Source organism: Camelus bactrianus, chromosome X, assembly GCF_048773025.1.
Source record: "Camelus bactrianus isolate YW-2024 breed Bactrian camel chromosome X, ASM4877302v1, whole genome shotgun sequence".
NCBI classification, from domain to species: domain Eukaryota; kingdom Metazoa; phylum Chordata; class Mammalia; order Artiodactyla; family Camelidae; genus Camelus; species Camelus bactrianus.
Genome location: NC_133575.1, coordinates 93,175,319 through 93,316,633, shown reverse-complemented (window position 1 = coordinate 93,316,633; position 141,315 = coordinate 93,175,319). Strand labels below are relative to the sequence as shown.

Genomic DNA, 141,315 nt, shown 5'->3' with positions numbered 1-141,315 from the left:
TTCCACATTACAAAAAGAAATAAAAACTTAGATTGAGAAAAGTGGGGTTTTTAGCATCCTAAATTCAACCATAGTTATATGTAGATACCTCTAGTAAAATGGTTTCCTAAGTGTGACTACTTTTCTACTAGACTAATGCATTAATTCCACAAAATATAAAAACTTAGATGTGTGAAAAATCTTTTTTTCCATTGCCTGGCCTCAAGCATGATGGCTTTATAGCTTTACTTAACTACTTACCCAGATTATAGTAGTTATCTCTAGTATTCACTGATTATTCCAATAAGTGATAAGAAGTTAGTGTCTAGAAGAATGGTTTTACAACTCTGTGGATTTTTTTGTCACATCTAGCTAGCACTAGTAAAGTAGTTACCTAGGGCACTACTAGTTATATATAGGACAATATTTTGTTCCAACATGAAATATTAATTTAAGTTTGAGAAGTTTTTTTTTTAGCTCAGCAACTTACAATCTTGTTTTTTTCTGGTTTTCTGTAGTTATCACTAGTTTAAAAATTACCTGGATCCCACTAGACAGCTCTTTAATTAACTCATTATTCCAACAAGGAAATCAGAATATAGACATGAGATGATCATGATTATCAGCTTTTTAGCTTTGATTGGTTATTCTAGTTATCATTAATTAGTTATCTACAGTTAATCATCGAGGTATCACTACATATCTATCATACTAACACCTTATTCCTACAAAAAAAATGATAATTTCGATTTGAAAAAAATGTTTTTTCAGCTTCCTGTCTAAAACAGGTATTTCCAGTTATCTCTACATACTGCCTGTAAACTAATTTCCTAGGTATCACTTTTGAGTTACAGCATTATGAAATAATAAGTTAGATTGAAAAGGATTTTTTCCAATTCAGGGCTCCGGGTAATTATTCTTCTATATTAAGTTGGTTACCTAAGTACCATTATTTATCTAATGTACTAACTCATTAATACACCAGGAATAAAAGAATTTAGAGTGCAGAAGGACTGATAGCTCATCTTCTAACATCAACTACTTATTTTAGATAGTCTGCCTATCTCTTAACTGTATAGTCACCTAGGTGCTACTGGTTGTGTAGTACTAGTACTAACTCCTTATTCCAGTGAGAATTAAGATTAACACTGGGAAACACTCTGGTTTTTAACTTTCTGGCTTCAACTGCTTTCTTCCTGCTATCTGGTTATCTCTATTTCAATCTTACCTAAGTAAATCTAGTTATCTATAATACTAATTTAATATTTTAAAAAAGCATTTAGAAATAAGAAAGTGTGCTTTCCAGGTCCCTAGATTCAAACCATTCTTCTAGATCTCTAGTATTTACCTGATTAATGCTAATTATCTATGCTATTGATGTATTATTTCAGTGAGAAGTAAGAATTTTGGATTGAGAAGACTGTGTGGTTTCCTAATTCTAACTTCAACTAGATATCTGTAGCTATTTGTAATTAACTACTTATCTAGTTACCAGTACTTATCTATAAGTGCTGTTTCCACAAGAGATAAGATTTAGGGTGGTGAGGAATTTTTTTTTAACTTCTGGAGTCAAACAGATTTCCTGACTATCTCTAGTTATCCCTACTAAACTGGTTACCTAGGTACCAATAGTTGTCTATAGTGCTAAGTCATTACCGCAACAGTAGATAACAATGTAGGACTGATAAAGAATGGTTATTCAAATTCCTCAATTCAACCACTGTTTTTCAGCATCCTGGTTTCAACCCGTTGTTCTGGGTATCAGCATTTATCCTTGAGTTATTAATAATCTAGAAGCCACTAGATATCTATGTCACTAATTTGTTGGTCAAACAAGAGAATTATGAATTCAAAAAAATTTTTAATCTCTAGTTCACTAGTTAACAAAAGTACAATTGAATATCTATGTCATTATTCAACAAGAATAAGAATTTATAATTCAGAAGGTTGTGTTGTCCAGGTCCCACCTTTAACTACTTATTCTACTTACCTCTAGTTAGCCAGAGTTAACTATAAACCTAGTTACCTCTGTTTACTTTATATAGTTCATTCCTCCAAGAAAAATGATCATCTCTAAAATCTCTAAATATCTCCCTAGTGATGAAAAATTCTCAGCTTTGGAGTTTTAAGCAGTTTTTCAGTTATTTATAGCTTTCTCTAGTTAAAGTTACATAGGTAGCCCTAATTACCTACATTTAAATACTTCTATTCTCGAAGAAATTAAATATTGATTTAAGAAGAATGCTTTTCAAAATCCTGGCTTCAAGTAGGCTTCTAGTTATATCCAGTTATCTCCAGATAGGTAATTACCTAGATACCACAAATTGTCAATGCAGACACATTATTTAATAGACAAAATTAACACGTTATTTCTATGAGAAATACTAAGTTGGGCTCGACAAAAAAGTGTTTTCCAGCTTCCTGCTTTCACCTACTCATTCTAGTTACATTTGGTTACCGCTACATAAACCTTACTTAAGTGACTCTATTTATAGCACTACTTTCACAAAGTAGTTACAAAAAGATATCAAACGACCCAAATTGTAACGGATATCCTAGCTAGGGTAAGGCACACAACGATCATAAGCACTGTACGTCTCTCACGTTATAACTGATTCCAAGCCAAAATTGATCTCTGTAGGTGAGGTGAGCAAGGCAGAGAACAAGAACTCAGGAAAACGGTCCTAGACAGGGGAAGAGGAGGAGGGCCAAAGAAGGGGGAATAGAGGAAAACGCGGAATCAATTTAAGTCCACAGCACCCGCCCAGCACGGGAAACGCGTGCACTTTTGCAGACAACCTGCAGCCTGAGGCGCGGTAACGGAGCCTAGCATAGCAGATGCTGTTTGCTCCACTGTCGGGTCCAGGGTCACGTGCAGTGTAAGCATGCTGGGCAGAGTTCTATAGTTGTACTCTGACGTGGGTTCATTGCTACAAATCTGGAGTACTTGTTGCAATTGCAAAGGGCGGGTTGGGTTTCTTGCAGTGGGCATCTGAGCAAACCAAACCCCAAGCTCCCGCTCCCCAGTGTCCCCCAGGGAGCGTGGAGGGCTCTACTTTCAGCTCCTTACAGCAAAAACTCAGCAAGTAGTCTTCCACCTAATCATTTCATCTGAATCACTAGCCCGATCTGTACAATTTGGGGGCGAGCGGAACAGAACCAAAGTCTCATCCATTAGTTACCAACTTCCCAGAGGGAAGAGTCGTGCTTAGAGCCCACGCTACAAGGGGGACGACCGTCGCTTCAGCTAGCTGGAGCTGCTGGGGACCTCGCGCTTTCTCCAGCCCCATCTCTGCAACTCTCTCGCTCTGGGGGAACTAAGAGCAACGGAGCTGCGCCCGTCAAGAGCCAGGCGGAGAGACATTCTCCGAACACTGCTCCCGAGCTCGGAGGCGAGTGAGGTCTGGTTCCCCGCCCCTCCCCAGCCCCAAGTCGGCTCGCGCAGTGCAGCAAAGCCCCTTCCTCAGGGCAGTCACCCCTCCCGAGCAGGGCCTAGTCAGCTAAGCCACAAGTCGGAGCTCCAACTCCCCCAGCTGGCGCGCCCCGCCAGGACCGCACGCACCCCGCTACTCTATGGCCACGCCCCGGCCTCGTGCGCGTCCCTGTGGGTCCCACCCACCGCACGCACCGCTGCAGGGGGGCAGCGGGAATACCGACTGCAGGCGCCTAACCGCCAGCGCGTGGGCGTGGAACCTACAGCAGGCAAGCTATAACACGACCAGGAGCCAGAAAGAGGATCCGACCCCCGGACCGCCGCGGGCCGCCGCGCAGTCTGCAGAGGCGCATCGACAGCGCTCGAGACATGGAGCCTCCGCCCAGACGCAGCCACGAAGACGCCGGTTACCTCAGCCTGGGAGTCGAGGAGCTCCAGGAAGAACCGCATGGTCAGTGCCGGGATCGGGACTGTTCGCTGGCTAACTCTAGGAAACGTACTTTCCTCGGGAGCGGCGAGTGGACAGGACGCCGCTGCTGCGCGGCCGCCGTCGCTACTCTCAGGTCGTGGGCTTGCGCCTCCATTTGCCCCGCTCACCCTAGGCTCCAGCGCCCTCATCTCTCTCTTTTTCCTTTCCAGATACGAAGCCTACCGCCGCGACCTCGGTAATCGTAACGGGAAAAGCTGTCGAGGAAGATCCACGGCCCGAACCTGAGCAGGGAGCAGCAGCAGCAGAACAAGGCCGTGTAGGCGCGGGAGCTCCCGGCCCCATGGACGACGAGAACCAGAAGGGCGGCGGCGGCGGCGGTGAGGAATCCCCGCAGCAGGAGCAGGAGCTGGCCCACGCGGCCACCGAGGATCCGGAACGCGAGGGCAGCCAGCTGTTCTTCCCCTGCAACCCGTATGGCTGGGTGCAACTGAAGGATCTGGAGAGAATTTTCCAACGCAGCCAGTACCCCGACGTGTTCGCACGGTAAGCGGCAAGCTCTCGAGGCGCCCATTTTCTAGAGCTCTAGCGCTCCTCCCCCGACGCCTTTGGCTGTCTCCCCCCACCCCGTACCCCCCGCTCCACCCCACCCCCACCCCCGCTCCCGAGTCAGCAGTGCAGTGTATAAATGAATTAAATAGGGAAACTGGCTGCACTTTTGTTTCTGTGAATAGCATTCCACTGGATAGGGATTTAGATCAGGGTGAGGAGAGTGAGGCACTGTTGTGCAAATGCAGGGTTGAATCTTGCCTTTATTTAAAATTTTTGTGCATTTATTCTTGATGTTTAAATATTGTTTAAAAGGTTAAATTTATGTCAGATGTTAATGTTTACTGTTAAATGTTGAAATATTGCATTAAAAAATCGTAGTCTTGAATACTGAGCTTTTCAGCACTTCCTTAAAATTTGCACACAGAAGAAAATTGTTCTAAAGAAAGCCTGGAGCTGGGTATTACAGAAATATGTTCCCCAGGCATTTGGGAGAATATGAATTTTAAAACAAGCATAAAATGCACATTGTATATCTAATTTCATTTACAACTCCAAATACTGAATATCTGCGATTTTGTCCCCTCAGAACGGATGTTACAATACGCATGGATGTGACTGAAGCCGAAGGGCAGGTCAGCAAGCCTGAAAAAAACAACTTGCCAGAGTAGCCATTGTAAAGCCTGCCTCAGGACTTGGATACTTTTGTTCTAGACATTCTCATGTTGTTGTTTTTGATGCCTTTTCCATGTTTGGGAAGTGAGTTTTGAACTTTGGGGGTTTTGGCGAGTGGAAAATTAGATAATTAAACCCCAGTTTATGGAAATTGCCCATTATCAGAAGTAACATAATTTCCTAAAGGAAAAAGAAAATAAAAGAGAACCAAACTGTTTCTCCTATGTCTTGAACAAAATTAAATCTAAATAAAGTTCAATTCCTTCTAACACTGGTATTCTCTAGGGAGCACTTCTGTGTGGAGTTATGCTGGGGCTCAGTCTGATCCAGAGAGCATGGACATTAATGTACCAAGGAGCTAGGATATGAGAGGGTTCAATTGTATTAAATTACATAAAATATGGAAAACTGTAAGTTCTTTGCTAAATGAGTGAATTTATAAATATTCACACACACTATATGAGATAAGTATTTAGTTACGCTGAGGCTGATGTGGGGAGATAGCTTAAAAGTCCAAGCACCTGGTTCTCCTGCCATTTGTTTTTAGTCTGCAGTAAAGCAGTGTAGTAAGTGGCAGCCCTACATTTTAATTTTCTGTAATGCTTTGATGTGTTAGCCTGAAAACATTGCTAAACATTTATGATGGAGAGTGGAAGGAAGGTTTGCAACAGGATATTTGTCTAAAAACTGAAACAAGAACAATTTTGAATACAGTTCCACTGAGCTAAGGGTGAAAAGGTTAGGGAAGAATTGCATACAGTCAAACATATACCTGGCAGACGTTGTACAAATTGAACTTTATGAGTGAATATTCTCTTGAGGAGTTTCTAACATCTAAAGATTTTTTTGATGGTACTGTTTTGAAAAGGTGGGTTTGGGGGAATTTGATAGGGGACACAGATTTCCATTCAGGCCAGATTCTTACCTGTGTTAATTTGACATACTTTTTCATTTGCTTAGGCAGTGATGACTGATTTGTAGGTCAAAAGATAACTGTTTGAGACCACAGAAAGCATTAGCTGTAGTAAACGAGTATTTGTCCAAAAACAATTCAAGCTGAGCTTATTAGTTTTGCTCCATGGTGCATATGTGAGTGCAGTGATGGAAATGGGCTGCAGGTCTGGTGGTGGTGAGTGGTAGTGAACTTGGACCCAGTTTGGCCTATTTTCCTCAACTCTATAGGCTGAAGTATCGAGGCTTTGTCCAGGGCGTCAGCAACTCTTATGTCCCAGTAAGACAAGCCACAACCCGCTGGGGCCTCCATAACCAGGCCTTCCTTGTCAGACCATCTTTTTAACTCTCAAGAAGTTTCAGAGGATGAATGACCCCTTAGGTATCCTTGAGGGAAACCTGTTTACAAATCCAACCTGTTCCTATTGAATATTCAGTTCTGACTGAAGGAGCTTTTCCTGTGCTCCACTCCCCCACACCCAGGGTGACACTATCCCAACGAGTAGAGGGCAGAGGCACCTGGATGGCTGATGATCCGCTGTCAAAATACGATATTTCTTCATTCCGTTACCAGGCATAGCATTAACAGCAAGACTGGGCGCAATTCATCAGCTAGACCTGCATCGGAGAGCTGGAAAAGCCATTAATGAATACTAAAGGTGGGAGGAGAGAAACAAAACAAGAAGTGTAGTTAAAAGCTTGATACATAGTTGGTGCTCACTGAGGGTGAACTGAAAGGAAGGGGCTGCGGTGGTAACTTTCCTAAGATATTTACTAATAAAGAAACAGCTTCTCCCAGTGGAGTTTACAAAAGCAATGGCATAAAGGGTTGTATGTTGTAGGGGGATTTATTATGACATTAACTGCTCAATATACTAAACCAATCCCTTTTTTCCCTCTAATTGAAGGTTTGGTTTAAGAATAGGAGGGTCAAGTGGAGGAGACGTCAGAGGACATTAATGTTCAAAAATATGCCCCCTGTCACCCTGGGCAACCCTGTGGGCATAATCTTGGATGGGCCCTATAATGGTACCCTTGTTCTGGAATCTGATTGGAGATGGGGTCTTCTGGAGCCACTGTCACCTGGGTGGCTCCTCTGCCCTTGCCTCCCTCAGGCCTGGCCTCATTTGGCCTGGAATCGGCCCCTGTCATCAGCAACCATTTTGTAGTCCCCTATTACCAAGGTCTCCCTGACAGTCTTTCCAAAGTATTTTCCTGCCACATTCTTATTGGACATAGCACAGCATCAAGAGCACTTCATCAAATGCCCATTAAATGAGCTGAGTAAGTGGAAAAGTCAGTGCCCCCTTATTTTTGAGTAGGGCATGTTTTTGTATTTTTCAATAAAAGAGGTGAATTCTCAGCATGTAGTTTTTGTGCATCAAACGGGGTTAACAGTGAACGGATGAGGATTTCTAAAGGAATGTCATTCAAACAGAATGGCAAGGAGGCCTCTTTTCATGAGGTGACACCTAGGAGTCACCATCAATAGGCCTGTGCACATGAAAGTTTTCCAAGTACCCAAGGTATGTTTACACTGATCTACATTTTTTCTCCTTTGCCTTCCATCACCCCATCCTCATCCTCACCCCTTGGGACCACATACATATGCATGATGGGGCAGGACGAGTCCCCAGTGAGAGAACAGCGTGTTTCCAGGAAGGGCAGAGCCCCACCCACGCTACTTTGAACATTCAGACCCAATGCTAGACTCAACGAAACTTCTGAGAGGCTGCTCACAAGGATTCATGGGAAGGTGGTGGCCGAACATTCAGCCAGTGTACTCCAAATTCTGTTCACTGCACTCCCTTTTTGTGGAGGAGATTGGGGAATAGGAACCATCCTGGCTCAGAGGTACTCCTGCTTCAAAGGAAACAGGAGACCCCATTCCAGGCCTGTGAGGCATACTGTAACTTCCTCAAAAGCAGTCGCACCTTCAAACGTATATTGTCACTTTCATCATCCTTCCAAGCACCTCAATTCCTGCTAATTCAACATTGAAAGGGAATCTTTTGGTTTAATGCTGCTCAAAGCAGTGTTCCAGAATAATCACTGATTAGAAAGCAGTCATTTGTTCATGTTGTCTTCATGTGAAACTGCCAGAGTAGAAAGCAAAACTGAACTTGCAGGATGGTGAAGGAGGCCAGGCCCACTTTTTAAAAAGCATTAAGTTCTCAGCACAGCCTTGGCTTTGAGCAAGGCAAGGCTTCTTTAAGGTAGTTTCTGTTCAACATGGTTCATTGTGAACACCAAGGTCCTACTATGAAGTGACCGCTGAGATAAAGTGCTGTGATTACACAGGAATTTCCTCTCACAAGGGTTAATCAGACCAGTTTCCCAGCGCTTGTGTGCTTCCAGTGGAAAGGGAGGCTCCATTTTGGAAAGTGTGTGCTTTATTCTGTGCCGTCCACTACTTTCACTCCTCTTCTCTCCCTTCACACCGGTGGGTATCAGCGTCAGCAATGCAGTTTTGTGTAATGTGGGTCTTCTGCACAGAGAGGAGGTTGATGCTACCTGGAGGCCCAGCCCCTGCTGGGAGAGGGGAACATCCGGAATGCCCACTGCCGTCCTCACCAGATGGTTTTCAAAACAAAATGTCTTGTTTCCCAGTGTTGACCCCGTCCTTCTTAAACATCAGATTCCTCAACCTTTAAATACCCTAAGAACAGAACTACAGAGTCTGTACAAACAAAAGCACAGGACACTATCAGACCGAGTTCTCACTCCATCTGTCCTCTGTTCACAGTTGAATGCGTGGCTTTGCCATACTGAGACTGGTAGCCAGACAGTACTCAGCACAAATCCTGCAGTTAACACTCACATCTAGTCTGGGGGAAGAAGAGCGAATACCCTTTCCCATAACTGATGGGTCTTTAAGAGACATATACACTATTTTTAATGCATCTCTACTTCTTCCAGTTTCCAGAAGAATTAAGGCACGGTGGTGAGATGGGGCAGAGGGAATATTCAAAAAACACTGCTGCAGAGAATAATTTTCCCTCAGTCTAAGTTGTAAAAGGGACAGGTCTTCTAAGAGTAGTCCCACAAAAAGCATTTCTCTTAACATACACTTCAAATATCTCAGAGGTAAAGATCAGAAATTAATTATTCTAATATACAGAAATAACACTGATTTGTAAAACAATCTTTAACATTGGCTACCAGCAAATAGGCTGACCCAAGATGGGTGGTCTTTGTAGATGTTAGTTTTGGCTGAAAAGCCTTATAAACACAATCTCGGGAGGAGCACACTAGTTTCAGCACCTTACAGTAATCTAAAAATTCTGGGGGGAGGGTGTGCTCAGTCGTAGCTACCAGTCTGGCTACCAGTCTCAGTATGGCAAAGCCAGCTTAGCATGCACAAGGTCCTGGGTTCAATCCCCAGTGCCTCTGTTAAAAATAAATAAATAAACCTAATTACCCCCCCAAAATTAGCTGCCTAATTAAAAAAAAAATTCTGGATCTTGCTTTCTAAAGTTTCTAAAGTTGTTTCTCATCAAATAATACAAGTCTCCTTTGAGACAAGTGTGAAAAGTGAGTTTTTAAATAAAGAAAAGAGTTACCACAAATAGATACAAAGAAGGGGATTGGAGTTTGTTCTGAGGCTTTTTTCTTTTTTTGAAGGAACAGAAGTACCTTTACCTGAATTCTGATCATGGGTGTTGGCTTATCGCTGGGCACACTCTGAGCACATGTACTGTTCTACCATGTGGTCATTTGGTGCTGATGTGATTCCTCTAGGAAATGTCAGACCCTGGAAGTGAAATAACGGAGCTAAAATAGAGCCCTTCACTGGATTTCCTGACTGATAAGCCCAACTTGGTCTCATTTAACATCCCACAGCCCCCAGAATGGACCAGGGTTCTCAAAACCTTGAGTGGACACCTCAGGAGTCAGTTGCTATGATAACATAACCCTCATCACATACCCCTCGTCCTAAGAACGCTGCATGACATTACTTTTATTTGGGGATTCATATAGCGGACACATACCCATTTTCCTTTGTGGAACTCACACAAGACCACCTTCATTTGGCAAGTGAGACAAATGTTCATGGGCTCCACAGTAAAAGGCTGAAAACCACAGAGAAGCAGTCCCAGTGGGTCACATGGCTCTTCCAAGCAAAGTGCCTTTCTCTTTTGTACCCAGCTTAAAGGAAGAGACCATGGTGGTCCTTACTGCTCAGAACTCTGTACTTCAAACAGCTAAAGACTCAAACCTCCCACCAAAGCCTTATCACTGACCTCTAGGAAAAGTAATCAACCTTCCCTGCAGAGGCATTCGGTCTTCCGGTGTTTACAATTTCAGGCCCTGAGAGAGTGATGCAGTTTGTACCCTCCTGACAAAAGGCTGAGTGTGCTTCCATTACAACCATCCTCATTTCTCTCAATCTCCTTGCAATGCCGAGTCTGCCAACCATTGGCACAATCCATGAGCAAAAGCCAGCCCTGTGCTTGTGTTGAATTAACTTTTTCAGGAAAGTAGGCTAATAGCTTGAAAACTGTCACTAGGCAATTAACATTCAGTTTGAAATTGATAATTTATGGTTTGCACACATATACACACACACAATGGAATATTACTCAGCCATAAAAAGGATGAAATTCTGCCATTTGCAACAACATGGATGGGCCTAGAGAATATTATGCTTCGTGAAGTAAGTCAGACAAAGAAAAATGCTATATATTACTTATATGTGGAATCTAAAAAATAATACAAATAAGTCTATATATAAAACAACAACAGACTCACAGACATAGAAAACAAACTTATGGTTACCAAAGGGGAAAGGGACAGAAGGAGGGACAAATTAGAAGTATGGGATTAACAGATACATACTACTATACATAAAATAGATAAGCAACAAGGATTTACTGTATAGCACAGGGAATTATACTCAATATCTTATAATAACCTATAATGGAGTATAATACGTAAAAAAAGCCAAATCACTATGCTATACACTTGAAACTAACACAATATTGTAAATCAACTATACTTCAATTTAAAAAAAGAATGTTCAGTCCATTCATTGCAAACAAGAAGCTAGAAGGGAGACTGCCATCCTGGTGGAGGTGGGAGTGTGAAGAGATGAGGAAAAAGAGCTTGTAGTCATGAGGTGGCTGTCCAAGAGTAACAACCAAATCCAAGGCCAGAAATTAAGTTCCATGAGCCTCACTCTCCTCCTTCTCACCATTCCTTCCCCTGAGAACCATGAGAAGATTCACCACAGATTAAACCACTGGGTATAAACCAGGTATTTCTCATTTATTCTTATGTCTGTACCAATTAAATGAACTCCCTTTTCTCTGCTTTTAAGTCTGTGTTTTTAATTTATTCATTCATCCATTTATTCTGTCTTAGGATTTAAGGCAACACATAACATGTAAGACACATACATACAGTAAGAAAAGAAAAATGAAAAGTGGTTGTTTTTTAAAGTTAGTGGATGAAGCTGTTATTTTTCAAAGAAAACACAATGTCCCTTTCCTTGCGTGAATGGTAAGCAGTGTGAAAATACACAATGTAATGGAAATACAGAACTCTTACACTTTAAAAAGAAATACAAGAATTTCTAGTTTCCAGTCCAAAATGTAAAGGGTATGGAAGTCACTTTCATCTTCACAACAAGAAAAAACTGAACACACTAAAAACAACTCTTCTTAGACCCATCAGAGAATTGAGGTCACGGGGCAAACTGCTGCCCTGAAAACTAGAGAGACAGACCGATAAAGAGGAACACAGTTTGCCAGGGACAGAAGCCCAAGAGCAGAAACTCACAGTTTGACCCAGTATGAACACGTTAAATTGTAATTGAGGAATTTCTAGAACCTCAAGAGGTAACACTTGGCAGGGGGTGCCTCCTTAAGACTTCACACATATTCTGAAGAGACAAAGCAAGCATCAGAACCAGACTCAAATATGGCAAAGATTTTTGGAATTACTTGATTAAGAATTTAAAGTAACTATGATTAACATGCTAAGGGCTGTAATGAAAAATAGTGTACAACATGTAAGAACAGACAAGTAATAAAAGCCAAGAGATAAAAACTCTAAGAAAGAATCAAAAGAAAATGCTAGAAATCAAAAAATCTAAAAACAGAACTACCGTATGACCTAGCAATTCCACTCCGGGGTATACATCCAAAACAAACAAAACAAAACACTAACTCGAAAAGAAACACAAAGCCCAATGTTCAGAGCAGCGTTATTTATAACAGCCAAGATATTAAAGTAGCCCAAGTGTCCATCAACAGATGAAAAAAGAAGATGTGATATATAGATATGTACAATGGAATACTATTTGACCATAAAAAATGAAATTTTGCCATTTGCAACAACATGGATGGACCTAGAGAGTATTATGCTAAGTAAAATAAGTCAGGCAGAGACAGACAAATCGTATATGATATCACTTATACATGAAATCTAAAAAATACAACAAACTAGTGAATATAACAGAAAAGAAGCAGACTTACAGATATAGAGAACAAATTAGTGGTTACCAGTGGGGAGAAGGTAAGGGGAAGGGGCAAGATAGGGGTAAAAAAGTAAGAGGTAGAAACTATTATGTATGAAATAAGCTACAAGGGTTTACTGCACAACACAGGGAGTATAGCCAATATTTTATAATAATTACAAATGAAGTATAGCCTTTAAAATTATGAATCAGTACATTGTACACTTATAACTTACATACTATTGTACATCAACTATACTTCAATTTGAAAAAACTATAACAAAAATGAAGAATGCCTTTGATGGGCTCATCAACAGACTGGACAAGGCAGGTAAGAATCAATGAGGCAAAAATTATGACAATAGAAACTTCTAAATATGACGATAGAAACTTCCCAAAATGAAAAGCAAAGAGAAAAAGAATTTTTTAAAAAACAGGACAGAATATGCAAGAGCTGTAGACAATTTAAAAGGTATAACCTAGTGTAATGAGAATAACAGAAGGAGATGAAAGAGAGAAAGGAATGATATAAATATTTAAAGTAATACTGGCAGGGAATTTTTCCAAATTAACGGCAAACTCCAAACAACAGAGCCAGGAAGTTCAAAGAACATCAAGCAGGATAAATACCTTAAAAAAATCTACGTTCAGTCATATCATATTCAAACTGTAGAAAATCAAAGACAAAGAGAAAATCTTGAAAGAAGCCAGATGACAAAATAATTCCTATAGAGGAGTGGGGATAAGAACCACATCACATTTCTCCTCGGAAAGTATCCAAGCAAGAAGAGAGTGAAGGGAAATGTTTAAAATGTTGGAAGAAAAATACCACCAACCTAAAACTCTGTATCCATCAAAATTATCCTTCAAAAGTGAAGAGAAATAAAAACTTTCTCAGACTTTCTCAGAAAAATTGAGGGAAGTTGTCACCAGTATACCTGCCTTGCAAGAAATGTTAAAAGTGCTTCAGAGAGAAAGAAAATGATATAGAAATTCAGATCTACATAAAGAAAGGAAGAGTATTAGAGAAATAATAAATGAAGCTAAAATAAAATATTTCATCTTTCATATTCTTTTTTTCTTTTTTAGTGGCACATCATCATTTATTTGTAATTAGCAGCGAGGAGAGCGTTCTCTCCCCAAGCCCGCCGCCCAGGTCCCAGCGGGGTTGGCGGAGTTGTGCAAGCACTTTTGTTTGCTCGAGTGTTGACTCTCGGCATTATTCGGCCCCCGGTAATCTTTACGTCTTAATCTAGCACTCGGGGGAGAAGGGAAAACAAACAGGGCGCAGGCCGGACGCCAACCCTGCGCTCCCAGTCGTTCGCACCGCACGGCCCTCGCTCCGCGCTCAGAGCGCGTTCCCGCAGCCCCCCTCTCCTTCCTGCCGAGAGGGCCTCCGGCGAGGGGCACCACCGGAGCAGAGGCGCTGGAGGGGAGTGAGCCAGGCCAGGGGACTCAGAAGGAAAATGGAGAAGGAAGAGGAGGTGAAGGAGCAAAGAGGGAGCGGGCGCTGGAAAGCACCTCATATTCTTAATTGATCTAACAAATAATAGTTTTTTTTTCAAAATAACAATAGCAAAACTGTATTCAGTGACTATAGCATATGGATAAGTGAAATGAGTGACAGCAATGTTATAAAGCACAGCAGAGAGGAATTGGGAATACTGTGTATAAGGTACCTGCACTACCAGTGAGGTGATATTTGAAAATGCACTTAGGTGTTGTAAATGTATATTGCAGACTCTAGGGCAACCACTAAAAAAATGTCTTTAAGTATAACTGATATGTTAAGAGAGGAGAAAAACCGAATCATAATAAAAAAGTTCAATTAAACCCAGAGAAGGAAGAAAAAGAGTAGAAGACAAAACAGAAACCAAGAACAATGACAATAAATAGAAAACAGCTATAAAAATGGTAGATATTAACCCAAATATATTAATAATTATTTTAAATGGGAATGGTCTAAATATGTCAGGTAAAAAACAGAAACTGTCAGGGTGGATAAAAATAAAAACAAGACCCAACTATATGCTGTCTACAAGAAACCCACTTTAAATATAAACACATAGATAGATTAAAAGTAAAGAGTTGGAGAAAAATATACCATGTTAACACCAAACAAAAGAAAGCTGGAAGTAAAAAAAAAACTGAACTTTTTCGTTAAATAAACCTTTGTAATAGTCAAAAGAAAAAAAAGCTGGAGTTTCCATTTTAATTTCAAATGAGCACACTTCAGAACAAGGGAAATTATCAGGGATAAAAGGGGGCATTACATAACAATAAAGGACCCAATTTTCTGAGAAGACATAACAATCCTTAATCTGTACATGTTTAACAACACAGTGTCAAAATACATGAGGCAAAAACTGACAGAACTTCAAAGAGAAATAGACAAATCCACTACTGTATTTGTAGACGTCAACATCCCTCTATTAGCAATTCACAAATACAGCAGGTAGAAAATCAGTAAGGATATAGTTGAACTAACTGCACCATCAATAAACTGGATCTAATTGACATTTATAGAACACTTCATCCAACAACAGCAGAATGCACATTCTTCTCAAGCTCACATGGAACATTCACTAAGATAGTCAACATTCTGGGCCATAAAACATACTTCTAAATAACACATGTATCAAAGAAGGAATCTCAAGAGAATTTGAAAAAATATTTTTAACTAAACTGGAATGGAAATATACCTTGTCAAAATTTGTGGGATGCAATGAAACCAATGCATAGAGGGACATTCATCACATTGGATGCATATATTAGAAAAGAAGAACTATATATAAAATAGGTAAACAACAAGGACCTACTGTATAACACAGGGAACTGTGTTCAATATCTTGTAATAACCTATAATGGAAAAGAATCTGAAAAAGAATATATATATATATATATATATATATATATATGATATGTATAACTGAATCACTTCGTACACCTGAAACTAACACAACATTGTAAATCAACTATACTTCAATTTAGAAAAATCGAAAAAAGAAAAAAGATCTAAAATTAATAATCTAAGTTTCCACTTTAGGAAACTAGAGCAAGAAGAGTAAATTAAATCCTACGTAAAGCAGGAAAAAACATACAAATCAGAGCAAAAATCAATAAAATTGAAAACAGGAAAATAATAAAGAAAATCAACAAAAGCAAAAGTTGGTTCTTTTCAGTATCAGTAAAAGTGTAAATCTCTACCCAGGCTAACCAAGATTAAAAAAAAAAAGGCACAAATTGCTAATACTAGTAATGAAAGAGAAGCCATCACTACTGATCCCATGCACATTAAAAGGATAATAAAAGAATTTACAAACAATTCTATGGCCATAATTTGCTAACTTAGAAGCAATGGACCAATTTCTTGAAAGACACAATCTACCAATACTCTACAAGGAGAAACAGACTATCAGAATAGGCCTATATCTATTTTTTAATTGAATCAATAATCAATAACCTTCCAAAACACAAAGCACTAGGCACAGATAGGTTTGCTTGGGAATTCTACCAAACATTTAAGGAAGAAATGAAACCAATTCTCTAGACTTTCTTCTAGAAAATAGGAGAGGGAATACTTCCTAACTACTTTCTATGCATTACCCTAATACCAAAACCAGACAATACATTACAGGAAAGGAAAGCTAAAGATCAATATCTCTCATGAACACAGGTGCAAAAATACTCAACAAAATATTAGCAGATCGAATCCAACAATGTATAAAAAGAATTATACACTATGACTAACTGGAATTAATCTCAGATATGCAAGGCTGGGTCACACTGAAAAGTCAATTCATGTAATCCATCACATCAACAGGCAAAAGAAGAAAATCACATATTCATATCAACAGATGCAGAAAAAGCATTTGACAAAATCCAACACCAATTCATGTTTAAAACGCTCAGCACCTCACGAACAGTGGGAACAGGAAAGCAGGCAGACCGAAAGGACAGCCCCCCACCCCGCCCGGGATCTAGTCCAGAAGCCTCTTCATCTTCTCCCCACTGAGAGTCAGACACTCTGAAGGGCTGACGGCGGGGGAGTGCAGCCTTGCAGCCTCTCCCACGCACTCTCCGCCTAGATGGAAACACAGGGGCTGCACAGCCCCCCTCCACCCCAGGACGTCAAGTCAGGGGTCACTCCTGTCTCCCCTCTGGGGCTCCTTACCCTGCCTTGAACCCCTTCTTGCCAACCCTCAACTCTGCCCTCAGTTTAAAAAAATCACCCTACGCTTCCTGACAAGTCCAGCTTACTTTCATCCAGCTGGGAAGCCTCCACCTGACACCTCTGGCTTGAGCTGTCTCTCCCCTCACTCTCTTGAGAACTTGTGTTATCCACCTGCTGGACTATACTTGGCATTTAAACACTTTAACTCTTGTCTTTTGATTCAGACACTGCTGACAGCAGGAGCTTGCTCCTCCTTTCTCAGAGAGTTGGGGGAGCTCCGTCTTTAACAATCCCACTCTAATCACCATTTTGGCTGCATCTTACAAAACCACAGTTCTACTTTTTTATGTAAAATTAGAACTAAAGGGTATCTAGCATGACTTTATATCCTTAGCGGGTGCCGTTCCCCGTTTGTCACCAGAAGCAAGGAAACCCCAAAAAGACAGCCGATGCAGTCACCAGGCCCGTACAAAATTACCTTGAGGAAAAAGAAAATATACTTAATTTTCCAGATATAAAGATAAAAAGCCTTCCATCTGGCAACAAGATTGCCAATTGGCCGTCTTCTCAGAAATTACAAGAGTAAGGAAAACATATTAGAGGAAAGACTTTTGCTACCTTTCTGCCCTAAAATATATTCAACTCTACATAAACCTAACCTTAGGAACAAATCAAGTGTGCAAAAACCCACAGTCCCAGCAAATTGCTCAGGAAGCAGGGTCCTGGGCGCAAATTTGTCTGAGCTTAAGTTCTTCAAGAAAACACATGGATTTTTTTCTGGTCAGTAAGCTTTGTATTTTTTTTTTCTGATTAAACTCTTTTGTTTCTGTAAAAAAAAAAACTCTCAGTACCTCACATCTGTCAGAATGGCTATCATCAAAAAGAACACAAATAACAAACACTGGGGAGGATGTGGAGAAAAGGGAACCCTTGTATACTGTTGGTGGGAATGTAAATTGGTGCAGTGGCTGTGAAAAACAGTATGGAGGTTTCTCAAAAAACTAAAAATAGAACTACCATATGACCCAGCAATTCCAATCCTGGGTATATATTCGGGAAAAAAACCCTAAAACACTAATTCAAAAAGATACATGCACCCTCAATGTTCAGAGCAGCATTATTTATAATTGCCAAGATATGGAAGCAACCTGAGTGTCCATCAACAGATGAATGGATAAAGTAGATGTGAGATACATACACATATATTACATATATATATATATACACAGACACACATACATATACACAATGGAATACTACTTAGCCATTGAAAAAGAATGAAATTTTGCCATTTGCAACAACATGGATGGACTTGGAGGGTTTTATGCTAAGTGAAATAAGCCAGAGAAAGACAAATACTGTATGATATCACTTATATGTGGAATCTAAAAAATACAACAAACTAGTGAATATAACAAAAAAAGGAACAGACTCACAGATTTAGAAAACATAATAGTGGTAACCAGTGGGGGAGGGGCACCCTAGGGGTAGGGGAATAAGACGTACAAACTGCTATGCATAAAATTAATAAGCTACAAGGATATATTTTACAACACAGAATATAGCCAATATTTCATAATAATTATAAATAGAATATAACCATCAAAAATTGTGAATCACTATGTTGTACACTTGAAACTTACATAATATTGTACAACTATATCTCAATTTTTTGAAAAGTACTAAAATGCAAAGTTTTTTCATGTAAAAAAAACTCTCAGCAAACCAGGAATCGAGAGGAAGTTTCTCAACATGATAAAGGACATCTACAAAAAAACCTACAGCTATCATCATATATCCTTTCACCCTAAGATCAGGAACAAAGAAAAATGTCCCCTCTAACCACTCCTATTGAACATTATACTGGAAGTCCTAGCTAATGCATTAAGACATAATAAAAATAAAAGGTTTATGGATAGAGAAGGAAAAAATAAAACTGTTTTTGTTTGCAGAGAGAAATTCCCAAGTAATTGACAAAAAAAATACCTCCTGGGTGAGGGGTATAGCTCAGTGGCAGAGCATGCAGGAGGTAGAGCGTGCACAAGGTCCTGAGTTCAATCTCCAGTGCCTCTGTTAATGGGGAACAAAAACCCTCCTGGACCCAATAAATGATTATAGGAAGATTGCAAGATACATGTAAATATACAAAAGTCAATCATTTTCCTATATACCAGCAATTAGCAATTGGAATTTGAAATTAAAAACAGTATCAATTATATTAGCACCAAAAAATTGAGATACTTAGGTATAAACCTAACAAAATATGTGCAATATCTCTATACCTATATGTGGGTAACCATAAAACTCTGATGTGAGAAACCAAAGATCTGAATAAGTGGAGAGAGATTCTATGTTCACGATAGGAAGACTCAATATTGTTAAGATGACAGTTCTTCCCAACTTGATCTATAGATTTAACACAATCCCAATCAAAATCCCAGCAAGTTACTTTGTAGAAATTGACAAACTGATCCTAAAGTTTATATGGGAAGGCAAAAGACCCAGAATAGTCAAATTAATACTGAAGAAGAACAAAGCCAGAAGACTGACACCACTCAACTTCAACACTCACTATAAAGCTGCTGAAATCTAGACAGTGTGGTACTGTCAAAAGCATAAACAAATAGATCAACCGAACAGAATAGAGAGCCCAGAAATAGACTCATATAAATATAGCCAACTAACCTTGACAAAGGAGCAAAGGCAATACAATGGAGAAAGAAACAAATGGTGGTGGAACAACTAGACGTCCACCTGCCAAAAAAAATGAATCTTATATCTTTCACAAAAAATTAACTCAAAATAGATCATAGACCTAAATATAAATCACAAAACTATAAAACTTACAGAAGATAACAGGAGAAAATCTAAGTAACCTCATATTTGGCAATGGGTTTTTAGATACAACACCAACAGCACAACCCATGGAAAAAAACTGATAACTTGGACCTCATTAGAATTAAAAATTTGTGCCATGCAAAAAACATTGTTAAAAAAATGAAAAGACATGCCACAGACTTGAAGAAAATATTTGCAAAACACATATGTGATAAAAGACTTGTATCTACAAAACACAGAGTGCTTAAATCTCTACAGTAAAGAAACAAACAACCCAATTTAAGTGGGCAAAATATTTGATCAGAAACCTCAACAAAGAAGATATAAAGTTAGCAAATAAGCATATGAAAAGATGCTCAACATCATCAGTAATTTTGAAATTGAAGAGTAAAACAAAATTTCAGTACATACCGATTAGAATGGTTAAAATCCAAACCACCGACAACACCAAATGCTGACAAGGATGTAGAGCAACAGGAACCCTCATTCATTGCTGGTGGGAATGCAAAATGGTGCCATATTGGAAGACAATTTGGCAGTTTCTTATAAAACTAAACATAATCTTATCATATGATCCAACAACCCCACCCCTAGATATTTACTCAAATAAGTTGACAATTTATGTCTACACAAAAAGTTGCACTTGAATGTTTATAGTAGTTTTATTCATAATTACCAAAACCTGGAAGCAACCAAGATATCCTTCAATAGGTAAGGAGATAAAGTATGATATATCCATATGATGGCATATTATTCAGCAATAAAAAGAAATGAGCTATCAAGCCATGAAAAAGACATGGAGGAACTTTAACTACATATTGCTAACTGGAAGAAGTCAGTCTGAGTCCAACTATATGAATTCTGGAAAAGGTACAACTGTATGGACAGTAAAAATTTCAGAGGTTGCCAGGAGTTAGAGGGCAGGAGAGGAAGAATGAACAGGTGGAGTACAGAGGGCTTTTAAGGCTTTTAAGGGGGCTTTTAAACGATTCTGTATGATACTGTAAAGGTAGATAAGCATTTGACGTTAAGCATTTGACAAAATCCATAGAAATCACAACATAAAGAAGTGAACTGTAATGTAAACTATAGATTTTTGTTAATTATAATGTATCAGTGTGGTTCATCAATTATAAAAAATGTACCAATGCAAAATGTTAATAATAAGGGAAACTGGGACAGGAGTGGTGAGAGGAGAGGAAGTATATGAGAACTCTCTGTACTTTCTGCTCAATTTTTCTGTAAACTTAAAGCTGCTTTTAAAAATAGTTATTAATTTTTTTTAAAAGCAAGACAAGATCAAAGCATGAATATTGCTAGCATCTTCGCTCGTTTGAATCCAATGTTTTTAAGATGTGCCTATTTTGAATTTTCAGTTTCTCGGTGTAATTTATCTGATAATAGATATAGAAGTACTTCATGTGGTGTTGGTTAACTTTTGCAAAACTGCATTCTGGGGAACTCCTGTTCTTTCATTTTTAAAGCAAAAGAAGGAAGAAGGAGGTAGAGGAGAAGGAGGAGGAAGAAAAGAGGCAGCCCAAGGAAATCAAATATCATGGCTCCATATTTAACATTTGCCCTTAAAGGAACAGCAAATGTGCAGCATATTTATCTTTTAATATCATCACAACAAAATTTTATACCTTAAATGCCACAAATAAAGAACGTCAGTTAATTAGAGTTAAGCAATGCAGGAGCGGAAGGCTGTATCTTCCTTACCACTGTGTTCCACCATCTTTCCCTTTTCTCCTCTTCCACACTTAGATGTGAATTGATAGTTGTTTAATTTTATTTGGAATCTGTGACACCACAACCACTGGTTGTGCTTTGGAATCTGGGTTATTTGCCAAGTTTGGAGCTTCCTCATTCTCTGTCCCTCTCAGACATTGAGGATGAGCTTCCCCACACTCAACATCAGCCTCTAGCAAAGTTGGCTAACATCCTATTCCCCTAGGACCTGGTAGGCAGCAAAACACTCAAATTCTCCATCCAAGTCATGCTCTGTGCGGTGCATTATTCACGCTTTCCTCTATCTTTTACACACACACACACACACACACACACACACACACAGGATCTTTAGCTCAAATATATCCTGGAATGGTCACATCATTCCATTTCATCCTGTGTAATCTGGACCATCACAGAACACTCCCATAAGCTCCAGCCACTTTTCTACCTATTGGCAGACATAGTTCTTCCCAGTGAGGTTAAATTAGAAATAATTGTCCATTTATGGCACAGTTTTCCAGTGTGAAATTCATGTTGGCTGACCCAAGAGTTTGAGAAATTTTCCATACATCTAGAGGCCTAATATCATCAAATTCCTTCCTATAAAATGGAGCATCAATTCATTATCAGAGAAGAAATCCTGAAGAGCTAGGTGTTAGAGGGACCGACAAAGCTGGCAGCATAGAAGAGTTACTAGAGACCACAGGTATGTATCAACTAATAAGTATTTGGGAAGAAAAAAATGTTTTTAAGTATGCAGTTCAGATTTTGAGCTGGTAAATCTTTTCAAAATAGCGATTAAAAACTTTGCTTTAGTCTTGGAACTTCTTAAACAATCATTGCTATAATTGGAAAGCACCTACAAATTCAAACAGACACAGACTATGAAAGAGTCTCCCTAACTCCCACCACCTCATCCCCCATTTCCACAACCCAGATCCCTGCCTTGGTGCTCTGGGTGGCAGTCACGAACCTGTCCAGGCAACTCAGATTGCAAAGAGAAATAGTTAATAGAAGCTGAATGTCCTCATAGTCCGTAACACACAAATGATTTAACTCCTGTAAGGAATGAATCAGGCAGGGGGTAAGGTATAGCTCAGCAGTATAGTGGGTGTTTAGCATGCATGAGATCCTGGGTTCAATCCCCAGTACTGCCATTTAAATAAATAAACAAACAAATAAATAAACCTAATTACCTTCCCCAGCACCCCCCAAATGAATGAATCAGTGTTAGTGTATATCTTGGCTGGGCTGGGCTTCCACAGGACTCAACCTCTACCTGACCCCACAGACTGCCTGTACCTGCCTGTGTACTCTGGTTCCCCCTCACTTTCTACTCAAGAAACACAAACTGCTCCAAGGAAACTGAGCAAGAAGAGGTGTAGGGCTAGGGGTTTTCTCATTGGAACTAAAGTGCATGCCTACCAGCCATTGGGCAGATAGGCCAAAAACTGCTGCAAAGTTGTCTTTTATAGGCAATTGATGTGAAAGTGTACAGCCTGGTGTCACAAAAGTTAGGCATAGGTTTTCCACTGAAAACTTATTAAGAATTTCCCTAAGTCCCCATCCCAAATCACATAACTTCTCCTACTCAATTCAGTTCTTGGTCCTCATTCCATGACTAACTGTATTTACATAGAAGATATCAAATAGTGTGGTCCACTTTTTCCACTTAACGTTATATTGTACATCTTTCCCCTAAATTCCCCCCCAAAAAATTTCCAATACTCAATGGCATTAGTTTTCATGGTTATAGATTACTTAAGAGGAAAGCCCCAGAGGCCATTTAGCTACTGATAGACTGAATTCAGAATTTCCACAGCAAACTCATTGTACCTTCAAAAATTAAGGTCAGTAGAAAGGAAACCATCAACAAAGCAAAAAGACAACCTACTGAATGGAAGAAAACATTTGCAAATGATATGGCTGATAAGGGGTTAATACACAAAATATATAAACAGCTCATACAACTCAATATTAAAAAAAAACGAGCAACCTGATTTAAAAATGGGCAGAGGAGGGGGAGGGTATAACTCAGTGGCAGAGTCCATACTTAACATGCACAAGGTCCTGGGTTCAATTCACAGTACCTCCATAAAAAAATAAACCTAATTACCTACCCCGCAAAAAACAAATTTTAAATGGGCAGAGGACCTGAATAGACATTTTTCCAAAGAATACATACAGATGTGCCAAAAAGGCACATGAGATGCTCAACATTGATAATCATCAGAGAAATGCAAATCAAAACCACAATGAGGTACAACTAATATAATACTGTAAATCAACTATACTTCAATAAAAATTTTTTAATAAATTAAAAAAATTAAAGTCAGTAGAATTAGTGTTTCAATGTTCTTTCATTTAAAAACAGCATAAAATGAATAGAAATAATGACTATTAACAACATATTGCTAAGCTAGCATATATCAACTGAAGAAAAACACAGACCTAAAAGTTGTCAGTTATGTTTCCTTCTGGGACCTTACTGAGGACTAAAACTCAGAAGACAGCTCTCAGACAGCTCTGAGGAACTGTTCCAAAGAGGTAAGGGAGGAGACAGGAAAAAACAAAACAAAACATGCCGTTGAACATCAAAAGATTACTGCTAATCACAAAAACAGACATCTCAAGTTAATGATTTTAGTGCTTTTCCCTGTAGGGGAAGACGCCGGAGTCTGGGCTCATTGAAAGTATTCCTTAGATATGCATCTTAACTATCTAGGACCAGTATCTTGTTATTTTCTCCAGCCTGGATTCCCCTCAGGAGCTTTGGTGGGGTAGGGGGGAGAGGAGAAGGCCACAGTGACTGATGGCTTCCTTGATGGCAGGCAATATTAGTTTTTTTTTTACTGGAATGGCAGGCAACATTTTTTTTTTTTTTGGCCTCACATATGATGGGACTAGTTTAAGGAGCTAGACAAGGAGGGGGTTATAAATTCATTTTGCTGGAGCACGTTGGTGGTAATGGGTGGCTGGGGGATAAATATACTGTTTTTCTCTGTGCTATGAACCTAATTGGAATGTATCAGACTCAAGTCATTAATACAGAATATACGCCCTCTAAGCTAACTGGGAAATATGGGGCTTACACATCATAGCTCACCACGAATTTAAACAAACCCTCTTTATTTCGCTTGGAATTGGAAAGAAAAAAAATGTGTGTGTGTGTGTGTGTGCGCGCGCTCCTACGTACATACACATACACTTATTTATTCATTTACTTACTTAGTTACTTATTCGTTCTTTCCTTCAGGTATTTCAACCCACGGCTGAAAAAAATACGTCTCCAGTAAAGCTTAGACTTTAGCAGCCTAACTCGGAACCGGAAGAATTCAGGACCCAGTTGCCCTACCGGCTTCTTTATACGGCTACACACATCCCGTCCAGTCGGCAGGGGGACCACCTAGGTCCGGGGAAGGAATTTGCCGACGTACCGTAACAGTTCCGTACACTCGGACTATTTCCAAGGTTTCCTCAGGTTCGGGTGGTGGCGGTTGTTCCTGGGAGCCAAGGCAACCGAGATCTTCCCAGGCTCGCGAGAGCGCCCCCTTTTCCCACGGCTTCGGCCCTCAGCGGCAGCGATGGCTCCGGTGTCTCGCTCCCGCAGCCCCGACTGGGAGGCCTCGGGCTCCGGGGGGAAACGTCGCAGTTCGTCGAAGAGCCCGAAGCCTAGCAAATCCTCTCGCTCTCCGCGGGGCCGCCGCTCTCGCTCGCACTCTTGCTCTCGGTCCGGAGACAGGAATGGCCTCAGCCATCAGCTGAGTGGCCCCAGCCAAGGCTCCCGAAACCAGTCCTACCGATCCCGCTCGCGGTCACGGTCTCGAGAACGGCCCTCGGCGCCGCGGGGTGCCCCTTTCGCTTCTGCCTCATCCGCCTATTATGGCGGCTACTCACGCCCCTACGGGAGCGACAAGCCATGGCCTAGCCTCCTGGACAAGGAGAGGGAGGAGAGCCTGCGGCAGAAGTGAGTGAGACGAATGCACCTTCTCTTTCACGAGCCCACCAGCTTTCGGAGTCAGGTTTATTGTTCATCCCGCTCCCTATTCTTCCCATGTCGCTCGCTCTCCCAGACTTGCACCCATTTTCATCCCGTCCTTCAGTCTAGCTACGATAACGCTTTATTCGCCGTTTTCTATCCTTAGGTTTTCACTCATCCTCGAGCCCCTTCATTAGTGCCCTGGTCTTCCGCTACCTGCTTCTGCCTCTTGGCTTGTAGCGGACATGGCCGAGAGTCTCAGACCTACCGGAATTATAGCATTTACTTGGTTGTGTCGTTATCATTCGTGAGCATATTTTTATTACCCACTAGACTGAGCTCATGGAAAGGAGGAGCCCGGTTTTACCGATCTCAAAATTCATAGTGCCTAGCACTTTGTAGGCGCGCTACCATAGCTTGTTGAATGATCAGAGGTTTGAGATAAAACAGATAAAAACAGTCCTGAGGTAGATTGGAGACCTACCTCTCCAAATTAAAATTTCCAGAAAGTTACCCCAAACTGTCAGTCAGAAAGCAACCAGCTTATTAGACATTCCTCACCAAAAGATGTCAGAATTCCTTGGATCAAATTTGCATTTGTATATTTAGAAGATAATTTATCTTAAGAGTACAGATAAAATCAGGTGGCAGCAGGGATGAGAGCTTGACTGCTTGCTCTTTACAGCCTGTCAGGCATTCTTCCTCCTGTCTAAATATATTTCAGGTTTGGTTTTAAATATGTCCCCTTTTAGATTTTCTGTTAATTCAAGTGGGAAACCTGACTCTGACTCTGCATAATTTTACCTTTTCTCCTGAATAAAGAAGAAAAAATAATTTATTCAAAAAATCAAACCAATTGTATTTATTTTGTAAGGGTTTAAAAAAAGACAAATGGAGACACAACCAGCTAAACTTTGAGGAACTGGGCCTTAGTTTTTGGTGCTTTATTAATGAGTAATATCAAAAGTTAAAAGAAGAAATCACAAACATAAAATGAAACAAAAAAAATTGTGTCTTCCAAGAGTAGATAATTTACTCCTTTTCCAAAAAGGAATTAAAGGGAAAACAGAGAAAATAAACCCTGTATCTCGTTAAGTACAGTTTTCGTCAAGTAAAACTTTTCTTTCATTTTCAGAGTGCTCTTTATTGTCTACTTCTAATGTTCATTTTTCTTTTCTTCATTAATTCTTGAATTTCTGAAAACAAAGTTTGACTAAATCAAAAGTAGAGACTTCTCTTTACTTTTGTAAGTATAAATAAACAAATGAAGTTATTTCCAAACGTAAAACTGTTTCTGTCACATATTGCAGGGGACGAAATGAGCAGTTAGGAGCTGTGTCATGGGTGCAGCAGAAGGGATGCACTTGACAGCCTCGCAGGCTGCATTTCTGGCCGGGCATCTCAGCTGTCTGTAGTCTGTACCATTTGATAGAACTACCAGAACACCAGATCCTAAGTGTTGAGTTTACATTTAAACCAAGTTTTTATTAGTTTAAACTTTAAAATGTAAAGGGAAACTAGGACTTAACTGGACTCCTTTGAACTTTATTATATTTAGGAATCAACTTAGTCACAGAGTTATAATTTACCTGCCTATCTCTTCTAGGAGATTAAGTGAGAGAGAGAGGATTGGAGAATTGGGAGCTCCTGAAGTATGGGGACTTTCTCCAAAGAATCCAGAACCAGAGTAAGTGATTTAAAAACATATTTTTTAAAATGTGACATTTGTTTAAATCCAGAATCTATGGTCAAAATTTTTCTTAAGTGAAGATGTTTAAGTACAACTCACATTTTTTTTTCTTCTTTCTTGTGATTTATGCTGTTCTACCCCTTAAGTTTTAAAAAAAAAACATTGAACATACCTAACGATTAAAACATGCTCCTAGCGGATTTTAGCATGCTAATTGTTCTCTTTAAATTATAATTCATGGGGTGCTAATTTCCTATTCATAGAAGGGTTCAGTGTTGAAAGAAATACGTATTTATTATTTTGAATTATTGTTTCTCAATCTGGTAACTGCATGTCACATGTTAGCATTACAAAGGGTTTTGGTTTTCTTTAAATGAATGTACTGACATGGGTTTGTTTAGTTTTCCTGTATCCAGTACTGTTATTGAAGGCTTAATGCTTTTTCTTTTTCTTTTTTTCTCTTTGGTGCTATTCATAAGCTGCCTTTTCCCTCTCCTCTGTTTCTGTGTCTACTTTAGGTTGTGTTGAGACAATGTGCTTGACAGGTAAACCTGTAATTTGTGACAGGATGATAAAGCATTATTATCTTTAAGTTGTTCTTTTTTTCTTTTTAAAAAAATTATTATTTTTTATTGAAGTATAACTGGCACATAATAGTATATTGCTTTCAGGCATACAACATAATAATTGATATTTGTATATATTCCAAAACGATCACCACAGTAAGTCTAGTTAACATCCATCACCATACACAGTTACAAAATTTTTTTTCTGGTGATGAGAAATTTTAAGGTTTACTCTCTTAGCAACTTTCAAATATGCAATACAATATTATTAACTACAGTCACCATGCTATACATTACATCCCCATGACTTATTTATTTTATAACTGGAAGTTTGTACTTTTTGACACTCTTCATCCATTTTACCCATCCCCCACCTCCTGCCCTCAGGCAACTACCAGTCTGTTCTTTATATCTATGAACTTGGTGTTTTTTTGTGTTTCTTTTGTTTTTGTTTCTTATATTTCTTTTTTTTTAAATTAATTTATTATTGTTATTTAATTTATTTATTCTTGCAGTGAGGAGGTAACTAGGTTTTATTGTTTATTTTTAGAAGAGGTACTGGGGATTGAACCCAGGACCTCCTGCATGCTAAGCATGTGCTCTACCACTTGAGCTATACCCTCCCCCCTTATATTTCACAAATAGATGAAACCATATGGTATTTGTCTTTCTCTCTGGCTTATTTCATTTAACAAATGCCCTCAAAGTCCATCCATGTTGTCGAAAATGGCAAGATTCATTCTTTTGGGGGGGGGTTAGTTAGGTTTACTTATTTATTTATTTTTAGAGAAGTTACTGAGGATTGAACCCAGGATCTCATACATGCTAAACATGTGCTCTACCACTTGAGCTATACCCTCCCCCTTCATTCTTTTTTAAGGATGAATAGTATTCCACTGTGGTCTGTGTTGTGTGTGTGTGTGTGTGTATTTCTTACAGTTTCTTTATCCATTCATGCATTCATGAATGTTCAGTTTTATCTATATCTTGGCTATTGTAAATAATGCTGCAATGAACATGGGAGTGCAGAAATCTCTTTGAGATACTGATTTCGTTTCCTTCAGATATATACCCAGAAGTGGGATTCTTGGATCATTTGGTAGTTCAAATTTAATTTTTTGAAGAATCTCCATATTGGTCTCAATAGTGACTGTACTAATTTATATTCACACCAACAGTATACAAGTGTTCTCTTTTCTTCACATCCTCACCACTTGTTATCACTTGTCTTTTGATAAGTCATCCTAACAGGTGTGAAGTGATATCTCATTATGGTTTTGATTTGCATTTCCCTGATGATTAGTGATGTTGAACATCTTTTCATGTATCTGTTGGCCATCTGTATGTCTTCTTTGGAAAAATGTCTACTCAGATCCTTTGCTAATTTTTTAATCAGATTGCCTATTTTTTCGCTGTTGAGTTCTTTATATATTTTGAATATTAACCCCTTAGCAGATATGAATTGCAAATATTTTCACCCATTCGGTAGGTTACCTTTTCATTTTGTTGATGGTTTCCTTTGCTATGTAGGAGCTTTTTATTTTTAATTTTTGTTTTTGTTTTATTTCTTAATTGAAGTATAGTTGATTTACAATGTTGTGTTAGTTTCAGGTGTAAAACAAAGTGATATATATATTCTTTTTCAGATTCTTTTCCATTATAGGTTATTACAAAGTACTGAATATAGTTCCCTGTGCTATATATAGGAGCTTGTTTGCAGAAGCTTTTTAGTTTAATGTAGTCCCACTTTATTAATTTTTGCTTTTGTTACCTTTGCTTTTGGTGTCAAATCCAAAAAATCATTGCCAAGACCTATATCAAGGAGCTTACCACCTAGACTTTACCTTCCCAGTCTTACATTCAAGTCGTTAATCCAGTTTGAGTTAATTTTTGTGTAATGGTATAAGACAATGGTCCATTTCATTCTTTTGCATGTGACTGTCCAGTTTTCCCAGCATGATTTTTTTTTGAAGAGACTGTCCTTTCTTTATTGTATATTCTTGGCTCCTTTGTCATGAAATAATTGACCATATATGCATGTATTTATTTCTGAGCTATTTGGTCCATTCATCTATATGTCTTTTTTATGCCAATGCCATACTGTTTTGATTACTGTAACTTTGTAGTATAGTTTGAAATCAAGGAGCATGATTCCTCCAGCTTTGTTTTTCTTACTCAAGATTGTTTTGGCTATTTGGAGTCTTTTGTGGTTCCATGTGAATTTTAGGACTATTTGTTCTATTTCTGTGAAAAATACCATTGGAATTTTGATAGAAATTGCATTGAATCTGAAGATTGGTTTGGGTAGTATGGACATTTTAACAATATTAATTCTTCCAATCCATCAGCATGGAAAATCTTTCCATTTATTTGTGTCTTCAGTTTCTTTCATCAGTGTCTTATGGTTTTCAGTGTATAGGTTGTCCATATCCTTGGTTAAATTTATTCCTAGGTTATTTTATTCCTTTTGGTTTCTTTTTCTGACAATTCATTAGTGTATAGAAGTGGAATGAATTTCTCTATTGATTTTGTATCCTACAACTTTACTGAATTTATTAGTGCTACGTTATTAGTTTTTTGTTATAGTTTTTAGGATTTCCTATATATAATATGTCATCTGCAAACAATAACAGTTTTACTTCTTCCTTTCCAATTTGGATGCCTTTTATTTCTTATTCTTGCCTAGTTGCTCTGGCTAGGACTTCCAGTACTATGTTGAATAAAAATGGTGAGAGTGGGCATCCTTGTCTTTTTTGCTTTTCATCATTGAGTATGATGTGAACTGTGGACTTGTTATAGATTGTCTTTAGTATGTTGAGATACTGAAACTTGTTCTTACAGATACCTTTGGAAAGTGCCCGAAGAATCTGAACTCAAAGAATTAGAGTTGGAAGGAATCCTAAAACTTTTCTAGGCAGTACCTAAATTATTCCAGATGTGATCTTCGAAAAGATTATATGATATAGGAATTCCCTTTCCAAACTATTGTCGCATGTTAATAATACTCATTTTTGGAATTCTCTACAACAGAATGAAATCCCTTTACACTGTAGTGTGTAAGGTTCTTGCTCTGGGGAGACAGAACAGTTGCTGCTCTACCATATGCCTGTTCCACATAAAGAGTAAAATCACCAAGTCTTCCCTCAGCCTTCTTATCTCCAGTTTCTTTCATCTTTCCTTATGATTCCTGTTTCCCTGCATTTTCCCTATGGTTTCTTCTGAAAATATAAATCTTACATCCTGCTTTCAGTGTGAATAGCACTTTGTAAACTATAAAGCATTATGCAAATAAAAATGATTATTATGTTATTATGAAGGTGGTAGACCCTTAAACTGTACTGTTACAAAAGCAGTCCGGTGCTGGCTCTTAATGGTTCTTGGACAATCAGTTTGTCACTGAAAAGTTTTAAGTCTGTATTTTTATACTCCATGATCCGTATTTTATCACTTTTCTGATTCTCACAACCATTTTCTTTAAACTCAGCTCTGATGAACATACACCAGTAGAGGATGAAGAGCCAAAGAAAAGCACCACTTCAGCTTCTACTTCAGAAGGTATTTTTTAAATATGGAAATTTTTTATTGAGGAGTTTTAGAAGTTTGTAAATAGTTGAACATTAGACTTTACTCAAATTGCCATCATCAGTTCCTTTCCAGTATTTCAAATACAATAAAATTGATGCTCAGAAATACTTCTTTAGAAGTTGTTTTTTCGTATTTTATGTAGACGACAAGAAGAAGAAGAAGAAGTCTAGTCATTCAAAAGAAAGGTCCAAGAAAAGGAGGAAGAAAAAATCATCTAAAAGAAAACACAGGAAGTATTCTGACGATAGTGACAGTGACTCTGATTCTGAAACAGACTCCAGTGGTAAGAAAGCCAACATCGTTCTGCGAGCCTTGCTTCAAAACTAGTTTTACTTCTTCAAGGCTGATTTTAGAGGAAGGTTCTTAAAAACAATAATAGTCAAGAGTTTTGAACACTCCCGACTTTGTGTGGGGCTCCCTGCTAAGTGCTTGATATGCATTATTGCTATTTAATCCACACAGTAACTGTAGTTCACCTCTTAGAGAGGCGGAAAGGGAGGCTCGGAGCAGGTTGTAAATACTGCACCCAGGGTCACCCAGTTGGGATTCAGACCTAGGTGTTGCGGCTCCAGATTGGTCGTGTACAGCTGTACAGGCGTGTGGTGCCAAACCAAGTCATAGGGGCTGCATCAGCCCAGTGGAGTGGCTCTTTTGTGCGATTCTCACACTCAGTGGGCAATTGCACTTTGTGCAATTTTCAGAAAGCCGCACCACAGAGGAGCCGTCAGGCTGGCAGCTGATTTATAGAAGACACCCCCTGGGGGCCGATGCGTCCCAAAAAACCACCTTTTTGTGCCCCCTCCCAGCTGATGATTGATAGAGGGTGTCTCCTGGGGACACATTACACAGAGGCGCCCCTTCCTCTGATGTCACCTGGGTTTCCTGGCCACCATTGTCACTTTTCTTCCTCACTGCTGGAAGGCTGAGCTTTCTTGAAGCACAAATCTGAACATGTTGGTCCCTATTTAGAATCCTTCAGTAGCTCTCCGTGGCCTTCAGGGTGAAGTTCAGACCCTGGTTGAGCTCTCTCATCACACAGACCCCGCGCTCTCGTGCAGCATCCTCTGTGGCCTGAGGATGACTTTCTGTCTCCTCCATATCTCACGTCCTTTCTCTTGACTCTCTTACTTAGTACAGAGAGTCTGTCTGCCTGCAAGGCCAGTCTCTCCCTGCCTGCGACTTGGCTTACTCATTTTAACAGTGGCATGCCTAATTTTTGTAAAAAAACTGATTTTAAAAGAACGAGCTTAAGAGTCACCTTTTCCTGGTCAACCTTTCCTCAACCACCCTCCCCAAATCAGCCTGATTTTGAGATTCCTCTGTGCTCCCAGAACACCCACGTCCTTCTGTCACTGGATGCTGTTTACCTCTTTATCTCTGTCTCCTCCATTGGACTGAGCTCCTGGAAAGCATCTCCCGCAATACACAGAGCAGGAAAATACTCACACATTCAGAAAAGTAAAGGGAATCATATAATACCATATACGTATCATCTTAATTTTAACAATTATTAGTATTTTGACATATTTGCTTCAAGCATTTATTTGGTTAAGATATTCAAGGTTAATTACAATTATCACACTGCCACCCTAAATATTTCTGTATACAACTCTAAAAAATAAGGACCTTTTCCTATCTAATCAAAATATACTATTATCTCATGCAATAAAATTAATAATAATACCTTATATTACCAAATGCTTAGTGCAGCTTTAATTTTATTGTCCCTAGTGCCTAGCACATTTCCTGACCAGTAGCAATAGATATTTGAATGAATTAATTGCTCTATAACAACAAATAGAAGAGTAATAAGATATTTAACTACTCAAAAGTATTGGGGTTTTAGAGTTAAAATTTTTTAAAATTATAATGTGCTTTTATTTGCAGATGAAGATACAAAAAGGAGAGCAAAGAAAGCCAAGAAAAAGGAAAAAAAGAAGAAACGCAGATCGTCAGTTTTTTTTCTTTAATTTTCATTATGGAAAAGTTCAACTATATATAAAATTATATAAAATAGGATAACGGACCTCCATGTAACTATCACCCAGCTTGAACAATCATCAACTCTGGGGCAGTCTCTGTTCCCTCCCCTATTATTTTGAAACCAATCCCAGATATCCTTTCATCCATAAAGCAGCAAGTTTCTCTGAAAGATAGGCATTCTTTAAAAAAGAAAAAATAACCACAATACTATTATCACGCCTAAAATATTTAACAGTAATTTCTCAATTCTCAGCAGTTTTTGGTACAGTTTATTCAAATTAGGATCCAAAGAATATCCATAAATTGTGATTGGTTGATAACATGTCTTACATCTCTTTAAATTGATAGGTTTCCCCTCCTTTTTATTCCTGCAGTTTATTTGTTAAAGAAACCAAATTATTTGTCCTTTGGAATCTCCTGCAATATGGATTTTGCTGGTTGTATTCCTATAGTGTCCTTTTAACATATTTTCTGTCCTTTATATTTCCTGTAGATTGATAGTTAGGTCTAGACATTTGATAAGGTTCAGATTTGAGCTTTTGGTGGGAATACTTCATAGGTGTTGCTGTGTACTTCCATCAGGAGGCAGGTAACGTCTGGTTGTCTCTTTTTGTCATATTGACGGCCATCAGTAGTCATTGCCTAGGTTCCTTATTTCATTAGGGATTGCACAATGGTGATAGTTTAATTCTGACTTTTTTCATTTAATTGGTAGAATAATTGTGAAACCTACCCTCATTAACTATTTGGTTACCCTGAAGTACAGTTGGTATAGGAAGGGCAGAATATCTTACTGTTTTTGTTTTATCAGTTTTCAAAATAATGAATTAGATTTTTTAGTATCATTATGAAACCAAGGATTCAAACATATTTGATGTATTTTAATCCATCACACTTAAAATTATTGATGCTCAAATTGGTAAGAGATTTTTTTAACTGCTTTATTTCTATTATCTCTACACCATGAGAACTGTATTTTATTGTTCCCTTTAGGGATCTTTTTATAATAGTGAAACATGATTTGGTTAAATAAGTTAGATTATTTAATTAAAATTCTTCTCTAACAAGTTTGAATAAGCTAAGCATCCAAATCATTATAATCAGTCTTTCATTGCCTTGAAAAAATAAGATTCCCTTTAGCATGGGAATATTAAATCAATTTGTATCAAATTATAATCATTACAGGAAGAAATACAAGAAAAAGAAATCAAAGAAGAGCAGAAAAGATTCCAGTGATTCAAGTTCTAAAGAGTCCCAAGAAGAGTTTCTGGAGAATCCTTGGAAGGATCGATCAAGTAGGTTCTTCTGATAGACTTTGACTCAGAATAAATAAAACATTAACTGATTAGTTAAAATGTGAATATGTTTCTGAACATCTTTTCATGCAGAGCCTGAAGAACCCTCAGATTTGATTGGCCCAGAGGCTCCTAAAACACTTGCTTCTCAAGATGATAAACCTTTGAAGTAAGTAACAGTATATTTACAGTGTCTAAAGTATCTTCCCAAAAGTCTGGTCCTAACTTACCTTTCCAGGCTTATCTCCCTGTACTCCCTTATTTAGATCCCAGGTTCCAACTGAGCTGAACTGAAACTTCCCTGTGTTTACTGTGTACTTTCCCACTTTGTGCCTTGTTCACCTTACTGCTTCCCCCAACCTGCCTTCCCTTCCTTTCCCAGCCCTGGTTTCTTCACTACCCCCACTTTCTTCCTGTTAAAGTCCTTGACATTCTTCAAAGCCCTTTTCAAGAGGAGGAGGGCGTGTGCTGATTCCCAGTACCTTCCCTTCACAGGTAGATGTGATTCCTACCTCTCTTTCTCTCTTTAATCCTTTAGTCCTCCCAGCAGTGTTCTATTTCTTTTGTGCAATGTATTATATATTGTGCATTGTATTCGTGTTATATCCTTATTCATATATAAATTCTACGAGAACAGAGATTATTTTTGTATTATAGGCTTTGAGTTTAATAGGTATTCAAGAAGCATTCAATGAATTGAATGAAGGGATCGTGGTTTTTAAAGTCCCCTTGATTGAAAGTTAATAGATAACTGTTACTGTATAGCATTGTTATTGGTTGTAAGTCTAAAAAATATGTTAATTTGAGATATATTATCTCTTTACTTTTTTTTTAAATGGAAAAAGGGAAATGAAATTCTCTGGAAGCACAAGCAATAAAGGCAATACCTGTAGGGAAAGTTGATCTGTAATTGTAAACAGTGAATATATGCTTACTAACATCAGTTCTGTTATTCTTCCAAATATCTCTGCATTTCTGGCCTAGGGATATAGGTCACAGTGCAGTGTTCACTAATTAAATTAAAAATGAATTCACATTGGGCTTCCCAGCATGCTGCCACCCAGCAACTCTTATTCCTACTGTTTTATGAGAGAAAATGTGTTTCTTTGTGCTCTCTTTAGATGGTGAGCTTTTTATAATAAACCTTTTGTGAATTCTAAATTACCTTGTAGCTATGGCCATGCTCTGTTACCCGGTGAAGGTGCAGCTATGGCTGAATACGTAAAAGCTGGAAAACGTATCCCACGAAGAGGTGAAATTGGCTTGACAAGTGAAGAAATTGCATCATTTGAGTGCTCGGGTTACGTAATGAGTGGTAGCAGGTATGTTCTTGGCATTGAGGTCAGTTTCCATGATTAGACCTTTTCCTTTCTCACTACCAAAATTATATTTTGGTAACTGATTTTCATTACGTGACCATTTCTAATGAAAAGTAGAGTATAAATATTGGTTTAATATTGGTTTTATTGGTATAAATGTGGTTGTCTAAAATTCCAAGTAAGTATGCAACTCAACTATACCTCCAACGTCAAAGAATCAGTCTTTCCAATGTCCTTTTCTAGTTCATATTTTGGTACAGATAGTTTACCCTCTGGAGGATGTAGTTAAATTCGGTTACTTGTCACTGCCACATGAGGAATATGGCATTCTGGTAGTTAGGAAAGCATTTTCTTAAGACAGTATTTCATAAGACAGTGTTTCCTGTTTTCTGAGTTTACTCCCAGTTCTCTGTAGAGTCAGAGAACATGGACTCTCTAGTTCTCTGGACTCTTGAGAATGGAGAGCGGAAAGGATCATGACAGAGATCAGGTTCAGCATGAGGAAAGGCATATAAAATTAGGGAAGAGAAAGCGAAGTACCAGGAGGAACATAGGGAACTAATTGGGTATCAGTACCAAGATCAAACTGAATTTTGGATTTTTTTGAACTTCATAAACTTATAAAAGTAGGTAAACATTTTTAAATGAAATTGGAGGCAAATATTTGCAGAACCCCTTGAAGCACCTCCAGAATCTTGGATTCCTGAGGACTGACATTTAAAAACAGTATATCTAAGCACCAGTAAGACAAGAAAAAGAAATTAAGAGGCATGAGGATTGGAAAGGAGGATATAACACTGTCATTTTTTGTGAATGATACAATTTTTGGTTTGTTTTGTTTGAATGATATAATTTTTTAACATAGAAAATCCTAAAGACTCTTCAGATGAATTATAAATAATAGGAAGTTTTAACAAATGGTTGGATATAAGGTTAATACACAAAAATCAATTGCATTTCTATGTAACAGCAACAGAAAACTAGAAAATGTAATTAAATAAAAAGAAAACATATTTTTATTTTTCATAGAAGTATAGTTGATTTACAGTGTTGTTACTGACGTATTAACAAAGTGATTCAGTTATGTGTATATATCTATATACACACATATATATATGTATATATATATGTATGTATATATATATGTATGTTCTTTTTCAGATTCTTTTCCATTATAGGTCATACAAGATACTCAATATAGTTCCCTATGCTATATAGTAGGACCTTGTATATCTATTTTATATATAATAGTTTGTATCTGCTAATCCCAAACTCCTAATTTATCCCCACCCCCACTTTTCTCTTTGGTAACCATAAGTTTGTTTTCTATGTATGTGAGTCTTTCTGTTTTGTAAATAAGTTTATTTGCATCATTTTTTAGAGTCCACATATAAGTGATAGCATACGATATTTGTCTTTCTCTTTTTTACTTACTTCACTTAGTATGATCATCTCTACATCCATCCATGTTGCTACAAATGGCATTATTTCATTCTTTTTTATGGCTGAGTAATATTCCATTGTGTGTATATATGTGATATATATATATACGATATCTTTTTTATCCATGTCGATGGACATTTGGGTTGCTTCCATGTCTTGGCTATTGTAAATAGTGCTGCTGTAAACATTGGGGTGCATGTATCTTTTTGAATTAGAGTTTTCCCTGGATATATGCTTAGGAGTGGGATTGCTGGATCATATAGTAACATTTTTTTCAGTTTTTTAAGGAACCTCCATACTGTTTTCCTTAGTGGCTACAACAGTTTACATTCCCACCAACAGTGTAGGAGGGTTCCCTTTTCCACACCCTCTCCAGCATTCACTATTTGTAGACTTTTTAACGATAGCCATTCCAACCGGTTTGAGGTGATAACTCATTGTAGTTTTGATTTGCATTTCTCTAATAATTAGCAATGTTAAGCATCTTTTCATGTGCCTATTAGCCATCTGTATGTTCCCTTTGGAAAAATGTCTATTTAGGTCCTCTGTCCATTTTTTGATTGGGTTGTTTTTTTGTTACTGAGTTGTATAAGTTGTTTGTATATTTTGGAAATTAAGCCCTTTTCAGTTGCATCACTTGCCAGTATTTTTTCCCATTCTGTAGGTTGTCTTTTTGTTTTGTTGATGGTTTCCTTTGCTGTGCAAAAGCTTATATGTGGCTAGACACCATTTGTTTATTTTTGCTTTTATTTTTGTTGCCTTGGGAGACTGACCTAGGAAAACATTGCTATGATTTATGTCAGAGAATGTTTTGCCTATGATCTCTTCTAGGCACTTTATGGTGTCATGTCTTATATTTAACTCTTTAAGCCATTTTGAGTTTTTTTTTTGTGTATGGTGTAAGGGAGTGTTCTAACTTCACTGATTTACATGCAGTTGTCCAGCCTTCCCAACACTACTTGCTGAAGACTGTCTTTTCTCCATTGTATATTCTTGCCTCCTTTGTTGAAGATTAATTGAGCTTAGGTGTATATGGGTTTATTTCTGGGCTCTCTGTTCTGTTCTGTTGATCCATACATCTGTTTTTGTGCCAATACCACGCTGTTTTGATTACTGTAGCTTTGTAGTATTATCTGAAGTCTGGCGGGGTTATGCCTCCAGCTTTGTTCTTTTTCCTCAGGATTGCTTTGGCAATTCTGGGTCTTTTGTGGTTCCATATAAATTTTAGGATTATTTGTTCTAGTTACATGAAAAATGTCCTAGGTAATTTGATAGGGATTGCATTAAATCTGTAGATTGCTTTGGGTATGTGGCCATTTTAATAATAGTTAATTCTTTCAACCCAAAAACATGGGATATCTTTCCATTTCTTTGAATCATTTTCATTTTCCTTTATCAATGTTTTATAGTTCTCAGTGTATAAGTCACCTCGTTGGTCAGGTTTATTCCTAAGTAATTTTTATTCAATTTTAAAAAGGATTTTTTTATTTTACTTTCTCTTCCTGATATTTCATTGTTAGTGTAAAGAAATGCAACAGATTTCTGTAAGTTAATCTTGTATCCTGCTACCTTGCTGAATTTGTTTATCCCTTCTAGTAGTTTTTATGTGGAGTCTTTAGGGTTATAAGAAAATATTTATAACAGTATCAGAGAATATGAAGGATTTAGGAATAAGTCTTAACAAAGATGTCCAAGACCTTTATAGGAAAAACTATAAAACATTATTAAGAGACATTAAAGAAGACCTAAATAAATGGAGAGATACCATGACAAGAATAGGAAGGCAATATTGTAAAGTCATCAGTTCTTCCCAAATTATCTGTAGATTCAGTGCAGTTCCATCAAAATCACAACAGAGGTTTCCATGAAACTTAATAAGATAGTTCTAAAATTTATATGTTAGACTAGAGGGCCAAGAATAGCCATCTTACTTCTGAAGAAGAGCAGGAAGGTGAGATTTGCCCTACCAGATATGAGGGCTTATTATGAAGCTTGCAGCACTTAAGAGTTGGGGAACAAATGAATTGTTCAATGAAGTAAAATACAGAGCACAGGAGCAGAGCCATACATCTATGGAAGTTTGTTTTATGAAAGAGATAATATGTCAGATCAGTGGGCAAAGAAGGAACTAAGCAGTAAATGCAGCAGGAAGAAAATTGTTATCCATATGGAAAAAGATGACAGTAGAACCCTGTATCACCATATTTAAAAAGCAGTGCACCTGGATTAAGGACTTAAACTTCAAAACCAACTTTAATACTCTTAGTATAAAATATGAGCAGATATCTATTAGATCTTGAGGTGAGGAAGTATTTCTTAAAGAAGACCAAAAAAATGCACTAACCATAAAATAATATGTTGATAAATTTGTCTGGGTTAAAAGTAAGAACTTTTGTTCATCAAAAGACATCTTAAAGTAAATAAAAAGACAAGTTCCAGGCTGGGGTAAGATCTTGTTATACATACAATTGATAAAGTTAGTACTGAGAGTATTTAGAGAATACCTATAAATAACCCAAAAGAAAAGTGGGGAAATGACACAGTCATTTTTCAGAAGAAAAAAATATGTGGCCTATGCATACATAAAAAGATGTTCATTATCATTGGAAATGGAAATCAAAAACATACAGAAATACCATTTTACACCCACTTGATAGACAAAAGTTCAAAGTTCTGACAATACCAAGCATTTGAGAGGATGTGGGTCTCCAGGATCTCTTAAGTATTGTTCATGGTGGTGTAAATTGGTACAACCACTTTGGAAAACAGTCTGACAGTTTCTTGGAAGGTTAAACATTCACATACTTTATGACCCAGCAACTCCACAGCTACATACCCAAGAGAATCTTTCCCAACTACTAGGAGATGTGTACATCGATGTTTATTACAGCATCGTTCACATAGCACTTTCTGTTCCAGATAAACTACTCACTGTACCCCGAGCAACCTAAATACATTGTCGTCTCCTTGGCTGTCCATCCTGCCCTACCTTCACCCTAAACAGAAATGATTCCCCTCTCTTCTCACTCAGTTTGCTGTTTTCTAGACATAGTTCAAGTTTCATCTTGAATTTATTGTGTAGGATTGGGTACACATACATAAAAAAGGCAGGTTTTCATGAAGTTTTCCTTCTAAATAAACAGATCTTTTGAAGATGATGTAAGAGTTTCCCTCTGCCTCAGCCCCTATACTTTCCTAATTTGGCCCTTGTGCTAAATCCTTTCTTTCTTTTCTTTGAGCTGCTACTGGCTTCTAAGGAATTTAAATCCATCCACAAAACTCACCCAAAACTTCAACTGTAGATTTGAACTTGGTTCTTTTGGTTGTATGGTAAATTAGAACCTTGAAGAAGTTCCTCCTGCTTGATGACAACTTAAATCTTATCTGTCCTACTATCAATTCTACACATCCTTAGGAAGTTTAATAATTTGCTTGTTTCTCATTGTTTTACTGAAAACAACAGAACTAGACTTAGGTCTTTGGTAGTTGAAATAAATAACATTCACTATATTGACAGAACCTCAGAGATCATTATTTGAATAGTAGAAATGAATCAAAGGACATGTCAGCAGATAAAATGAATGCTGTTTTGAAAATCTAACCCATTACAGAAACAGTTTCTATTTGTCAGTGTTTTAAATAGACCACTCTGTATTAAGAAAGGATTAGTGAGGAAGTACTATGAGAATAATTACTGAGAAATTAAGCCAAAAATAAAATTATCTCCAGGCATCGCCGAATGGAGGCTGTGCGACTGCGAAAAGAGAACCAGATCTATAGTGCTGATGAGAAGAGAGCTCTTGCATCCTTTAACCAAGAAGAGAGACGAAAGAGAGAAAACAAGATTCTGGCCAGTTTTCGAGAGATGGTATACAGAAAAACTAAAGGGAAAGAGGACAAATAAGGATTTTCTGATTGTTCATCAGACATTTTTAACAAAAAAAAAAAAGAAAGTCTGGGCTCCATATATACATACAAAAAGATTATTATGATGTGAAAAAGCTTTACAGTGCTACTGTGCCTTCTATTTAATTCAGTCCTTCAGTAAAAAGCTGCTTATCAGTATAACTTTAACAAGCTCTGCGGGTTATTTTGGATTAACCATAACAACATTCTGGTTTAAAAATCCAAATTATGAATGAAATTCTACTGTGTTGGGGGAGGTGGCATTGAGACAAAGTGCTGGTGAGATGAGAAACTTAACTCTTACCCCATGGGACAGTGTTCTGTATGTGATGCCCACCCCACCCCCACCACAGCTGAACTTGTGGAAAATTGTCATTCCTCTCATGTTGAATGTGTTATAAATGAACATGACTGAAACATACAGGAGGCCATTTTTGTTAACAAAATGAAGGCACAGCTGAAAAAAGCAAATTTGGAATTTGAAGCTTGACTTGTGTAATGCAATACTATTGTTAGCCCTGGAAATGTGTTTTGGTTTTAATCCCTACCTCCACCTCAAAACCAACAAACAAACCAAAAAGCAAACTAACCCACAGACTTGTTGAATTGAAAATGTGACATAAGTTTTTTTAAATTCTTAATAGGTTACTTTAAAATGGTTCTTCAAATATAAAGTATTGGGAAGTCTACTGTTATGCCAATGTAAGTAAATTATTTCTTATCTGAACTGTGCTTAGATTATTATTTGGATACTAGAAATGAAGTCATAGTTCATTTGGAGTCAACTATGGTCAGGAGTTTGATAGGGAAAAATATAATGAGCCTTTGTTTTAACTTGGTTGTTTCGTAAGAATGAAGCTAAAATGATATTAAACATTTTTAAGTCTGTCCTTAATGTAGTAAGCCGATTTCATTTTAAACATTGTTGAACTTTTCAGTTTATTTTTCGTATCTATCATTCAGTTTTATCTTTAACTTCACATAGAACCCCCTCACTTTATCACTTTTTTATGGCTACCGTTGGCTTTTAAGTTTGGGAGAAATGGGAAATTCTGGGACTATGAGATCATAATCTTTTTCGTTCCCTCCTCTTGTTCAGGTTTAGTTGTTAGGACACAAGAGTGACAGGGGAGGGAACAGTAAAAGTTTTGGCTGTTTGTGTTGAGGTTGTTTTGAGCTATATTTATGTGCCTAGGATAAATTTAAATTACCTGGGTAATGGGGAAGTTCTGACTTTGCTGTTATAAAAATGCCCTCTCTCCTTGTAATAGGTTAAAGTGTTTTTTTTTCAAAGGTTTGAAATCTAAGGCAGTCATATTTCAAAGTATAGATCAAAAGTTTTACTACTAAACATACATTTTAGGAAAATGTCTACCTTTAACCCACAGTTAATGAACTAAACAGCCAGTTGGCATGTGGCAACGTTTATGACCCCCTGAATTTGAAGTTATTTTGATTTATCATTGTTGCTGCCTAACCTAATAAATCTATTATTGCTAAAAGTTAAAAGGAAACTAGGCCCTAAATTTGTGAGCCCATCTACCCCCTGGTGTAATAAAACCTAAATTTATATTCACCATTTAAAAATATTGTTCTGTAAGAACATTACTTTTTGTTACTGGTTCCTAGAGACTGAATGAGTTTGTTCTCTGATTTTCATTCAGTAGGCAAGGTAGTTTAAATGCAACAGTTTTGTGATACATGAATATTGTAGATTTTCATTGGATTCTCCTGTCTTTTCCACAGAGTAGATACTCAACAAATGCTTGTTGAGTAAATGAAAGAAAATATATGAATTTATTTTGGAACTTTACCATATCTTTCATCAGGGTTTGTTCAGGAAAGCTCTGCCAAAGAAAAGCTTTGGTAGCATATTCTTTGGGAAAGAGGAGGGAAAAATAAAAAGACCAAAGGCAGTTTATTTTCAGCTCATGAAAGTTAATGCTTGAAACTGTGTTTGGTCACCCAAGCCATAAGTCAAATGGGAGGAGGGCTATTGTATTTGAAATACATTTTTTGTCCTCCAATGAGACCTAGTTTCCCACTTCCTCACTTGTTCCTCTGATAAGACTTTCCCTCCTTTTTTAATTTCTTGTACACATATAACAGTTAAAAAGAAAGAAAAATTACCCACAGCCTTACCACTCAGTTGTCTTTAGTATTCACTGTTCCTTCCAGTGCTTGTCTACATAAATACATATTCTGACATACTTGTAAGTAGCCATTCATAATGTAATTTTGTCTTTGGTGTTTTAAAACTTTACAGCCAGGCAAGACAGCCTCACAGGGGTGGTAGGGACAAGTGATGATCTGGTGTGAGAATGGGAAGAAGACAAAAAATAGTAAGGGTGGAGACTGAACCTTCCCTGTTTCATTGCACCCAGTCCTCAAGTCAGCCTGGTGCCGTCACGGTTGAGATGCTGTGTTGCAGTAGGCAGCATGCCCAGTTTCAGAGTTTCAGAATGTATTGTTTAACAGTGAGGCTTAACTTGCAGGAAATTAAGGGGTCTGTGAGTAGGGAAATCCTAGAAACTGGTTATTTTATGAGCTGTAGAACTGGTGCCATTTTTCTGTTCCCTAGTTGTGCCCATGAAAGAGGTGTGTCCGGGCTGGAGACTTAGGCTGAAATGGGGGAACACACAGCCAAGGACCAATCTCAGTTTGGTCTGATAGGTGAATTTTAGCAACTCCCTAAACTGAACAACTTTTATACTTGTAAGACTCTGATGCAAACAGTGATGGGAAAAACCTTTTCAAAAATGGAAAACAACTTACTGGTTACTCTGCTAATATGATGGAAGTTGCAAACTGGAAAATGAATGAATGCAGAAAAATCAATACAGCTGGATTGTGTGCCACAAGTTTATTATTCAATAAATACTCTGTGGTTTGATGTGCAGTATCATATGTTAATACACTGTGATTAGAAATCTAATCCTACAATATTCTGAAAGATTCCAATACTGTTGAATTGGAACATATTTGGATTAATTAAAATACATTTGGCCTCAATAATGTCCCTCAGCCATTTTTCTCGAAAGCGAATCATTCCTGGTCTGCAGAGGAAGAAAAACAAGGACACGCAAAACTTCTTAAAAATGAATCAAAACATTGAGCCAGGGATTGACTCCCTGTTTACTCTATTACATTCCTAGTAAGCAAAATGCCTTTTCAGAGTAGGGGGCAAAGGTTGTCTATTCCTTAGGCCCAATGAATAAAAAGATTTATGAGCTTATATGTAAAGATTCTTTAAAAGAGCTGCTGTACAAATAAAAGGGATTATTATACAAGAGTTAGTTACCAGTGAAGTTTCCCATAGAAATAATACACATGACCTACTTTGGCCCCACCCTACTCCAGCAACTAATCCTCAAATTTATAATCACTGAAAAATGAGACACTAAAAATAAAAACAATTTTCTAGAACAATGGCAGAATCTTACTTTCAGTTCATCCTAATGGAGTAGGTGGTCCAAAGAAGAAAAGTGACCACTACATAAATTATCTGTAGCTGTGGGCCTGCTGGATTCCTGGAGTGTGATGACCTTTTCCCAGTACCCTTTTAAAATAAGTCTCTAAGTGTTCATTACCTGTGAACTAATGATTGGCCCTCAAAGACATAAGAGACATCAATGGGTGTATCCTAAGAGAGAAAAAGGCAACTGTCAGCTTAGAACAATCATACCAACTCATGATTCTTTCCATTGCTACATGTGTCATATGTAAGCTCTTAAATTTCTAGAATTCATCTTCCTTGTGAATTGAGGGTCTATAGATGGCAGTTGTTTGTCACTTCAAACCTCTGTTCTCCAAGGAGAGAGGATATAGCTCAGTGGTAGAGTGCATGCTTAGCATGCACAAAGCCCTGGATTCAATTCCCAGTACCTCCATTAAAAATAAATAAAAATAAATAAGCCTAATCTCCCCTCCCAAAAAAGCAAAACAAACAAGCAAAAAAAAAAAAAAAAAAAAAAAACCAAAAAACTCTCTGTTCTCCAGAAGATCTTTTTGGCAACAAATACCTTGAGTCTCCACAAAATTGGAAACAAGTCAGGAGAGGCTGTGCTCTCATCAATAGGAGTGTAAGTCACGTGCCATCTTTATGTGCTCTGGTTTACTCAACTGACAGTACCAGCTTACCTTGTAAGGACGGCCTAAGAATGAAATCATACAGATGAATACAGCTCAAAAACATTTTTAAAACAGTACAAAAATGTAGGCTATAATATTGTCTCAGTGGTGTCTCCATCCAGTATCCCCTCCAAAATTATACTTGGAATTGTGAGCAAGAGCCCATCTCCCCAGCCCTCTCTCTGTGTGGTCTCTGGTCATGGTCACTTTCACCTCCAGCAGCCTCAATTTCCGATCTTAGACCTTGCCAGTCAGCAAGACAGCTGATGGCGGGATGTATGGTCAGAAGTGAGAACACGTATTTTACCTCTTTAGAGCACTCCAGGTTCTAAACTCTCCAAATGGGTAAGTTTGTACTGGGATGGGATGAATATAGGACATAGTTGGCTCACTGTGTGATTGTATGTAAAGCCTTAGAGTCACACAAAGACTCAAATAACTTCAGTGAAAGGATGAAGGCAAAAGGGAAATAACATTTTTATGTCTGCTGTATTCCAGGCATTATGCTTGGTACCAACCCTGCTTTTCTGAGGACCCTAACCCTGGATTCATGGATGTTATATGAACTCCTTTCACACCAGCTATCAACATATTTCATATTCATGGTCTACCTAGTGGACCAAGCAGTCATTCCTTTAAGGACTTACTGAGTGCCTACTATTGGCAGGCCTTGTTTTACAGCAAGACAAAAATCCCTGCCTTCCTGAAGCTTACATTCCAGTGGGGGAGCAGACTATAATGAGATAAGTTATATCGAAGATCAGAAGGTGGTAAAGTGTTATGGAGAAAAAGCAAAAGCATGGGAGTCGGGGTGGAAGGTGCAGTGCAGGGGGTGAGCGAGCTGGCCGTGCACATGCCTTGGGGAGAGGCTTCCAGGCAGAGGGATGAGCAAGTGCCGAAGCCCTGAGGCGGGACTACACCTGGCTTATTTGAGGAGAGGGAAGAACAGAGTGGCTGGAGCAGAGTAAGTCAGGGGAAGGTGTGGTGGGAAAGCAGAAATAACGAAGGACCAGACCACACAAGGCCTTGTGGGCCCTCACTAGTCAAAATGTGGTCGGTGGCCCTGGGTCCTGATCAGTATCACCTGGGAGCTTCTTAGTGCTGCAGAATCTCAGGCCCTGCCCCAGACCTGCTGAACCAGAATCTTCCTTTTAACGATCCCTGAGTAATTCGCATGCACTTCTGAGTCTGAGAAGCACGTTGGAACATTTGAAACAGAGAAGTGACATAGGCTCATTGATTTTCCAAGGTTCACTCTGGCTGGCTGAGAAGAGACAGGATGCAGGTAAGGGTGGAAGCTGTTGAAATAACTTTGGTGACAGATGATGGTGTCTTGGTCCAGGGTGGTAGAGGTGGAGTAGGAAGAAATGCTTGGATTCAGGGCCAGGTTTTGAAGGTAGGGCCCTCAGGGTCCCTCATGGATTGGATGAGGGAGGTGAGGGAAAAAGAAGAGCCAGGGATGCAGTGGAGGATTTTGGCCATCAGCTGAGATGAGGAAGGTGCAGGTAGGTCAGGTTTGGAAAGGAAAATCAGAAGTTCAATTTTGGACACAAGAAGTAAGATGCTTACTAAACATCCAAGTGGCAGAGGTCTGGGCTGGAGGTGGAAATTTGGGAATCATAAGCTAGAGGTGGCATTTAAAGCCAGGAGACTGGATAAGATTGTCAAGGAAGTGAGCATAGAGAAGAGGTCCAAGACCTGAGTGTTGGGACATTCCAATACGAAGCGGTTTGTGAGAAGAGGAGAGACCAGCACGAGACTGAGAAGGAATGGTCAGTGAGGCAGGAAGAAAACCAGGAGAGAATGTTGTTCTAGAAGCCAAATGCAGTATTTCACGGAGGAGGAAGTGATCAGCTTTGGCAAATGCTGCAGGCGGGCCAAGCAGGATGAGGACAGAAATACGACTGGTCAGTTTTACAAAGAAGAGGTCATCGGTGGCCTTCACAATAGAAGTCTCCGTTCTCACTGGAGCCTCACTGATGGGAGCAGGGCGGAAAAGGAAACACTTACCGGAGGTTTTTTTTTGTGGATCTTGATGGTGAAGTAGACACCGGCAGTTATCTGTGCAATGGGTATCTGAGCAGTTGGGATGCTCCAGCGCACACAGTAGATGTAGTGGAAGATGCTGTGGCCCATGTCTTCCCTCCTTAAAAAGTCTGTGTAGTGCACCCAGCGGCTGTGATACTCCCACTTCTGTTTACAGAAAAAAGAAAAAGCACACAGAGGAAGGAAAGCAGACTTCTACACAAGTTCACTAGGTGAAGGTGCACAACAGGAGGGGTTACAGCCCTGCTCCTGGAGTCCATCTCTAACACTTTTGACTGAGATTCACACTAGAGTCAGCCCCCACTTGTCTCCACAGGTAGAGAAGAGAAAAAGTGGAGCTGAAATAAGTGAATAGTGCAGACATCACTTGAGAGTGGGCTTTCGAGTGCAGGAGGGCACACTCAGATGTGTGTGTACATACACACCGCACACACACACACACACACGCACCTCCTTCCAGACCCTTACTTGGAAGGCAAGTTTGGTTCATTGGAAAATAATTAGAAAGTGATTAGAACCTGTGTTCTGCTCACTCCACTCCAGGAGACCTGAAGGTGTGACTAGAAAGTAATGAGGCTGGTTTCACAAGCTGTTTTTGAAAGTCAGACTCATTTCGTTGCAGCCCTAGGTAGCAGATAAAATAAGGTCAGAAAAGGGATGGGCCTGGCAAAGGACCATCCAGACCCCTCAGATCCCTTGGCAAAGCTTCCCCATCCAAAGCGCTAATCTTACTAACACCTGGGGTCCACAGACGTCATGATGCAGCCTTGAGTCTCAGCACCAGGCCTTGAACGCCAGAGGTATTCAGCGAGTTTGACAGAACCCCCTTGCACTGGCTACTGGGGCACTTCCAAATCAAAAAAGATCGTGAATTAAGAGGAAGGTCCACAGAAGGAAGGAAGTGGATGACAGTCTGACAATCCCAGTGATGTGGGAGAGGTGTGGGAGGAGACTGGTAAAAAGATTTCAGGCCCTCCTAAAAAGAACTAGACTGGCCTTCTGCCTCAGCTCTTTATTTCAAATTTCTACCCGATTGGCTGTTCCCATTAGCCAGAGAGGAGCACCAGACTCTAGATTCCTTGAGATCAGGGTCTGTGTCTTCTTACAGAGATCGTTGTTCCTTTTAACGAAGGAATCCAACAGTCAACCCCTCGAGGCCCACTGGAACATGCTTTTTTTCCCCCCACTTTTCTACATTAATATACTTTTTCAGGCCTAATGTTTAATCTGTCACACAATCACAGACTTTGTAGCATTGAAGTGGTCCCTGGAGATCACCTAACAAAGCCCCTCACTTTGCAGATGAGGATCCGGGGGCCTAGAAATAGGAAGGGACCATCAAACACAACAGCTGAGACTGGGGCCCGGGCTCCCCAGCAGCTCAGTGCTCTCTCTACCCCATCAGATGTCTTAATTCTAAGAGTTTCTAAAGCAGCCTTAGATAAAAATTCAGCTGTTTCCATCAGGCCAGTCTCTCCCCATTTTTATCTCTGTACAGGCAGCTTTATGTAGCTGCAGCGAGTGTGTATTATCCTTGTGTTTTATCATTTTTACATAACATGGCTTCATATACTCACTTCTAGGAAACAGTGTCTCATTGTGCTGCTCTACCACGGATGGCTTAGCCAAGTACATATTGCTGGACACTCAAAACCAACAGGCATCTCGAAGTATGTGCACAAAACTGTTATCAATGGTAAGTGTCATTTGAGGGAGTAGAACTGGGTTTTGTGGGGGTGGAAGGGGACCTCGCATTTTCTGCTTTGTGTCTTTTTCCTCACTAGGTTTTTTTTTTTAATAATGATGTCTTATTTTCATGATAAAAATAATTTTAAGTGTTTTAGTGTTTTAGGTATGGGGAATTACCAGTTTTCCTTGTCTGAAGAACTTGTGTACTCTTGTGGTCAGACTGCATTCCTGAAGAAAATAAACCAGTTATGCCCAGTGACATAAGTGTGCCTGCTCCCTCCCTACACACAGGCCTTCTGACACCAGGTTTAACCATTCTTATTCACATTGCAATACCGTAAAATCTTTTGAATTTGCATTTTTCGTTGACAGTAAACTCTCCATTACTTTTGTCATCAAAAAGTACTTTTCCTATAATTAGGTGGAAAAAGTATATCAGACAGACCTATGATCAAAACTTCATTTTGCTGTTTAATCAGAAGGACTTCGGACAAACTTCCCAACCTCTCTGAGCCTCAAGGTTTGTCATCTGTAAAATGGGTACACTGATGTATGCACACACAGGTTTGTTGTGAAGATTCAGTGAGACAATGCATGTGAAGTACCTGGTGGTGCTTGGCACATAGTAGTGCTCACTCAGTAAATGGTAATAACTCCTAATTTGCCACCCCCTGGCGTCTGGTGGCCTCTGGGAAATCTGCAGTAAGCTAGACAAAGCTCTCCATCAGAAGTGCCTGGCACTTAGATGGTAGACTTGACTTCTAGGGCTTGCTGCATTAGTGGGGCTGGGAACAGGGTGATTTTTCATCGAGTTATATAGAGCTTTTAGCTTTTCAGTTACCTTCTACTTTCTAATTGTTCTCTGTCCTCACAGCAGTCCTACAAATGGGTAAGACAAACACTTTGACCTAGCTTTTCATCTGTGAAGAAATAATGGTATGGAGAGAAGAAAAATCTGTTCGTGTATTCAACACATACTTATAGAGCATTTACTATGTATCTGACCTTTCTAGGGGCTGGGGACAGAGCAATGAACAAAAGTCTCTGCCCTCATGGATCATGCAATCTGGTGGTGGGAGAAAGGCAACAGGGTAAATAAAATCTAATCTCTTAGGCAGAGCTAAGTGCTAATGGAAAAAAAGTCAGAGGAGAGACGGGTGCAATTTTAGATGATGTGGCCAGAAGAGGCCTCAATGAGCAGGTGGCGTCTGAATAAAGAGCTGAAGAGAGGGAAAGCATGAACCATAAGGAGATCTCAGAGGAGGGAGTTCCAGGTAAAGGGAATGGCAAGTGCAAAGGCCCTGGGGTGGGGGTGTGCCTTAGAGTTGAATGGCAAGGAGGCAAGTGTGGCTGGAGTGAGGAGGGTGAAAGGGGAGAAGAAGAGAGGTGACGAGGTCTGAGCAGTCTGGGGGGAAGGTGGCGGGTAGAGACTCAGATCATGTCGGGCCCTGTAGGCCCCTGTCAGGACTTACTTTTGCCTTTAACTCAGAATAACTAGTGGGATCTGTAGGGGAACACTTTCCCGCTTGTTCTGTGTCCCATTCCAGTCTGATTCCCTGGGTGCAGCAGGCAGGGCCTGTTGCCCAAACCCAAATGGAGATGGGGGCCGGGCAGGAAGGCCTAAGAGTGACTAGGACTTTGCACCATTCCTCTTCAGCCTGCTCCAGATCCCCCTTGCCCTGGGAATGGAAAGTTTTGCCATCGGGTTACAAGTGGAAGTTGTGGAGCCAGAAACCCCTGACCCTTCCTCCTTCTCTCCTGACTGGGCCTTCCCAGGTGCCCTTCGGGCGGAGGGCTTGAATGGGCTGACCAGAGGGACAGAGGCAGCTGGAAACTTCTCCCAGGGTCAGGGAGTTTGCCTCCACCAATTTCTACTGGTTTCTCTTCGAAGGAAATACAGTGAGTGGGGATTTCAGGCCATTCTTCTTTATTCACTGCACTGGTTATGCAAAGCAACTCACGGCCTTCTCCCGGAGGCTGCCAGGATAAGCCCTCAACTGGGTCAGAGCCAGGTCCATAAGGAGAAAGAAAAGGAATTTATGAGCATGTACATCTGACTGTCCAGTGAATATGTTTCAAAGCTAAATAAAAAGACTTGTGATCTATGTGCCTCCCCTGTTAATATGAGCACTCTAAAGTTGGAGATGGTGAACTATTTTAGGGGGGCAGCTCCCTCCTTAGGCCACCAGTCCCCCAGTTAGAGCAGCAGCACGGGAAAGTTGCTCACTGAGACTATCCGAGTTTCCTAGGGAAAAGAACGGTTAGGATGATACCAACACTGGGAAATGCGATTGAGCTTTTAACCTTCAAAGACTATCCCATCTTGATTCTGAAACCCAGATGAGGACAGTTTTTACTTATTCTGGTCGCCTATGAAATCATCTCTTAAGCTTTCTAGGACTTCAAACTTTTCATCAAACAGGAGACTTTCTATTGTTCTTTGCCTTTGTATGCCAAGCTGGAGTGGTCAACTCACTTACCAAGACAAACTGCTCAATTTGTTTACGGCCCCTTTCTGCTGTGAATTCACCGTGTGTGACCCAGTCGATGTTTTTGATGGGGTTTTCAGCTTCTGCAAACAAGGTGGGAATTCATTAGTTGCCTCCTCTCCTTGTGTGGCGTGTTACGTCATCAGACAATCCTTGAGGCACCCAAACAGGATTACCACCTTTCACGGACTGAACAGCAGCAGCGATGACATCCTTAGCTAGAGCTAGAGCCACTTCAGTTACACTGCTGGTGTCTTGTGTGTCCGCCGTCTGGCTTGTAGTCTCTTTAGCCACGTTTACTTCCTCCTGAAATCTGACATGTTTCGTCCGCTTCATTTTCTTTTGACTGGAAAAAGAAACTCAAGAAGTTACCTTTACGTGTGTGTGTGTGTGTGTGTGTGTGTGTGTGTGTGTGTGTGTGTGTACACTCATATAAGTACAGACTATGTCTTGAGAAATCACAAGATACAGGAAATGGTCATTTTCTCGATGGAGGGGATTAGGGGCTGGGGTAGGAGTGAGGCCTCACTGTTTACCCTTTGTGTCTGGCTGCTGACATCCACTATTCCTGAAAACCAAGGATTTCCCCAATCTCATAGCCATGAAGACTTAAGTCAAGCAAGATGTAGTAGAATGATTTCTAACTTTCTTAGAGTTCTAGCAATATTGATTTCTAGTTGAGTCTTTATCAGAACCTCAATCACTGCTTTAGGTGGCTGAGGGCATGTGGCTTTTTAAAGATAAAGTGAATAAAAATGATGAGAGGCAATACAGTATAGAAGGGGCTCATTTTCCACTTTTTTTCTTTTGGATTTTCTAGGTATACAATTATCTGTCAGAAAGTATCACTTTTCACCACCTTTCTCCCAGCAGTATACAAGCATGAGCTTTGGGTAACACTTCCGGGAAAACAGAGATGAAGGTGGAGGTGATGAGCCTGCTTCTCTCGCGTGGGGCTTCAGTGGGGGTGCTTCCTGGTGTTACACCACAAGCGTGCTGCTGCTTCATGGCTTGAGATTTATTAAGAAGATATATTTGTCTGCTCTTGTTTTAGTAAGATGTTTATCATAAGTGATAATTAAAATTTCCAAATGCCCTTGACATCTACTGAGATTGTGGAAATTAGAGTTACCAGGGCTGTGAAGGGTTTGTCACCGAGCTAGAAGTCTGCTGCACATTTTCCATGTTTCCCCCATCTTTTCCCTTGAGTCTTAGATCATCTTTCTTTCCCTGCTATACTAAAGTCTCTTCACTGAGGAGCGATACCTTACTTCTAGCAGTTATAAATCCCTTGCATGGCGGGTGCTGCATGAAAGTGGATCTCTCACTCCGAGGGGAGCTATTTATTTTTCAATCAAGAGCAACTCTCAGTTTGGGGTCTTTAATGTACCTCGTTGCATTCAGCTCTCACCAAGTGCTGTGAGATGGTGCGCTGGAGACCTCGCATTTGCCCCTCCAGGCCCACTGCCCCCGTCTCCCCTGCTGTCCTGGAAGGCAGACCCTTCTGGACTGCAGCAGTGGACTCTCTCCTGCCCTGTCTTCCAGGCCACTCCACACAATGGGGAGACCAGGCTGAAGGGAGGAGAGTGAGCTAGAGGCATATACTCCCCGGGGGTCTCCCAGCCCAGGTCACCTGTGGCTGGCTGTGAGGGGAAGGCGCCACCTGCCCTGGGGCAGCTCTCTCACCACTCAGTCGGGTGAGGGTGACCATTCTCTCCCCTCAGCTTTACCAGCCTCAGGGAGCTGCACGTGCCCTCCTTTCCCTACCGTCTGCCCTCACCTTTGTAAATATTCCCTTTACTTAACCCTTCTCAACCTCTCCTACTTTTTGTGCCAACAGTTTCCTGCTGGGACCATGAGTCCTGGAGAGGGACTCCTGTTACCATATGAATCGAGGAAGCCTGTTCCTGAGGCTGTCAGCCCAGGAGTGGTTTGAACAGCTTCAGACCTGCCAGGAATGATGCTGACTCGTGTTCACTGGCTTTCCTATCAGCAGGTAAGCTAGTCTGCCTCTGCCTTAGCTCCCTGTTGTTAGACAGGGTCATCCGCTGGGGGCAAATGGAATCTTCTCAGGCTGCCCATCCCAGAGCGAGGACGGACTGAGGGTGGGGGTAAGGGTGTCTGAAGGCCCTGAACCCTAGAAAACTGGTGCTCCCCAGCCCAAGGGTCATGCCAATTTGGCCAAATCAATTTCCCATAAACTCCATAGTTAAAGACAACAACAGTTTTTTTGTAAATTGGTAAATTCGGCAGGCTTTGGTTAATTAACCATACAGCAATTTGATCCTTCAGAAAATGGCCCATTTGTAATGAAAAAGAATATATATGTATAACTGAATCACTATGCTGCCCACCAGAAACTAGTACAACATTGTAAATCAACTATACTTCAATTTTAAAAAGTGGAAAAAAAAGAAAATGGCCCATTTGGCTACTTGGTCACTCAGTGACTTGGCTTCAGCAAATTACCTGTTAATGAATTAACTGGAAGCCAAATCTATGACATCCAACACCAAGCAAATGAGGTGGGGGCCTTGTCCATGGAAAGACCTCCTTAAGACCTTCCCCAAGGAGACTTGTGCTCTGATGGGAGAGGGAAAGCGGAGAGCAGGGCTCAGGACACAGTCCAGATCTTATCCTCACATGTCCGTGGGACAACTCACTTTTTTTTTTTTAATGGCAGTACTGGGGACTGAACCCAGGACCTCGTGCACACTGAGCACACACTCTACCTCTGAGCTACACCCCTTCCCAGGACGAATCATTCTTTATCCTCCCTCCCACTGGCCTTTCCTAGTTCCTTTTCTCCCCTTCCCTTCCTAATGAGGCCAGATGGGCAGAATGGGTGTGAAGAGTCAGGGGTGTGGTCAAGTTTGGGGTCTGGGTGATAAACAGGGAGAACCACTGCAGGTCCTTTTTGAGGAGCCCTCCCACCCTTAGTAACCCCCGATACCTGAGGGACCAGATCCTTGTTTGGAAAAGTAGTAGCCAGGAAAGCCTCAGACAGTCTCTCAGCAGCTTTTCCCAGGGATTCCCAGATGGAATGTTTACAAGTACTGCCAGGGCAACACCAATTTCAACCAATGGGAAGCGAAGCCCAAATGCCTCTGTTAGTGAGGGAGGAGGACAGTCAGTCACAGCAGCAATCTTACCTGCAGAGCAGGACCAAGCTGTTGTATCCGTACCCAGCTTCTCCCCAGGAGGAGACGGGCTTGCAGAACTGTGCCAGGAAAAATAGTAAGTATAGGCCGCACAGCTGGCACATCCTGGAGGCCCTCATATGTGCTCGTCACCGTGTGAAGGGCTTATTTACTCCTCTCAATAGCCCCGTTAGGTAGGCGTCAGTGTTTTCATTACAGTTGAACAGAGGCACAGAGAGAATTAAATAAATTGCCCCAAACTCAAACCCAGAGTTGTCCAACTGCATTGACTGAGTTTTTACTTATTTATTCCCCAATTCTGAGGTTAGGAATTCCCTTGTGTGCTTGATTGTTTTCAAAGATGTCTTTTATGAATCAAGGATGAGCTTATACTATAATGGTTATCAGCGTAGACCCAGGGACAGTTTACTTAACATTTCTAAGTTTCCTTATCTATAAAATGGGGATGAGAGTGCCTGTGGAATAGGGTTCTAGAAGCCACCATCACCCTGATACCAAAACCAAAGACACTGCCTAAAAGGAAATCACAGGCCAAAATCTTTGACGAATATAGATGTAAACATTCTCAACAAGATATTAGCAAACCAAATCCAACAACATGTGAAAAAGAGTATATACACTACGATCAAGTTGGATTCATCCCAGGGACACAAGGGTGGTTCAACATTCACAAATCAATCAATGTGGAATAGGGTTCTTTATGAGGATCAAATCCGATAATCCATGTAAAGACTGAGAACAGTGCCTAGTACATCATACACTCTATAATGCTTAGATATTATTTCTAGTATTATTATTAATAGTAGTAGTAGTATAGTGTTCTTTTAAGTGGTGAAATGAAAAGTTGTTGGCTCTATGTTAGGACCCAGTTTTATTTTACTAATTTTTTTAATTCATTGAAGTTCTAAGTCTCAGAACCCCTGCCGTTAACCACTGTGCTTGTATAAGGAGTAGTTGGTTTCTCACCAAACTGGCCTCAATCACAACAAAGTCAGTGCTTTGTTGAGTATCCTCTTTATCCAGGATGAAATGCTGAGCTAGCTGCCTGGAAGACACACACAGACCCAGGGCCCACATACAGATTGGATGCCAAGGTGGTGCAGTGAGGTAGGGATGGTACTGGGGAGGGAGATGGGTGGGAGGTACTGTGGCTTAGTTGGAAGAACTCAGACTCTGATCGAGGGTAGGATTTCAAATCCCAGCTCTGCCATGCATTGGCTTTGTGACTTTAGGCAGGTTGTTTCACCTCTCTGAGCTTCATGTGTACAATGCGGATCTTAATAGGAGTCACTTCATAAGGTTGATAAGAAGATGAAATGAAGCAATTCATGCAGAGCGCTCAAAACAAGGACGGGTACACTCTAAGTGTTGTCAGCTGAAAAACAAAAAAACCCAACCTAAAAGTTGCAAGAGTTACATTTTATTCAAGGAGCTTACTGAGGATTCTAGCCCAGGAGATGGCCTCTTAGTTCTGAGGAACTGCACCAAAGAGGTAAGAGAGGAGCCAAGATATCTAGGAAGTTTTGTTGAAAAAAACAAATGTAGTCAAACATCAAAAGATTACTGCTAATCACAAAAAGCAGACATCTCAAGTTAATGAAATTAGTGATTCTACATTTTGGAAGATGCAAGAGTCTGGGCTCCTTAAAATTATTCCTTTGATATGCATCTTAACTATCTAGGGCCAGTATTGCTTCCCAGCCCCCCATCCTGAACCCCACTCAGGGCACACCCTGATGGTTGCAGTGGCTGATGGCTTGATGGCAGGCAACATTCTTTGTCCACAGTGCTCAAAAAACATTAGTTACCACAATCATGATGATGAAGAAACTAACCACAACAGGCAAAGTCCAAAAGTATAGGAGTCAGAAAGAGCCCGCCACTTCCCAAAAGCTGGGAGAACGTGCCTGGGACAACAGGGGCAGGTGTGTCTGGAGCCCTCACTGTTTAGGCCCCCTGCCCAGCAGCCAGGGCAGGAGGAGGATGCGTGTGGACACTGGTATTGGTGAGTCCGCAGGTCCCTGATCTACGAATACGACTGATGATAGGACTAACTTCAGTTCTGTTCTCTGGTCTGACTCCCACACAGCCCATCAGACCAACTCTAGTGCCACAGCTGGCCCGGATCCACAGCCCTGCCCTCCTCTGGGTTCCCTGGGGAAAAGAAGGGAAACGGGAAACACTAGGCCCCTCAGTAGCTGCATTCCCAAAGGGCAGAGCTCTGGCTTCCTGTGTGCCAACCTTTCGTGGGCAAGGGCAGTCGGACCTCTCCTAAGAAGCCCGGGGGCCAGTGATGAGAGGCCCCAGGTAAGGACCTGGCCTGAGAGGCAAGCAGTGGGATTCTTAATTACCCAGAGGAGAGAGCCATGCAGGCAAGCGAAGACAAACTCCTAGTAGGCAAAGTATTTTCGTGGGGTAGCCAGGAGAGATTTACCAGCCAATTAGAAAGGCTCCTCTTTGAAGCAGGAGCTGCAACTCGGTGAGCCAGAACTTTACCTCTTATCCCCAGCCAAGCCCCTCGCTGAAGCGACAAATTCTGGCCTCGGGGCTCTCCAGATTGAGAGGCCTTTTGAACTCTCATGCAGCGCAGAGGACAGGTTCTTCCAAGCCGTGCCCTCCTCCTCGGATGCTTCTGCCTCCCTGGTGAGGCAGGAGCTGGTCAGGGGCTCAGCAAACTCAGTGCCTTCTTCCTCAGGAAGGAAATCTCGAACTCGGCAGCCCCGCTCCTACCGCCCCCCACCCCCGCCATGAGCCTCACCCCCGAGGAGCCCCAAGCCCTTGTCCGCTCGCGTGCCCCCGAGCACCTGCGAGAACGTGGAGCCGGTGCGCAAGGACGTGCCCGGGAGAACCGCCACGAGGCCCTTCCAGACCCTGCCTGGGAGCGGCAGGCCGGTCGGCCCGCGGTGAGCGTGTGCCGCGGCCGCTTCCCGGGAGACCGACGACGCGGGGTGGGCCGTGCGCCCCACCCGCCTGGGCCTCCCGCCGCCGCCCCGCCGGTCGGAGAGGGCGGGGCCTCCCTGCCCGCGTGTGGGAGGGCGGTGAGCTCGTACCCAGGGTGCGGTGCTCACCATGGTTGCTTTGGAGCCCCGTTAAGGTCGCTGTGAGCGTCTTCCTGAATTGAGGACATGGGGCGAAGGCCCCGGGCAGGGGTGGTTGACGCCAGAGCACGAGGGGCCAGAGCGAAAGCCGGGGTGGGGGTGGGGGCCCTTCCGGACGCCACACCCTCGCACCATGGGCCTTGAGTTCTCTTCTTTTTATCGCTGCCCCTTCAGTCATATTCATTCCCTCTCTGTTTCTGCCCTCGCCTCCCCTTGTACCCTCGTGCTCACCCTATCCCCCCTCTCCTTTGTTTATCTTCTTATTCTCCCCCCGCCCCTTTCCTCCTCCCTACTTCCGTTCTCAGCGATGACGCTCTAGCTCAGTGCTGACAATCTCTTGTCGAGTGAACCTAGTCGGCCAGCAGGTATCTTTTAGCAAAGTGCGCAGGTGGCAGGCACTGTGGCGAAGTGAAGCCGAGTAAGACAAGATTCTCACCTTCAATGCACTTACAATCTAGTTGGGAAGATAAGGTGTGCTCACATGAAAGGATATCTAGCCAGTCACATGTAGGTAGCAAGGCACGTTGGATTTGGGCAGGTTCTACATCAGTGTGGCTGAGTGACTTCACATCAAGTCTGAAAAATCACCAGACTGTCCTGGGAAAGGAAAGGAGGGAAAGGAGAGAAGGCGGTAGGAGCCCGGGGGCCTTTCCTAAACTGGGGTCCATTCTCCATCCATAAAGGCCAGAGGCCCTGAGCACTGTGCTGGTCAGTCCCAGATGAGTGGATCCCTGAGAGTCATGATGTCACAAAGGCCTCTCGGAACATTCCAGCCATCCTTAAGCATGCAAGTCTGCCACAGGGCGAGTACCTCATTGAACTGGGCTTTGCTCAGAACACAAGTACTATGGCAAGCTGTTCTCACATGGGTGGACTTCTGATGGCAATGCCTTGATGTTCTGCTCCACGGTCAGAACTACACTGGGCCATACTTAACAGGCACTGGATGAAAGCTCCAGAGTCATCCTAGAGACCTGACCCACCCTGCCCCAAAGACTAGGCTCTTAGAGGTAAGAGAGGAGAGTAGGCTTCTGGGGGGCTACACTGTTTTCTGGCCTCTAGAAACAAAGCCTAGAAGGAAAAAAATCCATCTGCAGAATGAGACCCTCCCCAGCCATGTGGCAGGTGGCACAGGTTGGGGGGGGGGACAAGCAGGTATACCAAAGAAACCCTTAAGCACATGGGAAAGATTTTTGTTTTCTTGGGACAGTGATGCTCAGTGATGCTTTTTTCCATTGTCTTCCCTTTTTTTCTACTGCCTTTGCTATTACAGTTCTTTGGGGTTGTAATAAAATTGCATACTTGTTTGTAAATTGTATTACCTGACCACTCTCTAGGCCGTATATAGTAATTGGTGCACCTCCATGTTTTCTGGAACTGAGGAAGATGCCTGCCAAGAAACAAACAGATGAAACAAAATGTGTTCAAATTAATAAAGCGCCAGTTACATACAAGATCGATCTGCTAGGCCATTTTCTCAGTGATGCCCTGAAAAGAACAATTAGGTCTCTAGTTCTGAATCAAGATTTGTGGAAATCCCAAAAGCAGTGATTGGGCTCTTCATCGCTAAAGAGCCTTTGGGGGTGGGGGAGGTGTACTGCGGCTAACAGCTGTAAAGAGGGTACACAGATATGCCAAAGAAGCCTTTTACAGTTAATGCAAATATAGCATTAGATTTATTCTTCACAGAAATTTCCTTCTCTTGTCTTTTATCAACAATGCACCAAAATGTGAAGGTTATAAGAGCATGCTCACCCCCAGCTCAGGGTCTACTCCAGCTTTATCTGGAAAGCAAAGGAAGAGGACATCCCAGAAGAATATTCCAGAGTATGCAAACCTCAGAGATAAAAGATTTGGTCAGGGGTGTGTGGATGAGGTAGGGGGAGGAGGGGACCATTACACAAGCACACAGAGGCCCAAACCAAGAAGCTGAATGCCAATGTCTTTAGATCTTTAAAATCTGCATTGACATACTTGGGAAAGAAAAAACTCTAGAATTGTTCCAGGTGTCTTGTGTCTCACAAAAGTATAGTAGAATAATTTGACTTCTCAGGTCACAAAAGTATGAGGGTAATACAAAATTCTGAAAACTAAGAGATGTTTAACACTCACCCCTCCTCTCATCCAGAAGCTTCCTGTTGAGGGCAGCCAGCTTCAGTCCCATCCAGTCACCAGCTTTCCTTAGAGCAGAGCCAGCAGCATCCGCTGAGAGGGGTAAGCAGGCGCTTGGTTCCCACAGTGGCGGTGAGCTGGATTTTCTTCTCTACTCTCAGAAAACACCTTCAGAGTAATTAGTGTCTTGATGGAGGGTAGTGCCGTCTGTTGTCTGTGTCACAGTGCTCCGGGGATTCCCGAGATGTGCTCACTGGTTCTAAGACGGAACCTGAGATTGCCTACACTTGGTTACATGCTGGGCCAGAGGGCCCGCCTGACACCACATTTGGGTAAGAGCCTTTGGGGGCCCTGGGGGTGGCTTGGACAACTGTTCAGGGGGTGCTTAGCTGTAAGCCAGCCATGATACCTTCCACGTGAGCAGGGCTGTACGTTTACAAACACTCCACATACATGACTTCCTGACAGTTTCGGTACCCAGGGACGTGTGCAGAGCACATACTTCCTCACTTGAGAGATAGGAGACCTGAAGCTCAGAGCAGTGAAGTGACTTCTTGCCTGAGGTTGCACAGGTGACAGGCGGTGGTGACAGTCCTCCCAATGTTCCGAGTCTCCACATCTCTTCGGGAAAAAAAAAAAAAAAAAAGCTTTGTTCTTTGCCTTCTTATCTGCGGCACATCACTTGCAGGGAGTTGGGACACACCTGTGGGGAAACAAACGCCTCCAGGGATGTGATAAAGTTCAGGTTTAGGGATGAGCCAAAGGAGAACCTGGGATCTGAACCTTAATGAGAAAAGAACAAGGAACGGGGGAAAAAGGGGAACTGCCCCCATGTACTCCTGAATAAGTAGGAATTTTAAAAAAAAACCAGCAACACTCCCTGGTATGTGCCTTGATGGAGCCCCTGCTGTTTTCAGGGTTTCTCCATCTCAGCAGTGTTAACATTGTGGGCTCCCACTGTCCTGGCTGTCCATGCGCTGTAGGCTGTTTAGAAGCATTGCTGGCCTCTACCCACTAGATGTCAGTAGCACTTCTTCTAACTCCCCATGTGACAATGAAAAATGTCTCCAAACTTTCCAAATGTGCCCTGGGAGGCAAACTCACCCTGGCTGAGAACCCCTGCTTTCAGTCCGTCCTCTGCAGAGCAGCCCCGCAGCTGTATGTGGGTGGCCACCTCAGCCTCCTGCTTTCTGCCCCAAAGAGGCTCCCAGCTGCCCTTGGAGAGTCCAGCACCCCGAGGGAGATGTACTGGGCCCGTGTGTGTTCTGGGTCTCTCTTCCCTCTTTCTTGCCTCAGGCTTTGCTCTGGTTCTGCACAACTACCTGTTGCCCTTTCCCGCATAGCCATGCTAGTTTGTGCCCCACACTAACGCTGTTTTCTCGGCATGGAACGTCCTCCCCTCAGTTGCTTGTCTCATAAATGCTTCCCAACCTTCAAGACTTGGCTTGCTGTGGGCATCACCTGCAACCTACCTGAAACCCTTCCCCTTCCCCCAATCTGAAGGCTGGGTCAGGCCCCACCTCTGTGCCCCCACAGCATCTTTCGCAGACCACTGTTTTGGCACTCATCACACCCCAACCTGTAATTGTCTTTCCCCCCTATGACAGAGCTCCAACCTGAAATTGTCTTTCTCCCCTATGACAGAGCTCCAGAGGGGAAAGGCTGTCTTATTCAAATCTGAGGCACAGTGCCTGGCATGTGGCATTTACTCAGCACTATTTACTGAAGTGAACCACAAAGGACAGTTAAAAGCACACTAGGTTGGGAGTCCAAACACCAGGCTTCTAGTCCCTGGTCTGCTGTTGGCTAGGTAAGTGATTGCTTCCCATCCCTCAACCTTTCTTAAGTTGGAATTGCTGATTCTAGAATGTTCTTTTTACCATAAATAGTTCACTTAAATGTTTCCCAAAGGGCAGGGCCATCCTCTTCCTCCCCCTTCTGAATGTGTATGGCTTCGTCTAACATTTTTCAGTCTTTTCCTATTTACTATTTCATTTGATCCCAGGAATAACTATGGCAGCCTGGCATATATAATTTCAAACAAGAACCATTCTTCTAAACAAGTGACATAAAGGTAAACTGCGTATCAGGTGTTACCATCACAGAAGACAAAACATGCGTTTACATGTGCATAGACACTTTGGGATGGTGTGACAGTGGGGCAGGCACTGGGCAGGGGACTGGAGCAAGTCTTTTCACTCTGTACCTTATGCTGTTGGATTTTTGAGCTATGTGAATATGGTATCTATTTAAAAATTAAAATAAAGAATAAAACCATATGTATAAGGAATACAGCCAACATTTTATAACTATAAATGGAATATAACCTTTAAAATTGTGAACTTTATTGTACACTTGTAACTTGTACATCAAATACACTTCAATTTAAAAAATTTTTAAAAGAATAAAACCAAATGAATGGCATCACTTCCCAGGCATCCTTTCAACTGGCCTTTTTTTTTTTTCAGAACTAAAAAATGATTTTGTTTATTGAGGATAAGAGGATGCAAGCAATATAAAAATCAAAAGCTTATCTGGCTTTAACTGACTTTTCTTTCTCTGCTTCTCCAAGGGGAGTTGGGTTTTATTTGTACATTTTTTAAGGGTCCCAATCTGCTCAGGAAATCCTTATACAGGGGGAAGCTGTGGGGCACATTCCTTATGCGACCCTTTGGGAGACTTCTTATCAGGGCAGGAGTAACTGCTCAGTCCCGCCTACTTCTTTCCCTTCTGCTTCACGTGCACCACAAAATAGTCATTGCACACAATGGTGAGCCTGGCGATTAGCGAAAAGCAGCTCTGGAAGCCCACTTTGCCGTCTCGGCACTGGTCCAGGTCCTTCATTATTTTGTCCACGGCCAGAGGGTCTTTTTGATTTTCCAAAAATCCAGGGAACTCCTTTTCCATGAGTACTCGCAGGTCCTCCTTTGTTAAGTAGCCTTTATCCCCAGCAAATTTGTGAAATGTGAACATCATGGTTTCCATGGCGTGTTCCGTTTGAGACGGCATTTTGGTGAGGTCTGCTGAAGCCTAGGCAGGAGGCACGGCGGGGACTCCAGGCTGGCAGGGACGCGTGGCCAGTCTCAACTGGCCTTAAAAGCAGGTGAACTACGGACTGGAAGTCAGTAGCCAGACCACATCTGCCAGAGCTGCTCTAAGAAAACCCTTCTAGCTAACTACACTTGCAAAAAACCAAGAGAAATGTAGGTTACAAAGCAGCAATACAGTCTTCTAGCTTCAAAGTGTTTTAATCTGGTTCACTCCCTAGCAGCAGAGTAAAAAATAAGGCTAAATTTCATAGCAAGTGCCAAAAAAGGAGGTGAAGAATTCGGACGCTAATGCTGAACCTGACCAACTGATTTCTACATGTAGCCCCTCACTCTATAGCCCTGACGTTCACCTAAGGATGAATCCTCTAGCGGATGAGCCCTGCCTAAAGGTACACTGGGCAGATACCAGACCTAAAAATCAATAGATTTAGTGACACATTTAGTAATGTTATCAAAAAGTCCTGTATACCCATCTGTACTACCTGCCCCCTTTCTCCTATCCAGAGATGGTTCTCATAACAACCAATAAAATGAGCCCTGTGCAGCCCTAAATAGACTAGAGGTTGTGTTAAGTTTGTGAGCAGACTGTAGCTTTCTTTCAAGAGTTTCACCATCACAGGGTGGCACAATATAGAGTATTCCTCTAAGTGTGACCACCACCTCCTTCCTCTGTAAGCCCTGTCCTGTATGATGAGGTCAACGGGAACCATACAGTGCAGGGGTGTTTAAGGTCATCAGCAGATCAAATGTTAAACTGGATAAAAGATGGAGATGATAAGCAACTTACTTTTCTCACCTAGAGGTCCTGTGGTCACCTGGGGTATTAACCTACACACACAGAGTATTCACCATCTTTATAGTACACACACCTTTTCAGATCTTCCTATTATCTGGTTAACTTTAGCACTGAACATGCAATTCTTTATTTCAAGTGGTCAGTACACTCACTTTAATAAACATAATCGTTGCTGCTCTACACAACAATTTAAAATAAAAATCAACACTTAAGTGAATACTATGTGCTAGATACAGAATGCATGAAAATTGAAGGTGCAGTCTGGAATTTTAAGCACTACAGGATTCACCCAGAAAAGGAACTAGAGAAAAAAATCACTACTTTTTCTGTATTCTCCTAGCAATCTCTGAAGAAACATGTTTTTAAATGTTAATTATATCTATTACAATAGTAGCAACTACCATTTACGACACATTAGGCACTGGGCACAGTGATAGGTGCTTGGTGTACATTACATCTATAACTTTACAAGCCTCAGTTCCCTTCTAGTTGTTTTTTTTTTTTTAAGTGATAAAGCTACACTGGCTAGATTGCTTGATCCTGTGTAGTACTATTTTAAAAAGTAAAGAAAATCTCTGATTTTACTTTTTTATTTTTATTAAGCACTAAATAATACACTGTATGCTACACAATACACTGCATAACCTTCTAGCAGGGGTAGGATGAGCATAACTGAGTTATTTTTCATCAATCAGGAAAATGCCTCCTTAATCAATGTTCTCCAAACCCTGAAAAACAGTTTAAAAAGGAAAATGTCAGAATTCTGTTCCTGACAAAGATGTGCATATACTTATTTTCAGTGTCACCAAATGGTATCCTCCATTATTAAAGAAAGTACTTTCACATCCCATATCTAACTGCAACAATAACCCCGACTGAACTTTATAATCATTAAAGTAAAAGGAATAACCTATAATGATTCCTAATTTTCACTTCTGACAGTAGCAAACCTATCATTTTATATGAAAAGAAAACGCCCGCCTTGCAATCAGAACTAAAGTCAAGCAACTATTTACCACCTGGACCATTCTACAAAACACCCTCAGAAAGTCAGAGGACAGTAAGGTAAAACCATTTTAAAAAATAACAGCCAACCTGAGGAAGATAATTATTAGCCTCATTCTAGTTTTTTACAGATGAAAAAAATGGAGGCTCAGAAAAGTTAAAAGTTTCTTGCTTGAGTCAGGAAGGAAATAGCAGGGCCAGAAATCAAGTTCAGGGACCTCCAACTCCAGAACTCTTGCCCTGTAAGCATGACACTATTTATTCAGAAGACTCACTCTATCTCACTTCACAACCAAAAACTTCAAAAACTATAACATAAAAGATGAATCAGTGATGACATTTCTTCCAGGTGTTAAAGTAACAGTCCAGGTATTTTGTTTCTATCGCAAGAAGAATTACCTTGAGGGAAATTAAAATTGCATAGTCTTAGGAACCACCTTGTAAAAAATCTTAATTCATCTGGTCTGGCCAGAAGCCTAGGAACCTGTATTTTATCTCACATGTCGGGTGATTCTGATGGTTATTCTTGAACCATACTTTGAGAAATACTGCTCTAGATGAGTAGGTATCTATCATCATGTTCATTAGATTATGTTCTCAAATAGCACTGTACTGAGAGGCAGATCACCTAGGTTGAGTCCTCACAGTGTTAATCACCGACCTCTTTTCTCATCCGTAAAATGGAATTAATATTTACCTAGATTTGCTGTGAAGAATGAATGAGCAAGGAGAAAATACAGAAAGTAAATTTTTTTAAAAGAATAATGAGGATGACGAACTCCTACAACTTATAAGAACATACTATTAGATTGAATCATATGAAAATGCCACTGCCTGGCCATTTTTTGACCCACAAAAGAGCTGTTTCATATGATTCAATCAAATATAAAATTATAGTAATTCTTTATTGTACTGGTGTAGGAATTGGCAAACCAATGGAGTATTGAAGAGTGCATTCATCAAACAGGCCCATGTATATATAGAAATATAGTTTACCAGAGTGGTATTTCAAATTAAAAAATGGACTCTTCTATAAGTGGGTAATTGTGACAACTAGCTATTTCTTGGAAAAAACTATAGTTAAATCCTTGCTTCATATTATACCCCAAAATGACCTGTAGAGAGGTCAAAACACTAAATGTAAAAAAAGAAAAAAGACTATAATGGTATTTGGATAAACTGTAAGAATATATTTTTGGAATCTTGGATAAGAAAGTCATTTGTAAGCAAGATACAAAACCCAAAATCCAAAACGATAAAATATGATGAACTGAACATCAAAATTAAAAACAATCTGATGAAAGACATCATAAACTAAAAAAGACAGCAGACTGGGAAAAATATTAGTTACATATGAAATTGACAAAAATTTAATATCCATAATATATTAAGAACCCCTATAAATCAAAAAGACAACAGAAGCAAAGGATACAGGCAAACAATCCACAGTGTAAGAAATGCAAACGATCATTAAATACATAAAAGGCTCCTCAACCTCACTAGTACACAAGAAAATGCAAATTAAATTAGCACTGTATGACCTTTGGCAAAACATTAACCAGAACCCACCTCAACCCTGCCAGATGGCTATCATCAGAGCCTTCTTACCTTTGACACATAATAACGATTAGCTCCAGAGACACGCTTATCTCTTTCCATCATACTCCACTGATATCGATAATAGGCAATCCTTTTTTCCTACAATTAAAAGAAATTGCTATTGCAGTTTATAAAGATGAATGACCCAATAGAGGAATATGAAAACTTTAATAAGTGACAGTGCAGAGAAATGGAATCATCACTGATATAAAAACCAAATTAACAATATAGGTCCAGAAACCTAAGTAAAATCGGACTTAATTCTAAACTTTAGAATTAAGATGGTAACCATGAGTTCTTATATTTTCTATTTTAACCAGCATCATTTTTTTCTTTCCCCCTTACTTTTTTTTTTTTAAAACCATGACTTTTTTTTTTTCCTTTGGGGACCCTAATGAGAAGAAACAACAGCGGCAGATCACACGTAAAAGACAATCACAAAACCAGACAGCAAATACATTTATACTCTGTACCTTAGAGATGATGTGGACTAGAGAGCAAAATTACAATCCTAACGAGGAAAAAAGCCCAGGATATTGCGGTAAATTCCTAAAGGCTTGCAAGAGAAAGTAGGGGGATAAAAAAGTCAAAGCTAGGAAAAAAGTGAAAAAACGAGACGCTATCAAGATATGGATGAGAGAAATTAAAATCAAAAGCCAGCAAGAAATGAGACTAGAAGTCAGGGGGAGTGGGGGCAAGACTAACTGACCCCCGTCTCTTCTGCCTAGGAGTTATGGGCCTCTTAACCTCCTATCTTTCCAACCCCCAAATCTCTACTCTGCCCTGCTTTCCACTCTTCACCCAGCAACCAGCTGTTTCTTGGTTACGTAGAATATGGTTTCCGTCGGGCTTCACTCCGCAAGGCTCTGTTTTCAGGCAAGAAGGGGACGGCCGACCTCGGTACTCCCCATCTCCGAGAGAGGCTCCGGGTCCTAACGGCCTCCCTACCCCACCGCCCACTGCGCAACGCCAGCCCGTGCAGTCGGCCTCTGGGCCGGAGAAGCCGCCCTACCTTGCCCCCGTTACTGAACCTGTGGATGCGCGCAGTGGCCATTCCCGGGATGAACAAGCACGCGGCCATGACGGCGAGCCCAGGGAGAATCTCGAACCACATCGCGAGGCGGAAAAAGAACACTTCTTTCCAGGCCCCTTAAAGGTGACCCGGCTTCGGTCCCTTCCCGATAAGCTCCGCGGCAGCACGCGAGCGGGGCGGGGCTACGTACGCCTCCGGAGGAAGCAACGGCGCGCGGCAGGGCTCAAGAGCGGCGGGCGCCCTCGGTCCCGCGCACTCACTTCTGCAATCTTTCCGCTGCTGATTCTGCAGCAACTCGCGGCCTAGTGCACAACGTGCAGTGACGTGAAGAAGTTCGCCGCCACCCAGCAGGCCCCAGGCGTTTCGGAGCTCGAGACTCTTACAATGGCAGAGCAACTTTCTCCAGGAAAGACGACAGAACAGGTGTGCACCTTCCTTTTCAAAAAGCCTGGGCGAAAAGGGGCTACAGGCCGCAGAAAACGCCCGATCTGCCGCCGAGAGTCCGGAGACAGCAACAGCAGCAGTGACGAAGGCAGCACTGTGGTTCGTCCGGAAAAGAAGCGGGCGACCCACAATCCGATGATACAGAAGACCCGTGGCAGTGGTAAACAGAAGGCGGCCTACGACGACCTAAGTAGCGAGGAGGAGGAGGGGGAGAACGAACCCGAGAGTCTCGGCGTGGTCTACAAGTCCACTCGCTCGGCGAAACCCGTGGGCCCAGAGGATATGGGAGCGACTGCTGTCTACGAGCTAGACACAGAAAAGGAGCGTGACGCACAAGCCATCTTTGAGCGCAGCCAGAAGATCCAAGAGGAGCTGAGGGGCAAGGAAGATGACAAGATCTACCGGGGAATCAATAATTACCAGAAATATATGAAGCCCAAGGATACGTCTATGGGCAATGCGTCCTCCGGGATGGTGAGGAAGGGCCCCATCCGAGCTCCCGAGCATCTACGTGCTACGGTGCGCTGGGATTACCAGCCCGACATTTGTAAGGACTACAAGGAAACTGGCTTTTGCGGCTTCGGAGACAGCTGCAAATTCCTCCATGACCGTTCAGATTACAAGCACGGGTGGCAGATCGAACGTGAGCTTGATGAGGGTCGCTATGGTGTCTATGAGGACGAAAACTATGAAGTGGGAAGCGATGAGGAGGAAATACCATTCAAGTGTTTCATCTGTCGCCAGACCTTCCGAAATCCAGTTGTCACCAAGTGCAGGCATTATTTCTGCGAGAGCTGTGCGCTGCAGCATTTCCGCACCACCCCGCGCTGCTATGTCTGTGACCAGCAGACCAATGGCGTCTTCAATCCAGCGAAAGAATTGATTGCTAAACTGGAGAAGCATCGAGCTGCAGAACAGGGTGGTGCTTCCGATTTCCCAGAAGACCCTGATGAGGGTCCAATTCCCATTACTTAGTTTTCCATTATTCTCAAATCTCAAAATAAATGTTCTGTTGTTTTGGAAATCTTAATTCGTCTCCTTCCTTTCTAGGGAAAGGCGGGTGGTGAAATAGGGTCCTGGATGGAGAGCTTGTAAAAGCATCAAGGTAGGTATAACCTGGATTTATACCTGGTATAAATGCTGCCTGTGTGTAACAAATACTTTTCAGAACCATTTGGCATAAATTCTGAGGGTGGGAGAAATTTGAGAAAAGAGCTAGAATTTGCTTGAAGTGACTAAAGCTGTGATGAAAGCAAGAACTGAACCTATTTATTATATCACATTTCTGCATCACTTAATAGTTTACAAAGGAACTTTCATTATCTCTATTAGGAGCCTGTACCACTTCAAAATAGACCCCATCCAAGGTGTGTGTGTTGCGGTGGGCGGGGAGCAGGGAGTGGAGACCAGTCTGAGTGGGAGAATTGGGTTGGGGGACTGGTAGCTAGCCCTACCTGGTGTGTGTACAAGGAATGCTCCTTGCTCTCTTTGAAGAGATGTAACCCCCCCCTCCCATGGATGATTGAAATGGTCTATACTCTGCTGTCCAGTATGATAGCCACTAGCTTCATGTGGCTGTTGAGCACCTGAAATGTGGCTGGTAGCCACTGTATTGGACATGCAGTTCTAGACTGACCTTGTGAACTTGCGGAGGGCAAATCCCTAATATTTTATAATCCATTGTCTGAAAATATCTGTGTTCTCACAGACCCTGTAATACAGCTGATCACATTCTATTAAAGTTAATCTATGTACCTGTCTTCCTGACTAGTTTGTGAACTCCTCAGTGACTAGGCCAGTGCTTGGCATATAATAAGCACTTAATAAATAAACCCAGAGAAGTTTGAAAAGGGAGGTCAGGGCCAAAGCCTTGAACCCAAGTTGAGAAGCTTTGACTGTATTCTGTGGGTAATGAGGAGATAGAGATTTGGAGAGAGAAACACAATCAGACTTTTTTTTCTTTTTCTTTTTTTTTTTTTTTTGGTGGGGGGGATTAGGTGGTGTTTTTTTTTAATGGAGGTACTGGGGATTGAACCCAGGACCTTGTGCATGCTAAGCCCGCACTCTACCACTAAGCTATACCCTCCCCACCCCTGACTTTTTTCTTTTTAGTGTTCCTATGGTTATGAACTATCAGATAGATTACAAGGAGATGCAAGACCACAGGCAAGGAGGCCAGTTAGGCCAAATGACTAGTAAATTTTTATTGATCTGACTAGAATTTGGGCTGGTCCCAGGAAACATGTGAGAATAAATTGTGGGTTAGAGTTTTTATACTCATATTCATTAATCCATCTAAAGACATTCTTTGAGCAGCTACTCTGTGTCAGGCACTGTGCTTGGCATGCTGGATATTAGCAAACAAGATAGACATAGCCCCCGACCTCATGGAGTTGGACATCAAATAATGCAGGTGTGATGGGTACAAGCAAAAAAGTGCCCTGAGTTGCTCTTTCAGGATTAAGCCAATCCCAGCCGTTGGAAACGTTCAGAATCATAAACTCATTTGATAGAATGTGATACATTCTTTAACAGAAGGTATAAAGTATAGTGGGGATACATGAGAAGCCTAATGGGAAAAGGACTTAAGAAAGCATCTCACCGGCAAACAGCATCTAAGGGATGACACAAGGAAACAGAGCAGAATAGGAAACAGGAAAGAGGATGTTGCAGAGGCAGATGAAGAAACAAGGGTACAATGCCATGGAAAGCAAAGGAAGACAGTGTTCTAAAAAGTGTCATGGAAAGAAATATGGCAAAAGGTAACAAAAGAATAATGAAAGTGGTTTTTTTTTAACTACTCAAAATTTACACTAAGAAAGTTATTCAAAAGTAAAATAAAGCTTTATGGGGAAAGATATACCTTGAACTGTTATCCATATAAGCTGAGAGAAAGGGTCTAGGAGAAAACAAAGAAGATGAAAGAAGTTCTAGAAGGTAGCTAGAACTGAGAAGGGATGGTATTAAAGACAAATTGAGAAACTAGTCTTAAAGAGCTGAAAGGAGAAATGCCACTTATCTACTGCTCCACGTACATTTTTTATTATCTGTGAATCTTAAGAGTATACAAAATATATGCAAGTGAGCATTATTCTTGGGATCCACACCATTCAGCAGATTCTTAAAAGGGATCGTAACTCCACAAAACTGTACAAATCAGTGGTGTACTCAAGGTATTTTCATGTTTACAAGTTTATGAGTTTTTAAAAACTATTTTTTATTATCTTTATGTAAATGGTACAACTTCATTTTATAGGTGAAAACTAAATAGTTATTCTTACAAATTAAAAAAAATTAAATATGAGGAAAAAAGAAAGCACACAAGTCAGAGCTCAGAGGAGGCTCCCCTAAGAGAACATCCTCAAACTGAGACCTGAGGAGGTGGGTGGTAGAAAGAGTATCCAGAGGGTTAGTATTTACCAAGGACCTGAAGTGAGAAACTGGCTTCAGCTAAGAACTCCAAGCAGTCCAGGATGGATGGAGGAAAGAGGTAGGTGGCCAAGTAGTCAGGGCCAAAGAACAGCCACCTTGCAAGTCACATTAAAGACTCTGGACTTTTATCTGAAGGGCAAAGGGACGCCATCAAAGAGTTTTAAGAAAGAAAGTGAGATGATCAGACTTGAATTTTAAAAAGAGAATTCTGCTGTGTAGGAAATGGATTGAGGGAAGCAGACATGAGACAGGGAGATCAGTTAGGAGGCTGGCGCACTAGTCCGGGTGATATGATGGCAGACTGGACCAGACTGGAGGCTACAGACTTTCATTTAATAAAGAGTTTTTGAGCACCCATTATATGCCAGGCATTGATTTAGGCACTGGAGATACAGCCATAGCAAAAGCCCTCAACCTCTGAGTCCCTGCTCTCATAGAACTTACATGAGAGAGAGTAACAGATTTATACATACATAATATATAATAACAGATTGAGTTAAGTACTATGAAGAACAATGAAGCAAGGTAAGGAGATAAGAGTGCAGTGGTGTTGGGGGAATGTTATTTTATATACGGTGGTCAGGGAGGGCCTCTTCTGATATGGTGACATCTGAGCAGAGACTTAAATGAAGCAGATTCTGGGAGAAGAGCATTTCAGACAGAACATCAAGTGCAAAAGCCCTGAGACAGGAAAGTGCCTGACATGTCCCAGGAACAGTGAGGTAGAAATGTAACTGGAGTGGACTCAGGGAAGGGGAAAGAACTATAAGATTAGATAACAGAAGTAATGGAAGGAGGGAGCAGACTGTACAGCCTAATGAGCTATGGTAAGGACTTGGGGTTTTATTCTCAGTGACATGGAGAGTCACTGGGAGGTTTCGAGCAGATAAGTAACATGATCTGACACTGGCTTTAAAAAGGATCCTTCTGGAACTTATGGAGGATAGTGGAAATGTTTTATATCTTAAATGGAGCATTTTCTACACAGGTGTCTACATTTGTCCAAACTCATTGGAATGTGCGTTTCATTTTCATTATGTTATTATATCTCATTAGGAAATATCTTCAAGTCAAAGGAGAACAAAAAAAAAAAAATGGGTTGCTATGTAGAAAATAAACCAGGGCGGGAAGGTCAAGGGATGAAGCAGAGATCAGTTAAAAGGCTACTGCTGTTGTCCAGGTGAGAAATGGTAAGTGGCTCAAACCAGGTGGTGGTGAGAAGGGGTCAGATATTGGATGTAGTTTGAAGGTAAAACTGACATGTCCTGGTGGGTTAGATATAGGGTGTAAGATAGAGAAGAGTCCAGATGCCTCCAAGATTTTTGACCTGAGAAACCAGATGGAAGGTGGTACCACTTAGTGAGATGGAAATATGCACATACAGAAAAGTGCATAAAACACAACTTTGCATAAGCCAGAAAGAGAAAGAAAAATGCCACATAATATCACTTATATGTGGAATCTTTTTTAAAAAGACACAAATTAACTTATTATTTATAACTCAGATGAATAATTTCTTGAATATGTGTAAGCACATTTTGACTGTCCTTTATGACTGGATTACTGCATTCTGTTGATTCTTATTTTGTGATTGGTTTTATTCCTTTGATAACTATGTAAGTTATAAAAGCTAAAGCTCTAAACTGTTCTTAGAAACAATGAACAGTACATATATGTAAATTTTTTAATGGAAAAAAACACAACTGTGCAGTATAACCATTATATAGGAACCCTGTGCATAACCACCACCAAGGTCAAGAAATACAAAACTGACAACACTCAAGAAGCCCCTCATGTATCCTCTCCAAATCACACACACAGGTAATCACTATACTGACTTTTATAGTCATCACTCCCTTGTTTTTTGTTCCGTAGTCCTTCCTCTTTAGCTATTTCTCTCTCCTTCCCTCTCACCAAACCAAGAATAATGTATACTTAATGCCTTTCCTTTCTCATCTATTTATTCTTTTGTAACAGCTTTATTGAGATATAACTCACATATCATATAATTCACCATTTTAAAGTATACACTTGAGTGGCTTTTAGTATATTCACAAGGTTATGCAACCATCACCACTAATTTCAAAGCATTTTAAATACTTCAAAAAGGAAAGCATACCCATTAGCAGTCACTCTCCATCCCCCCAGGCAACCAGTAATCTCCTTTTTGTCTATATATTTGCCTGTTCGGGACATTTCACATCAATGGAATCATATAACATGTGGCCTTTTGTGACTGCCTGCTTTTACTTAGCATCTTTTCAAGGTTCATTCATATTGTAGAGTGTATCAATACATTCCTTAATATGGCTGAATAATATTCCATTGTATGGATATACTACATTTTGTTTATCCATTCATCAGCTGATGGACTTTGGGTTGTTTCTACCTTTTGGCTATTACAAATAACGCATTATATAAACATTTTTGGGTGGATATACATCTTCACTTCTCTTGGGGAGCTACCTAGGAGTGTAAATGCTAAGCCACGTGGTAATTGTTCAACCTTTTTTAAAACTTTTTTTAACCTTTTTAAAAATATTTTTTGGACTGAAGTGAAATTCACATAACAGTTTAAAGGGAACACTTCAGTGGCATTTAGTATATTCATAATGTTGTGAAACTACCACCTCTATAGAATTTCAAAACATTTCCATCACCCTAGAAGAAAACCTTATACCCATTAAGCAAATGCTCCTCATTCTGTCCTCCCCACATCCCCTGGCAACCACCTGTCTGCATTCCATTTCTATGGATTTAGCTATTCTAGGTATTTCATATAAATAGAATCATACAATATGTAGTCTTTTGTGTCTGGCTTTCACTTAATGTTTTCAAGGTTCACCCACATTACAGCATGTATCTGTGCCTCCTTTTTGAGGCTGAATAATATTCCATTGTACATATATACCACAATTTATTATCCATTTATACATTGATGGGTATTTGTGTATTTTCTACCTTTTGGCTATTGTGAATACTGCTGCTCTGAAAATGGATGTATACTTACTTACCTGAGTACCTGTTTTCAATTCTTTTGAATATTTGCCTAGGAGTGGAATTGTTGGGTCATATGGTAATGCTATCTTTAACTTTTTGAAGAACTGGCCAACTATTTTTCACAGCAGCTGTGCCTTTTTACATTCCCACTAGCAATGTAAGAGGCTCCAATTTCTCCACATCCTCACCACACTTGTTATTTCCCTTTTTTAAAATAGCAATCCTAGTAGGTGTGAAGTGGTATCTCCTGGTTTGGATTTGTTCTTCCCTAATGACTATTGAGCATCCTTACATGTGCTTGTTAGCCACTTGTATATCATCTTTGGAGAAATGTCTATTCAAATCCTTTACCCATTTTTTTAATTTGGTTGTTTTTCTTTTGGTTGTTCAGTTGTAAGAGTTCTTTATATATTCTGAATACCAAGCCCTTATCAGATACATGATTTGCAAATATTTTCTCCCATTCTGTGGGTTGTCTTTTTACTTTCTTGTTGGTATTCGCTGAAGCACAAAAGTCTTCAATTTTGATGAAGTACAAATTATCCTTTTTTTTTGTTATTCATGCTTTTGGTGTCATGTCTAAGAATACATTGATAAATCCCAAGTCATAGAGTTTTACCCCTATTTTCCAAGAGTTTTATAGTTTTAGCTCTTACACATAGATCTTTGATCCTTTTTGAGTTAATTTTTGTGTATGACATGAATGACTTGCTTCTCTCTGAATGACATCCCCACTTTGGGACCTGAGTGCTCAGTAAGGGTAGGGCAGTAGCCTCAGGTCTTCTCAGCTTGCCTCTGCCAGTATGAAACCACCACACAAGCCAGGGCAAGGGTGACCAGGGCTTCAGTATTTTCAGCCCCACTGTGCTCGGGATAGAGCCTCTGTCCCACTAGAGGGGGCTGGGTGAAAGAAGGGACCCACACCTTTCAGCCACATTAGCCCAGAACTTAGCATCAGCAACAGGTAGCTGGTGGCAGGATGAGAAATGTGGATGTCCTGCCCTTTCTGGGAAGATAATCCTCCAACTGGGAGCTGTATAAAGGGGGAGCCCTGTATTCTTGGCTGCACCAGGCTGGAACAGAGCTTCCATCTCACTGAGCTGGGAAGTGGGAGGAAGAGAGTAGCCTTGATTCAAATACCACAGGCTCCTGCTGTTCTTATGGAATCTTAGTAGATTTTCTTGAATAGATATTTTATTCATTTGGTATATGCTCTTAGTATTATTTCCAGAGGCAGTAACTGTTGTTTTTTTTTTTTTTTAATAATCGTCACCAGTTTCACTGGGGAGTGGATTCATGGAGCACCTCATGCTGTCTACAATAAGCCAATCTCTCCTCCCACTTCCTCTTTAGCTCATCTTAAAAAGCCCTCTTTTGACCTTACCATTTCTCAGGGACATTATTAATACTGACCAGTATCCTGTTTCCCTTCCTTCTGAGGCAAATGGGAGACTACACTTCCCAACATCCTTGCGTTACACAATGCCACATGACTAGAGCTGACCAAGGAAATGTGAGCAGAAGCAATACCTGCACAAAGCCTCTGTGTGATTCTCCAGTTTCTCTCTTCCCCTGCCCAAGTAAACCTGGAAACCTTGTGTTGAGATGGTAAAGTTAACATATCAAAGCATATTCAATTGCTAAGTCACCCAGGGAGGGCAGCTGTTTTGAAGAGTTGTCTGCACTTGCTGCAGACTTTGGGTAAGGGAGAAAGAGACTCTTGTCTTACACCACTGAGATTTCTGCAGTTGCAACACAGCCTAAGCTATCCTGATAAATACATCACTTCACTGTAATGACCTCTGCTAAGGTCACCCAGCCTTTGCTAAGGTACAACCCAGCTCCAAATTACATTTTTTATCATTTACCTTACTTGGCCTCTCAGGTATATAACTGCTACTATTTATTGAGACATATGTCACTAGCATTTTATAAATATTATCTCATCATAATAAAACAAAATCAAACTTGTCAGACCGTGGGTCCTAATTTGGGGGGGAGTGGAAACTAACTCAGTGTGGCAGAGAGGTTTCTAACAAGTTTGGATGAGGGGGCAGGGTGTCAGGATTAGTCTGGAAAACAGAGGAACTTCCCTAGTGAAGGCTCCGAGGCACCTGAGGACACCTACCAGGAAAGAAATGGTCAATCTTTCCCTCCTTTCTACTCCCTTCTTCCCTCATCTGTTGGTTCATCGATTCATTCAGACAGTAAACCATTACCAAGTACTTATAGCTGCGCAGGCACCAGGCCAGGCTCTGGGGACACAGGGAGAAGACAAGGTGCCTGCTCTCAGGAAGCTCACTATTTACTGAAGACAGACAGACAAATCACATGAGACTCAGGCATTAACTGAGGCACGTACAGGATGCTTTGGGGTCACCAAGGAATGACTGGATCATTCTGCTTGGCGACATGGGAGCTTCACAAAGCTGGCGACAGTTTGGTGGGGTGTTGAGGGACGAGTAAGAGTTTTCTAGGCAGACTAGGAGCAGGAAGCACCTTCCAAGGAGAAAGTGCAGCATGAGCAAAGGCACAGAGATGTGACGGAACACTGTAGGATTGTAGGATGGCAACATGGTCGGCTTGATTCACTCTTTGATTCAGTATATATGTGCCACATGCTATGTGGTGGGACAGGTTCAGGGAGGGGGATGACGGCAGTGACAAAACCAAGTCCCTAAACCCATGGGGCTTACATTCTAGTTGGAAAGATCAACATACAACAAAGGGATAAAAATAAAGCAGGGGATGGGACTAGAGAGGGACCAGAGGGTGCTATTTCAGACAGGGTGGGCAGGGAAGGCCTCCCTGGCCAAGTGACATTTGAGCAGGACTGAATGGCATGAAGGAGCAAGGTCGTGAATGAATTGGGAAAGATCACACCAGGCAGAGAGAACTGCGGGTGCAAAGGCCCTGGGGTGGGTGGATCATGTCCTTCCTAGACATGATCAAGGAACAAGCAGGTGGGGTGGGGGAAGACTGGAGCAGCAGGAGGGAGTAGGAGTGGTGGGGGAGATTGGTAGGAGATGGGGTGTGTGTGGTAGAGGAGGACCCGATCCCTTGTGAGCCCCACACAGCCAGGAGCGGAGGTCTCCCTCTGAGTGGGATGAGCGCTGGCTGAGACTACGTATTTGGGTGTGAGAGGAAAGTGCGGCATCAGGATGATATGAAGATCTTCACTCAAGCAACTGGAAGGATGGAGATGCCAGAAAGTGACGCAGAGGATACGGGGAAGCTCGGGAGGACTCCAGTTTGGACGTGCTGAGTGTGAGAGGTCTGTTGGACCTCTCAGGGGAGCTGTTGAAGAGGCAGCTCATCTGTCTGTCTGGAACCCAGAGGAGGCTTCTGAGCAGCAGGTATCTGTGCAGAGGAGACATTTAAAAACCTGACATCAGATGAGATCCTCAAAGGAGGGAATGTACAGAAAAGAAGTCCAAAGCCAGAGCCCCGTGCTCTCCAACCTCCAGACTCCAGAGGATGGAGGTGGAGGAGGCAGCAGAAGGCAGTGAGGACTGACTGACTGGCTGGCTGGTGAGATCAAAGGAAAAGCAGGAGAGCTCGGTGTCCCACTAAAGGAAGCCAACGGAAATGAGGGTTGCAGGGAGGATGGAGTGATTGCCTATGTCAAATGCCCTGGGAGCCCCAGTAAGATGAGGACTCAGAACTCACCACTGGATTTGACAGCAGAAAGGGAGGCTGTGAATGACCTTGGCAAGTTTGGATCCTGAGGCTTGATAGGGGTGTGACCTTTACTGAAATGAGTTCAAAAGACAATAGGAAGTAAAGAATTTGAGACTATCCTAGTTCTGCTCTCTCCTCACTGTCTCATCTCCTATTCATCCTGGAAACTGCCATCAGAGATCTCTCTAAAATGCAACTCTCATCATGTGACTCTTCCTTTTAAGATCCTTCAGTGATAGTTGAAACAAGATTGGCAAAATATTGATAATTGTTTTTATTTCTGTGTTTTCTATGCTGTTGCACTGGCCTTAATGTCTGTGTGTCAGTACCATACTCTTTTAATTACTGTTGCTTTGCAATACATCTTTGAAATAAGGAAGTGTGAGGTCTTCAACTTTGTTCTTCTTTTTTGTTTTGGCTATTTGGGGTCCTTTGTGGTTCCATATGAATGTTAGGAATGTTTTTTCTGTAAAAAATTCCATTAGAATTTTGATGGGGATTTCACTGACTCTGTAGATAGATTACTTTAGGGAAGTATGGACATTAAAACAATACTAATTCTTCCAATTCAGGAACATGGGCTATCTTTCCTTTTATTTGTGTCTTCAGTTTCTTTTATCAGTGTTTTGTAGTTTTCAATGTACCGGTCTTTCACCTCCTTAAGGTGAAAGTTAAGTTTATTCCTGTTTTTTTATGCTATTGTAAATGCGACTGTTTTCCTAATTTCCTTTTCAGATAGTTCACTGTTAGTATATAGAAATGCAACTGATTTTTATATGTTAATTTTGTATCCTGCAACTTTACTGAATTAAGGGTGCCAAAAATCACAATGGGGAATAGTCTCTTTAACAAATGATGCTGGGAAAACTAGATAGACATATACAAAAGAATGAAATTGGACCCTTATCTTACACCATACACAGAAATCAACTCAAAATGGATTAAAGACTTAAATTTAAGACTTGAAACTGTAAAACTCCTAGAAGAAAACATAAGGGAAAAACTTCATGGCATTGGTCTTGACAATGATTTCAAGGATATGATGCTAAAAGTACGGGTAACAAAAGAAAAAATAAACAAGTGTGACTACATCAAACTAAACGGCCTCTGCACACCAAAGGAGACAATCATCAGAGTGAAAAGACAGTCTAAGGAATGGGACAAAATATTTGCAAACTATGTATTTCATAAGGGGGTATACTCATAAATATATAAAGAATTCCCACAACTCAATAGTAAAAAAAAAACAACTCAATTTAAAAATGGGCTAAGGACGTGAATAGACATTTCTCAAAGATATGTAAATGGTAAACAGATATATCACTAACCACTAATCATCACTAATCATCAGGTAAATGCAAATCAAAACCACAATATCATCTGAAACATGTTATAATGGCTATGAACAAAAACAACAAAAAAAGACAAGTGTTGGCAAGAATGTGGAGAAATTGGAAGCCTTGTATGCTGCTCAGGAAAACAGTACAGAAGTTCTTCAAGAAATTAAAAATAAAACTATCATATGATCCAGAAATCCCACTTCTGGGTGCTTATCCAAAAGAACTGAAGTCGGGATCTTGAAGCAATATTAGCAGTCCCATATTCATTGCAGCACTATTCCTAACAGCCAGGATATGGAAACCACTTAAATGCCCATCAACAGATGAATGGCTAACAAAAGTGTATACACATACAATGGAATATTATTCAGCCTTAAAAAGAAGGAAATCCTAAAATGTGTGGCAATGTAGATGAACTTTTAGAACATTATGCTAAGTGAAATCAGTCAGTCACAGAAGGACAATTACTGCTTGATTCCACTTAGATGACCTCTCCATGTCCCCCCTACTCCTGTTTGCAGAAAAGCTTTAGCCCCCTAGGCCTTCCCTAGGGCAAATTTAATCAAAGAAGGGAGAAAATGCAGAAACAATGGAGAACAGTCAAGCAAGACAAAATAATAATAGTTTAGCCATAACAAAGTCAAGGGCCTTTAGTTCTCCCTCAAAGGCTACAGAAATATCCAGAGCCATATCCTTGAGTTGTTTCGCAGGTACTAAAACCCCCACCAGTGGAAGATGTTAACTGCATGCTGACCACCAGCAGGTAGACCCCAGACTGGTTGGAACCAGAAAGTTGATGACTGAGATTCCAAAAACATCACCCTGTTACCCCACCATCAACCAGTCAGAGAATTGTGTATGAGCTGATCACATTCCCTCACACTGTCTTTAAAAACCCTTCCCTGAAAGCCATCAGGGAGTTTAAGTCTTTTAAGCATGAGCTGCCTGTTCTTCCTTGGCCCTATACTGGGCACCTTGCAGTAAACATTGCACTTTCCTTCACCACAACCCAATGTCAGTAGATTGGCTTTACTGTGCATTGCGCGAGCGGACCCAAGTTTGCTTCGGTAACACGATGAGATCTCTTAACACTGGAAGCTTTTTTTGTCTTTGGGACACAGCCCTACTTGAAATTAGGAAAGTATTAATTTTGAACCATTTTCCCCCTTAGCCTTAGAAGTTTCTGCTTAGTAGTTGTTTACCATACATAAAGAAGAAACATTTCTGATCTTAACTTTTTTGTTTTCTTATATATTCATCTTTGATGTCTTTTCCCCCTTTGAGTTTTTTAATAGCTCCAAATCCCTCAAACCTGAATTTCTTTAAGTTCATTATTTTCCTTTCTAATTGTCTTCCTTTACTTCTATATCTATAGAATGTGTTTCTGTACTTGTTTAACATTTGACAAAATCTCTTCATATTTTTATAATATAACATAAACATTTTATTAACATTATTGTTACATCTAAGAATTTACCAGTATTTTTAAGATAACTAATTTTTTCTAGTTTTTTTTTTAGGTTTTTTTAAATCACCAACCTTGGTGATATAATTTGGGTTCAAGAATCAGTTGTATTGTTTACTAACCATGTCATTTTGGATTTCAGCCAGCAACATATGACTTAATTTCACCCACTGCAAAATAGTGAAAACAATAGCACCCACCTGGTGTGAGGGGCAAATGATCACACCTAATGTGCTCAGCACAGCGCAAAATTGAACTTTTTTCACAATTGTTTCTGTTGTTGTGAAAGTCCATAAGTCATCTTTCGTCTAAACTTCATCTCACTCTCAGCACTTAGGATCCTTCTAAGTCCACATTAGAGAATATGATTAACTTCTGTTTTTTGTTTGTCTTTTATACCCTGTAAAATTTTTCCCTTGAGAAGATTATACATTGTCAGGATTTTAAACCTTATTTCATTTACTTACAAGTTTACATAAATGTGGTATTCTCACTCAGAATCTAATGTCACTCCTTCAAGACTCAGCTGCCGATTTTAAACTGAAAGGAAAAATTTTAATTGAGAAATTAAACTTTGGTCTTCATGAAACTGAATTGCTTATGTCATATCTTCCATTACCTCTTGTTTTATGTCATCAGTAGACATAGGGAATAGCCGGTTAACATCTTTTGTTATGATCCTTGACCAATGAGGAAGGTACTTCAAATAATTATATGATATAATCCTCCTTTTTACACTGGGAGTCCAAAGTTCTCAAACATATCCTTAACTTGGTTAATATATAAAACAAACTATTATCCTTTCCTTCACAGATAACATTAGAATCAGCAGGCACTTATATGAATTTTTTTTGTACTTTACAAATTATCCAACTCCTTTCCTAATTGTCTGCTTGGGATTTGGGTAGTTTCAGAGGTGGTCTGGTTCAAGAATTAATTAAAAACAACAACAAACACAACAGCATTTAAATGAAAGGCACTTTGATCTTGAAATTGGATGTTAATGTTATAGTTCCCATCATCCTGGGTGGAATTGAATACCAGGCAGTCCCACGTGATTCCCACAAGGAATTTATTTGTGAAAGGAGTTAATATAAAAAGGGCAATCCAACTTATAAAAAGCAGCCTGCTCAATGAAGGCCAGAGAAGAATTTTTAAACTAAGGGTTTTTCTCTGTGTGTGTGTGTAGATGTTTCCTTTCTGCTTTTCTACAATGGAGCCTCAACCATGATACTGCCAGCTTGGGAAGTGGGAAGAAAGATCTTGGAGTGTACAAACACTGAGAATCAATGATGGTAAGGAAATTTTGGTTGAATTCTCTCTCTGTCTCTGTCTCTCTCTCTCACTTTTGCTCTCCCCCTTAACTGGTGAAAAGGAGCCATAACACCTCTGCGCCTTGGTTTGGTTTTTTCTTTTTGCTTTGGAATAAACAATATATTAATATACTGATAACCAAAAGGTTAAAAGAGCATACAGTAAAAAAATAAATATATGAAAAGGAGCTCAACTGCATTAATCATCAGAGAAATGCTAAGTAAAACTACAATGAGCTACCACTACACACCCACCAGACGTTACCAAGTGTTGGGAAGGATGTGAAGCCACTGGGACTCACACACTGTGGGCAAGAGTGTAAATGGTACAACCTCTTGGAAAACTCTTTGGCAGTATCTAATAAAGTGGAGCATGTGCTTACTCTATGATCCAGCAATTTCGCTCATAGTATGTATCCAACATAAATGCATACATATGATCACCAAACAACATATATTAGAATGTTTAGAGCAGCACCCCATATATTAGAATGGATAAATACATTGTGGTACATTCATTCAATGGAATATTATACAGCAATGAGAATGAACAATTCAAAGCTACATATGACAACATAAATGAATCTCATAGTCATAAAAGTTGATAGAAAGAAGCCTGACATAAAAGAATGTATACTACATGATTCAATTTGCATAAAGTTCAAAACAGGCAAAACTAATCAATGGTGTCAGAAGTTAAGACGGTAGTACTCTTGGTGGGGGAAGTGACTGGGAAGGGACATGAAGAGAGCATCTGGAATACTGACAATGTTCTGATATCAAAGTAGACAGTTGGATATATGAGTCTGGAATTCAGAGGAGAGGTATGGGCTGGTGATATAAATTCTGGAGTTGTCAGCAAAGAGAGAAAAGAAAAGAATGGATGAGATTAACAAAGGAGTTAGCATAGACAGAAAAGAAGCCTAAGGTCTGAGTCCTGGATCACCCAACTCTGACGACTGAAATATAGCTGGTGGTTTAAAGCTAGCGAGCATTCCAAAACAGAGGGATGCACCAAGATGTAAATGCAGAGCTAAGTAGTAGGTCAGAAGCAGATACCCAAGCTAGGCTTGTAAGAATGGGCAGTACTGGAGGCAAGAGTGAGTAACAGATCCCAAATACAGGGAAACAGCCTTGGCTACAGGAATTTGGAAGCATATGCTTAGCAACAGAGGTGAGAAAATTTAACTACAAAGTCTGGGTAATATATTCTAGACAGCAGCAAAAATGAGACCTTGGCCCTGAGCCAGCTTTTTTTGCCTGGGGCTTCTATTGCATCCTTAACTTGGTTCCTGCCAGCTGTGGGTGTCTGTGTCTCTCTCTGGCTTATCATTTGCTCTTCTCTTCCATTTCGCCCTCTTTTCCCTTAATTGCATATAATACAGCAATAATATGTTCAATTGATATTAAGACATTTTTTCACATTTTAACATCTTTGAAAATCAAGATGCATCTTAAAACTGGTGGTGTGTCATAGTTCAATGGCATCATTTTTTCCTTTCTTGGTATATAAAATAATGGTCTGAGACTCAACAGTATCTTAGATTTGATGAAATACAAATGCTCTATCATTCAGAGCACTGTCTTTCAGATTTTGCATTTCTTTTCATTCGGGGGGGTTAACTTTATTGAAATATAATTTACATAAAATAATATTTGCCAATTTTAAGTGTACAATAAAATGAGTTTACACAAATGCATGCAGTCATACAACCACTTCCACAATCATGATAAAGAGCATTTTTATCATTCCAAAAAGTCCTTCGGAGCTCCTCTGCAGTCAATCCCTTTTCCCCACCCCCGGCCCCTGACAATCACTGATCTGCATTCTATCGCTATAGTTTTACCTTTTCTAGAATTTCATATAAGTACAGGATGAACTCTCTTTGTGTCTAGATTCTTTCACTCAGCACAATCATTTTGAGATTCATTCATATCGATGGACGTATCAGTTCATTTTTATTTCTGAGTAGTATTTAATTCTATGGATGTGCCAAATTTTATTTATGCATCAGTCGGTTGAATTGAATTGTTTACAGTTTGGGGCTATTATAAATAATGTATAATTGGCCTTTATTAAAGTGGAAGGAGGGTAATTCCATCTAACCAAGTTGAGTTTTATTTTCTCCTCCCTGGGGGGCATCAGTACCATAATACAATCCTTTTACTTAAACAAGGGTGATGAACACAAAGCTCATATATTTTAGTCATATTGCTCATAAATATCAGTGTTTTGTGCCTGTTTACTAAGTGTCTGTGAATCCTCATCAATATAGGGAAAAGAAATTCTCAAGCTTCTCAAAGCACACTTGAGAATCAATGATAGAAGACACAAATGAGGTAAACTTAGGATAACATCGGGTTTATCTAGGGAAAACGAAGAGAAGTACAGCCTGCAGAATGTATGTTTTGATCAGAAAAAACCTAAATTTCAAAATTAAGGATTTCATTTACTTACAAATAGTGACCCTGAAATACTTACTGCTCCAGAACTCCCGGCCAGAAGCGGGTACCTGCTTTGTACGCCGGGATTTGTAGTCCGTGAAAGACTCGTTCTAGCCAAGATGGCGGACTTGCTAATGACGTGCCCCGAGGGAGTCTGGGTCGCGAGGGGATTGGGTGGTGCGGGGATTCCGCCGGCGGGAAGCTAAGACCAGGTGTTACAACCTTTCCGCCGAGGGAAGCCGGACGCCCTGAAGTCTCGCGAGATTCTGGCGTGACCCAATGGAACGCTGGGCTCGGCTTATCACTAGGGGCGTTTGTTGGGGGCGGAGCTCTGCCTGGAGTGGGCCGGGAGTCGTATGTGCCCGGCGTAGCGGCGTTCAGGCCAGGCTGCTGCTTTAGGAGCGAAGCCGAGGCCATGAAGGAGGAGAAGGAGCATAGGCCTAAGGAGAAGCGAGTAACCCTCTTGACTCCCCCAGGAGCCACAGGCAGCGTCGGTGGGGCTTCGGGGGACAGTACGAAAGGGGAAGATAAGCAGGATCGGAACAAGGAGAAGAAAGAGGCATTGAGCAAGGTGTCTGGCCGGCTGTTGGCCCAGGAGAGGGCGGGACGGTTCCGCCACCCGTGGAGGATGGTTGGGAATGGGGCTGCCCTCTTCCTCTCCCAATCTCTTCCTCTATTTCTTCACTCGAGTGAAAATCGCATCACCTTGTCTCATCCACTCGCCCGAAATGGGGGAGCCCCTCCTGACCAAACTCCAGGATGGGAGTGAGGGAAGGCGGGGTGGTTTCCAGACAAGGATTTAGGTCAGACCTGTGAGATAATGGGAGCGGGGAACGAGAGTGAAGAGAATGGGGAATTAAAAGGTTAACTAGGGGGAAGTATTAAATAGTGAAAGGCCATTAAGGGTGGGAGTAGTTTGTGATAGGAATATTAATGTAGGTCACTTAAGGGAGTCGGGGGTAGGAGTTAATGGTTTGGGGGCCAGGTCGGGTGCATCCTGTTTTGGGAGCAATGAGGGAGTTTTGGATATTATTTAGAGTTTTGAATTCTTTATGCTGAATGAGGAAGGATTTTGTTTTAGGATGTGTTGGATGTGGTAGGGAAATATTAATAAAATCAAGAGTTCGTGGCACCCACAAAAGACCAGGATTGGCATATTAATTTCTTACCACTACATCTATTGAAAAATGGGTGACAGAAAATGAGGCGAAAACCTAGTAAATTGCGGGGCTTCGGATTAACTGAACCTGAAGTTTTCCTTGCTCTAGGCAGTTCTCACTTATGAGAGTTTTTTTTTTAAATAGATTTACTATTATGTTTTGACTAATCATTCTGAACATTCTTCTGGGTTTTTATAAGTGATCTCATCTTTTAAAGGCCAGCTTTCTTCAGGAACAGTGATTCAGGTATAACAGAAAATGTGATTTGTACTAATTTTATTTTCCTTATTCATCTCTTAAGGTGGTAATTCGGAGATTACCGCCCACTTTGACCAAGGAGCAGCTTCAGGAACATCTTCAGCCTATGCCTGAGCATGATTATTTTGAGTTTTTTTCTAATGATACTAGGTAAAATAAATAAATAAAAGAGGGCGGGGGGTAAATGAAAATGGTTTCTTCCATTCTTTTTTATCCTATTGTTTTCCATTTGATTTTTGAACCTGTCTCTTTAATATATGCATACTTGTAATTCAGCCAGACACCTGCAAGCACATTTACATAATTGCTTTCCTCCCTGCAGTCTGTATCCTCATATGTATGCCAGAGCATACATCAACTTTAAAAACCAAGAGGACATTATTTTGTTCAGGGATCGTTTTGATGGTTATGTATTCCTTGACAATAAAGGTGAGTCCTTTTAACTGAAGGGGAGTTTCTTTGTCATTTGTATGTTTAAGACAATATGTGCATCATTGCTTTCTCAATGCCTTCATGGCTTTTCTAAAATCCTGGGTGATAAAATGAGCAACATTTAAAGAGTTTTACACATTTGTTAAGCTTATTACAGCCTTATAAATAGATAATGTGACTTTTCACAGCCCTTATGTATTTTTATTAACCTATTGTTTCTGTAGTTTGATCAACCGAATGAAATTGCCACTGTTTTCTCCTCCTGTGACAATTTTTTTGCCCTGTATTAGATGATCCATTGTTTTGAAGATTTACTAGTTTCATCAGTGATACTGATAAATGACCCTTTAAACTTGTATGACAAGTTTTAAATATTTACTTTTCATCTTGCTTCAAGGACCAACACTTATTTAATTCAAATTCTTTATGTCAATAGTTCTCAGTTGGAGTACTGTTCAACATTCTAAGTTGTATGTAATTAAAACATCAAACTTGATGATTTCCCACCTTCTGTTCAGGAGAGTTTATAGGGAAGAAAAATTTCAGCTTTAGCTCTGATTTTATTATCTGCCGCTTGCAACATTTAGCCAGAGAATGTCCAAGCTGCCATTTGCCACTTTTCTTTTGGTTTTGCAATCATAAATGAATATGTGTCTTTTTATTAGAATGTTTTTTCAGTGTTACTTCAAAGTTGATAAAAATGAAATCTTTGTCAGGGAATATGCCAGTAAAAGTTGAAGGACTGCTACTGTGTTTGTCCAGCTTTTATTAATCCCCCCAAAACCAGCTATTTCTCCACTCTAACTTTAGTAGATAGCAGTGATTTTCTGGAAATCTGAGTTGTGTTTAACTTTTCCCTCTCTTTTTTATCTCTTACATTTAAACGAGTGATGGATTTTGTCAATTTATTGCCTTTTAATATCTTGTTCATCTAGACTTAGTAGTACTTTCACACTTTATGTCGTCATCACCTAATGCTTAGACAACCACTGTGTCTAAACTTACAGGATTTTCCATTTTTTCCATTTCTATATAATTCAATCTGTTATATTACCGTGAAATTAATCTTTCTGAAAATAGTGACTTAAGATAGCAGTTGTGAAAAAAAGTCCAAATTCCTTAGTCTGGTAGTCAGCATCCTTGATAGTTTGGCCTCACTTGTTTTTTTCAGCCTGTCTTCTACAATTTCCTTCTGCTTCGGTCTGGTTTATCTATTCCTCAAATATATCAGTTATTAAGGTAATCTAATTCTGCATTCACTAGGATTTCTAAAATCTTGTTTCCTTTTGTGACTGCTTTGTGATGCTTAATGATCAGTTTTAGTAATGTATTCTGGTTTATGTTTGCATGTCAATGATTTAAGGGTATTTTATACCTTGTATGACACTATTCTATAACAGGGTCTGGTATATTTTTCCAGTAGTCATTTGGGGTTTTTAAAAATTATTCTTGTGATACATATCATAAAATTCAGTGGTTTTTAGTATATTCACAAAGATTTTCAACTATCACCACTGTGTAATTCCAGAATGTTTTCATCACTCCAAAAAGAATCCTATATCCATTAGCAGTCATTGCCCATTCTCCTTTCCCTCTAGGCCCTGGCAACCACTAATCTACTAACTATGGATTTCCTTATTCTGGACATTTCACATAAACAGAATCATACAACATGTGACCTTTTGTGATTGCCTCTCTTACTCAGTATGTTTTCAGGGTTCATCCATGTTATAATATGTATCATAACCTCATTGCTTTTTTTGTTTACATTTTTTAAAATTGTAGTAAAATACACATAAATAAAATTTACCATCTTAACCATTTTTAAGTGTGCAGTTCAGTAGTATTGAGTTCATTCACATTGTTCTGCAACCAATCTCTGAAACTTTTTCATCTTGTAAGACTGAAACTTTGACCATTAAACAAGCCCCCATTTCTCCTTCCCCCGAGCCTCTGGCAACTACCTTTCTACCTCTATGAGCCAGCATTCTGTCTATGAAGTTGCCCATTCTAGGTACCTCATAAAAGTGGAATCATATAGTATTTGACTTTTCGTGACTGGCTTATTTCACTTAATGTAATGTCCTCAAGGTTGATCCATGTTGTAGCATGTGTCAGAGTTTCCTTTTTAAGACTAATATTCCATTGTATGTATATACTACATTTTCTTTATCCATTCGTCTGTCGACAGACATTTGGCTATTGTGAATAATGCTGCTAGGAATGTACAAACCTCTGTTCAAGTCTCTGCTTTCACTTCTTTTCAATATATACCCAAAAGTGAAATTGCTGGGTCATATGGTAATTCTGTTTTATTTTTTTGAGGAACCACCATACTGTTTTCCATAGCAGCTATACCATTTTACATTCCCACCAGTAATGCATGAGGGTTCTAATTTTGCCACATCCTGTCAACACTTGTTATTTTCTGTTTTTCCCCCCTTTAATAGTCATTGTTCTGACACGTGTAAGGTGCTATCTCACTGTGGTTTTGATTTGCATTTCCCTAATGATTAGTGAGGTCATATTCTAACCTTTCATATGCTTGAGCATATGAACATCTTTTCATTTGCTTGTTGGCCATTTGTATATCATCTTTGGAGAAATGTCTATTCAAGTCCTTTGAACATTTTTTAATCAGGTTATTAGGGGTTTTTTGTTGTTGTTAAGTTGTAGGAGTTCTTTAGATATTCTGTATATTGACCCCTTATGAAGATAGATGGTTTGCAGATCTCCAGTTCCATCAGTTTCCTTTTCATTCTGTTGATTGTGTCCTTAGATACACAAAAGTTCTTAGTTTTGATGTAGCACAGTTTATCTATTTTTTACTTTTGTTGCCTGTGGTTTTGGTGTCTCCTGTTGTATTTTTTAATAACAGCTTTATTGAGATAAAATGCACATGCCATGAAATTCACCCTTTTAAAGTGTACAGTTCAGTGTTTTTTAATATATTCACAGAGTTGTGCAGCTGTCACAATCTATTTTTTAAAAATTTTTCTTCCCACAATCTAATTTTAGAACACATTTATCACTCCAAAGAGAAACCTCATACCCATTAGCTGTCCCCATTCTCCCCACCACTACCCCCCAGCTCTAGCCAAGCACTAATCTACTTTCTGTCTCTATAGCTTTGCCTGTTCTAGAGATTTCTGATGTATTTTTTAAATGAAAATTAGTTTGTAGATTTTTCCCCCACGCATCACAATGTCACACCTTAGAAGTCGAATTTAAATGAATGTTTTACTTCCCTCTCATATCTTTTCATTATGTTATCAGTATGAATTGGGAGCTCCTTTGGTAACATGTTGATTTTAGTTGTGCCAGTGTGATTTATGCCTGTTGGGAGACTCTATTCAGATCACTGTCATCAAAGGAGACCTAGAGAGCAGTGGGTTGACTTGTATCCACTTTTGACATTTTCTTTATTATAGCAAGTGTGGTATTTTTTCTAAACAGGTCAGGAATATCCTGCCATAGTAGAATTTGCACCTTTTCAAAAAGCTGCAAAAAAGAAGACTAAGAAAAGAGATACTAAAGTTGGGACTATCGATGATGGTACAGTATAGCTCTAGTTCTGTAATGCTATTGCTATGGGTTTTTTAAAATACTACCTTTGTGGGAATTAATTGGACTCCAATCTTTTAAATTAGGAAAACATGAAATAAAGTTCATGCGAAATGTAACTCACTGATGAAAGCTTTGCTTGTTAGAGTGGAGGCGGGTTTCTGTAAATCACCTTAGGTTTGTTGATTAGAAGACAATGGAAAAAAAAATCAGATGTTTCAAAGTACAACTCCTTGAGGCCCCTTACCATTTTTACAATGATTTATTTGACTTTTGGTTTTCATTTTTATAAAGAGGAGGAGCTGTGATGGAAAAGTTTCTATACTTGAGTAGCTTAATATAAAGTAGCTGAAGTGGCCAGTCTTGTTTTCTAGGCTTTGAGTATGCAGTTAACTGCACACTTAGTAATTACATTGAACGGAAATACTAGAACTAAAAAACTGAAATAATTGCCATTTAAGGGAAATTGGATCCAGATTTTGAGATCTCTGTAATGTAGCTGTTGGATAAGGACTTCACTGTAATATTTTATATCAGATTGATTTTTAGAATCAACTAGTTTGGTTTCCATTATTTATTACTATAATGGGCATTTTATAAAGAAAACACAGAAAAGACTTGACACACAGCTGCTTATTGATTATATCATAGATTCAGACCTGTAAGAATAGATCAGGTGACATGCTCCACAGCGCATGCTCCAAATACAAGCACTATAACAACTCATGTGTTACCCTTCCTGATGTCAGAGTCATCTAGGAAAGAATTCCAGGAGTTATTGTCACCTCTAGTGCCACATCTAGGACATTCCCCCTCATTTACCTTTTTGGAACACCTGATTTTCACATGCTGAGTTTAACTAAAGTGAGGTATATATGCAGGAATTGCTTACACACTACACACAGTACTCTCTGAAAGTCCCGTAACTGTAGCTTGCAGTTCTCCCGTAAGTGTGACTCTGGATTAGTAGGAGCAGTGATTTTTAAAAGCGAAGTACTTAACATTCCTGGAGGTTGTGTTATAATGTGTAGTGTCTCATTTTCCGTGACCCCGTGTTACACCACGCTCCCTCAGTGGGTATCCCTAATAGGAGTTCTGAGAGTAAGTGACTGATAAAGCCCTAAATAGTCTATCTTAAGGGTATGGGTAGGTTTATTTTCAGTCTTCCAGGAAGTAGAAAATTATCCTCTTTGATAAGTAAATATCCTAGATATTTCCTATTTTGTTTAAAGTCTGCTATATTTTCTATTTACTTAAACAATTATTTAGATCCAGAATATAGAAAATTTTTGGAAAGTTATGCTGCAGATAATGAGAAAATGACATCTACTCCAGAGACACTGCTAGAGGAAATAGAAGCAAAAAATAGAGAATTAATAGGTAAGTGGGCAAAAGGAATTAAGGGCAACAGCTTTTTCATCAGAAGACTTATCAGACTCCCACTTCTGTCACTTGCTAGCTGTGTGACCATAGGAAAGGCACTAACTTCTTTGAGACTATGTTTCTTCTACTATAAAGTACAGATAATGCCTGCCTCAGAGGATTGAGAATGTATTGATAAGATGGGGAAAATTCTCTGACTTATTTAGTGCCACACAAATGTACACAAATGTAAAAAGTTTGAAGAGTCATATGGGACCTTAAGATGTTGGTAAGCCTTTGAAGATCAATTGGTGTTTTCTAGTAATAAGTTCACATTCCTAAAAAATTTTTGGCCTGAAAATACTAAAAAATGAAATTAATTACTGCAAAATGGAACACTTCTTGAGAAATTCTAGCTTGGATGTTGGTTTTAGTTTTAAGTTATGACAACTATATCAGCTCTAAACATAAACATAGCCTCTGACACAAGGTTTCTAATCTTAGGAACTTATCTGAAGGAAGTATGTTTTTCAAAAAGCTAGCTATGAGGCTAGATAGCATTGTTCAGAATATTGAAAAATGAATTAAATATTCTTCTAAAACTTGGATTTTATTAATGGACACGTAGTATAAGCCCACCTCTGATAGTTTCCGTAGAATAAACTCCCAGCAGTGGGTTTACGGGGTTAAAAGGATTAGATATGTGTAGCCCCTTACCCTAATTTGTTCCCAGTTGAACAAATTTATACTCCTATCTGTAAAATAAGAGAATGTCCTTTGCACTTAATTCTGACAGCAGGAATTACTCTTTTGAAAAATTACTATTTTAATTTGAATTTCTTAACTTTTAAAAAAGTATTTTAAACCTTCAGGATTGAAATAGAATACTGTAAAGCTTCTTTCCAATAATATAGTTGTTAATTTAACTGTTTAAGGGGTATGGTTTTCCTGCCTCGGGTGGTTGGCAGGGAATGTCAGAAAATGGAATCCTTTCTAGGGGTTGATAAATATTAATAATCTGTTTACATTTATGTAGCTAAAAAGACAACCCCACTTTTGAGCTTCCTGAAAAACAAGCAGGTAAACCTTTTGTTTTTATAGTTCTCTCAATACTTTTATTTCATTGGTTCACATTCTGTAAACATAAGAGCATTGGGATCCTATAGGAGAAATAGCTGCTTTTTTTTTTTTTTTTTTACCATTATTCTTTAAAGATTTGGCTCATCGGTCTCACTTCCTGACCCTCTTCTCCACTTTGGTTGCTGGACCAAGGATTCACTCTGCAAACCCAGAGAGTCCTTAGCTTGTTCCAGAGACACTCTTGATTTCCTGAAAGCCTCAATTTATAGCAAGGCAGCCGTGGGAGACTCTGATACCAGCAGGCCCTGGTCTTTCTTCTCTCTCATTCTGAATGGGATGGGGAGGGGCTTAAGGAGGTAGAAAGTAGGAAGGAAAGATGACACAGTTTAGTGGGTGCCCAACGTATCTTCAGGATTAAGTTACTGGTGGTGATTATCTTGTTTGAAGGCTTGTGCTGATGTTTCCTTCTAGAGGATGAGAGAAGAGAAAAGAGAAGAAAGGAGGAGGCGAGAAATAGAAAGAAAAAGGCAAAGAGAAGAAGAGAGGAGGAAGTGGAAAGAAGAAGAGAAACGAAAAAGGAAAGATATAGAAAAGCTAAAGAAGATAGACAGAGTTCCAGAAAGGGACAAATTAAAGGATGAACCAAAGATTAAGGTATGAAAATAAACTGACTGCATGTTGCTGAAAATTGCATGTATCTACTTCTTCAAATATGCATGCATCTTGTGTTGGTGTAAACAGTTTTCTGGTTTTGTTTTTGTCTTTTGGGGGGGGTGAATCCATAGAAATCTTTCCTGTAATAGTATTATTTTTAAAATTTAAGACAATTGAAAAGATGAAGTAGTTTATAGGGTATTTCTTCAGTGCAGATCTGTGTTATTTTTAATCATTAAAAATGTTCAATTTTTGAATTATTAGTCTCTCAATTCTTATAAATAAGGGCTTAGGGCTGGCTGGCATGAATTACGGGTTTTATTCAGCTTTCCTTCATATTTGATACATGAAGTTGCCTCATCTGTTTGTTTTCCACTGTCTTCAGGTACACAGGTTTCTGTTACAAGCTGTGAATCAGAAAAATGTAAGGACCAAGTACATGATACAGAGCACCTAGTATCATGTCACACACACAGGTCTTAGTTAATAAGTCCTTTTGGTGGTGGTGGTAGTGTTATTACCTGTAGAAAACCCCTTCAGACTGACCTGAGTCTTCTTAAAAGCTGAGCCATTTTAATTCCTACTTTAGAAGGGAGCCCAGATGACTTCCTGATGCTCTGCTGTGTATCCAGAAGCTTCAACAATATACAGCTAGAGGACAACCATGCCTAAAGAGCTCTTTCTCTTCTTTTTATATGCCTTTCCTAACTGGCTGCCTTGTGGGAGTCCTAGGGATATACATCCTGCATTACATCCTTTTCCTTCTCACATGATTCCCCATGTGATCTTCTTGCATCTACCTGGGAATCTGTGAGCAGCAGATTCTGATTATTGCAGTGCATGTAGGAAGAGGAAAGCCTGTAGAAAGATCCCAGCCTTGCTGCTTCCCTTCTGAGGGCATGGCTTAGGCAGCCCTTGTTCCAACGAACTTCTGGAGAAGTACTTGTACATAGTACTTCAGAGAAAGTCAGAGAAAGATCTCACAGAGGTGGTGGCAGAGTCTCCTTTTACCCTCCTCAAAATTCAGCCATTTATGTGGCTAGGGTTCCCCAAGGCTCTCCAGGGCTCAGTACTGGTGATAAGGGGCTTGGCGGCAGGGTGAGGAGGTTCCCATCTTAATTCCTTCTAGCAGTCTCTCTGTCCGCCATGCCACAAGTGACTTGACTTGCTATTATCAGCAAGGCAGAAGGTAGAGCCAGCCATGCTAGAGACATTCGTTAGTGTTCTTATTAGAGTGGTGAACATCTTGGCTTCTAACAAAGATGTTCATTAGAGAAATAAGAACACTTCCACTGAAACCTGCACATGGTATCCTCACTTTACACTGGTGCCTTCTTAGTGTCCAGTTTGGACTCGCCATTTGCAGTGGCTGTCTGTGTGCTGAAATACTTCATGCTTAAGTCTTGTGGTGCTTTGCCTTTTGCTTGGTGGCTTGTATGATGCCTTCACCCTGAGATGAAACTTTGTATGATGCCTTCACTCTGAGACTTGAAATTCTGTTTTGCCTAAAAACCTCTCTGAATATCCAACACCTAGGGGTATTCTAGAGAGATTTGTCTTAGTGGCATGGGAAAGAAACTGTTTTGTCAGCAATTTGGACTTTACAAACCACTTTTATTTTGGAATTGCATTCTGTCATAATATGTATTTTATATATAATATATATATATATATATATATATTATATATATAATATATATATGACATTGAGCAGAGTTCCTACTCGGTAGAGATGGAACTTCACAATTCTATTGTATGAGGTATTTGAATTTTTAAATCAAATGCCAAATAATTCTTGTTTTTCATCTCTAATGATAATATGGTTGTACCATCATAAGTATGTTACTTCTCTCAGACTCAAGGCAAAATTATTCTTGCAATGGATCTCTCCTTTGGTGACCAAGGTATTTGTCATTCTAATTACTACATAAAAATAGTCCAACAGTAATGGTCTGTCTGCCTAGCATTTTAAATTCATGGCATATTTTCCCATCAAGTTACACTGACATGCTGGTTTGCTACAGAAGGCATAATTAGAAGTGTGCACTGGTCCACTTAAAGGTTGACCCACTGAAAGCCAAAGGAGTTTTGATCCTATTGCCACAAAGTGATTAAACCACTTCATTTGAGTGGATAACACTTTCAAATTAATAGCGTCCTTTTAGCAAATTGCTGCTCTTGTGCATTAGTTGTTCACCTGAAAGTTTGAGTACCTGCAGAGATAGGGGCCTTCTATAGCCTAAATTGAAAATATTTAGTCTATTGTTCTCTTTGGTAGAATCAGAAGACAATGTCCTACCCTTCAAAATAAACAAATTTGTTCTCTTTAAAGCTGCTCAAGAAGCCAGAAAAAGGAGATGAAAAAGAATTGGACAAAAGAGAGAAAGCCAAGAAATTGGACAAAGAGAATCTGAGTGATGAAAGGGCCAGTGGGCAAAGCTGTACATTGCCCAAGCGTTCTGATGGTGAATTTAAAGATGAAAAGCCTAAGAGGTCGGTAGTCAGGGGGTCTTTGGTACATTTGTTTTCAACATGTTTCTAGGTGCTAGTTTTACTGCTATATCCTGGGCTTGTGTCTGAATTAAGATAACATGGTTTTCCAAGGAGCAGAGGGATGAGGAGGAAAGATTTCAAATATTTTAGTATCTTAATCTGGGTGAATGATTTATGGGTTTTTTTGTTGTTGTTTTTCAAAATACTAGTGTTTTGTTTTTTTTTTAATGCTGCTCCAAAAGTACAACATCATTGTAGTGGCCAAGTCAGGAGCAGAGTGTTCCTTCATTTGTGATTAGGAGAACTTCGAGGGTGCATTCTCAGATTTGTTCTTCATGCAGACCGGAAGAGGAGAGTGCCAGAGACTACAGGGAGCGGGAACGGGATTACGAACGCGATCAAGAGCGCATCCTTAGGGAAAGAGAGAGGCTGAAGCGGCAGGAAGAAGAGCGCCGGAGGCAGAAGGAGCGCTATGAGAAAGAGAAGGCTTTTAAAAGAAAGGAAGAAGAAATAAAAAAAGAGAAAGAAGCACTTCGGGATAAAGGAAAGAAGACTGAAAGTACCGAACCAGTAGGCAGCTCAGAAAAAACTGAAAAGAAAGAGGAAGTGGTTAAGAGAGATCGCATAAGAAACAAGGTGCCGTTTTTTGTTAAACTTATTTATTTTCACAAGGATTTTTTTCTTTTCCTGCAAGTGTAAAGGACTAGCTCATTGTTTGTTACAGAATTTTTAAAGAGGAACTTTAACTCTCTGCACCTTTTCTGTAGTCGTGGTGGGGTCCTTTTATTAACTGCTTATTGAAATTAAAAACACACAAAAGTAGAGAGAATAGAGGAATAAAATGATGTACCCATCACCTAGCTTCAGCAGTTATCACCTCATGGCCAAGCTTCTTTCTACTCTACCCCATCCTACCCCTACTGGATTATTTTCAAGCAAATCCTAAACAATTTCTTCTTTAAATATGTCACTATTAAGAGTAAAGACTCTTTTTCTTAATAAAATAACAGCATTTTCACACCAGAAAAAAAACTTGACAATAATTCCTTAACATCCTGCCTACTCAGTGTTCAGATTTTCCTAATTGCTTCATTAATATCTTCTCTGTAGGCTCTAAATAAGGTCCACAAATTGTATTTGTGAAATGTCCCCTTAACTCTCTTAATCTAAACACTTCCTCCTCCTCTTGTTTTCCTACCACTTATTTGTTGCAGAAACCAATTTGTCCTATAGAGCTTCTAACAGTCCAGGTTGCCTAATTACATCCCTGTGGCATCATTTAACATGTTTCTCTACCTTCTTTGTTCCCTTGAGAACTGGTAGTCATATCTAGAGCAGAGTCAGCACATTTTTTCTATAAAGGGCAAGATGGTAAATATTTTAGGCTTTGTGGGCCGTGTGGTCTCTGTCACAACCAGTAAGTTTAGAAGAAAAGTAGGCATAGACAATATATAAAAGAATGAGCCTGGCTGTCTGCCAATCAAACTTTATTCACAAAAACAGGTGGCCCCTCACCTAGAGCCCTGAATATATTCAGGCTCAATGTTAGGCAAGAACATTTCATAGGCGGTGGTGTGCAGTTCCTATTGCATCATATTTAGCAATGAAGGGTCATAATGTCTGTCTACACTTACTCTCAAATGGTCTGCAAAAATAATGTGTCTGTATGCGTGCGTGCATGTGCACACATTAGAGACAGAAGAGGCACATGTGACAAAAATGTTAACAATTGTGAATCTAGGAGAAGGGTATGAGGTATTCACTGTACAAGTTTTGCAACATTTCTGTACATTTAAAAATTTTCAAGATAAAAAGTTGAAAAAAAACAACTGATTGGTTCGGGTATTTGAAGCCTGATCCATCTGTTACACAATTTTTTATTTTTTTATTTTATTTTTTAGGTTTATTTGTTTACTTATTTTTTAAAGAAGGTACTGGGGATTGAACCCAGGACATCCACTGTGCATGCTAAACATGCACTCTACCACTGAGCTATACCCTCCCTCCAATTGTAAGACATTTTATCATCCTTTCTCCTAATGATTTTGCTTAGATTCATTATTTCATGGTGGGAGGTTGGAAAACAGTCATATACATATACATTCTGCCTTTACTGTTGCATTTATTATCTGATATTCTCCTACAAAGAGGAATTTCCCCTAATCAACTATTTGGTTAGCCTAAAATTCAGTTTACACAGGAAAGGCAAGATAAACACTTGATCCTTTACCTTTATTTACAGTATTCAGAGTAACAGCAACTTCTAGGGGTTATCAATGAGTTTTGTTCTGTTCAGTCTTTTAAGAACTTGTGGATTTAGAAATATTTGGTGTATTCCAACTTGTTATTGTCATTTATTGTCCTTGTTGATATTTAAATTGTCCCATCTTTGCACAATGGAGCCCCATCATCCATTTCTTTAAATACCACACAGGAGTATCATCTGCTTTACCATTTCATCTTGTGAAAATAATGAAATATTTTGCTGTAATTATTCACTTGAGAATAATGCTTTAAGGCTAACTTTAATACAGCAGAGAGGAAGGGTAAGGAAGGCTCATGTCATGTTTTGTTGAATTCAGAAAAAGACCTATGCATTTAAGTTTTCCAGGATCATACTGTCATAAACCAAACACATTACTTGAACTGAGAGGTACATGGTGAGTTTATTGAGGCTTATTTAGGAACCTGAGATCTAAAGTGCCACCTGGAGAGCCTCAAGCTGGGCTGTTACATTGTCAAACCTGAATTAAGAGACAGTCATGTTTGTGGTAAGTTACAACGATCTGAGCTCATAACTTCAGGGAGGTCTCCACTTAAGACTTTGCATTCTTGATAATTGTTTCTAACTCCTAAAGTTTTCTTAGGTGGTGGTGCATTTTTAAGTCAATTTACTAATGGGGAGGAGAGATGGACAATGGCAGTGGCTTTTAAGTAAAAACTATTCAAGTTGATTCAAGCTGAACCATCTTGAGATGGTTAAGAAAATTAGGCAGTAGAGTTATCAAAAATTTATGCTAGGCATATAAAATATTACTTATGAAATGGTTGCTTTCCTTTGCAGATAGGGGAAAGGAAGTGGGCAGTTAGAAGCAAATTAACTGTCAACACTTACTGTCACGTACTGCACCCTCACATTTTTGGTCTTGTATGAGTTGTTTCTGGTATATATCAATACATAACTTATGACTCTGAAAATCTCCTGTAAATGCTTAGTAGCCGTGTTGTAACACTAATATTTCATTTTACTGTAGGATCGCCCAGCAATGCAGCTTTACCAACCAGGAGCTCGAAGCCGAAATCGACTCTGTCCCCCTGATGACAACACCAAGTCTGGAGATTCAACCATAGAAAAAAAGCAGGAAAGTGGTATTAGCCATAGAAAAGAAGGAGGCGAGGAGTGATAGGTCTGAATGGCTTTAGGTGTCCTGACTGTCTAGGCAGCCAAAGAGCACGTATTAAGCAATCCAGAAGTGCCTTCAGGGCAAAGGAATAGAGAGAGAGTAAGGGGGTCGCTGTGCTGGTGGGGTACACTGCAGAGGAGTGTGTTTTGCATCAAAGCAGGAACCCGATTGCAGGTTCAGATTGGAAGTACAATTTCATTTTTTATGCAGTTCCTACAAATTAATTTTAAAGTGTCAGACAAAGCTGAGGGAGAGGACATGCATTGCAATTTGCAGGCAGGAAATGTCAAGAGAGGACTTAATTAGGTATGACACGAGAAGAAGAAAAGAGAACTGGCTCCAAAATCAAAAGGTTTTGTTAATCCTGGATTGAATTTTTGTAATTTCAGTGGAGCAGAATCACTTTGAAGTCTTGTTCAGATCTAGTTATAGTCATTGTTGGTGAGAACTGTCGACTTTGTGTAGTGTAGAAGCAACAAGCATGTAATTGTAATACAACTAGAGTGAAGGATATAACAAATTTTCGCTTAAGGAAAAATTCAAATAGTCATGTCTATATCCTATGTCCTAAAGTTTTAGGATTAGTTTTAGCTTTTTGTTTGCTTACGTAAGCTTAGCATAAAAATATTTTTAAACATCTCCTTTTGCCTTTAGCAATTTTTTTTTATCAGTAAAGTTTAACCCTTATTTGGTGCTTGACAATCCAGTCTTTGTTTTATCTTAGGTCTCATGAGCTGAGTGCATACCCTCTCCAGGAAGGAAACTGCACCAATATTTGTTCCTGTTAAATAGCAACTCTTAGCCTTAGCTTGTTTTGCATTGATGTCAATAAATAACAACATCACTCAAGTATGAAGCTAAGTGTGTTTATTAACTTTACTAAATAGCTATTAGTTTTGAGAAATTAAACTTCTGATACTTAATTAACCTTTTGAGAATTCTGAAAGTGGATGAATGATATTTGTTTCTGCCTTCACTAGTACTATGCCTTTATTTTGCCCACCAAGAAGATCAAATCATGGTTCACTACTCTTGTTCCAAAAGAACCAAAATGTTTGGACAACATCCTTAAGCTGCTGCTTCACTTTCATCCTGCTAGCTTCTCCTAATGTCAGTTAGGAGTCAGTTTAGGGGTCAGTTTGCCTTTACTCAGTAAGTCACTGCTTTATGTTTACTCAGCTTTTACAAACCAGTATCCCAAGAGGCAGGTAAAGAGGAAGAGCCATCAAGGTGATTCAAAGAGAGTAGTCCTCAACTGGGAGAGAGTACTGAAATAAGGGAAGGGATATTTTCAAGGAGGAGAGTTGCTGGCAGTGTCCCATGCCACAGAGAGATTAAGGAAGAAAAGAAACATGAAGGGTTCACGTTCACTGGATTTGGCAGTACTGAGGCATGAGTGAACTGGTGAGGCAGAAACCACGTTACAGTGAGGGGTGAGTGGCAGGTGGGAAGTGGAGATGGGGGCAGTTGGATATATGGGTCTTGGATCTCAGAGAAGAGATTTGGGCTGGAGATACAGATTTGGAATTCATCTATTTTTAGATGATCATTGAAGCTATGGGCCTGGATTTAGTCAGGGGGAGAGAGTAAAGAAAGAACAGAAACAGACCTAGGGCCCAGCCTTAAAGAACTCTAAGGATACTATACAGGTAAGGAAATGTATCTATAAAGACAGAAAAGGAGTAGCCAGAGAGTAGGTGAAAAACCAGGAAACTGATATTATCTAATCCAAGAGAAAAGAATGAAGAAGGAAAGGGGAGTGGCCATCAGGGCTGGATGCTGCTGGAAGGTGGAGTGTGATGGCTGAAAAAAGGCCATGGGATTCGGTGACTTACAAATCACTGATGACCTGGAATTATGAAGACTAGAAGCCAGACTGGGTTGAGAATGGAAACAGCATAGACAACCTTTTAGAGAAATTTGGCAAGGATGTTGGTGAAAGATTTTTCTAAAATACAAGAAATACTAAAGCATGTTTAGAAGCCAAAAGGAAAGCTCTGAGAAAGGATGAACACCCAGGGGAAGTGATAACCATAGTGTAGGTTTCCGGATTAGGCAGGTGAAAAGGGAGCCTCTTGGTGGCCGAGGTTAGAGGAGCTGGCCTTAGGAGAAGAGTCACCCCGGAACCATCAGTGGTGAGTTGGCATCGCTCGCTTCTGTACCCAGCCTGGGGACTGCTGCCAGCCCTCTCCAGGCTTTTTTCATGTCAGCACCTCCCTTTTTTGTTGTACTTGCCTTGCCAGTCCAGCTCAGTAAACCATACTCCCCCCTCTCTTAAATTTCTTCTATTCATTTATGCACTCACTTAAACATCTACTAGTCACTGACTGTGCCAGGCTCTGGGGTTCAAGGACTCAAACAAGTCCTTGTCCTTAAGGAACCATGGGCCAGTGGTATCAAGAGACAACCAGAAATAACCAGAGCACAGTGCACCATGTGAAAAGGGCTGTGGTGACGGCCTGGTGTGGGAGCCTCCTGCCACTAAGCTGCCAAGCGTTGCTGGAGAAAATTCCTAAACCAGATCAACTGGTGAGACTACAGGAGGGCCCTCCCTCCTGCCCAGCAATTTAAAAAATCCATCTTGACTTCCTTTTCCACAGTGTCACCTCTTTCCTTCTCTAGTTTGCTTCCTTGTTCTCTTTCTTGTGTCAGCAGGAAGGAAATGAGGGCCACTTCCTCATAACTCATAATTTCATGTCTTTAATAAAAATAAACTGCTATAAAAGTAAGCATTTATTCCATTTTTTCATACTTTAGACACATGATTTCTTTGATTTCTTTGGAAATAAAGACAGGATGGAGACAGCTCAGACACTGGATATCTGAATACTCATTGAACACCTTCTATATGTTGGTACTGAAGCCATAGTTGTCAACATGGTCCCTGCCCTCCTGAGGCTTACAGCCCTGGAGAGTTTGCTGCTCTGGTACAGAGAAGTGATGCTAAAGGAAGTGGCAGGAAAAATTCAAGAGGTGATGGCACTGGGAACAGGTACCTCCAGGGCAGTGAAAAGGGGGTGGCTTGGGCATTCATGAGGCTACTGTGTCTTCAAAATAAAAAAATCACACCCCCTTGCCTAGCAGACATATACAAGGTAGTCCTGAGGCAGAAACTTAACACTGAAGATAAATTAAGATCTACCTTTCTATGGTATTCACAGACCTTACCTTTAATTCTGTAGGAGAAAGGTTAAGTAGAGGAGTTTTGTGGCCTTTTGTTGGTATGTAGAAGCTCTGTATGTATGTTATATACTTTTATGGGGGTGCCCAGAATTTTCTTTACTGTCTCTGGGATTGTTCTCTATACCATAAAAATTTAGTATTACCATTTATATCATTATTAAGGAAGGCAAGGTAGCAAAAATAGGCTGATACTTGGTGAATTCTTGGAAAGTATATACTGACAGCTACATAGGATTAGCCTTCAGAAATCTCACAGAGCTCATTCATTCACAAAATACTTATTAAGCTCATATGATGGAGATATGGGTAAATACATAATTGTTCATTGCTATTGTAATACATGATGTATTATCTATATTGCCAGACTTGAAGGTTATCCTCCCTATCTCTAGCTCTGACCACTCCCCTGATCTCAGATCCAGTTACCTAATGGGCATCTGCACCCAAAGACCCCAAGTATCTCAGGTTCCTCCTATCCTCCTGTTTGACAGAATGTTACCCACCTATTCACTCAGCACCGAGGATCATGTTTGATGCCATCCTCACTCCCCACAGCAAATCAATCACTGTATTCTGTCCAATTCATCTCCTTCCTCTCTATCCCTTCACTGCCCTAGTTCAGGCTGCCATCACTCAAGCATTCATTTATCCATTCATTATTTTTTGAGCACATACCATGTGCCATTCATGTTCTAGGTTCTGAAATTATATCAGTGAGCAAAATGGACAAAAATCCCTGCCTTCACAGACCTTACATTGAAGTGGAGAAAGTAAATAAAACAAGCAAAATACATATTGTTAGAAAGTGACAGGTGCTTAGGAGGAAAAATAAATCAGGGAAAAGGAGTATACGTTCATGGATGGGAGATGAAAGGGTGACATTTGAGTAAAGACTTAAGGAAAGGAGGTGAAGAACCAGAGGAAGAGATTCTGAAGGAGCAGACAGAAAGATAGGAAGAAAACCAAGCAAGTGTGCTGTCCTGGAAGCCAAGTGAAGAGAGTATTCTAAGGAGAGGTCAACTAAGACAAATGTTAATAGGTCACATAAGATCAGATCAGAGAAATTAACTTAGGTTAATTAACACAGAGGTTGCTGATGATCTTAAAACCAGTTTCAGCTTGAGTGCTAGGTGATAAACCTGATTGGAGTGAGCTCCTGAGAGGATAGGTACCCACTAGGATGGCTATAATTTTTTTTAATGGAAAAGAACAACCATTAGGGAGGATGCAGAAAAAATGAAACTCTCATACAGTGTTGGAGGGAATTTAAAATGGTGCAGCCACTGTGGAAAATACTCCAGCAGTTACTCAAAAGATTAGACAGGATTACCATATGATCCAGCAATTCCACTCCTAGCTATATACCTAAAATAACTGAAAACAGGTACTCAAACATAATTGCACACCAGTGCTTACAGCATTATTCACTATAGCCAAAAAGTGGATGCAACCCTAGTGTCTATCAACTGATAAGTGGATAAACAAAAGGCTATGTCCACACGGTGGAATATTATTCAGGCATTAAAAAGGAAGAAGTACTGATACATGCCACAACATGAAGGAACCCTGAAAAACTATGCTATGTGAAAGAAGCCAGACACAAATGGCCATATGATGTATGATTCCACTTACATGAAATGTCCAGAGTATGCAGAGCCATAGAAACAGGAAGTACATTAGTGGTTGCCTAAGGCTGAGGGGAGAAGGAAAAGGGTATGGCTGCTAGTGGGTACAGGTTTCTTTTGGGGGTAATGGAAGTGTTCTGGAATTATATAGCAGTGATGGCTGTACCACCTTGAGAACATACTAAAAACCACTGAATTGTACACTTTAAAGTGGTGATGTTTATGGTATGTGAGTTATATCTCAAAAAAAAGAGAAAAGAATGGGAGGAGAGTAATTGGAAACAGTAAATATAGACAAATCTTTCACAGTTTTGTTGCAAAGGAAGGAGGGAAAGGAGGAGTAGTTGGAAAGGGAACTGGGGTGAAGAGCAGGTTTTTAAGATGGGAGAAATGACCGCCTGTTTATGTGTTGATGGGAACAATCCAGGGAAAAGCAGGGACAGAAAGGGAGGAACTGCCAGAGCCAAGCTCTTGAATAGGTGACAGGGGTTAGAATCCATTGAAGGAACAGGACAAAGGCAGAGGATTCGAGTACAGTGCTGGTAGCTGGGATATGGTGGGTGAGTTACGGAAGTTCTGTGACTGTCAAAATTTTCTCGTTGACTAGGAAGCAAGGCCATCACTGAGAGGGAGAATGGAGGAGGGAGGGTTGAGACAGTCATACTAGGCCAACGGTCGGCAAACTGTGGACCAAGCCCGGCCACTGCCTATTTGTGTACAGCCTGCATGCTACAAATGGCTTTTGTATTTTCAGATGATTTCAAAAAATCTAAAGAATAATATTTTGTGACATATGAGAATTCTATAACATTCAAATTTTAGTCTACATAACTAAAATTTTATTGGAAGCTGGTCACACCCATTTGTTTTTGTACTGTCTAGCTACAACAGCAGAGTTGAATAGTTGTAAGAGACACCATATGTCGCCTGCAAAGCCTAAAATATTTGGTATAAGAAAAAGTTTGGTGGCCCCTGGTCTAGGCTCTTGCTACTCCAAGGGTGGATTCATGGGCCAGCAGCACGCACATCACCCAGGAAGTTGTCAGAGATGCAGAATCAGCATCTGTTGTCTAACAAGATTCCCAGGTGAGTCATGGGCCCATTTAAGCTTGAGAAGCACTGCTTTAGGAGAACGGGAGGGTGGCTGGGCTAAAGAAATGCAGGCTTGTGGGGCAGCACTGAGGACCCACTTGAAGTCAGTGCTTGTGAACCTGAAGTGAGGCCAGTTGGTTTCCCCACCCTCATTCAGCTGCCAGAGGCGCAGGTTGTCAGGCAGATGGAGAAATGGATTTACCAGGGTTACGGTTTCTCCAAGCAAGTACAGAAAAGGATAGGGTGTGAGAGTGATTTAAGCTTAAGTGAAGTACGGAGGGAAGAGGAGACACGGAGGGGTGGTGGAGAGAACAGGGAAAGAGCATGGGTTCAGTGGATGGATGGTCCCAGGGAAGTGGAAGAATTGTTAGTGCAGGAGTCCTAGAGGAAGTTGGCTGAAAAGACAGCAGAGAATGTGATAATGCCAAGGTCAAAGGTATGGCAAGGGAGCAGGGGCTGAGGTGCGGTGGGGGACAGGATTGCCTGAGGAGAGGAGGCCAAGGGGCCAGAAGTGTCTGCATGGATACTGAATGCACCAAGAACTGTGACTGGAGTAGTGTTCGAGATAGCAGCAGTGAGCCAGGAGCTAAATCTGCAAAGAATGGGAGGTACGGACTCGGGGACTGGGAGGCAATTGCAGCAAACAAGAATGTCATCATCATCACTGTTGTGGTGGTGCTGGGACCACAGCATCAGCCCCCGTGGATCTCCTCGTTTCTACTCTTGCCTCCACCTCCACCTGCTACCTGCATAGCTGCCCAAGTGATCCTTCTAAAATAATTATCTAATTCCCACTTACCCTTCAAAAGCTTTCAACGGCTCCCATATGCCTTTGGCAGTCACACTGAAGCTCCACTCTGAGGAACCCTCTTGGCTGGGCAGCAGCACTTTCGGGGTTCTTCAAACGAGAAGTGAAGTGCTCATGCCAAACAGTCAGGCCCTGAGGGGTCTACTCTTCTATTTTGTCTGTCTGGGTTTTTGAGTTTGTTCATTCATACATCAAATATTTATTGAGCACCTACTATGTGTGAGGCACTATTTTGGCTAAGGGAAGATGGTAGTGAACAGAACACACAATCCACAGCCTCACAGAACTCACATTCTAGGGAGGGAGTCAGGCCATAAAAAAAGAAAATGTACGTGATGGCAAAGAAGTTCCAGAGAACAATAAAGCAGAATCAGGGTAGGGAATACTAAGTGGAGCGCAGAGCCTGCAATTTTAGAGATAGGGTGGTCAGGGAAAGTTTCACTGAGAAGGTGGAATGTGAATAGAAACCTAAAGAGACTGATGGGGGAAGCTTCCAGGCAGAGGGAACAGCAAGTGCAAAGGCCCTGGGGTGAGAACGTAATTGGCGAGTGTGGAAGAAGCAGAGTGAGCTGAAGGAGAAAGCAGTTGGAGATGAGGTCTGAGTGGAAGGGTCTGATGGTGCTTGCCCCTTGTAGACCGTTGTAAGGACTTGGACTTTTAGTTGAGTGAAATGATGAGCCAGCCTCTGAGCAGAGGAGTGACTCAATCTGACAGGTTTTGGCAGGATCACTCTGACTGCTGTGGTGAGAAGAGAGGTAGGGGGCAGAGTCAGAAGGGAGAAGATTTTTGTTATGATCCAAGTGAGAGATGGTGGTGTCTTGAGCCAGGGTTGGGGATAGAGAGGAGTGTTTGGATTCTAGATATGTGTTGAAGAGAGAGCAGACAGGATTTGCTATCAGATTAGAATAGGGGTGTAAGAGAAAGAGAAGAGTCAAGGATGGGTTTCTCTATAAAATAGCTTTTAAAACAAAGAATAAAGAAATTACAAATTGTTGGCCTCCAGGATAAAGCTTGGACTCTGGGGCCTGTTGGGGGAAGCCCTGGAAACCTGCTCTCAGCTTCTACACCTTTGCAAATATAGCTCCCCCTTCCTGGAAAGCCACCCCTTCCCTGCCCCTTGTTATTCTTTCTTCAGCATTTCCCTCCAGCAGCTCCTTCTCTAAGGACCCTCCACTGCCTGGAAGCCGGGACGGGGAGAGGGGGTGGCATGCAGTGGGTAGTTCCTCTGTGCTCTCCCAGCATCCGTGCATCCATCCCCTCAGCACGTGGGCCACACTGTGCTGCAAAGGACAGTACAGTCCAGCCCACGACTGTGCCCGGTAAGGGCATTCAGCTTCTTGAATGAATGCATGTATCTATTCCAAATCCTTTCCTCTATCTCTAAATCCCTTTATTGTCTGCAGAAGGCTGTTGAGCCTCCTAATTTCCTGAGCTCCAAGCCATCTGCTGGGTACCACTTCCATTTTCCTTCTCTCCACCTCTCAAGTTCCCTCTCTTGGGCATAACACGCTACTTTCACCACAGGAAGGCAAGGATGGGGGTTATTCAAGCAAATATATGACTATCTGAAATGAAATGAAAATGAAAATATTCAGATGTTATCCAAAAGAAACAGTAGAAGGAGAAATCAGCAACTAATACAAATCACCTACAGGGGAAAAACAGCCTAAGGGGGAGGGAGAGAAGGTGGGGAGGAGAGACTGGGATAATAGACCTCTGTAAATGCTCCATCTAGAGTTTTGTCTGTAGACCCATATAAATGTATTTTTAACTCATATTGAAATATAACACCCACACAGAAAAGCGCACAAACCTGAAGTTTTCAGCTAGTTGAATTTTCACAAAGGGAACACACCCACAGGACCAGCACCAAGATCAGGCTAACAGAATAGACCAGGGTCCCCTGCGCCCAAGGATAACCACTATCCTGACTTCTACAGCGCAAATTAGTTTTACCCATTTTTGGTCTTTACGTAAATGGAATCATACAGTATGCATGATTCTGTGTCTGGCTTTCTTTTGTTCCACATTTGTGGATGTTTGTGAGATCCATTCATGCTGCCGTGGGTAGCTGCAGTGTGTTAATTTTCCTTGCTGTATAGGAGCGGATCCCAAACGTTTTAGCGTTATGACCCTTTTACACTTAAAAATCATCGAGGACTCCAAAGGGCCTTTGTTTGTGTGGATTATATCTATGATATTTGCTGTATTAGAAATTAAAACTGAGAAATATTTAAAACCCAAGAACACACAAGCAAGCACACATCTATTGCCTGTCAGAGCAATGAAGTCATGACAGATCATTTAAACACTTGGAAACTCCACGGTACACTCATGAGAGGGTGAGAGTGAAAGAAGCAGATGACTTCTTTGTATTATTACAAAAATAGTTTTGATCCTGCAGACCCTCCGAAAAGGTCTTGAGGATCCCTCAGAGTTCCCTGGATCACACTTTGAGAACTGGTTCTGTATAGTAGCCCTGGGTAAATATACCACAATTTATCTGTTCAGCTGGAGATAGATTAGGACAGTGTCCAATTTGGGGCTGTTAGAAATAATTCTGCTATAAGCAATTTAGTACATACCTTTTTTGTGTGGAGGGAGGTAATTTGGTTTATTTATTTATTTTTTTGATGGAGGTACTGGGGATTGAACCCAGGACATCATACGTGCTAAGCACATGCTCTACCACTGAGCTATTCCCTCCCCTCAGTACATACCATTTGATGCACTTGTGTTCACTTTTCTGTTGGAGAAACACCTAGGAGAGGAAATGTAGGGTTATATAGGATGTAAATGGAACCATGGAAAATATTTACATGACTAAAAAACAGAATTAAATTTACAGAAAAAAATTATCTCCTTTTGTCCTTCTCCTTCCTCCCCAATGCAGGAAACGACTGTTTTCCTTTTCAAGGCCAACTTCTCTTCTGATGCCCTTCATTCCGCCCCCACCATGTCCTCTGAGACCCCCATGCTATCTATTATATCTGGGTTTCCTTGCATGTTTAATTTCTCTCCTTCCCATGATCTGCCAGAAACGACCAACTCTTGAGCTCACCACCCTCTCTCACTACCCTTCTTTGTCTCCTTCCCTTCACACTCAAATGTCCTAAAAGCATCTCCTGTGTGCAAGCCCTGCCCCACCTCACCACCCACGCTTTCCTCTCTTTCCCCCTTCCTTGCCCCCCATCTATACTGCCCAACTTTCAAGGGCACCAAGGGGCACCTGATGTCATATCCTGGAGCCTCTTCACAGCCCTTGCCCTTTCTGACCCCTGTGGGGCCCAGCTCTGTGGAATTTCAGTTCCTGAAACCAGCCTCCCTGGCTCCAGCCAATCAGAATGTATAGCACATTGACTCTTGTGACTGGTAGCATGCTGTTCCTTCTAGCTGGAATGCCCTCCTCCCAGCTCCCCATGTCCTGATCCCACCTGTCTCAGTCAGCTAGAGCTGCCATAACAAAATACCACAGACTGCGTGGCTTAAACAACAGAAGTTTCTCATAGTTCTGGAGGCGAGAAGTCCGAGATCAAGGTATCAGCAGGTCTGCTTTCTGCTGAGGCCTCTCTCTTTGGCTCACAGATAGCCAGCCACCTTCCCGTCGTGTCGTCACATGGTCTCTCCGCATGTATGTGAGCACCCCTGGCGTCTCCTTGCGTGTCCTAATCTCTTCTGATTGAGGACACCAATCAGACTGGATTAGGGGCCACACCAGCAAGCCTTATTTTAACTTGGTTACCTCTGTAAAGGCCCTACCTCCAAATAAAGCACATTCTGACATACTAGGGATAGGGCTTCAACATACACATTTTGGGGGAACACAGTTCAGCCATAACGCCACCACTTGCCTTGTAAGGCTGACTTCAAATGCCACCTCCTCCCCTAAGCTGGCAATTGGCACCTCTTCAACCTTCTTGTAATAGTCTATTTGCACCTTTCTTATAGTTCCTAACACTAAGTGCCCTGTCACAACACAAGGGAATAAGTAACAATGGCTTCTGTACACTGAGCTTGATGGCTATTATCTGCTGGGTATATATTAACTCAAGCCTTGCTATGTGCTTAACATGCTTACCAATGACTCTGAATCCTCACCACAGCACGATGAGCTAAGTAATATTATTGATCCCCATTTTACATAAGAGGGAACTGTGGCACTGGCACAGTAAGTTACCTGTCCAAGGTCACGTAGTTAGTATATTGCACAGCTGTGTTCAAATCCAGGTCCTGGCTTCAGAGTCTCTGCTGTCACCACCACAGTCTGGTGCCTCTTCAGGTCAACAGATACTGAGGCCTACTATGTGGCAGGTTTGGTTCTTGGTGCTGGGGGTACAGAAGCAAACAAATCTGATCAAAAAAACCCCTGCCCTTGTGGAGCCCTGTAGTGATGGTACAGTTCTCTATTTTGTTGTGGTAGTTCCACAGTTACACATGTGACAAAACTGTATAGAACCCCACACACACACACGTACAAGTGAGTGCATGTGTAACTGGTGAAATCTCAGTAAGCTCTTCGGATTGTTCCAATGTCAATTTCCTGGTCTTGATACTGCACAATAGTTATGCAAGACATTAACACCCGGAAGGCTGCGTGAAGGGAGCACAGGACTTCTTTGTGCATTTCTTTCTGACTTTTTGTGAATCTATGATTATCTCAAGCATTGAGGTTAATTCCAGTGGGAAGTTAGACAATAAACAAATAAATGATGGTTGTGTTAGGAGGTGATAAGTGTTATTGAGAAAAACAAAACAGGGAAGGGGGGTACAGAGTGTTCAGGGGGTGGTCTCTCTAAAATGGCTACATATGAGCCTTGACTTGCAGGAGGTGAGGAAACCAGCCATGGGACACCCAGGGGAATGGAGTCCCAGGCAGACAACACCTAGTACCAAGGCTGTGAAGAGAAATGTGTCTGGTGTGTTTAAGGAAGAGCAAGGAGGTCAGTGTGCCTTCAGCACAGTGAGTGAAAGGGAGAGTCAGAGAAGTAATGGGATCCTACAGAGTAGGGCTTTAAAAAGCCACTGTGAATACTTTAACTTGTATTAGGTGAGGGATGGGGAGCCATTGGTGGGTGCTGAGCAGAAGAGTGACATGATCTGACTTGGGCCTTGAAAGGAGCACTCTGGCTGCAGGAGGGAAGCCAGAGCAGAAGCAGGGAGACTAGCAAGGAGCATTTAAATAATCTAGGTGAGAGAGGGTGGCTTGGACCAGGATAGAGGTGGTAAGTCCTCAGATTCGGATAAATTTCAAAGTTAAGCTGATCAGATCTAGTGACAAACTGGATGTGGGATGTGACAGAAAAGAGAAGAGTGGAAGATAAATTTGGGCCTGAGCAACAGGAAGAATGGAGGCGCCATTTGCTGAGATGGGGAGTGACCCAGTTGGGGGTGAAAAGCTCAGGAGTTCTGTTTGGGACATATTAAGTTTAAGACATCTATTAGACATCCAGGTGGAGACATCGAGAAAGTAGTAGAAGTTCAAGGAGATGTCTAGACCAGAGATGTACATTTGGGTGTCATCCACCAAGAAGAGTATTTAAAGCCATGATATTGGATGAGGTCACCAAAGGAGTGAGTGTATATAGAAAAGAGAAGGGGTCCAAATCTGAACCTCAGGGCTCTCCAATGTTAAAAAGTAAGTGAGGTAAGGAAGAATCAGCAAAAGAAACTCAGAAGGGGTGACATGCAAAGTAGAAGGAAAACCAGTAAGAACAACAATAGGTGCCCTTTAAAGCTATAAGCATTAAAAGGATGATTTATATAAGCTCTTAACAGTATCAGTCACACACTAAACCTGAGAAAATGGTAGCTATAATGATGATGATGATAATTTATCTACTAAAGGGTTATTTGCTGCTTCTTCTTGCTCTTAAATAAGTAATAAAAATCCAAGTTAAGAAGCCTGAGGTCTCAGTCAAATTAAATGTAAAATTATTTGGATGAAGGTCTGAATCTAAAAACTAGATGGGCTTAAAATAACTAAACTTCTGCTGTTAAAAAAACAGTAATTATTAACTTGGGCTCAAGCTTCGTATGACATCTGTATTCCTTCTCTAGATCTAAGGTACCAGCATCTAGCTGCCCAAGGCAGAGACCTGGGACCAAGTCCTGTTAATTTGATGTCACAATCATTTCTTGATCTTATTTCTTCTTATTCAACATTATGGGGATTACCTTACTTTGGGCCACCATCACTTCTTGTCCAGACTATTTCCAAAGCATCCTACCTAGTTTGTTTGTTCTACCATCTGTCACTATACCCCAACCCAGGGATTCATTTTTGTGCCGAGGAACTCTTTGGCAGTGATGTTTATGGACTTATTTTCAGAATGTTTTTAAATGCATAAAACAAAGTACACATGATTACAAAGAAAACCAGTCACACTATCACTCACCAGTCAACGCTATTAATGTATTTACTAAAAGAAACGTGTGCTACAGCAACATGTTGGATTAACACAGTTCTACCTGTGGGTCTAACAGCTACTGCAATTTCAAAGAAGCGATGAGTGTAAAAATGACATTTCGAGACACTTGCATCAACTGCAATGTGATACGAAAGCATCTTTGATTTCTATTGGTGATCAAGTTACAGGTACTGCGAATGTCACTGTAGCCTGTTGGCTACATTTGTAAAGAATGCTCTACATTTCAGTCAGTTTGATGAAATGAAGTTGTGATTTTTTCCCCATACAAGTTCATGTACCCTGTGAATTCTATACACAGACCCTTGTGGACCTCAGGTTAAAAACTCTTCCCTTACTCTATTGGTGCAAAAATGCTTGAAGTGACTGCAAAGATACATAGAGGCCTTTGGTTTTAAACGGGGAGAAGAAAAATATGAAAACGGGGAACATTAACATTCAAAATGTATGCCATTAATTCCTGTATACTTCGCCAAAGGGGGGGTACAAAGTCGCTCTGGGTTTCCCAGCAGCCAAAGGAAACGGTTCTGTCCAGAAATTTTTCAGTTTAAAACATTTATTGGCAACCTCTCGCCGAACACTACAGTCCTTTCCCGTCCCGCACCGCCCAGCCAGGTCGAAACTAGGGCAGAGGAACAGCTGGGCCACGACCCACGAGCCCACCCTAGCGGGGGGCTCCCAACCTCCGCTCCTCGGCGCGCTCTTTCCCCAGCGCAGCACTGAAGTCCCTTGGGCGCGGACGTGACGTCTCCCCCGCCCTCCCTTAGAGATAGCCCCGCCCACTCCGCTCCTTCCGCCTTTGGAAGGGCTTCGGCTTTGGTATTTACCACGGACTGGCTGCCTCACCCATGACACAGGGTGCCCCGGGCACACTAACGGGCTCCTGAGGAACCCACTTACGGAAGTGAAACGAAGCGAACTCCATTTCGCACGAACGAACGCTGTTTCCCACGGCCCCACGGGAGCGCGCTCAGAGAGAGGCCGCCAGGGGGCGATGGTCGGCGCATAGCGTCACCTCTCCAAGCCCCGCCTCCAACGGCGCCTTCTAAACACGTCCTTCCGGCGGTTTCTTCCTCTCTTCTCTTCTCCGCCATCGTATGTGGGCTTGAGTTTGGTCCTCGCCATGGTAAGTCCATCCGTTACCATCCGCTCCGGGGTAGCTTCACGAGACCTGAGGTCTCCGCGAGCTCGCCCGACGCCGCGGGCTGCGTCGAGTTGCAGGTCCCTTTTTAAGGCTTTTCCCAGGGGAGATCGAGTTTGTCTACCGCTCCGGTCCGCGGGCCTGGCGGGAAACGAGCGGGCACCTGGGGAGGAGCGGACTGCTCTGGCGCGCCGAGGTCCGAGGGGGCGCTCCTCTGCTCCAGGCTGCTACTCAGGCGGGCAGGGATTTCCGTTTCTCTCGGAGCGAACTGTGTTCCTGGGGCAAAGATAGAGATCGAGGGGGCATCCCAGAGGTCGTGGCTCGCGACACGCTGGATGTTCTGAGCATTGAGAACGGAATGTGGGTTGCGTTTTTCGAACACTTTTCACTTGGGGACAAGGAGTATGCCACGTTACGAGATTACCAGACTTTAGCTCTTTGTTAAGGGATTTGAGCGTCACCTTGGAAGCGCCTGGAACGAGGGGTGCTGTGATGTAAATCTATATGCCATCCTGGCGTTCTTTGTAAAATACCAGATACGGAGTTACTGCGTTTTTCCTGTGATCGTTCCCTGAAAAAACTGTCTTAAGCTTGTAGGTATGGAGAGGATCGGTATCTGGTATTTTATGGTTTTATTAGTTAACAAAATTTTACAGCTACTGCGTGAGCTGGGAGAGAGGGGTGCAGTCTTTTCCTTCTTTGTAATGGCCCCTATTACGCCAAGAGTATGTCGGGCCTCATTGGCCATTTCTCCGGACCCTCGTGCAAACTGGGCAGGGAAGGGGTTGGGATTGGGCTTAGATGACCCAAGTTCATCATGAAAGCCAAAAAAAAAAGGAACGGGAAATGGAGAAAGTCATCCTTGGAAGAGTGATGTTTTAAATAGTTAGAATTAATACAAAAATGGTCAATAGGTTAGAGCAGATCTACCGAATGTCAAGAATTTTGTGTAAATCTTACTGTCGCAATGACCTTTGAAAGTAGGTACCCTGGTTTTACAAAATAGTGCAGAGGCTCAGTGACTTGCAAGTGATCGTTAAAGGCCTCATGCTCTAGTCCTAGCCGTCTCTGGTGTGGTCCTCTGAGTCCTAGAGTGACAACAGGGAAGACTGGAAGGCGCCCTAGCCTTGGAACAGAGAGGACCTGGGTTCCCAGCTCTGCACATTAACATTCTGCTTTGGGGCAGATTACCTACCGTCCTCAATACTGATTTTTATTTGAACACTGGGAATTACGGTATCCGCATGTTGAGAAGTGAGGAACAAAGCAAAGGGCGTGATAGGTTTAGCATCAAGAGTTATTTCTGGTATATGTTAAGCATTCAAATGGTGGATTTAGGGAGTTCTGACTGAATCATTTGAGCAAGCTCTGGTATTGTCGTTAAATTGATTGCATTTCCTTCCCAGTCTTCTCACAAGACTTTCAGGATCAAGCGATTCCTGGCCAAGAAACAAAAGCAGAATCGTCCCATTCCCCAATGGATTCGAATGAAAACTGGTAATAAAATCAGGTAAGAGGACACACACACCCCACACTTGTTTTTTGTTATACTTAGGGTTGCTTTCTGGACATAAATACGCAATTGAAAGTTATATACAGTTTAATTGATCCTGTACCACCATTCTGAATTTTTTTTTTTTTTATGTGTTTCCTCTGGGCTTCTGGACAGCACCCAGGCCATAGCTGGGCTTAGAGGCAGACATTCCAGCATTTGTTAATTTCCTGGTGTCTTCAGTCTGAGACAACATAAGGTGGAAGATTGTGTGTCATTACACATCCTAGTAGAAAAGGCAATGAAATGTTTATCTTTTCTAAAGACTGGAAGATTGCCTTCTACTGCAGAAGTAATTAAATTGATGGTAAATTGCTACAAAGGACCTCCAAGGTCATCTAGGCTAACTTCAGGCAAAGCTAGATCTAATACTCAGGTCTTCTCCTTGCCTTTCGGCTCTTTGGGGAATGGGTGGGCCTTGACAGATCTTGAAGGGAAGGAAAATAAAGCATCAGAAAAGTCAGTGATAACTTCCCCAAGGGCTCAGGAGTTTGGTTTGTTTAAAATGAAATATTAGATTTTCTCGCTCCCCCAAATAATTGAGCCCTGAAGACCACAAAAGAGGAAGCAGATATTACCAGAATACTTATTTTCAAAGCATTTTTAAGCTGACACTGTAGGGTGGTCCTAGCTGGTGAGTCCTTGCCCAGGTAAGAAGCTCAGGAGTAAGATGAGATCTTGAAGCTAGTATAGAACACTGACTTGGTTGTATGGCAAATAGAAGTGGGATTAGTTTGCTGATAATGAAGACTAAGATGGGAATTGTCAGGGCTAAAATTGAGGGCCAATTGTCTGAATTCATTTAGCCAATTAGATGTGAAAATCACTGCCCATTGTAGCCTTAAAGGCCAATTAATTGAAACCTTATCATGTCCTTATTCAGTGATGGTGGTGCCTAGCTCAGTAAAGAGTACCTGCAGTTATCAGATTATTAGTCTCTTGCTCTGCGGTCTAGAGTTTGGAAGTTACTACATTTAAGATTATATACTCTGGGCACAGAAGATTTGCTCAAATGGTTTTTCTATTGCCTCAGCTATCTTCTAACTTTAAAATGTATTGAAAGCAGGTTGCAATTACAGTGCTTCGTTTTGTGGAAGTACTGACATTATCCTGCTGAAAGAAAATCTGTGTTGGTCATTTTTGATTTTGCCTTTATCGGGGTAAAATCATGACAGATTGACATGGACAATTTTGAGATGGCCTTAGCTCTGCAAATCACTTGCTTTGGTATTGAAATAACTGGCAGTGTTAATCTATTATAAAAATTATATAGGAGCTTTTATATATGTGTGTGACCCATTATGTAGAAATGACTTTTTGCTGTAGTTTAGAAAGAGGGGTTAAATGCATATGTCTCTGTCTGGGTCTGCCCAGGTCTGTGAGTGAGTGTACACTTGGGGAGGGGAGAGAGCTTCTCCACTACTCATGTCCCAATAAAGAACCAGTGTGTTTTTTCCTAGCCTGGAATCATTTTGAGAGGTAAACATTTGATTTGAAGAATATGGAATCGAGTATATGTATGTATATGCATGACTGGGATATTGTGCTGTATACCAGAAATTGATGCATTGTAACTGACTACTTCAATTAAAAATTTTTTTTGAGTAGTTCTTTAGCACATCTAGCAAATAATTTTTTACACTCCAGAAAGCTTCAAACTTGTTAAAGGAAGGAAAAACGGGACCTTTTGCCTTTCAAAGATGTTATGATACTTTTAAGGCAAAAGTTTGTGGTGAATAAGAGCAGCTAAATTGAGGTCAGGACTGCCTTTGTAACTTGCAGTTTCCTTCTGTGTAGGTACAACTCCAAGAGAAGACATTGGAGAAGAACCAAGCTGGGTCTATAAGGAGCCGCACATGAGGTGGTGCACATATTTATGCTGTGTCAAGTTCTTCTGCATCTTACCATATCACTCTGAAGATAGTGCTGTTGCATGAACAGCTGGATATGTTTGGGAATATGGAGTTTCTCTTTGTGGCCATGTCTGTGGTCTGTTGCTTTTGCTCAGTAATAAATATGTGAGACCTTTTGTTGAAACTCTGTTGTATTCTGGTCTGTGAGGACATACTGAATCCCCCCTCCTGTCAGATCTAACACAGACTGTCCAGTGATAGCAATGTTCTCTTGCTGCCAAGTACTTAGAAGTATGGCTAGTGTGAGTAAGAAACTGGGTTTCTTTCTTAATTTACTTATTTGTAATTAAACAGCTCCCTGTGACTAGCAGCTCTTAAAGCTTCTGTTATGGGAAGTGCACATATATCATCCCCATACCTGAGGGTAGCACATTCTTAAGAGGCATCTTTTTTAAATGGTTGAGAGAAATCAAGGATATTTTGACATTTAATAAATTCAGATTTGTGCCAGGCACTATTCCTAGCTACTTGGGATTAGTTGATGGATAGGCAAGTGTGTGGTATGTTTGGCTAGTAATAGACCAATACAGACGCCGTAGCTCATGAATGTCTGGGAGAGGTGGCAGGGAGCCACAGTGCCCTAGCAGCCCGTGGAATTAGGATGGAGCTGCAGCAGGGGAATGGGGGGCGAGTCTGGTGCTAACTGCCTCCCAGGTTCATAGGGAGCCTGCACTGAAAAAGCAAGTGGCAGATGTCAGGTGCCGTGCAGAGTGTGCCAGTGGATCTTGGGAATACATTTCAACTTCCTTTGCGAGTCCCTAGATTTCAAATGTTTTTTCTCATTGCATCAGTGATTCATATTCAAAGACAGCTGCCACTGAATAGCAGTTGGTAAATGTTAACTTACTAAAAAGGTTATTCAAGTCCAAGGCAGGCAGACTGGATACAATTGACAGTCATGTGACAAGTTTCTTAACCATTTTGGAGTATTAGAAATGCCCCAGCTTCACTATTCAGAATAGGTTGGGGAATCCTCACTGGGCTGAGGGAGGTTATGACAAGGCCAAGGTCACACTAATGGCAGAGGGCGCTTTCTCTACAAACCTTCAATAAAGAAGATTAGAATTGAAAGGGAAAAGGACATGGACACCAGGGTTGGTTGGCCTTGTAATAGGGAATTCTTTTGAGCCTAGGGGTTGGACATAGGTTCTGGTTCCAGTGGCCCCTCACTGCTTTGTACAAGTGCAGGTATTTGTTTCCTCATCTTTGGACTAGATCTGTGCTTCCTGGAGGGAAGAATGGGAACTTAGACATTTAGGACAGGTGCAGCATAAGATGCCAGCTTTTAAAAGACAGTCAACTCTGAGGTGGTCCTGCTGAGAAGCAGGCTGCAGCAGAGTGGTGGGCAAGAGTTGGCAGTCAGGAGTGCCAGGACTGCATCGTCTGCATTCAAGTCCTGCTCTTCACCATTCACCAGCTGTAAGCCTCAGTGTTCTCATCTGCAACATAGGGCCAATAGGACCTCCCTTAGAGTGCTGAGAGGATGAAGTTAATACACTGAAGCAGTTGGTTTAGTACCTAACTGTAGGGAAAGAAGGATGAGGAAGTGAGCAGGATTAAAAGCTTTGATGTGGGCCCCTCCCCAGCAGAAGTGTTACATGCTGGATAAAAGACTGACCGAAAATAGTAGGGGCTGGGGCAGGTTGTCGTGGGGGAAATCAGGCAGAGTTGGCGTGGAGTTGGTGCTCAGTGTCAGCCACTACATAGATGCCTGTTCCCTTCCAATTGCAGGATTCGAATTTGGAGCAGAGTAACCCTTGAGGTCTTGGACAGAAAGGAGGCAGGATGACTTGAGAGTTAAAATCCTGGGCCTTACACAGGTCTGAGTTGAGCCTGAATCCCAGATCTGTCACTGAACCAGCTGTGGAAACTTGGTCTCAAGAGACCCAGATTCACACCTGACTACTTCAGGTTTGTAAGGATTGAATGATAATGTCTGTAAAGGATCAATTCTACCAGATAATTCTCCCATTTTACAGATGAAAAAAAGTTAAACAATTCTCAAACAAAAATATAAAATTTTTAAAAAGAAAAACAATTCTCATTCCTGCTAATAGTAGTTGATAGTTTGAGTGCTTAATGTGTCGGGTAGCTGCTGTCAGCAGGAACAGGTGAGAACCAGATTGAACAAGGAGTAGATTTTCTAAGTTCTTGGAATGAACAGGGTGAAATATTAGCCATTTACACTTCCCTGAGGGTGTTTTAGCCCAGAGAAGCAAACACAAAGCCCCTGCTTATGTAAAGCTCTGGGTATTTTGGGATCCAGAGGCAAGTATGACCTGCAAAGGTGTTGCAGTCAAGAGCACATGCCGGGCATACGTGCCTGTACGCATCATATATGCCCGGCTGGGAACAGAGGGAGGGAAGGTGGCAGACCCTCCTCAGAGAAAACTAATCAACTCAGTAAATAGTCTGGCACAGTCACTCTTCATCAGGAACGACTTTGGCCCCTAGGGGACATCTGGCAATATCTGGAGACATCTTTGGTTGCAACAACTCAGGAGAGGGGAGGCAGTTAGAGGATAGAGGCCAAGGATGCTGCTAAATATCCTTACCAGGCACAGTACAACCCTCTACGACAAGGAATTATCCAGCCCAAAGTGTCAGTAGTGCCTGGGTTGGGAAACCATGGTTTAATAGCACTGCAGCCAGCTAGAGTGAGCTTTTTGGAGACAGATCTGTTGGGCACATCCCTCCCCCTTCCTTCACTTCACACTGCTCTTGGGATAAATCTCACTCCTTAACATGGCCCAGAAGGCGCACGGGGTGATTCTGACCCCTTCTTCACTCACTAGGCTGGATCCAGCCACACTGGTCTCTGTCCCTCAAAGCATCAAGCTCCACCTGGCCTCAGCTATTCCCACATCCTATTCCCTCAGCCTGGAATGTACTCCCCCTCCCCTGGTGAACTCCCATTCATCCTTCAGGTCTCAAGCTGCTTTGCGCCTCCACAGGAAGAGCTTCCCTGACAGCCCCTCTCCCTTCCACCTAGTTAGCTCCTTCTGCTCAGTACCTCTTAACTCACCCTGTAGGTTTCCTTTCCAGTTGTAACTGCGAAGGTCTGTGTGTGGTTGTTAGTGAATTGACATAGGCCTCTCTCACTAGGCTGAACTCTATGAGGATAGGGTCTGTCTTGCTCATTGCTGACTGCTCTCACCTACCAGCATCTGGCATAATGGGAGGTGCCCAATAAATATATTTGTCCTGTGAGTGAGGAAAGGAGGTGCTCAATAAGTTTGTTGAATGAATGAATGGGGAGAGGGACATACAAGGGAGCAGGAGCAGGACAAAATGTGTGCCTTCACAGGTGTATACAAAGAGTGAAGGAGAAATGACTTGCCTGGGGAGTCAGGGAAAGCCTCACCCAGGTTCACAAGGAGGCAAATTGTGTGTGTGTGTGTGTGTGTGCACACACGCACACGCGTGGTAGGTAGGTAGCTGGGGTTTAAGGCCCTTGGGAAAGGATCTGGAGAATTGGGGAGATCATGAGAGCTCGGGCATACGCGAGTTGGGAATGGCACTGTTCTCACCCCTCACCCTCAGTAGGAGCCCCTCATGCACCACACTGGTGGGCCTGCACCTGCACTTGAACTGTGGTCACTGATGAGGCCCACCTGGGGCTGCTGGTGACCCAGGAACAGTCAGACAGGACTTGTGTCTCAGCCTGACTTTAAATGGAACTGTGTTCTCTTGGTCAATTTGAACAATTTAGATTCCAGCAGGGCTGATGATACAAATGTTTTGGAAATGTTTCATGAAGACAAAGATGCCTATAATAGCAGCAGTGAGGGAAATGACAGAAAAACACCCCAAAGCAGTAAACACTGGGAACATAGGCCAGGCCAGAGGCATTTTCTAGAAGAAGCAAAGACAGAGAGAAAGTTAAAAAGTTAACAATTCTCTCCCCTCAAAATAAATAAATAAATAAAATAAAAACAAAACAAAACAAAAAACCCCAAAACTCCCCACTATGATCAATACCGGAATTATAGGCTATTTTTAAAAATGCTATTGAAATATATATACAGAAAAGTGCACTTACCATGAGTGTACAGCTTGATGAATTTTCACAGGGTAAATCCAGTTGAGTCACCACCGTCCAGATTGGGAAACATGATCAGCATCTCAGAAGTTCCTTCTTGAGCCCCCTTCACTCCCATCACCATCACCCCCAAGTATAACCACTGTCCTGACATCTAACAGCATAGATAACTCTTGCTTGGTTTTGCATTTTATGTACATGGAATACTAAACTTTGTACTTTTGTGTCTTCTTTTGCTCACCCACCATCACATGAGAGTAAGTTGTTGCAGACAGTTTTTGATGATTTGTTTTCATTGCTGTATATTGTTCCTGTGTGTGAATCGACAATTTACTTCCCCTTTCTCCTGTCGATAGGGATTTGGGTCGTTTCTAGTTTGGGGTCTTTACGAATAGTGCTGCTAGGAACATCTTTGTACATGTCTTCTGTCTAACATCATATGTATGCAGCTCATTACAGGTGATTTAGTTTTTATTTTTATATTTCTCTGGATGTATAGACAAAAATATTTTTATCATGAGAAGAAAGCTAATTAGGATTTCTACGTGAGCATGTGTTTATAATCAGAAATTTTTTCTTGTACAGAACAGGAAAATTAAACTTAACTGTCAGGATTAGAACAGAGCCACTCACATGTGGTGGTGGTGTTTTTTAAGCAGGGAATTTAAGACAAGCCTTCAAAGATGTCTCATGGAACCCAAGGGCAGGGGACAGCCAAGCTTCAAGAAAAACCAGAACCAGGGCCTGGAAAGCCATTAAGAAGCCAGGCAGACAGGCTGCTCTCCCTCTGGGGCCTTTCTTTCAGCTTCTCCCTGAATGTCCGCTTTACTCTTATCCCTCTTGGCAGAACTGCTTCCTTATCTTCTCTCAGCACAAGGCCAAACATGGCATCCTCTCCATCCCAGAGAGAAATGGGATGAGTCACTGAACCTCAACACCAAGATCATGAGAAGGGGAGCCTGACTGGCGAAGTCAAGAGTCAGTCAACTGTGGCTGAGAGGGCAGGGTCCTGTATAAGCATGACTGCCCTGGGGGTGGGCTCGTGCCCAGAGAGAGCAGTATGGACTGAGCAGACATCCCCAAGAGCATCTACTCCAAAGGAGCTCTGAGCTGGGAACAAGAGACCTGCGTGCTAGTCCTGCTGTTGCCTTAAGAAACCCCTTACTCCTCTGGGCCTTTGACCTCTTCTGTTTACTTCTCTTCAGCCAGTGCTTCCTACAGTCCTTTATGTTGATTTCTGTTTAAGTTTGCTTCTCTGTGGGTATTTTTAGAGGCTTCCAAGAATACTGAGACATGGGAAAGATATGTCAAGTAAACAAGAGAATCCTAAAACAAATTAGATAAGCCTCTGAGCTGTGGGATTTGAAAAGGACATACCCTTTCGACCTGAGACCAAATTCTTCGGTTTGGGCTGCAAGGTCAGTTAGGAGTCAAGCTAGAATCAAATGTTACCTCTCTCCAGAGACTCAAGGATGAGTCCCATGTTCTTATCTGGAGCTGCTTGTTCTGGAGGAAGCCCTTGTGACTGACTTTCACACTACGGCCTGCCACCTGTCTTAGTGTTCTCTGAGACACTTATTTTGATGGATTCCAAGCAGCACAGGAGAGAGGTAACTTTTTCTATTGTTCTCAATTCATTATTGTGGTTGTAAGCAAAAACATTAAAAAATAAAGTAACCATAGGGTAAACTGAAAGCAGGGTATATGAGAACTCTCTGCAATATTCTTGCAACTTTTCTGTAAATCTAAAACTATTTGAAAATAGAACATTTATTTTAAAATAAAATAACCAATCAAACACCTAAGTCTAGGGGTTAAACTGATTAAGCATGCATTTTAAAGTGTGGCGCTCAAGGAGGCGTGTCCATGGGAGAGTGAGTCCCTGGTATGTTTATAAATCGCCAAAAGCTGCTCTGCTCCACAAGCGATATCTACATCATAAACACCTACCTTAAGGCTATATACACGGGTTGGTTCCCCATTGGTTGACAGAGAAAGTGTACTATTTGTTTGCTGTTTGTTCATAGCACAACCCTCCATGTAGACACTGGTTAATTGCATGGAGGCAGCAGAGTGACAGGGAAAACTCACACAGCTTTGGAGCTGGGCAGGCCTGGGTTTACATCACATGCCTTTCACTTACCAGCTGAATGATATTAGGGGAGTTACTTAAGCTCTCTGGGCATATGTAAAACAGGAGTTAATAATACTGTTCTACAGACTTGCTGTGGCAATTAAATGAGATGTCCAAAGTGCCTGGTCTATTGCCAGGACTTAGTAAATGGTGGCTGTCATCTTTGAGAGTTCCTGGTGTAAACCTGTAACCAATATTTTTTTTCTTCTTTCTTTTTCCTTCTTCCCTTCCTTCCACTCTTTCTTCCTTCCCTGTTTCTGTCCTCCCTCCCTCTCTTCCTTTCTTCCTTCTTTCTTTTTTGACCAGACTGGGGAGGGGATGGACGGTTTCTATTTTGGCAGGTAGTTACCAGAAAGCTGACGCTGGTGTAGATATTCAGGTGCAAACTGAAAGTGAATGGATAACAAATAAACTGTTCTAAGACTCCCTGACTTATGGAGGAAGTAGAAGTCTGGAGCCCGCTGCTGTTCTTAGGAAACAGTAAAAAGTCCCAAGAAGATGAGGATGTTCATCTCCAAATAGGAACAGTACAGAATAACATTCATTCATTTAACAACTACTTACAGAACATCTACACATGCCAAACAGTGTGCCGGCTGCTGGGGTCAAGTGGTGAACAGACTAGGTGTGGACGCTGCCCTGAGGGATCTCACAGTCTAGTCCAGTGGCCACACACACCCCTGCAAGTTTCTAGATTTAATACTTATGTGCAACACATACTTATATTTTTATAATAAATTCATTAAAAAATGGATTTCATGGGGGGAGGGTATAGCTCAAGTGGTAGAGCACATGCTTAGCATGCATGAGGTCCTGGGTTCAATCCCCAGGACCTCTGTTAAAAAAATAAGTAAGTAAAGTTAACTACCTCTCCTCACCAAAAAAAAAAAAAAAAAAAAATGGATTTCATGACCCACTAACAGGTTGCATTTGCAGTTTGAAAAACACTCATCTAGACAAGGAGATAGACACAGACAATTAATTATCATACAGTGTTGTAAGTGCAAGGATAGAGAAGTATTCCTAGGGGTCAAGGTAAGTATTCTGAACTCACATATTTAAGTAAAAAAGGTCTCGTTAAGGCAAAGCTGTATATGTCCCTGGTGTGAGATACACTTTATATGTTTAAATGACCAAAGTGACATTCATATGTTTGTCATATGCATACACATATGTTTAGCATGCAATTTTGGGGATCCCAGGATGCAACATTTTACACAAACAAAACTTTGTGCTTTAAAAGAAACCTTTTCACTGACATTTTGAAGAAGGCTAAAGACGGTATCTTTTTCCATTATCTTTTGCTGGGTAACAAACTATCCCCAAACTTAGTGGCCTAAAACAAGCATTTTGTTTCTGTCATCACTCTGTGGGGTGGGATCTTGGGCAGGCCTTGGGGGGCGTGGCAAGGGCTGAGGGATCAGCTTCTGAAATGGCTTCTCCCCCCCATGTGCCTGGTGCTCCTTGGCCTTTCTCTCCCCACTGGGCATCTCAGCCTCCAGGCCCTTCTTTGTGGCTTGGGCTGCTCACAGTGGGCGATCTCAAGGTAGTCGACTGCTTAGGTGGCAGCTAGTTTGACTGAGTGTTCCAAGAGACAGGAACCAGAAGCTGCTGCCAGTCTCCTGAATCCCCGCCCACAACTGGCAGGAGGACCAGCTTCATGGGCATGTGACCTGTGTCATCACAAGGGACCCTGCACTTAGTTTGATGCCCTGCTTTGATCTTGAAATTCTTAATACATTTTTTTTTCTCTTAATACATTTTTAGAAGGGATCCTGCATTTTCCATTTAGGCCCTGTCCAGTTTATCTCTTTTGATTATTTTATTGGTCTAAGCAGTTACAGAACCCACCTGGACTCAAGGGAAGGGGATATGGACCCCGCCTGTCATTGGGAAGAGTATCAAAGAGCTCACGGGCATTTTTAACCAGTCACAGCATGGAGTACTGGAACCAAGAAATCTGAGGCCTCGTCCCAGTTTTACAGCTACAAGTCCACTACTAACAAATCACGTCAGCTTTGGGGACTTCGGTTTTCTGTCACTCAAAATGAGGAAATTGGCTGTAAAACCACGAACCTCTAATGCCACACTTGTAACTTTCTAAATGTACATCTGATAAAATATTTATTAGAAAAAGTGTTTTCATAGGACTCAGCAAAGGGAGGGCATGGGAACAGAAGGCAAATAAGCTACAAAAAAAGCAACTATTAGTTTAATCAGAAAGCCTGTGGGTCTAAATTTAAGGTCAGCTGCCTCCAACTCCCACTTGTTCATTCTGCAAACACCCCATGCAGACTATGAGACAGACACAAGGTGCTGGGTGCTGGGTGCTGGGCAGGCGTGCAGAGAGCTGCAGCCCCTGATACTGAGGGCTGTGGAGGAAAAGGCACCAGGACCTTGGGAACCTGTCCTGTGCGTAGGAAGGGCTGAGGGAGAGCAAGCCGAGTTAGATCTGGGGGATGGAGTGCAGTGTGCTCTTATCCTACGTAGGGGAGACAGACTGAGAAGACGCTCAGTCAAGAGAAAGCTAGGACACTTTAGGAAACTTAAAGTCACTCTGTGTGGTGGAAGTGTAGAAAGGGGACATATCGGGGGTGGCCAGAGAGGGTGCCGAGAGGAAGTAGTGATGAAGGAGGAGGCTGGTGAGTAAGCAGGGGCCAGATCACTGGGTGCCGCTATGCCTTGAGAGGGAGCTTGGATTGTATCCTGAGGCCCAGAAAAATATTGAAGGGCTTGAAATTGGACAGAGGCCTATCTGGTTTGGGTTAAGAAATCACCGAGGTTAGCATGTGGAGTGCTGAGATCAGACCAGCTGAAGGTGGGGCAGGATCGGCTACAAGTAGAGACTAGTAAGAGGCTGTGGTTTGTAGTCCAGGTGAGAAATGATGGTGACCAGCACTAGGGCAGAGGCAGTGGAGATGGAATTAAATGGACAGATGAGAGTTTTCATAGAATCTACAAGACTTGTGATTGACTGAGTGGAGGGGAGGAGGAACAGAAAGGTGGCACGGATGATGCCCAAGTTTCTGGCTTGTGTACCAGGGTAGACTGAGAGGGAAAGATCATAAGAATAGTTTTCTGTGGGAAAGTGGAGTGAACAAGTGTTCCATTTGGGGTACATCTAGTTTGGGGTGGCTGTAAGCCTTCCAGGTGAGGATGTTCAGTAGATAGTTGGGTTGTGGCTATGCAAGTCAAGAGAGAACTGGAAGTGGCTGTGGGGTTAGGGGAGGGGTTTTGTTTTGATCTGGGAGTGACAGTTTATTTGCATAATGGAGTGAAGGACACAGAAAGGAAGAAGCAGGAAGACAGAGGGGACAATGCGAAGAGTCAATGGATCAAAAAGCTCCCAAGGGCTGGAAAGGAATGAGTCAGAGCACAGGACTAGGGATTTGTCTCACAGAAGATGACAGCCTAAGAGTTAAGAGTTCAGACTCTGGAGTCTGGAGTCATCTTCTAGCTGTGAGAATTTAGGCAAGTCATTGACTCTCCCTGAGTGTCAGGTTTCCTTGACTGTAAAATGGGGAAATTATGGGAACCTACCTCATAAGTTCAATCTGATGATTAAAGGAGATAATGCACATAATATGCTTACCATCAACTGGAAAAAAACCCCACAACCTAACAGTTGCGAGTTATGTTTTTTTCAGGGAACTTACTAAGAGCTATAGCCCGGGAGACAGCCTCTCAGATAGCTCTGAAGAACTGTTCAGAAGAGGGAAGTGAGGAGCCAGGATACCTAGGAGTTTTTGCTGAAAAAAATGCAGTTGAACATCAAAGATTACTGATAATCACAAGAAACAGACATCTCAAGTTAATGATTTTATTGCTTTTCTTTGTATGTGAAGATACAAGAATCTGGGCTTATTGAGATTACTCCTCAGATATGCATCTTAACTATCTAGGGCCAGTATCCTGTTTTTCTCTATAGTGAATTCCCCTCAGGGTGCACCATCTGCAGTGGCTGATGGCTTGATAACATGCAACATTCTTGTTCACTGAAATGGCAGGCAACATTTTTTTTTGTCCGAGTTATCATTGTGCCTGGCAGGTAGTTAACACGGCATAAATGGTAGCTGCTGTTATTATTTTAACAGGAGCACAAGAGGGAAAAAAATGAGTGCACATTCAGGTCAGTTCATAGGTTTGGTTGCAGGAAATTGAACAAATTCTTTTTAGGTGGTTTCTGGGTTTTTTTTGATGAAATAGAAGGTGAAGTTATCTACTGGAGGGCTACCTGCTAATGTCTCTGGGGGTAGAAAACTTACTCACTTGGCATTGACTTAGAGGCAGGACAGTCATTATCAACAGAAGGTCAACAGGCTGCCAGCCACTTAAATCATCAAGACTTGCTTTTATATTAAAGTTACAATAGAAACAGTGGAATGACTCCTCATTTTGTTGCCTAGTATGGAAATTTGTATAGAGTACATATTCAGAAGTGTTTGTTCCTCTGATTTTTTTCCTGATCTAGTTTTTTCAATAGACTTTATTTTTTAGAACAGTTTTAGATATACAGAAAAACTGAGACGATAACACAGAGAGTTAAAGTTCATAGTTTATTCAGCTTTTCTTAGTTTTTACCTAATAGCCTTTTTTCTGCTCCAAGATCCATCCAGGATGCCACTTGCATATGGGAATTATGTCTTCTTAGGTCCTTCTTGGCTGTGATAGTGTCTCAGACTCTCGTTTTTTTTTTTTCATTGATGACAATTTATTATAATTTGTTGGCAGCACACAGATTGATATTAATTAAACCAGAACTATGTCTACATAGAAGTGGGCAATAATAGGTAGCCATTCTATGGGGAACAGTGTGAACTTAATCATCATCATCATGTTGTTTTAGTTTCTTGACAGCTTGCTTGTGCCACTCAATTTCTTTCTGCAGGCACTCAATCTCCTTCCCATGATGAGATGTCTCACTTTCATGGTGTTTCTTCAAGGATGCCAGTTGTTCTCTAGTCCGAGCTCAGAAATTTCGCTCCTCTTCAGCCTGCTCTCTCTTTCCAAAGGCCCCACCGACGTCCTGGACAGCACCCTCACTGGGACAGACATTATCTGGCGGATCTGAGCTGAAGCCTCGGCTTCCCATGGCCCAGACACTCCACACGCTGAACCACGTCCTCACCGCCAATGCCTTGACTGCCATCGCTGTTAGTGAAGCACCTACCTCTCCAGTGACCGGACGTGCTGCTCCTCCTAGACTCTCCTTGTTTTTGATGACTAGCGTCGAACCCAATTTTGTGGGCCTGATGCACAGTGAGGCCAAATAAACCGAAATGTCAGAATTTGGAGCAGAGAAAGTTTTATTGCAGGGCCAAGCAAGGTGAAAAGGGGGCTTGTGCTCCCAAGGCCCGAACTCCTTGCTTGGTCCTAGCAATAAACCTTTCTCTGCTCCAAACTCTGACATTTTGTTTGTTTGGCCTCACTGTGCATCGGGCACAAGATCTTGGGTTCAACATCATGACCTTGACAATTTTGAGGAGCACTGGTCAAATATTTTGTAGGATGCCCTCTAATGGATTTTGTTTGATGTTTTTCTCATTATTAGACTGAAGTTATGAGTTTGGGGAAGGAGGATCGCAGAGGTAAAGTGCCTTTCTTATCAGATCCTATCAAGATAATATTCTCATCATGATTTATCACTGTTGATCTTGACCATGATCAACTGGCTAAAGTAGTGCTGGTCAGGTTTCTCCACTGTACATTTACTCTGTTTTCCCCCTTCCTGACTGTATTCTTTGGAAGGAAATCACAATGTGCAGCTCTCCTAAAAAGTGGGGAGTTATGCTCCCCATCTTTTAACTCTTCAAGGGAGGAGTATCTCCATAATCTGGAATTTTTCCACATGAGAGATTTGTCTCTTCTCCATTTATTTATCCTATGATTTCTTTATCTCAAAATGGACTTATGGATATTTATTTTATAATTTATGATATTACCCAATACTTCCCTAGCCCTAGAATCAGCCATTTCTCCAAGGAAACAAGGGCCTTTAGTTCCTTTTATTGGCAGATGGAATTAGAAATCACCATCTGGGCATTAGGTATGTTCCATCTGAATACACTTTAATTTGATCACAAATTTATTATCTTGGAGTACCATAATTGCTTTTTGTATGAGTCAGGGTTCACCCAGAGAAGCTAGACCAGTTGGAGATATACACTGAGATTTATTGCAAAGAACTGGCTTCTGTGATTGTGAGGCCTGGCTACGCAAATTGGGAATACCCAGGGCAGGTCTTCAGGAAGAGCGACAGGACCTCACAGGCACAGGCTGTCCACTGGCTGAAGCCACTGTCCATGGGTGAAATTTCTTTTCTTGGGAAAGCCTCATCCCTGCTTTTAAGGTTTTGCAACTGATTAAGTCAGGCCCACCCAGGTTATCTAAGATAATCTCCTTTACTTAAAGTGAGCTAACTATGGACTCTAATTACAACTGCAAAATACCTTGACTGGAAAACCCAGATTAGTGTTTGATTGAGTAATTGGGGACAGTAGCCCAGCCAAGATGACATAGGCCATCACACCTTTAAAATGTTCTGAATCCAGGAGCACCTCATCTGTTGACTGTATTCCATAAATGTACATTTTCTGGATTACTGAGGATTACTGCCTTAGGAACCCAAGCTTTTAGACTGTTATCTATTTAGGATGCATCACAAACTTCTCTGCCTTCCTCAACAGAGATACTAAACACTTTAATCTGGTTGTAATAACCCAGGCCCCCCATGCAAACACCATTTATCACAGTGAACTGAGCTCATCTTTCTCTGTCTGACTTACTTCACTTAGTATGATCATCTCTAGGTCCATCCATGTTGCTGCAAATGGCATTATTTCATTCTTTTTATGGCTGAGTAGTATTCCATTTTTTATATACACAACTTCTTTATCCAGTCTTCCGTCGATGGACATTTAGGTTGCTTCCATGTCTTGGCTATTGTAAATAGTGCTGCTATGAACATTGGGGTGCATGTATCTTTTAGAATTAATTTCCACTGGATATATGCCCAGAGGTGGATTGCTGGATTATATGGTAAATCTATTTTTAGCTTTTTAAGGAATCTCCATATTGTCTTCCACAGTGGCTGCACCAAATCACATTCCCACCAACAGTGTAGGAGGGTTCTCTTTTCTCCACAGCCTCTCCAGCATGTACTGTTTGTGGACTTTTGAATGATGGCCATTCTGACTGGTGTGAGGTGATACCTTTGCCCATTTTCAAATCAGGGTGTTATAGCTTGTTGAGTTGTAGGAGTTCTTTATATATTCTGGATACTGGCCCTTTATGAGATACATGTTTGCAAATATTTTCTCCTATTTTGTGGGTTTTTCTTTACTTTTTGGTAGTTTCCTTTCAGGCTCCCCAATTTTTAATTTTGATGAAGCCTAATTTATCTGTTTCTTCTTTTGTTTCTTGTGCTTTTGAGGTCAAATGTATGATTCCATTGTACCTATTTACTGAGCACCTTCCATCTACTAGGAACTAGGGATAATGTGGTGAATAGAACAGACTTGGTCCTTGCCCCAATGGAATTTAAGTCGAGTTGGGGCAGGGGAGACATTAATCTAATAACTACACGAATAACTTCTGAAGTGTGATAAGGATTAGAAAAGGTGCAGTTCTAACTTAGCCTGAGGGTCAGGGAATACCTCCCCAAGGAGGTGACATTTAGATTGACATTTGAAGGATGAGTGGGAGTGGGCTAGGTGAAAGGGGTCAAGGAATAGAGGGAAGAGTGTTCCTGGGAAAGGAACAGCATGTAGGAATCCCAGAGGAATTCAGGAGAACATGACTCTTCTGAGGAACAGCAAGGACTGTGTGGCTGGAGCAGAGTGAGGGAGGGTGAGTGGCAAAGGGACGCAATGACTTAGGGAGAGATTATGGAGTGAATTTTCCAGGACTTCAACCTGGTAAGTGCCAGCAATAAAAGCCATAGGGGGTCATGGAAGACTGCAGAAGAGAATTTTAAGGAGGAGGAAATAGACAGCAGTGGCCAGTGCTGCCAAGTGAACAAAGATCAGGACTTGCATTGGCAGGTGGGAGGTCATCACGGGAGACCTTTATGGAAGCCATTGTGTTGGGATGATGGAGGCAGGAACCAGAAGGCAGAGAACTGAGGAGTGATTAAGAGGTGAGGAGATGGAGATGGTAAGGGGAGGAGACCTCCCTCTGGAAAAGCTTGGCTGGGAAGAGAAGATGGTCACGTGATTGGGCCAGAAGGCTGGGGGAGACTTGAGCCGGCTTGTCACCCAGAGAGCCTGGCTCCTGGGAGGTGCTCAACAAACATTTACGGCACTGAACTAAACTGAGGGTGCGCTCCAACACACAGGAGAGAGACAATGGATGGGATTAGGCGGCGGCGTTGAGAGCAGGAGTTAATCTTGAAAGGAGACAGGCATGCTCCTTCCTTTCGTTAAAATGAACGGGAAGAAGGAAGTCAGGGAGACTGGGTGTGGAATGTAGGGTATGTTGGCTGGGATAGGAGGGGGGCATTTCTATAGATAACAGGGTCAGGCGATGAAGGACTTGTATGCTTTTATTCTCTTCAGAGGATTTCAGGCTTAGCTCTGACTCCAGTTTATGACTTTATCTGGAAATAATATCTAACTTCTTTAATATTTGGTGGGCAATTACTTATTAAGTAGCTACTTTTACTTCTGTGGGCTGAGAACAAGGTAAGTTGGCCTGTTATGGCTCTGTCTCAAGTAAAAGTGGGTAGGTGGTGAAGAACATCAGCAAAGGAACCAGTATCTCCTTTGAGGAGCAGCCATTCAACTGGCGCAGAGGGAAGATAATTTGCAATCAACGTGGACACGTGTTAGAGATGGGATAATGTGGGTAAGCACCAGATTCCTCCTGGACTACCCTAGCAGAGAAAATCGTTTTACCACAAAAGCCTGCTGAGTGCCTTTCAATTTTTCCAAACAAGAATTTATTTGCTAATAAATTCTCTAATAAATTTGCTAATAAGTCACTTCTCTGTTATTTCCTATTTCCTACATGTCCTGCAGCCTTGCTAGGCATTGCAGACATTCTTTCTCGACTCAACAGAACAGCCTTGCCAGGGAGTTTGTATTGTTGCCATTTTACTGATGAGGAGACTGCGGCTCAGAAAGGTCAGTGATTTGCTTAAGGTCACTCCTCAGTAGCAGGTTTGGAACCCAGGTTAGGCTGAGCGCTGTCCACCACACCAGCAGTTTGGGGACTTTTGCTCCAGGGGCCACTGTGCACCCCTATGGCTCTAAGATAGAGGCAGGGGGTCGGGAGGGGAGGTCCCAACCCAGATTCAGCCAGAGTGGCTCCGCACTTGTCAGTTTTACACCTGGGACTCTGAGGTAAGCTTCATTTGAGCAAAGGCTAACAGAGAAGAAAATAACTTTGAAGGCCACTGCCCTCCACAGGGGTCTTTGAATTTCCCAGCTGAAGCCTGGCTTTTCTTGAAGAGTTTCTCCTGAAATGCTTTGCTTGTATGATGCATTTTCCCCCCAAGATGTCTCCCCTGACACATCCATTCTCCGCACAACTGGAAGAGTGATTTTTCTAAAATCTTATGTTATGCCCCTGCTCAGAAACCTTCTATGGCTCCCAGCTACTTCTAGGTTAAAATCTATGTTTCTCTTTTAGCATGACCTATGAGACCCTTAGTGACCTGGACCCCATCCACTTCTCTAGAGTGACTCAGCTCCCACCTTCCTGCCAAGCCGGCTGACTTGGAGTCCCGGGCACTGGCTGTAGGCACCCATACATACTCCAGGGGTTCTGCCAGGAGGCCCCTCCCCTGTCTCCACTGACCAACTCCCACTCAGCCCTCCAGCCTTAGCTCAGGTGTAATCTTCCTCCTGGGAAAAGCTGTGCCTGCACCTTTTGGCCTGAATTAGGCCACACCCTCTGTGCAGCGCCCCATCCTCCAGCCCCCACGCTTATCTGTCACAGCCCTGCTTCTGTCTCCTTGTCTGATGGCCCCACTAGAATGCAGATTTGCATCATCTGCTTAACTCTGTTTTGCTCCCCTGGAAAGGAGTTTCTCAGGGAATTTGTTCTTTCTCTTGGGGTGAGCATACCAGTCTTGCCTCGAAAAGCATACCAGGAATGCCAATGACTTGATGTTAGGCATGGAGAGTTTGCAGCCTGGGAGTGTGTCCCCTGCAGCCAAACCTCAATTTTACATGGAGGAGGTAGGCTAGGCAATATCACATGATGAGGAAAATCTGTGGGGAAGAATAGCTGACTACAGGAAAAACTATAGAAAGCCGCTTTCAAATCTTCCAGCTGACTTCGTTTTCGTTTTGGAAAGAGCAGAGCAGATGCTGGCCTTAGGTCCCCAAATCTGCTAATAGTTAAGATGCTTAGGCTCAAAGTTTTCCTAGGAAGAGGGGACTACTGTTTTAAATGTCCTTTAAATGTTGGGCAAAGGCATACGTCACTCTTCCCTCCAAGCCAGGAGCCCGCACTCAGCCATGTGGCAGGAAGGCCCTACGCTGACAGCCTTCACTGAGCCCAACCCACCTTGGCAGCGGTCAGGGGAGAGGTTGTGGAGCAGAAACCACAGTTCTGCATCAGTTAGCCAATTTGCATCTATAAAATGGGCATAGGGGTGGAGGAGGTTTGTGCCAGATGCCGATGCCAAAGCCACAGGCCAGGAACTGCTCACCCTCCCACTTCAAACATCAAAGAAGTTCATTTAGAAGAAGAAAAAGGAAATGCTACATAATACTATGTACATATGTTTAAGGTGTAGTTCCTAGAGACAAGGGACAGGCAGAAAATCAATAGGAAGGATTTGGATCATTTCATGGATGAGAAGAATCTAATGGATTATTAAGGGAAGGTGGGAACATTTTGAGCGCAGAAGGGGCAAACAGGCCTGCCAGGCGGAGATGGAAACCTGGACTGATGGGTTCAGGGTGGTGTCTCTGGGCTGTGTTCTGTGGTGACTCAGTTCCTCCCTGGTATTCCAGGACTGGGATAGGAGGACTGGGGACACAGCAGTCCATTGCAAGGGCTCCCCAAACCTCCAGAGATACAGTACTATTTTGAAAATGCACTGTTCTCAAAGGCAGCATAGGTTTCCAGCCACCAACTACTTCTCCCTCCTTTCAGCTAGAATCAACCCTCCTGTATTCTACTCAATTCATACTATTTCTGAGTGGGAGCAATTTTCCAAACTACAACTTCTACATTAAATGTAATTAAAAGAAACCCACTTAAAATGCTGATGATTAAAGAACTATCTTGGAAAAAAGTGCCAGGGGTTGTGTCTCACTGGAGGGCAGAAGTCAAAGTAAGTTACATGACTCACCAGGAAATATTAGAAATATATATATTTGGAGGCTTTTTCCTTTCACGCCCCCTCTGCTCCCTGCAGACAACTCCTCTGGGATGAGACTTGTGCGGGAGGCCAGACCTAGATGCCAGAGAGCCCAGGAGACAGGAGGAGGTAGGCTAGGCAATATTACAAACTGTGTGTCTCTACTCAGAGCCAAGGTGAAGGTAGCTCCTTTGGTGCACAGCTGGGTCACTTGCTCTGAGAATGAGGTCCAGAGCCTGATCTGGATCACTTGCTCGTGGCCATGGGTTATGACCTCTTCCCTGCAAGGGTAGGAAGCTTCCCCCTCGGTGGTTAATGAAAAAAAAAAAAAGTCACTCAAAGCTTCACCATCTGAAAGGAAAACATATTCCCCTTTAATATGTTTACGAAGTCATTCGTGCTACTTAGAAATCAGTAGTTTACAATTTTAACTCGTTCTTCTAGCAAATGTTTCCTAATAAGCCTAGAGCTTCCGCCTGCCCAGAAATGGCTACTGGAAGCTCAGCTTTCCCTCTTCCAAGCAGCACCAGGCTCCTACTCCTAACTCCTCAGTCCTACAGTTTGGGGATTCGTCTTGGTCTTTGCTCTCTCTCAGTTAGGGGTGCCCTGGACCCCGCGTCTCCTGGCCGATGTCTGTAGGAGACCTGGGACGGGTGCCTGAGACAGACCCCGGGGTGGTCGGCTCCTCGCAAGCCCAGCGCCCACGGCTGCGGCCCGAGCTGCGTCCGAGGCGCCGCCCCTTCGGTGGGACCCGGGACAAGTCGGGACCGAGGCCTCGCCTCAGCGTTGCGGTCCCTCCACGCTCACCAGTCTCCGTCGCCTTCAACGGTCCTGGAAGAAGGGGAACATATGGCGGAGAAGGCCTTGTATTTGGGCCACCCGGCTGCCCACGGAGTTTTTCTCCTTGGCCGGCGCGGACGCCGCTCTGGCTGTCGTCTCCACCGCCGGCGCGCCCACTGCGCTCGGGGTGCGTCGCTGCGTCCACGCGGCGGCGCCGCCGCTGCTGTTGTTGTTGGCGTTGTTCCGGTCTCTGCCCACCGCCGTCTCCCAGTCCTCAGCCCCCGCCAGCTCCCGCAGGCTCCAGGGCGCATCGGGCCGCAGGTAGTGACAAGCCCGGTGACCGCTGTGGTCGCGGCGCGTGGGGTCCGCCCCCAGGGCTCCCACTAACACCTTGATGACCATGTCGTGGCCCTGCAGGGCTGCCAGATGAAGGGGCGTGAGGCCGCCGCTACCCGGGGCGCTCACGTCGAGCGGCAGCCCCCGGCGCCGGGCGAAGTCATGCACCAGGATGAGCTCCTCGTGGCGCCCGTGCTTGGCCAGCCAGTGCAGCACCGTGTAGCCCGTGATCGGGTCGCCCCGCAGCAGCAGCCCGGGTTCGGCTTCCAGCAGCTCCTGTAGCGCCTCAAAGCGGCCTTCGGCGGCCGCCAGTATCCACGCGTGCTCCCGGGGCTCCAGGCACAGCCCGCTACCGCCCGGCCCGTTCGGGCCACCCGCGGACTGCTCCTCAGGGCGTTCCTCTGACAGCCACCGGGCGGGAGCCGCCCCCTGCAGCCCCAGCAGCTCCCGCAGCGCTCCCCGCCGGCGCCCCGAGCCCGTGCCCATTCCCGAGAGCATCAGCGAGCCGTGGAAGGGGGGCTCCCGGGAGGCGGCGGCGTTGCCCCGGTACCTGCCCAGGCTGCCGGTGTCCACCCTTGAGGGGCGGGGCTGCGGGGAGCTCCGTAGGCTCAGTGCGGTCGGTACGAAGGAGGCCTTGGGTGCTGGCTTCTCGGCCCCTCGGGGCTCGGCCATGGTCCCGCAGCTGCCGCCGCGGCACTTCCAGTGTCTAGCGTTCGTTGCCCTTCCCGGGCCCCACCGGGAGAGGAACTGGCGCTGGCGTTGGGGAAGGAAGCGGCTTGAGCAATTGGGCTCGGAGGGAGGGAACGAAGGAGGGGAGAAGAGGGAGGGAGAGCGCGAGCGAGCCGAGGGAGGGCCCCCACAGCACAGGCAGTGGGGGTGCGTGGAGGGGTGGGAGCTCCGGCCAAGCCCCCAGGGCGAGCCTTTCTCCTGCACCCGGGGTACAGCCACCGCCTCCTTTTCCCTGGGTCGCGGGCGGCCCCGCCCCAAATGGCCAGGTGAGCTGGGCGGCCCCGCCTCCCGCACGGCGCGGGCAACCGTGGGGTGGGCGCGGGGGCGGGCGCGGGGGCGGGCTGCGAGCCGGCCCCGATCGACGCCCGGAGCAGCCCAGCTGCCCCAGCAGCCGGATTCTCAGCATCCCGCCCGCTGCTGGGGTAAAGAGGTTCTAGGGCGCCCCCTCCGCTGCGGGCCTGAGCTCGGCTTCTAGCCAAGGCCTCCGGGAGCGCGATCCTAGAGCTCCGGGGCGCTCGTTCCCCGCCCTTTCCTTCGCCGGTCCCTCTTATCTCCTCAGGAGTCTCCCTGCACTTTGTCCCCGGGCCGCCTTTGTCCCGCGCCTCGCTTTCACGGAGGCGGCCCGGCTGCCCCATGTGACTCGGGCTCGCTTGCTCAGCCCTTTGTGTGGCCTTGACCCTTCCCGCAGCGCAGGGAGCTACCCGGGATTCCTGCAGAGAAACTCGAGACAAGCTTCCAGGTTGAAGCCCTTCCAGGGGACTGAGAGGGGCTCTTCCCCTGCTTCCCCGCAGTTCCTTGCTCTGCGTCCGTCCTTTTCTCTTTGACCTTTCCCAGGTTGATTTGAAGAAGCAGGTACTGGTGAATCTGAGTCATCGACCACGAATGATCTGCCCTCTTTCGAGATGTGTCTGGCTCTCTCCCTGAGGGACCTGCTGATTTCTGTGAATTCAGAGTTTTGGGGCCTTTAAAAGAAGAGGATAGTGTTTATCTTTCTACTCCTAACATTGGCCTCCCCCTTTTCTCTTTTCTTCTCTGAATAAATGGTAGTTCTTGTCTCCCGCCCCAACCATGTTAGAGAGTTAAGTCAGTGAGCAATGGGGAGCCACAGAAGGTTCTTGAGCCAGAGAAGGACATGGTCATGATTAAGGTGGTCTCTAGGAAGATGATTATGGGAGGGGCAGAGGCAGAAAGCCAGGAGACTGTGGCAACAGTCTAGGCCAGAGGGAATGGGTACTCAGGCTAAGCCAGCCCACTCCACTGGTTCTGACAGTGATAGAAGGTATCAGAGGCTTTTCCTCCTTAGCCCTCAAATATTTAGGATCAGCTCTAAATATCTTGAGCTTTCCTTCCTGACAGCCTATGCATTTGTAATCTGTATTTGAACATTTTAATGTGCCAGGCACTGTGCTAGATGCTTTATGTTAATTCTGTTAACAGTCTCAAGGACTTCAAGAGTTAAGTATCATTATTGTCTGCACTCTGCAGAAAGGTTAGGCCACTTGCCTAAGGTCACCCAGCAGGAAGTAGCAGAGCAGGTCTGTGTGACACCATTGCCTTTGTTCTGTTACAGAGGATCTGGCATTCACGTCAGGCTTATCAACTGCAGATCACTCACACAAGCCCCGAAGTCCAGACGAATGGATGGACTTGTCCTAACCTGAGCAGATCTTGAACTTGCCTTCCTCAATCTAGAGTGTCCTCCCTCATAGCTTCTATTTGGTGAAGTTCTTCCTCCTGGCCTTCAAGGTTGACCTCAGTTGCCACCTTCTCCAGTAATCCTCCTCTGGTTACCCAGGCCCAGAGTAACCCCTCTCCCTCCCTCAGCTGTCTGTCTATAGTTCCTCCTCTGGCACCCAACATGGACAGCCTTGTGTTCTCTCCCTGTACTCTGACAAGCCAATTAAATTCTAAACTCTTTCATGACTATAGCATACTATCCTTTGCACTTAGTAGGTGTGTGAGAAATATTTGTTACCTCATCCTGGTTTAGCAGCCTGGGAAAATGTAATTGTGTGTATATGTGGGGGTCCGGGAGCACTGTATGTGCAGGTGTTGGGAGAAGTGTCTGCAGCCAGATGCCCACTCCCACATCCCTGCCTTGGACTGAATCTGCTGGACACCAAAAGCAAGTCACAGGGGGAAGGGGTGGGAGGATAGCTCGGTGGTAGAGTGCATGAGGTCCTGAGTTCAATCTCCAGTACCTCTACTAAAAAAAAAAAAAAAAAAGAAAATCCTGAAAGCAACTCAGAGGCTTGGTCAGTTCCTAAAATAAAAACAAAACAACAACAACAACAACAAAAAAAAAAAAACAGAAGGTGATCAAGCGGTTGCTTCATTGAGCTGACTCGCCAAAGCCACCTCCTGGCCTTTGCTGAGTTTTCAGAGACCCGGCCCAGGCTGAGTGGGCCCCAAGCTTTCAGGCTTTCATTTTCAAAATGAACCCTGACTGACAAGCAGCTACTTCCGTTGCTCTGGAAACTCCCCTCTGCAACCCCAAATCTGTAAACACCAAACCACACACATGCACACACACTTCCAGAATCTGCAAACAGCTGCAGCAATATTTTTTCTCATCAAAAATAACAGCATGGAGAATGCGGGATAGACGAATGCTTGGACTATTCATTTCCCTCACCACTAAGCAGGCCATTCCCTTCCTTATCAGCACTAATAATATCTCTGGTTCCAGTTCAAAGACTGCAAAGGCAATCACCTGACCATTGCCACAGACCCAGGATGCACGTGCCCTTGCTTAACTGTTGCCAGAGACCAAAACCACAGTGCCTCCCTAGCAACTCATTTCATCCTTACTTAGCAAGTGCTGTGTATAGGTCACCAGCTGCATACATGTTTCCCCAGAACCACAGATCTATTTCAATAGGGAGGATCTGTGGACAAAGAATGTCACCTGCCATTCCAGTAAACAATGAATGTCGCCCACCATCAAGCCAACAGCCACTGCAGCTGCCCCCTACCACCCCCTCACCCCGACGGTGCACCCTGAGGGGACTCAGGATGGAGAAAAACAAGATACTGGCCCTAGATAGTTAAGATGCATATCTGAGGAGTAACTTCAATGAGCTGAGATTCTTGCATCTTCCCATACATAGAAAACCACTGAAATCATTAACTTGAGATGTCTCCATTTTGTGATTAATCTTTGATATTCTGTTCTACTACATATTTGGGTTTTTTCCCTATATATACTGGCTCTTCCCTTACCTCTTTGGAACAGTTCCTTAGAGCTGAGAGGTCATCTCCCAGGCTATAGTTGGCAGTAAGGTCCCTGAATAAAATATAGCCTGCAACGTTTAGGTTTGTGCCTTTTTTTTCAGTCTACAGGTCTTCAGAATTTGATAACTGGAAATGGGGTGAAGGAGGCAGAAAGAAGAAGTGATAGGACTGACCTTCCTAAACCGAAAAAGCCTGTCCCCTGAGACAGCTGCTCCCCATCCAAGGGAGTGAGACAAAAACCCCTCAAGCCCTTGGAAATGGCCTCTCCAATAGTTAGAGATAGGCGGAGTGTTTACATTTTGAATGGTGGTACCTGGTGTCTTTTTCAGATGGCAGCCTCTCTGTGTATTTATGGGTTTGTTTCTAGCTCCTGGACTATTCCAACTAGAAGAGAGCTTAATGTTTCCTCGGTCAGGTTCTTCATTTTCCAGATGAGGTTTAACTGTCAGAAAGGATGGAAGGAAGCAGAGAAACTTAAAGCTGAAGTGTCGAAAATCAATCTTAATGAGGAGAAGTGGTGGCTCAGAAATCTCATTGGAAGTCAGTGGGGGAATCATAGCTGATCTGCAGAAATTTAATTTGCACGTAGCTTTTCAGGAACATGCTGTCGGCGTGAAGCCAAAAGCATATGTATCTTTGGCTCACAGTGGAGTTGGCCAATGGAGCTCATGGATTCAGAAAAATCCATGGATGCAGAACAGGCATGAGGGGAATGTGTGGCGTATGGAAAGGAAAATTCCTCGGGCTTCCATAACTGTCACTGATGGAGGGAGCAGGGAACATTCTTGAGATTCCAGATATAAAATATAAGTTTTCTGTCCTCCAAAGACCTGTGCTGATATCATCACATGATTATCAGTGAGAGAGAAAGCCACGAGAGAGAAAGCTCCTTTCCCACTGAGCAAAAGAGTGTGTAGCTCTGAGAGCGTGTAAACATATGTTCATGAGTGTGTGTTTGTGTGTGTGTGTCCGAGCACTGCCAGACGTCACTATCTCTGGTTGTCATTTGCCCCTTCCCAAGTGTCAGGGCTATCCATGAGGAAATCCCTGTGAAAGGTTTAACATTCTGAATACCTTTTCCTTAGATCATAGAATAAATCATATTCAGCAAACCAGTCTTTTCTGGTAATTTGGATTTACTTTTTTCCTCCTAGTCCTTCAGTAAAATATGATGTACATTTTAGGAAAAAAAAGTATAATCTTACTTTGCGAGCTATGTAAGCTTGGAATAATAGAAGGTAGTAAGACAACAAAGTTGACATCTGTGAACAGTGAGACCAGGGTTTTTCAAAATGACTAAAGAGAAAGGTGTGGTCAGGTAGCAGAAAGAAATCTTTAGGGCTGAGTGCAAGCAGGAAACCTGCCTAAGACTCGGGCTGCAATGGCTTAGCTGGAGTCCAAGTGTCAAGCATGGGCCATGAAGTGTGATGAAAAAAAAATTTTCCATTACACCTTTTATTGATAGGTACCACAATGAAAACGTCAGGTCCTGGGAAAGACCTCAGGTAATACCACGTGGAGACACACGAGGGCGCTCTAACCAACCAGCGATTGAGAAAATCAGAAAGGTCTCTGGGATTTCAACCTGGGAGGAGAGACGTTGCAGGCCCTTTCTTGATGTGAATTCAGGTTTCTACCCAGGATCTCACCCTTGGTCCTTAAGAAGATGCAAGGAAAGAGGCACTAGCATCAGGGGCTGTGGTGAGAAGGTCAGGGTGTCATGTTGAAAAGAATGTGAACAATCTGGAGCAAGAGGGAGGATGGTGAGCAGAACGAAGTGTTTCCTTACTTTATTCCAGAGGCGTTAGCTTCTGTAATATGTAAGGCTTGGAATAATAATCCCTTATGGTTTTCAAAATGCTTTCATATTTTTAAATTCTCTCTTTGACCCAGGAAGCAAGCCTGTGAGGTATGTAGAGATGACAGTATTTATATCCAATTCACACACAAGGTTGAGAGAGGTTAAGTGACCTGCCTAGCATCACACAGCTCATGCCTCTGTGTGTCACTGCCTTACCCATTTGGGTAGAGTGGGCAGGGACAGCTCTCAGTGACATTGGGAGTAACTGAATGCTGTCCTTGGTGACTTCCACCCTCCCTTTGTGATATCCAGGCACCCTGGGTCCCAAATTGCCCAGTGTAGCACTCCCTAATAATGATAGCAACTACCTGCTGGTATCGAGCACTTGGGTGCCTGGCAGGACTTGTGCCAAGCATTAAAAATGACTGATCATATGCGAGTATTCATAGCAGTGCTATTCACAAGAGCCAAAAGGTAGAAACAGTCC

General features: G+C 41.8%; 9 protein-coding genes and 1 non-coding gene across 21 annotated transcripts; 6 read left to right on the top strand and 4 right to left on the bottom strand.

The window, feature by feature from the left end:
- Positions 1–3,600: 3,600 nt before the first annotated feature.
- Positions 3,601–5,332, top strand: LOC141576361 (rhox homeobox family member 1-like). The gene is made up of 3 exons (XM_074359330.1): positions 3,601–3,863; positions 4,052–4,385; positions 4,978–5,332. The coding sequence occupies exons 1-3, from the start codon at positions 3,782–3,784 to the stop codon at positions 5,057–5,059; spliced, it is 498 nt and encodes a 165-aa protein (XP_074215431.1). The 5' UTR covers positions 3,601–3,781; the 3' UTR covers positions 5,060–5,332.
- Positions 5,333–24,619: 19,287 nt separating this feature from the next.
- Positions 24,620–61,944, top strand: NKAP (NFKB activating protein). Of its 6 annotated transcripts, XR_012504664.1 has the most exons (17): positions 24,620–25,184; positions 26,803–26,883; positions 30,937–31,007; positions 31,180–31,320; positions 32,925–32,988; positions 34,206–34,315; positions 34,409–34,484; positions 35,488–35,637; positions 40,807–40,945; positions 41,628–41,685; positions 48,744–50,123; positions 51,308–51,432; positions 52,159–52,266; positions 53,179–53,334; positions 59,726–59,811; positions 61,354–61,519; positions 61,715–61,944. XR_012504664.1 is itself a non-coding variant. In XM_074359226.1 (11 exons), coding segments are annotated over exons 1-11 (1,275 nt in total). In that variant the 5' UTR covers positions 24,620–24,801; the 3' UTR covers positions 48,746–52,391. The 6 variants fall into 6 exon arrangements, 3 of the variants coding, with proteins under 3 accessions (XP_074215327.1, XP_074215325.1, XP_074215328.1); XR_012504662.1 differs by having other exon boundaries at positions 48,744–51,432; XR_012504663.1 differs by lacking the exon at positions 59,726–59,811 and having other exon boundaries at positions 48,744–51,432.
- Positions 43,907–57,987, bottom strand: AKAP14 (A-kinase anchoring protein 14). 5 transcript variants are annotated; one of them, XM_074359220.1, is made up of 8 exons: positions 57,304–57,987; positions 56,996–57,139; positions 54,292–54,445; positions 51,518–51,684; positions 51,330–51,421; positions 47,125–47,307; positions 44,574–44,626; positions 43,907–44,039 (listed from the first exon to the last, which is right to left on the bottom strand). In XM_074359220.1, the coding sequence occupies exons 1-8, from the start codon at positions 57,779–57,781 to the stop codon at positions 43,907–43,909; spliced, it is 1,404 nt and encodes a 467-aa protein (XP_074215321.1). In that variant the 5' UTR covers positions 57,782–57,987. The 5 variants fall into 5 exon arrangements, with proteins under 5 accessions (XP_074215321.1, XP_074215323.1, XP_074215322.1 ...); XM_074359222.1 differs by having other exon boundaries at positions 57,568–57,987; XM_074359221.1 differs by lacking the exon at positions 56,996–57,139.
- Positions 61,945–62,032: 88 nt separating the features above from the next.
- On the bottom strand, positions 62,033–63,986 carry LOC123614644 (protein S100-A10). Its single transcript, XM_045510939.2, has one exon. It carries the CDS (start codon positions 62,716–62,718, stop codon positions 62,425–62,427), a length of 294 nt encoding a protein of 97 aa, XP_045366895.1. The 5' UTR covers positions 62,719–63,986; the 3' UTR covers positions 62,033–62,424.
- Positions 63,987–64,129: 143 nt separating this feature from the next.
- NDUFA1 (NADH:ubiquinone oxidoreductase subunit A1) lies at positions 64,130–67,305 on the bottom strand. The gene is made up of 3 exons (XM_045510940.2): positions 67,172–67,305; positions 66,169–66,258; positions 64,130–64,283 (listed from the first exon to the last, which is right to left on the bottom strand). The coding sequence occupies exons 1-3, from the start codon at positions 67,271–67,273 to the stop codon at positions 64,263–64,265; spliced, it is 213 nt and encodes a 70-aa protein (XP_045366896.1). The 5' UTR covers positions 67,274–67,305; the 3' UTR covers positions 64,130–64,262.
- Positions 67,306–67,386: 81 nt separating this feature from the next.
- RNF113A (ring finger protein 113A) lies at positions 67,387–68,666 on the top strand. The gene has a single exon (XM_010947389.3). The coding sequence runs from the start codon at positions 67,577–67,579 to the stop codon at positions 68,609–68,611; it is 1,035 nt and encodes a 344-aa protein (XP_010945691.1). The 5' UTR covers positions 67,387–67,576; the 3' UTR covers positions 68,612–68,666.
- Positions 68,667–84,717: 16,051 nt separating this feature from the next.
- On the top strand, positions 84,718–99,568 carry UPF3B (UPF3B regulator of nonsense mediated mRNA decay). 3 transcript variants are annotated; one of them, XM_010947390.3, is made up of 11 exons: positions 84,718–84,883; positions 85,774–85,880; positions 86,053–86,159; positions 89,619–89,717; positions 90,996–91,106; positions 92,125–92,168; positions 92,640–92,822; positions 93,208–93,246; positions 95,155–95,315; positions 95,657–95,951; positions 98,570–99,568. In XM_010947390.3, the coding sequence occupies exons 1-11, from the start codon at positions 84,728–84,730 to the stop codon at positions 98,717–98,719; spliced, it is 1,452 nt and encodes a 483-aa protein (XP_010945692.2). In that variant the 5' UTR covers positions 84,718–84,727; the 3' UTR covers positions 98,720–99,568. The 3 variants fall into 3 exon arrangements, with proteins under 3 accessions (XP_010945692.2, XP_074215320.1, XP_010945694.2); XM_074359219.1 differs by lacking the exon at positions 89,619–89,717; XM_010947392.3 differs by lacking the exon at positions 93,208–93,246.
- Positions 99,569–112,839: 13,271 nt separating this feature from the next.
- RPL39 (ribosomal protein L39) lies at positions 112,840–116,582 on the top strand. The gene is made up of 3 exons (XM_010947393.3): positions 112,840–112,978; positions 114,400–114,503; positions 116,343–116,582. Exons 1-3 carry the CDS (start codon positions 112,976–112,978, stop codon positions 116,389–116,391), a joined length of 156 nt encoding a protein of 51 aa, XP_010945695.1. The 5' UTR covers positions 112,840–112,975; the 3' UTR covers positions 116,392–116,582.
- On the top strand, positions 115,605–115,736 carry LOC123614657 (small nucleolar RNA SNORA69). Its single transcript, XR_006722107.2, has one exon. It is a non-coding gene; the product is annotated as a small nucleolar RNA SNORA69 (small nucleolar RNA).
- Positions 116,583–133,984: 17,402 nt separating the features above from the next.
- On the bottom strand, positions 133,985–136,863 carry SOWAHD (sosondowah ankyrin repeat domain family member D). Its single transcript, XM_074359187.1, has 2 exons — positions 134,756–136,863; positions 133,985–134,299 (listed from the first exon to the last, which is right to left on the bottom strand). Exon 1 carries the CDS (start codon positions 135,734–135,736, stop codon positions 134,771–134,773), a length of 966 nt encoding a protein of 321 aa, XP_074215288.1. The 5' UTR covers positions 135,737–136,863; the 3' UTR covers positions 133,985–134,299; positions 134,756–134,770.
- Positions 136,864–141,315: the final 4,452 nt, after the last annotated feature.

Excerpts from the sequence above, each read along its gene's own strand:
- LOC141576361 (XM_074359330.1), top strand. The coding sequence starts at position 3,782 with ATGGAGCCTCCGCCCAGACGCAGCCACGAAGACGCCGGTTACCTCAGC. Across the intron at positions 3,864-4,051 it reads GCTCCAGGAAGAACCGCATG|ATACGAAGCCTACCGCCGCG; the intron begins GTCAGTGCCGGG and ends TTTCCTTTCCAG. Across the intron at positions 4,386-4,977 it reads TACCCCGACGTGTTCGCACG|AACGGATGTTACAATACGCA; the intron begins GTAAGCGGCAAG and ends TTGTCCCCTCAG.
- NKAP (XM_074359224.1), top strand. The coding sequence starts at position 24,802 with ATGGCTCCGGTGTCTCGCTCCCGCAGCCCCGACTGGGAGGCCTCGGGC. Across the intron at positions 34,485-35,487 it reads CAAGATGATAAACCTTTGAA|CTATGGCCATGCTCTGTTAC; the intron begins GTAAGTAACAGT and ends ATTACCTTGTAG. Across the intron at positions 40,946-41,627 it reads TGGCCAGTTTTCGAGAGATG|GTTACTTTAAAATGGTTCTT; the intron begins GTATACAGAAAA and ends AATTCTTAATAG.
- AKAP14 (XM_074359220.1), bottom strand. The coding sequence starts at position 57,781 with ATGAATATGACTGAAGGGGCAGCGATAAAAAGAAGAGAACTCAAGGCC. Across the intron at positions 51,422-51,517 it reads TGCTGTTCAGTCCGTGAAAG|AAGCTGAAAACCCCATCAAA; the intron begins GTGGTAATCCTG and ends CCTTGTTTGCAG. Across the intron at positions 47,308-51,329 it reads AAATTGAGCAGTTTGTCTTG|AAGTGGGAGTATCACAGCCG; the intron begins GTAAGTGAGTTG and ends TTCTGTAAACAG.
- LOC123614644 (XM_045510939.2), bottom strand. The coding sequence starts at position 62,718 with ATGCCGTCTCAAACGGAACACGCCATGGAAACCATGATGTTCACATTT.
- NDUFA1 (XM_045510940.2), bottom strand. The coding sequence starts at position 67,273 with ATGTGGTTCGAGATTCTCCCTGGGCTCGCCGTCATGGCCGCGTGCTTG. Across the intron at positions 66,259-67,171 it reads GGTTCAGTAACGGGGGCAAG|GAAAAAAGGATTGCCTATTA; the intron begins GTAGGGCGGCTT and ends TTTTAATTGTAG. Across the intron at positions 64,284-66,168 it reads ATCGTTATTATGTGTCAAAG|GGTTTGGAGAACATTGATTA; the intron begins GTAAGAAGGCTC and ends ACTGTTTTTCAG.
- RNF113A (XM_010947389.3), top strand. The coding sequence starts at position 67,577 with ATGGCAGAGCAACTTTCTCCAGGAAAGACGACAGAACAGGTGTGCACC.
- UPF3B (XM_010947390.3), top strand. The coding sequence starts at position 84,728 with ATGAAGGAGGAGAAGGAGCATAGGCCTAAGGAGAAGCGAGTAACCCTC. Across the intron at positions 92,169-92,639 it reads GCTTCCTGAAAAACAAGCAG|AGGATGAGAGAAGAGAAAAG; the intron begins GTAAACCTTTTG and ends GTTTCCTTCTAG. Across the intron at positions 95,952-98,569 it reads GAGATCGCATAAGAAACAAG|GATCGCCCAGCAATGCAGCT; the intron begins GTGCCGTTTTTT and ends ATTTTACTGTAG.
- RPL39 (XM_010947393.3), top strand. Across the intron at positions 114,504-116,342 it reads AAAACTGGTAATAAAATCAG|GTACAACTCCAAGAGAAGAC; the intron begins GTAAGAGGACAC and ends CCTTCTGTGTAG.
- SOWAHD (XM_074359187.1), bottom strand. The coding sequence starts at position 135,736 with ATGGCCGAGCCCCGAGGGGCCGAGAAGCCAGCACCCAAGGCCTCCTTC.